This window comes from Saccopteryx leptura, chromosome 2 (assembly GCF_036850995.1).
Source record: "Saccopteryx leptura isolate mSacLep1 chromosome 2, mSacLep1_pri_phased_curated, whole genome shotgun sequence".
NCBI classification, from domain to species: domain Eukaryota; kingdom Metazoa; phylum Chordata; class Mammalia; order Chiroptera; family Emballonuridae; genus Saccopteryx; species Saccopteryx leptura.
In genome coordinates, this window is record NC_089504.1 from 278468084 (window position 1) to 278611307 (window position 143224).

Sequence of the window (143224 nt, forward strand, 5' to 3'; positions counted from 1 at the left end):
TTGGGAAGCCACGCGGGACATGTCTTACAGATGCCCGAGGGATCCTCCTAGGAAAGGCTCTTTCGGGATTCCTCACCCACTAGTCTTGTTTGGTGGGGAAAGGGCTCAGTAGGGATGCTTTTCCCCACTGCTTTTTTCACTCTACCTTTGCATATTGTATTATGTACATCCCTTCAGTAAGGAAGACTCTGGTCCCCTCCAGGAAACTTGGTCTGAAACACAAACCTATAGCTACATTTAGCGCTGCCAATGAAAGGGGTGTTCTGCCCCATCATCCTTTTCCCCACTTTAACTCCATGATTCTTAGTCATTATACTCAGGAATGACCAAGTATTTCATATCTGAACACAATAATGAGTGTGACAGTTCCTTGCAAACTGTAAAGCAGCTTTTAAATAAGAAAGGATATGAATGGCAGAAGGCTGGGACTTACAGGAGAGAAAGAAAGGAATGCAATCTCTTTTTCCCATAAATCTCAGCCAAACTGTGCTGAACAACCTGAAGGCAAAAGAGAGCAAATATTGGTGTAACCAAGATATGGAGGCTAGTAAGAAGGTCCCTGTATGTCTACTGTATGCTTACTGTGGATAGGATTTTTTTGCCCATCCAGCAGCTTAGACCAATGGTTCTCAAAGTATGATTCTGGGACCAGCAGCATCGCATTACCTGAAAAATTAATAGAAATGCAAATTATTGGACACCAGCCAAACCTACTGAATCAGAAATAGTGGGCCCAGAAATCTGTTTTAACAAGTCCTCCAGGTAATTCTGATGCAAGCTAACATTTGAGAACCATTGGCCTAGGTAAGGGAATAGAGTCTGTAGGTCATAGTAATGATCTCTACTGCATTTTACAGTTTAACAATCTTTATTACACCCATCATGCTATTCTAGCCTCATTTCAGTTCTACTAGTCTGTCAGTTTCTTGATTCTGTTCTGTCTTCTTCCCATTCTAACCACTCATTTTAATGTTTATCCTAGAAAAGCCTAAGTTGTTAAGAATTTACTTTCTAAATTAGGCAACTCAGTTTTTAGAAGATGGGAACTTAGGATGGGCTGAGAATGTAGAACCATCCCCACATCCACCCCACAGTATCAGGCACAATGTAGAAACACAAGCTACAAGCCATTAGCATTTTCAGTGGGGATGGAGAGGCGGAATGCCATGAAGACCTAAGCAGATCTAGACAGAACTAGTAAGTGTAGATTCGGAGGGTGCATACATCCGGCAGAGGAGTCCACAGCCTGACCCCTGTCTGACTGGACCCAGAGAAGTGCAGGGGCCCCAGATCCTGGGCCAGCTTTGGGTGGCAAGCAATGACCAGCAAATGATGAACACATGTGGACACATGTTTATGACCTGACTTAAAGCTGAAGGAAAGTGGAATGTAAAGCTTTAAGGAAGCTGACACCTTTATCATTTTGACATATGCCTTATTTCTATACTATTGAATAGTTTGAAGTAGCCTTAAGTTTGACTTTTATATGATCATACACATAGGCAAATTTCCTATTTGTGGCCATATTTAGCAAGGTGTGGTCAACAAAACGTCTGTAGTGTTTTCATGAAATCAACTAATACTTTACATTTCATTTTAGAAAGGCAGGTTAGTATAGTAGTTAAGAGCTCAAACTCTGTAACCAGACTGCTTAGGGACAAATCCTGGCTCTGCATTCCACTGAGCATGCAATTGGAGGCAAGCTCTCTAATTTCTTTATGCCAAGATTCCTAATACAGAAGAAGGGATACTGACAATACCTACCGTAGCGGATGTTGGGTAATGGGGTGGATAAAAGTAGGTTTACAGTTGTTCAAGTAGAAAAAGACATCAAGTTATGATTATTTATTAACTGGACTGTCACTACTGTAAACCTACTTCTGCCTACCCATATATATATATAAAGCACTTAGACATTGCCTGGCACAAAGTGAGGCGATACCTATAATCAGAGATGTCATTCAGTTTCAAAAGTGTTGCACATTCCACTCCAACAGTTCTATCCTTGGAAGTTCATTTAAATGTGTCTCACCCATTTCTGAATTTCACTGAGTATCATAGTATAGAACAAATATGCTACTGCCAAGGAAGTTTGAGTGGGAAGTCTGTGTAGAGAGTTGTGTGACCCACAACTGCCAGTTTGAAGCTGGTGGCAAATTTTCATTAGCCATAGTAAATTCTTGAGTACCTAAAATAAGTAGAATCTGAAGCATTTTGATGGAAATTTTGTTTAAAGGATTGGCTCATTCTATTTTTCTAGGCTTCTTTGAGAAAATATAGGCACATATTATGTTTTGATGCTTAAGATAAGACAAAAATGTGCAGATTTACAGTGCAAGAAATTATATTTGGTATGCAGGAGTAGCACTTCCCCTTTCTACGTTGGCACCACCAGTTAATTACAAATAAACAACGTGGTGTAGTGGGAAGAGCATTGGTCTTGGTGTTAGAAAATACATGTAAAAATTATGGTTCTGTTACTTCTTGTGTGTTCTTGGGCAACCAAATCACTCAACTTCTTTCACTCTTGTATTTCTCATCTATAAACAGGAGCTAATAATATCTATCCTCACATGGTTATTGTAAGGGTTAAACTAGTTAATGGATGTGAAAATGCCTGACATATAGTATAGCATGTGCTCAGTAAACCTGAGGGAAAATAATAATCACATGTCCAAGCCCCCTGTCTGCCACATAAGAGAGGCAGAATTGTCCCACAAAGCTTAATGCTTTTTGTGAAAGGAAATCTCGGTTAGGCTAATGAAAGGGTGCTCTCCTGGTAGTATCAAATTTGTTAAACCAGTAAGTTGTATAACAAAGAGGATAAAGATCAGGGCTGTGGAACCCTGTTCCCTTGTCAACAGCCAGTTCATTTAGCTTGATAAGCTGATGAAGTTTTAATTACAGGACATAAATTGCTGAGATCAACATGTAAGCATACATACAGTAGGGTTGTGGGTTTGTGTGTGTGTATGTGTGTGTGTGCGTGTGTGTACATGTGTGTTTGTAAAATCAATTAAGTCTGAGAAATAAAAGGCTTCTTTGTGCCAATAGCAAGAGGCTTGTAGATCAACCAAGAAAATTGTTTCCTATTATGTAGAAATTATTTTTTTTAATTTTTTTATTAAGATGATTTTATTTTTAAAAGTTGAATTTTATTAAAAAACATTTTAAACATCACATGTGTAGGAAGTTTTCAGAGAGCTATTTCAAACATACTAAGTAGAATGCTTTGCCTACAAGGTCGAAGTATTCTCTAGAGAGACTAGATATAATAATTTTGGTCGCTGTATTTTGATACAAAATTCATTACAAATATTCCTTTGTTAATGTAATTTTCTTCTCTTTCTTTTTGAGTTATCCACTTCCCCTTAATGCTCTCCTTAAAACATATTGGGTTCTGTTGGATTAGGAGGAGGAAACTATGCAAATGATCGTCAGGAAGATTGGCTAGATTGTTGATTACATCACCATCCCACCACCTAAAAACAGGCTTCTTATTGGCTATTGCAAAAGAGCAGCCAGGACCAGGAAGGCTCTGCTTCACTCCTGAATTGGAGAAGGCTCTGATCTAAACAAATTTTACCCAGTTTTTTTACTTAAAATGTACTCAGAAGCATTTTCCATGTTATTATTATTTTTCCATGTTTTTTAATATGCCTTCAGACATATTTTAAGTAAACATTTTACCTGACTGCTTACCATTCATCAAGTGAATAATAGATCATGGTTTATTTAACCACTATCCGCCTTATTCTTAGATAATTATTTCAATGTTTTGCCTTCAGAAATAAAACTGTAATTACTATTCTTATTCAGAAATTGTATATATTATTTCTCCATAACATAAAATCTCTAATACCTGTCAATGTTTAAAGGCTGAACAGAGAAAACCAGTTGTCCCTCTTGTGCCCATTTCCCTCCCAGCATCCCTAGACCTGCATGGAAGACCTCAGGTTCTGGCTGGTTCGCTGCTGGATCGCTGAATTTCCTATCTGTAGTACAGAAAACTGGAAGTTTCTGTTTCTCATTTCAGGTAGGATATATATTCCTCGTTCTGGGTGCTTGTTCCTCCTCAGTAATGGGAGAAAACTCACAATGATCATGGCCATGAACAGAGGAGTTTTGTGAGGCATAAACTTAAACCCTGATTGTACTGCTGTGTGTGAACGCCGGGGACTGGTAAAATGGCTACTTTGTGTCCCTTCCCATCTCTATAGGGAAACCATACAAACTTCTGGACAATCTGTTACTTAAAGCTGAAAATGCTAAACCTTAAAAAATAAGAAAGAAAATATCAGCCTTGCTCAGAGAGAATCAATTGTTTATTGTTTTACTTCTGAAAATAAATATCTATGTCAGTTCTATCTATGATATTATGTGGTACTTTTAGATATAGTAAGAGCAAGCAGCTACCATTTATAGAGAATCACAGGTGGTTAAGCATTCGGCTAGGAACCTTGTGAACTCTCTCTTACTTAATCCCCACAAGAACTCCGCAAAGGCAAGTGTTATTTCCACACTACCAAAGAGGAGGCAGGCTCAGAGAGAGGATAGCACTTTCATGGGTCTGAGATCTGCACTGGGCTCTGCCTGACCTGAACCTTAAAGCCTAATAGCTCACCCTTTCATGACTGTAATTCTGAGACACTCCTGTGGCAAAAATGTATCACTAAGTATTAGTCTACAGTTAAATATTCCAACATTTATTTGAATATATTTATGAACACATATGTACAAAAGCTCTACAAGATGCCTGTGGAAGGTCAAGAACAAAAGAAGTCATTTTTACCTTTGGACTTAAAAAAGTCCATTTGGGCCTGACCTGTGGTGACACAGTGGATAAAGTATTGACTTGGAAAAGCTGAGGTCTCCAGTTCAAAACCCTGGGCTTGCCTGGTCAAGGCACATAGGGGAGTTGATGCTTCCTGCTCCTTCTCCCTTCTCTCTAAAATGAATAAATAAAGTCTTAAAAAAAAAAGTCTGGTTGGGGAAATGAGTCACAAATGAAATATAAAACAACAACACGAGACTGAAATAGCAATGTCTGTCAACATTCAGAGGGGGAGATAATTAAGTACCACAGTCCAGAGGAGGAGAGAGAGTTCTCTGTGACAGATTAAGAGGACTTCAAGGAAGAAGTGTTTACAAACATCCATATCATTGGTGTCACAAGAATAGAATGTTGCTTCAGGATTATTCAGAAGTCTTTTGTAGGTAAGAACTATATAAATCATTCTTGAATATATATATACTCATTCAGTATTAGGATCTCATTAACATCTGCATGTTACAGAATTTTGATGGCATATTAGTGATGGGAAAAATATTTTTTCTTAGCCCTGGCTGGTTGGCTCAGTGGTAGAGCATCAGCCCAGCATGTGGACATCCCAGGTTTGATTCCTGGCCAGGGCACTCAGGAGAAGTAACCCTCTGCTTCTCTTCTCCTCCCCCTCTCCTTTCTCTCTCTATCTCTCTCTTCTCCTCCCACAGCCATGGCTTGCTTGGAGCAAGTTGGCCCAAGTAGCTTGGTTGCTGAACAATGAAGCAACGGCTCCAAATGGGCAGAGCATCACCCCATAAGGGGCTTGCTGGGTGGCTCTTGGTCGGGGCGCATGTGGGAGTCTCTCTCTCTGCCTCCCTACTTCTCACTTAAGAAAATAAATAAATAAATAAATAAATAAATAACCACAAATCACCTTGGAATTTACATATACACGCTGATTCCTAGACCCCACCCCAAACTGATAGAAACAGAATTCCTGGGGGTGGAATCTGAAAATTTGCACTTGAAACAAGTATCCTAGATGATTCTTATGCACACTGAAATTTGAGAAACACTAATGTAGCAGAAGACATATATTTGTAGATTTGTGAGTTTATATCTATTCATTAAGCACTTATTGTATGCCTAGCACATGCATACGTTTAGGATGTAAAATAAACTTAGTAGGTAAGTATTGTAACCTCCATTTTACAGTTGAAGAAACTGAGGCTCAAAGAAAATTAACACTTGCCTGAGCTCACCTGGTTGGAAAGAGCTAGCCAAACCAGTTCTGCCTCCCTTCAATGTCTATAATTTCCCCACAAGGCCTACCCACACTGTTGCTGAGGGGTTGAGTGCCTATTATGTGCCATATAATTTCAACCATAACTTTTCAATGCCCTCAAATAGTACTCTTGCCGTGTAAGATAACTAAGATTTAGAGATGTTAATATATAGTCTCAAAATTACCTCCCACCAGTTAGAACAGAGCTTTCTTATTCCAGTACGGCTTTTCCTCACTTTTACTTCTTGCTGACAATTCCTAAAATCTTTTCCAGTTCTGCTGCCAGGGCATCCTTTTCTTAGTACAGTTTATCCCGACCATTTTGCACCTAGTTTGCAAAGGCAAATTTTGAGCTCAAGTCTAGGTTTCCTTCTAACAGCTACCACACCTTTTCTGAACAGGAATGAAAGCTACAGTCTGAATCAAAAGGGAAATGTCAGTTGCTTGAAAAATTTTCTGTTGATCACCTGACCTGCGGTGCTGCAGTGGATAGAGCGTCGACCTGTAATGCTGAGGTCGCTAGTTCAAAATCCTGGGCTTGCCTGGTCAAGGCACATATGGGAGTTGATGCTTCCTGCTCCTCCCTCCTTCTCTCTCTCTTTCTCTCTAAAATGAATAGAGTCTTTAAAAAAAAAAAGCCTGTCCTGTGGTGGCTCAGTGGATAAAACGTCGACCTAGTTAAGGCACATATGGGAAGCAACTACTTAGAAGTTGATGCTTCTAGCTTCTCCTCTCTCTCTCTTTCTCTCTCTCTCCCTCTCTCTGCACTCTCTCTAAAAATCAAAAAATAAAATAATAAAAAAAAACCTTCTGCTGATCTTGTGACTACAAAGAAAAAGACAACTTAATCAAGGAAGACTCTTCTGGGAAGGGGAATCACACTATCCCATGTGAGATCTCACTATGAAGTATGCATACTTATAAATAATTTTCAGGGAGTCTTATATGGCTTGGGGCATACCCAAGTGGATAAAGAGACAAAGGGCTGTTTTCATTGATGAAGCCACCCAGGCTTGCCTTGTACTTCTCACAGGGTGCTGGCAACAGAAGAGAGTACTCTCTTTAAAGAAGCATGACAGTACGATTCAGTAATATATATAGCTAAAGCCATATAAATGTCTGTACCCTGTTCACCAAGTAACACCCTCCTGGGCATTATCCTAGGAAATAATTTAAAAGAAAACAAGCACTGGGACAACAACAGTAACAAAAATGTTATAATAATGAAAAACCTGAAACAAACTCAATGCTCAAGAATAGGGAGTGTATGAGAAAGAGGGCATAACAATACAATGGAATGTTATGTAGCTATTCAGAGAGATATATTTGGGGCCGTGGCTGGGTAGTTCAGTTGGTTAAAGCATTGTCCCCAGTATGCCAAGGTTGTGGGTTTAATCCCTAGTCAGGACACATATAATCTCCTTTCAGAGCAAGATTCATGAGAAAGGGGGTAGGCTGGAGGATGACATGAAAGAAATGCTTTCTTTCAGCAGAAATACACTATACTTTGTTTCAAGCATTATGGTCAACGTATACAGATAAATACATACTAAGCCAGCTGGAATATGTTTTAGAATCTTCCAGAAAACCTCTACCAAGATTACTTTGATATAGAAAAGGATATTGGCAAGTTTTCACCTCTTCATCTCCCTCCACTTAGAATCAGCCCACGAATATAAAAATAAACACAACCTGTTGCCAGGTTTTATGCTGGGCAGGTAAAAAAAATTAACTAAAAATGAGTCCCACTAAAGTGTCAGGCAACATAGTAGAGAAAGAATCAAAATCACTTAGACTTGGAAAAGCAATATCAATATTACCGATGAGAAATGAATTGTGGCAAAACTACGTTCAGGACTTCCGGAGAACTTTGGGTCAGTTACTCCAAAATATTTCTAGAGACTTTGTTCTTCTACTTGGCAATGAAACAAAAGTTATATCTGTTTGGGGTTGCACCAAATTCCTTTTAATTGATTGGTTTTCCTTGCCATGCCAGGGATGCCACTGATGAAATATTCAGCATTGGGGATGATACTTGATGTATAATTAAATAGAATGCATTTAGCAGTTCAGTTGTATAGACCTTTAATCTCCAGGGAAGAAAACATTTATTAAGCACTCTTATGTGCCAGGCAAGGTACTAACTGCTTTATACATGATATCATTAAATCTTCACAACCCTGTGAGTTAGGTATGACTAGCTCTACTATACAGATGCGGTGGTAACTGAGGCTCCAAGAAGCTAAGTCATTTGCTGAAGTTCACAAAGTAAGTAGTAGCACAACCAGCTCTGGAACTCGGTTCAGATTCTGTCTGACTTGCATGCTTTTGCCTAAGTTCTACAAAATTTAATTTCCAAAGCACTTTCATTTACTATGCCTCATCCCTACAACAGATTGATACTGATCACAATCACAGGATTCTCCCTTTTAACAGAAGTCATAGAGCCAGGATTAGAACCTAAATTTAGCCTGACCAGGCCGTGGCACAGTGGATAGAGCGTTGGACTGGGATGCGGAGGACACGGGTTCGAGACCCCGAGGTCTCCAGCTTGAGAGTGAGTTCATCTGGTTTGAGCAGAGCTCATCAGCTTGGATCCAAGGTCGCTGGCTTGAGCAAGGGGTTACTCAGTCTGCTGTAGCTCCACAGTCAAGGCACATATGAGAAAGCAATCAATGAACAACTTAGATGTTGCAACGAAAAACTAATGATTGATGCTTCTCATCTCTCTCTGTTCCTATCTGTCTGCTTCTATCTATTCCTTTCTCTTACTCTTTCTCTGTCTCTGTAAAAAAATTTAAAAAAAAAGAACCTAAATTTACAGCAATCACCATAATCTTGTAGTTACCTTTTATTGAGTACCTTCTATGTGCTAGGCCAGGGGTCCCCAAACTTTTTACACAGGGGGCCAGTTCACTGTCCCTCAGACCATTGGAGGGCCAGACTATAAAAAAAACTATGAACAAATCCCTATGCACACTGCACATATCTTATTTTAAAGTAAAAAAACAAAACAGGAACAAATATAACATTTAAAATAAAGAACAAGTAAATTTTTTTTTTCTGAAGCTGGAAATGGGAAGAGACAGTCAGACAGACTCCCGCATGCGCCCGACCAGGATCCACCCGGCACGCCCACCAGGGGCGATGCTCTGCCCCTGCGGGGCGTTGCTCTGCCGCAACCAGAGCCTCTCTAGCGCCTGGGGCAGCGGCCAAGGAGCCATCCCCAGCGCCCGGGCCATCTTTTGCTCCAATGGAGCCTTGGCTGCAGGAGGGGAAGAGAGAGACAGAGAGGAAGGAGGAGGGGGGGTGGAGAAGCAAATGGCGCTTCTCTTGTGTGCCCTGGCCGGGAATCGAACCCTGGTCCCCCGCACGCCAGGCCGACGCTCTACCGCTGAGCCAACCGGCCAGGGCCAGAACAAGTAAATTTAAATCAACAAACTACCAGTATTTCAATGGGAACTATGCTCCTCTCACTGACCACCAATGAAAGAGGTGCCCCTTCCGGAAGTGCGGTGGGGGCCGGATAAATGGCCTCAGGGGGCCGCATGTGGCCCTCGGGCCGTAGTTTGGGGACCCCTGTGCTAGGCTCTATATTGAGCATATTTTAAAAAAAACTTTTCCTGCCGGCATGTGCAAGTCCCAGGTTCGATTCCCAGCCACAGCACATAGGAGAAGTGCCCATCTGCTTCTCCACTCTTCTCCCTCTCTTTTCTCTCTGTCTCTCTCTTTCCTTTCAGCAGCCAAGGCTCCATTGGAGCAAAGTTGGCCCGGGCGCTGAGGATGGCTCCATGGCCTCCCCCTCAGGCACTAAAATGGCCCCAGTTGCAAATGGAGCAACAGCCCAGATGTGCAGAGCATCATCCCCTAATGGGCATACTGGGTGGATCCCTATTGGGCATATGCAGGAGTCTGTCTCTCTGCCTCTCCACTTCTCACTTCAGAAAAATACAGAAACAAGAACAACAAACTTATAAGGTGGGTACTATTATTATTCCATTTGATGAATGAGAAAACCGAGATTCAGAGGGGCCAAGAATATTCTCAAGATAATAAAGTAGCAAGTCAGGACTTGAATTTAGGTTTGTCATAATTTTAACAGAATTGATTAAAGCAGTAGCCATTTATTGACCGCTTTTTTAAAACTTTGACATAATTTGAGATTTACAATCAGCATTGCTTTTTTAATACAGTAACCCTATAGAGAAGGTAGTAAGATTTAGAGAAAATAAGTAATGTCTCCAACGGCATACAAATGAGAAGGGATAGAGCTAGGATTTGAATGCAGGTCTTTTTGACTCTAAGATTTTTTTTTATCAACCCTGAGGCTTTGCTGACTGCAGGCTCCATATGCCCTTGCTTCCCAAACTGGGGTCCACAGACCAGCTGCTTTGACATCACCTGGGAGCTTGTTATAAATGTGGAATCCAAGTGCCACCCCAGACCTACGAAATCAGAAGTGTATTTTAACAGGATGCCCACATGATTCTTGTGCACATTGAAGTTTGAGAAGCACTGAATTGCAATATTGTCAGACTAAGCAGAGAAGAGAGCAAGATTATCTAGAACAGAGATTCTCAAACATATTTTTCTTTAAATCAGTTTTGAGCCAAAAGAAGGTCTATTCTGCTACTAAACTTGATAATAGTGAACATTTTTCCCAATTGAGAGAACTGGTTAACCAATTGTTATCATTTCCCCCCCATAAGCTATCCTTTCTTTGGAGCTGAGTTTCACATGCCTGTTAATGATAACTTTAGAAGTTGACAACAATTGAACGGTAGTAAAATATCTATGGAAAACTTATAAGTGTTTAATTGTATTTTTTTCTCTTTAAAAATTGTATTTTTTCTTTTTTGTGGATTTCTTAATTCTTGGATTTGTGATTGTGATTTTATTTTTCATAATGGAATAGTCATACTAGTAAACTTGTCTCTGATTCACACAGCAGAATTAAATATTAATGTCTTTTGGTGTCCCACAAAAAAACACCTGAATCCCACTTACGTGAACATGAGGACCAAGGCTTCAGAATCTCTCTAGAAATCATTCGAACTCAAAGAAACTTGTAGAAAAATAAATTCAGAAAGGCTAATATATTTCTCATCTATCTCCTTCCCTCCGATGAGGACCAATATCAATAAATACAAATGTAACCTACTGATTTTTTCTGGAGAGTAGAAACATCAGTGGTCTTTATTTTCTCCCTTGTGCTTTCCTGAATATTCAAAAATGCTACACTGAACATTCATTCATTCAACAAATATATAATGAACACCTACTAAGGGACAGGTACTGTTTAGTTGCTGGAGATACAACAGTGAACAAGCCAGAAAAAAACCTCTTGTTCTGATGTCAGGATCTTTCTTTGGGCTTTTTCTCTTGGGCTGGGTAAATCTCTTGCAGAAGACACTTCAAGTTTCCTCTCTGAAGGGGAAGCATCTGGGAGTCAGAGATCTGGGAACTGAGTGGAGGAAGAGGGCTGAGGATCTTAGCATCTAATATCCATAAAGTCACTTAATCTCCCTGTTTATAAAAAGAACTCCTATTTAACTGTCTCTGGAGAATAAAAACAACAGTTTTCTTTAGGGAGGAGAGGAAACAGTTAAAGAAGGAGTGGGGGACAGTTAAGAAGCAGATCTAACTGCTCTTAAACAGCTTACTGAATCCTTTAATCCCTGCCCAGTGTACACCCTGCACGTGGCAATCCTGGTGTCCTCTCCTCCACAGCAGGCAGTGGTGGGACCTGCTGCCACTAATTACTGAGACTTGAAGGATTTTGAAGTATTAATCAGGTTGGGTCTCAGCTGCTTTTAAAAAAAAAATTAATTTTCACAAGCAGAAGGAAGACACACGGGCTCTCAGCTTTTTCCTTTTATAATTAAAAAAAAATATTTTAAAAAAGATTTTATTTATTCATTTTAGAGAGGGGGAGAGAGAGAGAGAGAGAGAGAGAGAGAGAGAGAGAAGGGGGAGGAGCAGGAAGCATCAACTCCCATACGTGCCTAGACCAGGCAAGCCCAGGGTTTAGAACTGCCAACCTCAGCGTTCCAGGTCAACACTTTACCCACTGCGCCACCACAGGACAGGCTCCTTTTATAATTTTATAATTTTTATTTTTTAATTAAAAAAATATTGGGTTTAGAAAGAGGAAGGGAGAGAGAGGGAGAGACAGGAACATCTGTTTCTGTATGTGCCTTGCCCAGGGATCAAACTAGCAATCTCTGCGCATCTGGACAAATACTCAAAACAACTGAGCTATTGGGCTAGAGCAGCTTTCTCCTTAAAAAAATATTTTTTAATTTATTGATTTTAAAGAGAGAGAGAAGCATCAACTTGTTTTTCCACTTATCTATGCATTCATTAGTTGATTCTTTGTGTGTGTGTGTGTGTGTGTGTGTGTGTGTATGTGTGTGTATTTTTCTGAAGTTGGAAACGGGGAGGCAGTCAGACAGACTCCCACATGCGCCCGACCGATCCACTGGGCATGCCCACCAGGGGGCGATGCTCTGCCCATCTCGGGCGCTGCTCTGTTGCAACCAGAGCCATTTTAGTGCCTGAGGCAGAGGCCATAGAGCCATCCTCAGCACCTGGGCCAACTTTGCTCCAATGGAGCCTTGGCTGCAGAGCCAAAGAGAGAGACAGAGAGGAAGGAGAGGGGGAGGGGTGGAGAAGCAGATGGGCGCTTCTCCTGTGTGCCCTGGCTGGGAATAGAACCCAGACTCCTGCACACCAGGCTGACGCTCTACCACTGAGCCAACCGGCCAGGGATCATTAGTTGATTCTTGTATCTATCCTGACTGAGGATTGAACCCAAAACCTTAGGGTATCAGGATGACACTCTAAGCAACTAAGCTACCTGGCCAGGGCTTCTCAGCTTTTTTCTACTTTGAGTTTAGGATTCAGGTTTCTCCAGGTTCATAACTTAGTTAAAACTTGTCCATTTGCTTTCTAGCTTCTACTTTAAAAAATACTTTTTAATTTATTAATTTTAGAGAGAGAGGAAGGGAGAGAGAGAGAAACATCAATCTGTTCCTGTATGTGCCCTGACTGGAGTTCGAACCCACAACCTTTGTGTATCAGGATGATGCCCTAACCAACTGAGCTATCTGGCCAGGGCCCAGCTTCTACTTTTTTTGTTTTTGTTGTAGTACTGGTTCCTCTTGTTGTTATGGGGTTACGCTTTTAAAAATCCACTTTCTGTCATTTTATTGGTGTTCTAGGAGAGAACAAAAGTAGATCATTTTCATTAATTGTTTTATGCTCATCATTTTCTGGAAACACTTTACTATAGTAACTTATTTTTATTTATTTATTTATTCATTTTAGAGAGGAGAGACAGAGAGACACACACACACACACACACACACACACACACACACACACAGAATGGGGGAAGAGCAGGAAGCATCAACTCCCATATGTGGCTTGACCAGGCAAGCTCAGAGTTTTGAACCGGTGACTTTAGCATTCCAGGTCAGTGCTTTATCCACTGCGCCACCACAGGTTAGGCCCCTGTACTAACTTAAATCCTCTCTTGTTATCATTTAAAGCCCTATTCTCCCCTATTTGCCCTTACAATTGGATATCTGAACACAATATGTATTTTTACCTGTAGGTGATTTAGAAACTATTCATTGTCCTTCACATCCTTTAAGATTTTAATGGCCCTGGCCGGTTGGCTCAGTGGTAGAGTGTCGGCCTGGCGTGCAGGAGTCCCCGGTTTGATTCCCGGCCAGGGCACAAAGGAGAAGCGTCCATCTGCTTCTCCACCCCTTCCCCTCTCCTTCCTCTCTGTCTCTCTCTTCCCCTCCTGCAGCCAAGGCTCCATTGGAGCAAAAGTTTGCCCGGGCGCTGAGGATGGCTCTGTGGCCTCTGCCTCAGGCACAAGAATGGCTCTGATTGTGGCAAAGCGATGCCCCAGAGGGGTAGAGCATCGCCCCCTGGTGGGCATGCTGGGTGGATCCCAGTCAGGCGCATGCGAGAGTCTGTCTGACTGCCTCCCCATTTCGAACTTCAGAAAAATACCAAAAAAAAAAAAAAAAGATTTTAAGCAACAGGAAACAAATGATCACTTTCCTCAGCAGATCAAAAATGGGGATGAGACATAGTCATACATATTAAAAATTATGTATGTAGGGTAGTTACTGCAGCATTATTTGTAACACTAAAAGGCTGCAAAAACACTTAATGGCCTATCAATAGAGGTCTTGTTAAATAAACATCCCAATTCGTATGGTAGTATATCATACAGTTAAAAAGAATAAGGCAGGCCTAACCAGGCGGTTGCACAGTGGCTAGAGCATCTGACTGGGATGCAGAGGACCCAGGTTCGAAAACTCCAAGGTCGCCAGCTTGAGCGTGGGCTCATCTGGTTTGAGCAAGGCTCACCAGCTTGAGCCCAAGGTCACTGGCTTGAGCAAGGGTTCACTCAGTCTGCTGTAGCCCCCCAGTCAAGGCACATATGAGAAAGCAATTAATGAACAACTAAGGCGCTGTAATAAAGAATTGATGCTTTTCACCTCTCTCTCTTCCTGTCTGTCCCTATCTAACCCTCTCTCTGACTTTCTCTCTGTCTCTGTCACACACAAAAAAAGAATAAGGCAGATCTTTATGTTCTGGTATGGAAGAGTCTATAAGGGCAGAAAAGAGTCAGTACAATATTATGTATTTAAAAACACATATCTGTGTAGTATCTAGATCTGTAACAGTGGTTACCTCCTGGGAGGATTAGGTGACTGGGAGACGAAGTAGAAGGAAGATTTAGTTTTCCCTTGTGTACCATTTGCACCATTTGAATTTCATACCACAGTCTTATTTATTTTAAAAGTAAATATAATATAAAGGCCTGACTAGGCAGTGGCACAGTGGATAGAGCGTCGGACTGGGACGTGAGGGACCCAGGTATGTGGCTTGAGTGTGGGTTCATCTGGTTTGAGCAAAGCTCATCAGCTTGAGTCCAAGGTTGCTGGCTTGAGCAAGGGGTCACTCGCTCTGCTGCAGCCCCCTGGTCAAGGCACATGAGAAAGCAATCAATGAACAACTAAGGTGCTGCACAAAGAATTGATGCTTCTCATCTCTCTCTCTTCCTGTCTGTCCCTATCTATCCCTCTCTCTGACTCTCTCTCTGTCTCTGTCAAAAAAAAAAAAAAGTAAATATAAAGTACTAATGAATAGTTTTTAAAAGGATGAGCTCTATGACCTTTACCTGACACAATGTCCTCCCTCATTACTCCCGTCAATCTAAATTTTCTTGTGTCTTTAAGATAGATATTAATTCCCTGTTCCTTTTCTGGACAATTTCAGCCCTAGTATTCTCTCATCTGATCTCCTTTGTTAGAAATTACTGTGTGGCAAGTCATCACACATTGCTTTGTTACATGTTTCTTCTTCATTTAAAAAAATTGTATCAACCCCATTTGTATTAAACTTTCCACTTTGTATTTTCATTTCTGTTTTACTGAGTCTTTTATGGGTTGCATGGGGGTCTTGCAAAGATGAGGAATGGCCAGTGAAGAATATATGAGCAAGTAAAAGAGAATACATGAGAAAGAGCCTGAGGCTCTCTCTTGACCAGGAGACTTCAAAGGCTTTTACCAAGTAGAGATTCATGTGAACCAGTGACTCCTTTTTATAACATGCTAAAGGTGAAACCCTTCACATTTTACATCGAATTAATCCAATGATCATGACAGTACTTACCTAGAAGCACTTGCACTGAAAGGATGAGATGTTGGGAGACAAAAGTGAAGGCTTTGAATCAAGATTCAAAATTGTAGAGCCCTTTAAGATCAATTATATAGTTGAAACCCTTACTTCATAGGTCCCAAGGCAAGGCATTGGGGAGTTCAGACTCAAACTCAAGTCTCCCCTTAAGTTCAGTTGAGGAACTAAATTATTTAGCCTGTTAGAGAAATATGGCTTGGGTGAATTATGGGGTTTTTCTACACCAAGAAAGACAAAGACAGGAGGGCTTTGCCGGGAGAAGAGGGGAGAGAAAGCAGGAGGCGAAAAAGAGGTAGTGATCAGGTTTTATCTCCTCCGTCATTGTGTTCAGGGTTCCTTGACAGTCAGTCTGTGTGAATGTAAGTGTTCTGTCAAGTTAAAATCCTCAGAACCTGTTTGGAAGGCTACAAACCTCAACTTCCCCTTAACCGGCTTGGTCTGTCTACTTCAGGAAACCCAAATGAACTTCAGTTTAAAGCTCTTTAACGACCCGTTCACACCTCTCCCCCCCTTTCCCACACCTGGAGAAGGAAAGTCAGAAAAGGAGGACGCAATACAAACATGAAGGATTTCCCTAATTCCAGGGTATTTTTAGCCAGTTCCACAGTATCTACTGTATGCGGAAATTCAGAGCCATTAGGGTAGCCACGGAGATATTACTGGCCTCCGCCTTGTTTCCTTCCTCTCCTTAGCTATTAAAATCTTTTGCTCTGGTTTCTGTAATGGATCCCACTTCTGCTGGCGTCCGGGTCCATAAGCTCCTTTCTCTGCTCAGAGACACTTATGTAGGGAATAGGAACAAATTTTTAAACGAGGAGAGAGTGTAAGCACAGGAATCGTGAGGTTTATACCAACGGGTGATGAATCCAAGTCACAGTCTCCTGGTTTGGACTACAAGTCCCAGGAGACACCGCATCCACGGCGCGTTTCAGCGATCCTTCCCTCACTCTTTTGGATCTTGGAGATAAAGGTTCCGTTCGCGGCGCACTGCAGGATGGTCTGTTTTTAACTGCGGTGACGGAGTTGGGAGCCCGGGCGATTGCAGGCAGAGGCGTTAGGAGGCGGATTCCTCCTCCCTCAAGCACTAGAGGGGCGGGAGGAGGGAAGCCAGGCCAGTGGGCCGGGGACCGAGCCCCGAAAACCGAGCGGGCTGAGGAGATGGAGGGCGAGGGCGTGCGATGGGGCAGTGAGCCGGTATCGGGTCCTGGCCCGGGAGGCGGCGGAATGATCCGGGATCTGTGCCGGAGCTTCAGCCGCTACCGCCGCTACCTGGAACGGCTGCGGCAGAACCTGAGCGAAACTCAGAAGTTCTTCCGCGACATCAAGGGCTCCCACGACCACAGTTGTCCGTCCTCCCCTCCGGGGAGCGGTGGGGCCCAGCGCGCCCCTGCCGGCGATGTCGCCGAGGCCGGGCTGCAGGCGGGTAAGGAGGACAGGAGAGAGGGCCGGAGAGGCAAGCTGGAGCGTGGCCGCACCCCTGCCTGCAGAACAAGCCCGGGGACAGCTGGAAAGGGGAGAAGGGCCGTGTGGTCGGGCCCGTGGGCCTGCGCCGGCCGAATCCGAGATGCCTTGGGAGGGCGTCCCTCTGGGTTGTGGGAGAGGCGAGGGGTGGCGGGGGCTCACTCTGGGGATCCTGGGGGCAAGGGGCGCACAGATGCGGGAGTTCCTGGAGCAGGATCCGGGGATCGGGCTGTGCGCGGGCGGGGGCGCGGGGGCCGGTGTTTGGGGAGGGCAGGGGTTAACTCGAAGAGTGGGGAAAAGTTGGGGGCTGGGCGGTTTTGGATCCGAGTCGCAGTTTAGGGATAGAGAGATGAAAGAGGGGCAGGAGGCAGAGTGCCCGAGGAGCCTGAAGAGGCCAGGGAACTGTAATGGGTTGAGCGTGTGTGTTGTGTTTGTTTATGTGTGTGAAATGCTTTTACACCAATCTTGAGGCGACTCTGAAGAAGTAGGGACTGGAGTCGCGATGGGTCTGGGGTCGCTAAAGGAAATGATAGCTGATGTGTGCAGGGAACTGCCAGAGATGTTGCTTGTGCTTATGGTGAAGAAATTAGAGAGGGAAGGGATTGACTTCTTGATTTGATTCTCTCTGGGATGTGTAGCCCTGCAGCACTTAGAATCGTTCAGGAGGGTCTTTGATCTTCCCTAGTTTCTTGCTTCCTCTTAAACTCGTGTTATTGGTGAGAACTGGAGGGTTTGGTTTGTTAACTACTATGTCTAATTAGGTAATAACCTAGGTTGGAAGAGATCGCATATAGACAGATACCTTGGGGACAACATAGCAAAGAAGTCAGTGGGTTTCATTTAGTGATCCTCAGACTTAAGTATGGATTAAAATCAAATTAAAATAAAAAGTGTTGCAGGCTCTATTCCACACATTGATTGAGTAGGTCTAGTGGGTGGGTCCTAAGAATCTAAACATAAAAACATCTTGGGATTCTGATGCAAGTGGTCTGCAAACACGCTTTCAGAAACACTAATCAAGAGGCTGACCGCAAATTTAAACAGAGGCTGAGAATGGAACAAATTGTTAAACTCATCACGATTTATGTTTAATAGCCTAAATTTGAGAGTCCATAAATATTGATAAGGTAAAATAGTAGGATTTTGCTAAGGTCCTAAATGATACTCTTACAAAATTTAGTTGGCCTAGATGTAAATAAAAAAACTCATGGGATTTTACCTCATGGGATAAATATGAGGAGAATCACTAGTGTCAGAGAGAGGGAGAATTCCCCCCCCCCCCCGCCTTCTTTAGTTCTTACGTGGTAAGATCATAAAACGAGGCTCAAAGAAATGATCAAACCAGGCACTTATTTTACTTTTTAGACAAACAAATTTGTGACAAATTAACAGAAGAAGAAAGTTATTGCTTATTAGAAAGGAATCTATGCAAGGTTTTGGATATTTGTTAGTGAGGAATTTAAGCAAAATTTGGACTTGAGTAGTAAGTAAGGTGAAGGCATTAGAAGACTTGTTTATACAAGCTTTGACTGGATTCTTTTAACTCTTGGGTTAAGGTTGTCTCAGCCCTCTGGAGCTGGGAGGCCACCTATCACATGGGAGATTTAAAAAGGGGCCAGAGATGCCTGGCCTGTGGTGGCACAGTGGATAGAGCGTCCACCTGGAATGTTGAGATCGCCATTTCGAAACCCTGGGCTTGCCGGGTCAAGGCATGCATGACAAGCAATCAATGAACAACTAACTAAAGTGAAGCAACTATGAGTTGATACTTAGGATCCCCCCATTCTGTAAAATCAATACATAAAATCTTTAAAATAAATGAATAAATAAAGGGGGACAGAGAGGTCAGGGTTTTTTCCTTAGACATGCCATTTTTAAAGTAACTTTAATTCAAAATACTTAACATGCCATTGTGGAATATCTTGGGGTGGCCCATCCTGGGCCCCTGATATTAGCTATTCTGAAATTGTAGTTTTGACATCTTATGCCCAGAGATTTGCTGTTCTGAAAATGAGCTATAGAGGGGACTGATTTCTTTTTTTTATTTTTTTTATTTTTATTTATTTATTTTATTTTATTTATTCATTTTAGAAAGGAGAGAGAGAGATAGAGAGAGAGAGAGAAGAGAGAGAGAGAAGGGGGGAGGAGCAGGAAGCATCAACTCCCATATGTGCCTTGACCAGGCAAGCCCAGGGTTTCGAACTGGCAACCTCAGCATTTCCAGGTCAACACTTTATCCACTGCACCACCACAGGTCAGGCCTAGAGGGGACTGATTTCTGTGATACTGTCAGAAAACAGCCGTGAGAAGGGCTAGTGTGTTTAGAAATGAACCCCAGAATGTGTACTTGCACCCTCCCCCTTTCGTAGTGCTTTCTGCTGGCTTTCTTTGCTCACAGGGTTTTCTTACAGCTTATCTGAAAAAAAGCCAAAAACCTCCGTTGCTGCTTTTTTTTTTTTTTTTTACAGAGACAGAGAGAGATAGACAGGGACAGACAGACAGGAATGGAGAGATGAGAAGCATCAATCATTAGTTTTTCATTGCGCATTGCAACACCTTAATTGTTCATTGATTGCTTTCTCATATGTGCCTTGGCTGCGGGCCTTCAGCAGACCAAGTAACCCCTTGCTTGAGCCAGCGACCTTGGCTCCAAGCTGGTGAGCTTTGCTCAAACCAGATGAGCCCTCGCTCAAGCTGGCAACCTTGGGGTCTCGAACCTGGGTCTTCTGCATCCCATTCTGATGCTCTAGCCACTGCGCCACCGCCCGGTCAGGCTGAATTACTATTGAGAAAAAAATCAGGAGAGTAGATTCAGCTCAGAGAGGTGGTGCTTTTCAAGGTTGGATCTTGTGTTTATTCTTTAAAAACGAACTTAAGAATACAAGTGCACCTTTGTAGTTTGCCTCATTGGCTTTTCTAGCTGACTGCATTTTAAAAATCTTAGCGTTTTTAAACTCTCTTCATCCTCTGTCCACCAGAAATAAAAACTGAGAGAGGGTCCAGATGACAGCACTGGGAGCAGTTTGATTTTCTTCCATAAAATACTTCCATTCCTTTCAACATGGAGGGTTTTATCTTTGGAGGGAAAAATTAGTGAGGTGTCACTTATAAATGTATATTTTGGGAATGCTCTTTTCCCAGGTAATTGTTTAGGTAATTAATTGTTTTAGAACGTAGAAACCACTCCTTAAAAGACAACTAGATCTTGTTTTTTCTTACAGGCCATCTTTGCAAGGTCATGTTCATTCAGAGACTGTCTCAATTTTCTTTTGTAAATGTTGGTTTCTAGTTAGTAGGAACTTGGAATGTTAAGAGAAGGGATACTCAGTTTTTAACCCAACAACCTTTAGAAGGTTTTAAGCATATCAGGATGGGCTGTGCTTCTGGTGTGAATGTAGATTTGAACAACTGAAGATCATGGATTTACTGTTTTTATTATTTTACTTTTAACCACAAATTAGATGGGAAAGACCCCCCCAATTATGCTTTCTTCTTACTTTTGACAGTTTTGTGTTCACTGGGGACTGTGTAGAGCAGGGGTCCCCAAACTACAGCCCACGGGCCGCATGCGGCCCCCTGAGGCCATTTATCCGGCCCCCACCGCACTTCCGGAAGGGGCACCTCTTTCATTGGTGGTCAGTGAGAGGAGCACATTGACCATCTCATTAGCCAAAAGCAGGCCCATAGTTCCCATTGAAGTACTGGTCAGTTTGTTGATTTAAATTTACTTGTTCTTTATTTTAAATATTGTATTTGTTCCCGTTTTTTTTTTTTTACTTTAAAATAAGATATGTGCAGTGTGCATAGGGATTTGTTCATAGTTTTTTTTACAGTCCGGCCCTCGAACGGTCTGAGGGACAGTGAACTGGCCCCCTGTGTAAAAAGTTTGGGGACCCCTGGTGTAGAGAGTGCAGGGCAGGGCAAATGTAGGTTTACAGTTGTTCGTATGGAAAATAACAATAATAATAATACAAGAATAAACTGCTTTACATACAGCTGTAAATCTACTTTTGCCACACCCTGTATATAATGCACATGATGTTTTAAAAGTTAAAAAGTAAACGGAATAGAACTCTAAAATGAGAATAGCTAGCCCTGGTGGGATCACTTGGTTGGCTAAAGTGTCATCCCAATCAGCAAAGGTTGCTGGTTGGATTCCCAGTCAGGGCACATACAGAAACAGATCAATGTTTCTCTCTCTTCCCCTTTCTCTCTAAAGTCAATAAAGAAATTAAAAAATAAATAAAATGAGAGCAGGTTGGCCTGTTATAAAGAAAACTGGATTATAAGTGAAATTTCCTTGAATGAGTTTCCTTGCTGCCTTCTTTTCAGTTAACTATGGGGCTTGAGAGCCCTCTGTCAATTTTCCTGTCAGAGGGTTCATAAATTTGAGGGCTTTTAAAGAAAGAATGGACTATTGGGTTAGTTGAAATCAGTCTTTCCCTTTTATACTTTCCTCCTAAGAAAGAAAAATATATATAGTTACCAATATTATTGTGTATCTATTTGTTTATGTTGGATGAGGGATGAAAAGGACCTAGAAGACCTGAACTTGGTCCTCTAGAAAAGTATAATCTAATCTCAACCATGTACATAGTTAAGGCATGAAGCAGAAAAATGGCAGAAAGCTGAAGTATTGCCAGATTATAGGCATTTTATGTGAATTATACATCTTAGGCTTTAAGAGCTCTTTGCCTTTGGCTAGCCAACAGCCTGATTTCTCCCACATTCTTCACCCTCTTTATGTCGCACTTAGTGTAAACAGGTTGCCAGAATGAAAAAGAAGAGGAAGAACACTAGTACCCTAATTTAAAGTAGACATTTTTCTTGGACTCCCTAGAAGTTTGTATGGATAATAAAGTTGAAGTGGCTGAGTGACATCTAGGGAAGGGACAGAAAGTTGGGAGAGAAATTCTTGTCAGCCTGGTGTCATAGGGCTGCCATCTTCATGGAGCCGAGGATGGGGAGCAGTTGAGGTTGTGGGATGGAACAAAAAGAGACGGGGGTGGTTGTGTTTTCTAGGAGTTTGCCATGGTCTGTTTAGAGGAGCTGCCTCAGCATTTCAGTATAAGCTCAGCAGATATTTATATTACCCTAGACAAATAAAACCCCATTTCCCCAAGTACATCAAAATTTTCACTGTCTCTCAATTTTCTTCCTGCTTGGAAGCAGCAGATAGTGGTTCAAAGCAAGCACAAGCATTTGCATCAGACCTGGGTTCCGGTTTTGTTCAGCCTATTATTAACTGTGTGTGTGACTTGTGGCAAGTTACTTAGTCTGTTTGAGTCTTGGTTTCTTCATATGTAAAATGGGAGTGATACAGAATGCCACATATTTATGATTTCATCTATATGAAATGTCCAAAATAGGCAAATTGGTAAGAGAGAGAAAAGTAGATTAGTGATTGCCAGGAGATGGAGATGGAGGAAAACAGGAGTGACTGCTAATGGGTGTGGGATTTCTTTGTGGGAAATAAAAGTGTTCTGGAATTAGATAATAGGGATGGTTGCATAATTTAGTGATGCGTGAATTATCTAAATAAAAACAATGGAAGTGATAATGTCTGCCTCACAAAGCTGTTGTGATCTTTAAAGATAATATATCATTCATCATAGCACTTAATACAGTGGTAGTCAACCTGGTCCCTACCGCCCACAAGTGGGCGTTCCAGCTTTCATGGTGGGTGGTAGCAGAGCAACCAAAGTATAAATAAAAAGATTTAACTATAGTAAGTTTTATAAAGATTTATTCTGCCAAACGTAGTGAAAATTCAACATAAAGTACTTGGTAAGTAATTATTATTATATGCTTTAACTTGCTGTAAGTCTGCTTTATAAATTTTATAAAGTAAAGTTACTTCCCTACTTTATAAATCACCATTACTGTGGAACCAGTGGGCAGTTAGAAAATTTTACTACTAATAGAGATACAAAAGTGGGTGGTAGGTATAAAAAGGTTAACTACCCCTGACTTAATACAAGCATGTAGTTAGTGCTAAGAATATGTGGCTGTCTGAGCATGCACACACTGTGTGTGTGTGTGGTTGGTGAACTAGAAAGTTGGACCATGATGGGTTAGGGGAGAAATAAGAGAAGCAGAAAGATAGAATGTGGGACACGACAATTTTTAAAAGATACTTATTGATTTGTTGCTCCACTTACTTATGCATTCATTGGTTAGTTGTGTTACATCCCAGGAGACAGACCACACACAGCAAACCCAAAGTGAATTTTATAAGTTTTATTGCAAACCTGCGCAGGGACTGCAGGCAACCCACGCAAGGGAGCACTGCAGCCCCGAGCTTCTAAAATGGCTCCTTTGTATAGGGTGGCTATCTAGGCTGAGCAAGCATTATACAGAAGAAGATGTGGCAGTTAGCTATTCACTAGGGAGGTCGCGCGCAGCATAGCAACAGGGGGGGGGTATAGCTCAATGGAGAATTTCAAACATAAACTTCTGATAAGGGTCTCTGACTCATAGAATGCAGGATGTTGGGTCTACATTTCTAATGGTTGTTTATCTTTTTTTTTTTCCTCTAGCCATGTACTGGATGTACTCAGTTTTCATGGCTGGTGGTCTGTACCACTTGTCCTAAGATGTCACAGGTTGCAGTTAAGTTGATGAGCAAGAAGATGAAAAGGGGTCCAGTAGTCACAAAATAGATGATCAGCTTGCATTGACTCTGCACATATATTGAGGGATAAACTTAAAAACCTTGAGACCAGACTATGTTTTGTTGTTTTTTTTTATTTCTTTTTTTACAGAGACAGAGAGTCAGAGAGAGGGATAGACAGGGACAGATAGACAGGAACAGAGAGATGAGAAGCATCAATCATTAGTTTTTCGTTGTGCATTGCGACACCTTAGTTGTTCATTGATTGCTTTCTCATAAGTGCCTTGACCGCGGGCCCTCAGCAGACTGAGTAACCCCTTGCTTGAGCCAGCGACCTTGGGTTCAAGCTGGTGAGCTTTTGCTCAAACCAGATGAGCCTGCGCTCAAGCTGGTGACCTCGGGGTCTCAAACCTGGGTCCTTGGCATCCCAGTCCTACGCTCTATCCACTGCGCCACCTCCTGGTCAGGCAAATTTTTTTAATTTCTTAAAATTGATTTTAGAGAAGGGGAAGAGAGAGAGAGAGAGAGAGACATTGCTGTTCCCCGTATCCATGTGTTCATTATTGATTGTTATATGTGCCCTGACTGGGGATTGAACCCACAGCCTTGGCATATTGGGACAATGCTCCAACCAGCTGAGCTACCTAGAGCTAGGACAGAACAGTTTTGAACAGGAACCGGATTTAAGCCCAGGTCTCTAAGCTCCCAGTCTAGTTCTGTTTCTGTGACTCTTCCTTTGTTCTTTTCTGACCTTACTATGGGAATATAAAATGTACCCCGGCAGCAAAGAGATTTTATTACAAATGCGTCATAACCCAGGTTCCATAGCTTGCCATGGAACTATAATTTACTTCAGTGGGAGACTTTATCTGATTGAGTATAATGTGACACTACCTACCCAAGCCTTTTATTCTCATAACCAGTCCCTGCCGTTTAGGGTACCAGGCCCCTCTTTGCTGATCTTTGCTACCTCCGTGTCACCAGGAAGATATGGCCTCCCCAAACACAAATGTTCTTTGCACCCTTTCCCTTCCTAATGTTCCTTTCCTTGGATAGTCTGTTTCCCATGGCACAGAGAAGTCCAAAAAGGTTGGGATGGCCCTGGCTGGAAAGCTCAGTTGGTGAGAGCATAGTCTTGATATGCCAAGGTTGTGGGTTTGATCTCGGGTCAAGGCACATACAAGAATCAACCGATGAATGCATAAATAAGTGGAACAACAAATAAATGTTTCTCTCCCCTTTCCTTGCTCGCTCTTTCTTTCTTTCTTTCTTTCTTTCTTTCTTTCTTTCTTTCTCTCCCCCTCTCTCTCAAATCAATCAGTAAATTAAAAAGGTTGAGATAATTTTGTCTGCTCCTAAAAGACATTATTACCTTAAGATTATTATCATTTGCAATGTTTAGGTTAGTCTTAAAAGTCATTACTGATGACTTTTATGGTTAATTCTTCAGACTTGAAAGTAGTTTTAATGCAAGCATGGATTTAAATAAAAATCCACTCTGGTATTTAAATTTTGTTTTGCTCTGTCCACTTCCCCAGTATCTTCTTTATTTCTTCATACTTCTGTTGTCTGTCTCACTAGGTTAAGGGAACAGTCTTTCTGCAATTAATGTACTTCACAAAAACACCTTTTGAAAATAAAATGTTGCCCTGGTCAGAGAGCTCAGTTGGTTAGAGCATCATCCTGAAGTGCAGAAGTTGCTAGTTTGATCCCTGGCCAGGGCACATACAGGAACAACTCGATGTTCCTGTCTTTCTCTCTCTCTCTCCCCCCTTATTTTCTTGCTGAAATAATTTTAGAAAGAAAGAAAGAAAAGAAAACCTCAAAAATATGTTATTGAAGTTGAGGGGAATATGAATTTTACCTTATACCTATTGCTCAAATCCTATAGGCTCTGGACATATAGATCGTGCTTTTATTTAGTTATGTTCATGATAGCTATGGATGTATATATCTTATCCTGCTTACGAGATTTTGAACACGTAAGGATAAAGACTTGTACTCATCTTTGTATCTCCTTCAAATCCTGCCGGAGTACTTTGTACGTAACATGCAAGTATCTGCTCAGTTATTTCCATGGCTAGTAGATTTTGGAATGATGTCATGTCATTTCTATTTCAGAACTGCGTTTTTCCCCTAAAACATAAGGCTTTTTGTAGATTTGCCCCATTTTACTCTTTCTAGCCCTAAAAAAGAATAACGATGTGCATTTGATAGATGACTGATTAGGCTTGAGTTGCATTCTTTGCCAGTCTCCCAGAGAATGATTTTCATGTCCCAAAGAATGAGTTGTGTGCAGATGCTCAGTACACCAGAGCTTCACCATGATATGAGAAGTAAATCCTTAATATTCATTTACCCAGCAAACCTTTATTAATGCCTGACTGTACTGGGCACGGGACACACAATGGTGAACCACTGTCCAGGTATTTGATATTTTTAATTCCAAGTTGATGTAATGAAAGAAGGAGTCATGTTTCATCATGTTCCTTTTAATGGATTTTCTACAGATTGGTTAACTGCTTAATTAACCATTGGCTGTCTTGGAGGGAGAGGGGATAAGGTATATGGGAAGTTGTAAGATTAAATGGCATCGATAAAACAGGAGTTGAGATGCTTTACTAATTTTCTGAAAGAATTCCGGAAAGTTAGCCCCAAACCGTCTTTGATGGAGTAGTTATAATTGTCTTGTTTATCTGGCTCAAAAGCAGAATGCATTCATGAAGATTATTTGACTGTTTGTCATCTTTATATCTTTCTCAGAGGTTACTCAGAAGGAAGCCAGTATGAAGAATATAAGGTGTGTGGGTAAATATGGTTTGTAGTTTTTTCCTAACAGTTTTAAGACCTAAGGCGAAATTTGTTTCTTGCAGAAAAATAGTTCACCTCTAGGAATGATGGGTTATGCTTCCTACATGGTCCAGGGATCCAAATAGTGTCATTTATAACAAGGATGTGTCTATGGGGAAGATACAGTTTTTGTTATTGATCTTCAAAGGTCTGACTAGAGACCTTGTGGGATCTCCATCTAAGTAGTAGTCCACCTCATGCTTAAAAATTGATTCTTTGCCAAACAAGGAATCTGGTAATCTTGGGAATCCTGGAACTTGACACCTTAATAAAAGAGATGTAGCAGTGGCTGAGATATGTGTTGCTTGGTTAAAGCTGTACATCAGCCACATGTAATATTCTTCCAAAGTGCAATCCAAAATTCTGGAGAAAAGTTGATCAGCTCGTGAGGACCCATCAGTGTCCCCTATGGACCCACAATGAAATGCCTTCACATCACCGTGCAGTAGCCTTTTCCTGTCTTTTGTAGCAAGCAGTGCGAGTGGTTTGGAAGCATTCCTCAGCCTTGTGTCCTGTGGCTGTGGGAACCTTTGGACTACAATTCTCTTTGCAGTTGGACTCTATGATATGCTTCCGTTTCCTGGGGTGGTGTTTTTTGGGCAGGAAGATGAGAAGTAGGACTTGAGGGTTGTTTTTCTTTTCACTTGTCTAGCTAATCATGTATCAAAACTATCCCAAAGATTTATGTTAAGTCGTGTAGTCATAAAGGCTTTGATTTTAAAATAAAAGCCTCACACTTAAAAAAATAAAAACTTTTATCCTTTTGACTCAGATGTAAAATAGGTCTAACTGTGGCTTCATCAGATTGAGCTTCAGTGCCTTATTTATGCCAGACAGGTTTTAGCTTCGTGTATTTACATTTCCCAGGAATTAAAAAAATTTTTTTTTAATTTAAAAAGTGGTTATTTTATTGACTTGAGAGAACAGAAGGGAGAGAGCAAGAACGAGATGGAACATCTGTTCCTGTGTGTGCCCTAACCGGGATCGAACCTGTAACCTCTGCACTTCGGACCGATGCTCTAACCCAGTGGTCCCCAACCCCCGGGCTGCGGGCCGGTACCGGTCCGTGGGCCATTTGGCACCGGTCCGCAGAGGAAGAATAAATAACTTACATTATTTCCGTTTTATTTATATTTAAGTCTGAATGATGTTTTATTTTTAAAAAATGACCAGATTCCCTCTGTTACATCCGTCTAAGACTCACTCTTGACGTTTGTCTCGGTCACGTGATACATTTATCCGTTTCACCCTAAAGGCCAGTCTGTGAAAATATTTTCTGACATTAAATCATTCTGTGGCCCAAAAAAGGTTGGGGACCAACTGAGCTGTCTGCCCAAGGCGATTTTTTTTTAATCAAGACAAACTTTTCAGAGCAAAGACTAAGGCCCTGTCATAAATGTAGCTAGATTACAAAGTTATTTGAATAAAAGCTCTCTATTTAAATTAGAAGTGACTGAACTAATATGATGTTTTACTATTTAGAAATACTCTGTACAATTACTCTAGCCTTAACTGTTACTATTGTGGAGATATATAAGGATATGAAAAGAATGTGGAGAAACAGCTAGTAGGAGTAAAGTCATTCTTACTCTTTTCGTATAGAAGAACCCCACTGGCAAAACCCATTTTGGTTTCTTCCAATTGAGCGATTGCCTGCTTTGCTGGCCCTCATTCCGTGTGGTGAAATGGAGTCATTCTACTGCTCCAGCTTGGCAGAGGGGTTTGTTAGTGTAGGCTGGAAGTGATCTGTTAGTACATGACAGACAGGAGGCCTGAGCTCCAGAAGAGGTGGAGGGAGGTCTGTTCCCTACTTCTGAGTAATTGGAATGGGCCACTGTAGTTGGCGCAGGGCTTGCTGCTTCTGGTGATTTCTTGGCTGGTGTAAGGTAACTTTATCGAAGTGTCCTAATCTGGAGCATGATGTTTGTCTACACTGCTTAGCTTTCAGGATTTGGGTACTACCTCTTATTCTGAACTATGTACTCAGATGCGTGCCTTGAACTCCCCAGACTCGGAACTGGCAGCAGTAAACTGTCACAGGAAGAGTGAGGAGGCAGAAAGAGACACACGTGGACAAAGAGCAGACTGTGAAGAAACTTATCTAAGTCTATTATTACTGTATTTAATGTATTTTTACCTGCCCTTTTTTTTTTTTTTTTGCTCTGTTTTGTCAAGTAAAATTCTATCTCTTGATTTCTTTCTCCTCTGAGATCCGGAACTAGATCACTTTGCTAGGGATCCATTTGGCTCGTTTTTAAAAGATTATTTTGAAATAAGTTCAAGCTAATGTAAATGTTGCCAGATCAGTACAAAGAGCTCTCATACCTACTTCATGCAGATTCCCCAGTTGTTAACATTTTATTGCATTTGCTCCATCACCCAATATCTTTCTGTTGTGTCTGCTCACTTCTGAACAGTTCGAAAGCAAGCTCTGGATAAGTTGTCTTAACTCCTGTAAACACTCCAGTGTACATTTTCCCCAAATACATGCTTCCACATACCAGCATACAACTCAGAATATTAACATTGAGTCAATGCAATCATCCAGTCCAAAATTCCCATATATTGCCAACTGTCTCAATAGTGCCTCTTTTTCTTTATGATCCTGGGTCCTATCCAGGAACACATGCTGCATTTAGTTGTCCTGTCTCTTCAGGCTCCCTTAATGTGCAACAGTTCCTCTGCCTTCCCCAGGCATTTACTGCATCTTTAACAGGGTTCAAGAGTAGGCTTTGCATTCTGTAGGATGACCCTCAACCAGGATCTATCTGTTGTTTCCTTGTGACTGGACTTGGCTCATAACCTTTTAGCAGGATTAGGCACAGAAATGACATGGTGTGCATCACATCAGGGTTACATGATGTCAACCCACCCCACCCATGGAGATGTTAAGCTAGATCACTGGACATGTTACTGTCCTCTAGGTTCTTCACCTTAAAGTCACCATTTTCCCTTTGCAATTGATTAGTCCTTTGTGGGGAGGTGTTCTAAGATTCCACTGATAATCCTGTTCCTGAAATACCACCAGATGTAGCATCTACTTGATCTTAGTCTTTTTTTTCTTTTTTTAATTTTAGTGAGGGAGACAGAGAGACAGACAGGCAGGAAGGGAGAGAGATGAGAAGCATCAATTCTTCATTGCAGCATCTTAGTTGTTCATTGATTGCTTGCTTTCTCATATGTACCTTGACTGGGAGGGGGCTCTAGCAGAGCGAGTGACCCCTTCCTCTAGCCAGCAACTTTGGGCTCAAGCCAGCAACCTTGGGCTTCAGGCCACTGACCTTTGGGCTCAAGCTGCCAACCATGGGGTCATGTCTATGATCCCACCCTCAAGCCAGCAACCCTGTGCTCAAGCTGGTAAACCCATGCTTAAGCCAGATGAGCCTATGCTCAAGCCAGCAACCTCGGGGTTTCAAACCTGGGTCCTCTTGCTCCCAGACCGACACTCTATCCACTGCACCACTGCCTGGTCAGGCTACGTGATCTTAGTCTTGGTCTACTTGAAAACTCCAGCCTGCCTCAGTGGTGGTTTTTATAGCTATCATTCCTTCTGTTTTTCTTAGTTGGTATTCTGTGTTAAGGAAGAGCTCTTCTTTTCCTTTGTTTGTTGATCTATTTATATCAGCATGCACTTGAGAAATTTTTCAATGGATTATAATCTATTATCATTTTAAAAAAGTTTTTTTAAACTTACATTATTCTGATTTGTATAGCGAGCCTCCACTTAGAGCTGGCTCCTGTGGCCTTTTGACACATCCCACCACTCGATCATTCTTAATGGTTACTTAGTTGTGCAAAGCTGCCTTCCAAATGACGGAAATGAAGCCCTCGGTGAAGCATGGGTTGGCTGCCCTCTAGGAACTGCTTCCATCTCTGCATCCCATAAAGCACAGCCTCAGCCGCCAGCTGCCTTTCTGTTCTCCCCGCAGCCAGCCTCAGGAGCAGTGTCACCCAGAAAGGAACTTGTCAGCAGGCTGCTGAGTGCCTTCATTTTACATGGCTTCTAAAGGGCATAAACCTGGGCAGGGCAGAGGTTATCTCTTCCCAGATGCCAGGACGATCCATTTCTTTAAAACTGTTGTAGATCTTAGGATGGCCACCAGGTAGGATAACTTTTAGGGACATTCCTGCCAGCTTGATATTTCAGCCTTCAGTAAGAGTTTTGGCTACTTGAATACATTTCATTCTCCATCTCCAAAAACCGTCCTCCTCAACCAAAATATCTTGTACTGCTTGGTCTTGAAATTTCTGAAACCCAGACTACCTGAGCATGGTTTCCTTAGATGGGGGTGCCTCGTAGAATTCAGAATCCTTTAAATTTAGCTGAAGGTCAGAGAGCTTGTTTGGCAAGGATAAATGTTTCTTAGAATTATTTTTCTCTCAGCTCCTAGGATTTTTATAGCTCAATACTTTGAAGCTTATAGGAGAATTGATTGTAGTAGAAAGACTGTATGTAACATTCATTTCTCAACTTGTGATTTGTTCTTTATTCTAGGCACATGTAGTTAGTAAAAAATAAAACATCACTGCTTATTTGTGGAAATAAATATTTGTGTCACTGATTACTTAAGTGAATTATGAAATCCTTTGTCTTTTCATTCACTTTCAGACAGGACTGTAAATTTAATGTTAAAAGTGAGGTAAAAACACTTGACCGAAGGAGGAAATCCTTGGGTACCGGGAACAAGGATTGCAGTGGTAATTCTGTCGGGAACTGAATGGACTCTGAAGCCCCATGAGTTCAGTAGTATGACAAGGCAAAGAGTTCCATATCATTCATTCCATTTAGTGCCTTCCTTTCTTGGTCAAGGACTGCACCTTACCTTGCTTGGAACTTGACTCACCTCTCAAATGTATTACTGATTGGGACGGAAACCTGGCAGTTAGGTGAATGTAGTAATATAACTCCATTGACATTACAACAAACATTTTAAATTGAGTGTCTGTCCTAATGGGTCAGTAGACATAGAAAAAGGTCATCAGCACCCAGGCTGGGTAGTACAGTGGTTGGAGTGTTGTCCCTGTGCACCAGGGTTGCATGTTTGATCCCCAGTTGGCACACTTATAGGAATCAACCAGTAAGTGCATGGGTAGACGGAACAATAAATTGATTTTTCTCTTTGTCTCTCTCTCTCTCTCCTTGCCTCTCTCTCTAAATCACTAATTTAAAAAAAAAAATGTCATTAGCATTCCCTCTCTTCAGTTCTCCCTTTTTTTTGGTAAACACTTTTTTTTAATTGATTTTAGAGAGGAAAGAGGGAGAGCGAGAGAGAGGATGGGGGAGGAGCAGGAAGCATCAACTCCCATAAGTGCCTTGACCAGGCAAGCCCGGGGTTTTAAACTGGTGACCTCAGTGTTCCAGGTTGACGCTGTATCCACTGTGCCACCATAGGTCAGGTTTTTGGTTTTTTTATTTAACTTTTTAAAAAATATTTATTTTAGAGAGGACACAGAGAGAGAGAAGGTGGACAGTTCTTCCTTTTTACAATAGTCTTAACCTTAAACCCAAAGGGTAATAATACACATTGAACAATAAGAGGAGCATTAAATATTTTTCTGAAAAGTACCTACAGTTTCTTATAGAAAAGGGACACTAGAGATTTTTGAATAAAAGCCTGACCAGGCTGTGGAGCAGTGGCTAGAACATTGGCCTGGGATGCTGAGGACCCAGGTTTTAAACCCTGAGGTCTCCAGCTTGAGCCCAAAGGTACCGCTTGAGTCCAAGGCCACTGGGCTGCAATTAAGAATTGGTGCTTCTCAGCCCTGACCGGTTGGCTCAGTGGTAGAGCGTCGGCCTGGCATGCAGGAGTCTTGGGTTCGATTCCCGGCCAGGGCACACAGGAGAAGTGCCCATCTGCTTCTCCACCCCTCCCCCTCTCCTTCCTCTCTGTCTCTCTCTTCCCCTGCCGCAGCCGAGGCTCCATTGGAGCAAAGATGGCCCAGTAGGTCGCTGAGGATGGCTCCATGGCCTCTGCCTCAGGCGCTAGAATGGCTCTGTTCGCAACAGAGCGATGCCCCAGATGGGCAGAGCATCGCCCCCTGGTGGGCATGCCGGGTGGATCCCGGTTGGGCTCATGCAGGAGTCTGTCTGACTGCCTCTCCGTTTCCAGCTTCAGGAAAAAGAAAAAGAATTGATGCTTCTCATCTCTCTCCCTTCCTGTCTATCCCCCCCTTGCTAAAAAAAAGAAAAAGCAAGCACAGTAAATGTTGTTGTGGGGAGGAAAAGTAATTTTTCCTCTACCCTTTCAGGTTCTTGGCTGAGATTCACCCCGCCCCCAATAAAAAGACATTAACAGGAGAAAAACAAACAAATATAATAATACACATACCTCCTGCGTACATGGAAGATACACAGGAAAACGGAATATCTCTGAAATGGCCCAAGTTATTACTCTAAATATCTCCAGCTAAAGACAGATGTGGGGAGTGGGGGTGGGGAGGTAGCAATGGGAGGTTACCAGGAAAAACACAGTGAGGTTGTTATGCAGATTTGTCTTTCCCTTCTGCATGGATAAGAATTTCTAGAGATTTAGAGTCATCTTCTTCCTGGTATTGAGCGGGAGCCCTCTGATTTCTCTTGTTTCTTTTTTTTTTTTTTGTATTTTTCTGAAGCTGGAAACGGGGAGAGACAGACAGACTCCCGCATGCGCCCGACTGGGATCCACCCGGCACGCCCACCAGGGGCGAAGCTCTGCCCACCAGGGGGCGATGCTCTGCCCCTCCGGGGCTTCGCTCTGCCGCGACCAGAGCCACTCTAGCGCCTGGGGCAGAGGCCAAGGAGCCATCCCCAGCGCCCGGGCCATCTTTGCTCCAATGGAGCCTTGGCTGCGGGAGGGGAAGAGAGAGACAGAGGGGGGTGGGTGGAGAAGCAAATGGGCGCTTCTCCTATGTGCCCTGGCCGGGAATCTAACCCGGGTCCCCTGCACGCCAGGCCGACGCTCTACCGCTGAGCCGACCGGCCAGGGCCTTCTCTTGTTTCTTACAAAAGGGTAATCTCTGCTCAGATTTCAGAGCTTCACCTGTGTCTGTTGTTTCTGAAAAATAACCAGCTTAAAATAATATGCCAGAGGCATATGTTGGAGTGGTATATTTTGCTCCCCTTCATTATCTAAAACAAAATTGGTTGCTACTTTAGTTGCTCTGCTCCTTCTAGTTTGAAACCTTTGTTCAGAAATACAGTTGACCCTTGAATGACGTGGGTTTAAACTGCATGGGTCCACTTATATGTGATATTTTTCAGTTGACCGGTGCAGGCCAATTGACCTGCGTAGATCAAACACACATTGTTCAAAGGTCCACTGGCAGGTGGGAATCTGCAAATGCAGAGGACTGACTTAAATTATACGGGGATTTTCTACTGTGCAGGTTGTTGGAGCCCCTAACCCTGATATTGTTCAAGGGTCAGCTCTACTTGCAATCAAGATCATCTGTATTTAAGAACCATCAAGACAAAGAAAAGCCTCGGTTTGCACTTCAAACGATCTGAGCTGACTTTTCCCGCAGCCAGGGTTGGCAGGGTTAAAGTGTTCCAGCTGAGAAGCCCTGCTGTTACCTTCTGGCCGTCCATATGCAGATGCTGTTATATTAATTACAAAAGAAAACCCGATTAACTCGGAAGTCCTTTAACTGTCAGTGGGGCAGCTGCTCCAGCTCAAAGTAGGTTTTCTTCCTTCCTCCTCTTGTCGGTTACAGTTTTTCATCTTTCTTGAGAACTGCTAAAACCACACTGTAGGTCCTTGAGCCCCTGGCTAGTTCAGTTACCTCTTTGATCTGCAGTTACAGTAGCCCAGGGAGAGCGTGCATAATTAAATTCACATATAACTTAAGATAAAAGCAACCAGACTAGCCACCCATCCCCTCAATTATTTTTCCTTCGACAGTTAAAACCTGATGGAATCCTGGAATTTAGACCTGGAAAAGATGTTGAAAATGATCTAATCCAAGTCCCTTAGTTCAGAAATGAGAAACCCAAGGCTGAGGAAAATCCATTGAACTGCCAAAGTCACAGAGCTGATCAGCGGGGAGGCCTGGGGTCAGGGTATCCCTCCCTCTAGTGCTGTCTCCACTCTGACGCGGCGCTCCTCCCTCGCCGGCCCGTGAACCATGCTGAGAGAAGCACGGAGTCAAACAGTCTGTTTCACCTTCATTTCTCTCCCTGCCCTTGTTCAAATCTGTAGACATGTTTGAGATCAATAAAAAGGCTGAAGAATTGTGGGAGAAGCAAAGGGCATGAATAATGAGGTCTGGAAAAACCGATGGTGACATCCATACAGAAAGAAGGGCTTTCTTTCGTGTGACTGCTTGCACATAGACCCTCACAGTGGATGGAAACAAACAGCAAATCTGGGCTCGGTGTCGCTCCCCTTTCACATTGCACTAGTCTGTGGTTGTTTGACACTAGTGGCTTTATTTGTAGTGACTGTTTATGTCTCTACAGAGATGGGGGTGTGTGCGATCATTTGGGTCAGATGAATAATTGGGTGTGTCTGCTGTGGTTTTTGGCTCATGCAGAGCATGTTTTACTGGCTTCCCTATAGTTGACATTGTCTCAGAGATGCTGACAGCTCTCCCTCTGGTCCTGAAAAATGGTTAGTTGGTTTTCATTATTTATTATCCACTCTCCTAGCTGCAGCAGTAAAAAAGCTCATTTAGGTTTTGTGTTTTTATTATGTACTAACTTTTGTTTTAGGAGTTATGAAGTTTGTCAAAATGAACTAATGCCTATGTAAGGAACTTGGGAGGACTGGGAAAAAGGAAGGTAGGAAGTGCAGATGAGAGAGAATCGAGTTGCACTGCTCACTGCTCCGGCTGAGAGAACAGTGGTTAAGTTCTGCAAGGTGATCGGGGAGGTCCTCTTCTGTTGTCTGCATCTGCTGTCCATGTTGAGATGAGGGAGGTTTTTAGGATGATGGTTGCTCCTAAATGATTCATCATTATACTGGACTTTTCTGAGTCTTTAGTGGAACCGCTTACAGCTTTCCATAGACCCTTCTCCACAAATAAATGGATTCTTACACAGAGCAAGCACACGTGTAACATGAAGAATTTACTGTGTTTTAGTCATTGTGTTGGGTGTTTTGATAATTATAAATACATAACTATAATAGACTGTGATAAGGGTTTAGTTGTGTACAAGATATGAGGGGACTTGGGATAAACTCATTGCTAAGTGATCGCATGAGAAATTGGCTGTGTCCCATTGCTTTTGATTAGAGGTCGAAGTTAGACCAGTGGTCTGGTGTTTCACTCTTGTGCTTAGTAAATACCCTACACAGAATTAGGCACTCAGTTAATGCTCCTTGCTTTTTCAAAGGAACTCATCTCTTCCTCAGGAGAGTAGGTGTCCTTGTTTCAGCGTCTGATGTGCGTGTGTGGGCCAGATGATGTGCTTATAGACCGACCTGAAAGGAAGGGCTCCGTGAAATGCATAGAGGGGCTGGGTGAAAGCAGACCACTGCAAACCTCTCTCTTGGTGGAGCTGTTTGTGGAAGAGAAGGAGGTTTGAGGAAATAGTAAGTTTGTGGTATGTACAGTAGGTACAGTCTTTTTTTTTTTTTTTTTTTAGTTTATTTATTTTAGAGAGAGGAGACAGAGAGAGAGAGATTGAGAAGAGGAGGAGCAGGAAGCATCAACTCCCATATGGGCCTTGACCAGCAAGCCCAGGATTTCGAACCGGTGACCTCAGCATTCCAGGTCGATGGTTTACCCACTGCACCACTGCAGGTCAGGCAGTCTTTTTTTTTAATGTTAATTTTATTGATTTTAGAGAGAGGAAGGGAGAGAGCAGGAGAGAGACAGGAACAACTGTTCCTGTATATGCCCTGACCTGGGATTGAACCAACAACCTCTGCGCTTTAGGACAATGCTCTAACTAACCAAGCTATCTGGCCAGGGTGGGTGGGAACAGTCTAAAGTAGCACAACTTCTCAAATGAGTCTGGGCTCTCGTACTTCATTTCTAGGAACAAAATAAGCAGTGTATGGATGATTTAATGCAGCTCATGGTTAAGTGACTAAAGCTAATACCGTTTGAGTAGGTGCCACCACAAATTTCAGTTAAGATATATGTAAGATTGGCCTTCTTACAGGCTAAGAACCGTGTCTGTGCCTTTCTGAACAAATGCAAGGGTTGCCTGAGTCACAGATAGGCAGGCACTGGCACTGAACAGGTAGGGGAATGATTGAGTTCAGAATCTGAGTTTCAGTTAACTAGTTTCTGGTCCCCTTTCCCAGAGGTTTTCATACTTTTGGAAGCCTTTGGTTCTCTCTTGAATACTCCTTGACTTGTCTGTGGAAGCATGATTGTCCTGAAGTAAGGTTTTTGAGATAGATCACATCTCTTCCTAGATTTGCCTGGAGTTTATCCTAACAGGCAGTTCTTTCCCTCTGTCTTACTCAGGATCTTGCCATCCATAAACTGAAAGAAGGAATGTGATTTGGTTAGGAGATATTGATCTTAATTGAGTACCTAGTGCTTTAAGAAAACAGATGACTTGGCAGCTGGGGTGCTGTTGCCAGCTATCAGGGAGATGAACCAGAAAATTTCTAGAGCTTATATAAATCTGAATAACTTTTTATTTCAGTTTGTGTGTATTTAGAGATTAGCTTATACATTTATTTATAAAATATGGCATAAAAGAGGAAAATAATAAGCTAAAACTTCATATGGTAGCGACATTTAAAAAGGCTCAGTGGCTCTGGCCATATAGCTCAGTTGGTTAGAGTGTTGTCCTGATTTGCAAATGTTACCAGTTCAATCCCCAGTCAGGGCGCATACAGAAACTGGTTGATGTTTCTGTCTCTCTCTCTCTCCTTCCTCTCTCTCTAAAATCAATCAATAAAATTTTTTTTAAAAAACTGACAACCCGTTTTAATCAGTAAGTGGTTTAGCAATAAACAAGTAAAGAGGAAAAGGCCGAATGTGGTCCAAGTATTAGGTCTCTGTCATAGGAAAGTTTTCATTTTGACACATTCAGGTATAGTTTCTCCTTGGGCTCACATCCCAATTAGTGTAATCTTTTCTGGCTTTGTTGATTTAGTGACCTTGTGATTGTGATTGATTCCTTGTAAATTCCTTAGTCTGTCCCTCCATTGGATGAAAAAGGAGGGGGAAGGCAGGTCAGGTCACTGCACCTTTCTGGGGATGAGCCAGGGAGGGGAATTCTGTTTGCTATTGAGGAGTCTTTTTTGACTGGGATGTTTTCTTGACATCTCCTTCAACCGAGAGCTTCCTGGAAATTTCTTTTCTAGAACCTTGGCATCCTAATGGGGTCTCTGTATGAGTCTCTCTCTACCCCTCCTCACTCTTCTCTCTGTCCTCCTTTCTCCTTCTCCGCCCTCCCCTTCCCCAACTAGGCCAGCTGAGCTGCATTTCCTTCCCACCTAAGGAAGAGAAGTACCTGCAGCAGATTGTGGACTGCCTGCCCTGCATCTTGATCCTCGGCCAGGATTGTAATGTCAAGTGCCAGCTATTGAACCTGCTATTGGGGGTGCAGGTGCTTCCTACCGTCAAGCTGGGCAGTGAGGAGAGCTGTAAGCTTCGGCGCCTCCGCTTCACCTATGGGACTCAGACCCGGGTCAGCCTGGCGCTTCCCGGTCAGTATGAACTAGTCCACACTCTGGTCGCTCACCAGGGTACCTGGGAGACCATCCCTGAGGAGGACCTGGAGGTCCAAGAGGACAGTGAGGATGCTGCCCATGTTTTAGCCGAACTGGAGGTGACGATGCACCATGCTCTCTTACAGGTACCAATCTCATACTTATACAATTATATACACATATACCAGCTTTACTTGTATTTGCGCTTTATCAGAAAGTAATTTGGCAATATGTGTTCCAGGCTCTGAGCATCAGCTGGTGGAGTCATGGGAATGTAGTGTGGGAAGTTGAAAGCAGACCAGGTTGTAGCAGCGCCCGTCGCTGCCTCTGCACCGTGCTGCAAGGCCCTGAGCAACTGGCTTGTCTCCTTGCCTCCTGTCTCCCTTTCTAAGATAGGAGGAATGGGATACTTGCATCTCAACATGCTTTTATAGAATAATTATGATTAGGGTTAGAAATCCTTTTTCTTTCTTAGCAGGAAGGTGTTGCTAGGATTCTCTCTAGCTATCCCTTTCTGAAAGGAATAATAAGATGATGGATAATTAACATTCTTGTTAGAGTGAGATGACTGAAGAATTTTGTATTTTCTTAGGCTTATTCCATTACTTGCTGGGTGGGACATCATGTTTCCTACTTAATTTTTTTTTTTTAAATTTATGGATTGATTTTAGAGAGAGGAAGGGAGAGAAACATGATTTGTTGTTCCACCCAACAATATACAGGTTGATTCCGGTATGTGCCCTGACCGGGGAAAGGACCCTCAATCCTAGAGTATCCAGACAACAGTCTAACCACCTGAGCTACCTGGTCAGGGCATCATGTTTCCTACTTTCTAAGGAACTTGGGAATGTGAAGACAGGTCTGCCTCAATGTTACGAGAGCTGAAGATCTCAGCACCTGAAGAGTATCAATTGCTTCTCTTTTGAAGTAAACTCCCAAAGAGCACCCACCAGTCCTATGACATATCCTAAGAGATCATATTGCCTGTCTAGTATTCCTGTCTCCACTTAGGAAGGACTCGTCTCTTATGCCAGCCTTCCTTTCCTGCTATATAGTTGGGACTGGGCTATTTTATTAGATCCGTGGATCTTAATCAGCAGTCTGTAGACCAGCAGAAGATTTCTGGTGGACTGGCAGTGGTCCATGGACCACAATTGAAAACCACTGGATTAGACTGAATGGGTATCAGCAAAGGATGTGACTATGCCAGGGGTCAGGAGTAGATAGGAATACAAGCATGCAGACACTCAGAATGGAGAGTTTATCACCTTGGTTAGCTGTGCCACGAAGGAAGAGCTAATTTCACAGAACTAGGAGAGTGGTTTCTTTTTTCATATAACCTCTTCACTTACCCTTGTTCGAAAAAGCTTTATCTTCCAGTCAGTGAATGAATCCTTTGGTTGTGGCCGTGGTTTGTAACCTCCTAGAAGTAGAAACTGTCAATTCCTTCCAGAGTCCAGATTTATATTATCTTGATAGAAGCTAAAGGGGTTCCTATGGAGGAAAGGCAGCATTTGCTCGCAGGCCCGGTTCAGCAGAGCCATTCCTATTTTCCGACCTAGAGCTTGCACTTCGTAGCTCAGGGACTCAGTGAGAGTTCTTGGAGGACCCCGAGAGTAACCCTTATATATTGACCGAGGCTCCTCAGGTGCCCTGTGAGCTCCTTCACAGTCAGGAGTGTTGATCCATACATAACATCTGTAGTGTGCTGCCTGGTCTGCTCCTTCCAGTTTCCGGTAGTGCAGTGTTTTCATACTTTTTCAGACTTTAAATCACTGTAAGAAATAACACTTTATAACAGGACCCAGTACATATCTACACAGATATGTTTGAAATAAAGTTCCGTGGAACAGTACTTTTACTTCTTGCAAAACACGTCTATATTCTTTTCTATTCTGTTTGACTTAATTTTGAAAAAGTGATTGTAGCAACCACTACATTGATGCTGTGACCTAGTACATTGTGACCTGCAGCTTGAAAAACGCTGTTAAATAGGTGAAATGACTGCTCTAGGTTGGGTAGTGTTTTTTCCTGTTCTTGTCTTTTACAAACAATCTTAGAAAGTGAGCAGTGCCATTGCAGGAGAGGCAAATTATCTGATTGATTTCTCTATGCCCCTTCATTTTGTTGGTTTCAATTTTTTTAATGTTTATTTATTTATTTATTTATTTTACAGAGACAGAGTGAGTCAGAGAGAGGGATAGACAGGGACAGACAGACAGGAACGGAGAGAGATGAGAAGCATCAATCATTAGTTTTTCATTGTGTGTTGCAACACCTTAGTTGTTCATTGATTGCTTTCTCATACGTGCCCTGACCACGGGCCTTCAGCAGACCAAGCAACCCCTCGCTGGAGCCAGCAACCTTGGGTTCAAGCTGGTGGGCTTTTGCTCAAATCAGATGAGCCCGCGCTCAAGCTGGTGACCTCGGGGTCTCGAACCTGGGTCCTCTGCATCCCAGTCCAACGCTCCATCCACTGCGCCACCACCTGGTCAGGCTAATGTTTATTTATTTGTTTATTTTGTTGGTTTTTGTTTTTAATGCTTGCTTTTATTGAAGGTGAGAGCCTCACCTGAGGTGCACATCTGAGCACATATCTTAACCTGGAGAGCGCCCAGTCCCTGCTCCTGATGTGTGCTAAACACTCCCACCAAGGTGACCGTGCACAGTCCCTGACCCTGATGTGTGCTAAACACTGCAACCGAGGTGACTACTGAGGAGGCTGCCTGTTGGGGAGGCTGAGATACCAAGTCAGCTTTCTGTCCACACAGTTGAAATATATATTCTTTCTTGAGGAATATTCTTCTCTTTTTTGAGGACTTCACTAGCCTCTGTTTCTGTTTCATGTGGTTTCTGAGGCTTCCTTAGCCAGCATTTCTCCAGATCTGCTTTATTCTCTAATGGCTTTGATGTAGAAATACTAACGGACCCAACGGTTCAAAGTTTAGAACCTTTGATGCTGAGCCGCAGAGAGGCCTGAGCAGCTTGCGCAGCGCAGGCCCTGCTCTGTCCCCACAGTCAGGCTCCTGTCTTCACCGAACACATCGGCCACGCTTGTTCACTGCTGGGAGCATTCCACAGCTACCTTGAAGATTTTGCATGGCAGTGAGAAAGATCTTTTTGTTTAGCACCCTCTGTGTTTAGGACCAGTGAGTTAGCTCTGAACAGCCCTTTCATTTGGTGTGTATAAGGGGCGGTAGAAAAAGGAAACATTTAGCTAAAGGAAACCAAGATTGAATAAGGGGAAATGGATATTCATTTTCAACTGTGGCATTATCAAAGCAGAATTTTTCCCTACGCTCTTATACAATGGTCATTCTTCTAATGCGTTACTTTGAAGTCCTCATAAATTGGCCGTTTTCAGTTTTTCCAAAATAGGCCAACTTATATAAACCCATAATTCTTGGTGTTCCCAGCTTTTTAGTTCTGGGTTCTCTGAGATTCTTGGTTCATAATTCATTAGCAGAGGAACACTGTCAAACCATTAGTTTCTGAAACCTTGTTTAATGTTCAATTTAAAACATAGTCATTTTCCAATTGGCAACGCATTTCACCATTCACCATATGTGCCAGTTCTGTCTTCATATACAGACATACTTCCCCTTCCGCAGCCTCACCCCTTTCTGCACACACATCTACCCACGTCCTTTTCTCTTTCTTTCCCTCTTGTGAGTCCACTGGAACACAGTTGTCTGCCTCAGAGTTGTTTCAGTCTGATGTGTGTGGTGACATGTGTGTATTTTTTCCCTATGAACACTTGTGAGAAAGGAATAAAAAGAAGCAGAGGTGATAAAACTTCCTCAGCTCCTGCAGCCCAGCGATGGCATTTTATTTACTGTGGCAGTTCCGAAGCTCTTCGGTGGTTCTGCTCTTATCAACAGCCTGTTTGTCCCTGCCGCATGTTTGCTGGCCCTTTAGACAAATGTACATGCCACCTGGTTGCCTGACTGCCAGCTGCTGACATGGTTTTTGTCTCATGGTGATGTCTGGTAGGGTATATATTTCAGGGAACTGTGATAAATTGATGTTTCCAGGAGAAGTGTAATAAATTGCTAACAAACTTATTTTGTAACTATTTTTAACTCCAACCAGTTAGAGCAGTAAACTTTTCTCTTTATAGCCCTCAATCAGTAGCTGTCAATGGATAGTAAATGTTATAGATTTAGTTTTAATTTCTCAATAGTTAACACTTTCACAAACCATAATCTTTATTTATTTTATTTATTTATTCATTTTAGAGAAGAGAGACAGAGAGAGAGATAGAGAGAGAGAGAAAGGGTGGGGGGGAGGAGCAGGAAGCATCAACTCTCATATGGGCTTTGACCAGGCTAGCCCAGGGTTTTGGACTGGTGACCTCAGCATTCCAGGTCGATGCTTCATCTGCTGCGCCACCGCAGGTCAGGCAAACCATAATCCAGGGGTCCCCAAACTACGGCCCGCGGGCTGCATGCGGCCCCCTAAGGCCATTTATCCGGCCCCTGCCACACTTCCAGAAGGAGCACCTCTTTCATTGGTGGTCAGTGAGAGGAGCACAGGATAAGGATGCATCCTACTTCCGGTGACACGGGACGCACGCGTCATATCATATCAGTTGTTACGGCTAGCAGTGACAAATATGGAACCGGACATTGACCATCTCATTAGCCAAAAGCAGGCCCATAGTTCCCATTGAAATACTGGTCAGTTTGTTGATTTAAATTTACTTGTTCTTTATTTTAAATATTGTATTTGTTCCCATTTTGTTTTTTTACTTTAAAATAAGATATGTGCAGTGTGCATAGGGATTTGTTCATAGGTTTTTTTTATAGTCCAGCCCTCCAACGGTCTGAGGGACAGTGAACTGGCCCCCTGTGTAAAAAGTTTGGGGACCCCTGCCATAATCTTTATAAAGGATCTTACCTCAAATGACAAAAGTTTATGCAAAATTTTAACTCCAAAATTTCTCTACATTGTTGCTTGAATGTTAGCATCTTTCAATTTTTGTCTAGTTATTGGCATTTACTATGGCTTCTTATAGAACCAAATTTATTGTGTGTTGCTTACTTTAGTTAGATACCATATCTTCTTTGCATGTATCTAAATTGAAAGGTAATGATTAATAAAAAAAAATGAAAGAGCCTGACCAGGCGTTGGCGCAGTGGATAGAGCGTCGGGATGCAGAGGACCCAGGTTCGAGACCCCGAGGTCACCAGCTTGAGCTCGGGCTCATCTGGTTTGAGCAAAGCTCACCAGCTTGGACCCAAGGTCACTGGCTCGAGCAAGGGGTTACTCTGTCTGGTGAAGGCCCACAGTCAGGGCACATATGACAAAGCAGTCAATGAACAACTAAGGTGCTGCAATGCACAACGAAAAACTAATGATTGAAGCTTCTCATCTCTCCGTTCCTGTCTATCTGTCCCTGTCTATCCTCCGCCCCCTCTCTGTCTCAAAAAAAAAAAGAAAGAAAGAAAGAAAGAAAGATAGATAATGGTTGATTAGAATAAAGTAGGGAAGAAAGCTGTATAAAGGGTCCTCAGGGCAAGAAGATATACTGTTCACAAAAATTAGGGTATATTTTGTCACTTCATATTCATTTTGAAATATTCCCTAATTTTTGTGAGCAGTATACTTTTGGGAGGAGAGAGTGTTTGGGATTAGGCCCAAAATGGCTATTCTAAGACAGAAGAAATGAAGTCTGGGTAACATGGATAAGACAGAGAAATAATGATATTCAAGAGATATTAAAATAGAGAAGCCATCATTTTGTGGGCCATTAAGAAAGGGGAACTAAAGTGATCTGTTAAAAAAAGGGATATAGAAGGTTCAGGCAAATGCTAAATTATAGATTCCTTGTAGGCAGTAATACTGTATTTGAATTTGACATCTCTCTTGCTCTGCCTCTAACAAACACTAATGAAATGTAACCATCCTGCATACACTGTTTTTTGCCAAGAAACGTGGAAATATTTATTATAGGTTAACTTACCTATTAAGGATATGTGTGGTTTAGAGGCAAAATTTAAAAAAAAAAATCCTGAGCTCATGAGAGAAGCCATGGTATGTCTTAACAATAGCTTGAAGCTGAGGCTGTATTTTCTCAGTTCACCATCAGGCATTCATTTTTGGCCCACAAGGTTAGCTGTTGGGGAGAAAATCTGGCTGAGTCTTCCTCTTCCTCTTTTGTCTTCTCCCTTTTCTAAGATCCTGCCTCTTCCCTGCACCAGATGGCTTCCCTCTCTGTTTTCATGGCCTCAGAGATGTGCTGGTGTTTTCCCTTTCAGTAGAGAGGATGGTGAGGGTAGGGGATTTCCCCAATTTGGAGACTCAGAGTTTGAAAGTGCTGCCAACAGAAGGAAACCGTTGTTGGGACTATAGAAAATACTTTCTTTCACTTCTTTTGTGATATCTCACACAGTCCTTGTGGGGCTGTTTCATAGCAGGGCCTCTACTATGCAACCAGCATATACTGCTCAACACAGAACACAAGGATTGTCAGGACCCCTGAAATCGTCTTTTCCAAACTCTATTCTTCTTTCAGAACTTCCCAAACAGGTATTTCCTGACATACAGTGGACATGGTCTTTATGGGCAAGGCCTGGATTTACATCCTGGTTTTGTTAGTTAACTGACTGAGTCACTCTGGTGCTCAGTTCCCTCATGGGTAAGATGTGGGTAGTTAAATATTTTTTAGGGCTGGGGTGGGGCTTAAATGAGAGAGTATATGTAAAGCACCTAGCACCCTGTTTGGTACATAGTAAGCCAGTTCCCTCCTCCCTTTGTATAAATTAATCAGTGTCCTTGACTAGAGGGTTTCCTGCGCTGTCACCCATCCCTTCCCTGAGAACCATCCACATTGGGACTCCTTCCTTTTCTCAAACCTGAGTCCTGGTTCCACTTTACTTATAGTTATTATTCTGCTCTAATTAGAGACAAAGTTCTTCATAATTGATTATGAAGTACTTTTGTAATAAAATGAAGGAAATGTTATAAAAAGGTAAGTAATACAAAAGTTAAAATCATAAAGTTAAAAGGTAAAGTGTTCCCTTATACCTTCTTTCCTCTTCATTCCACTATTTTATTTCTCTCTCTCTCTCAGTGAATCTAGTAAGAGGTAAGAGAATAAAGCTTCAGATTCCTACTTTTATCTGTATCTCTGGGTGTTTGAATATCCACAGGTAGAATGCACAGCATGTATTTCAGTACATTCTTGTCAACTTGTCTTTACCTGATTCATTGAAGTATGAAATATAGAGAAGATAGTTCCGAGCCTTAAGGGCTTCATGCTCATCAGTTGAGATGCAGAGCCCTTGTTTTGGGGTGTTCGGGATTGTAAATATATTCCCACTTTGAGCATGATACTTTTTGTAGCTAGCTTAGGGCTTTGGTTGGGATTGTGGGTTTTTTCCCAAGTTTTGTTTCTGGCATCTGAGTTACCACACTGATATTTTTACTAGGTAGGTAGATGAGCTTATATACATTCCATGCTGACTGCTGGATAAAGCTTTGGGTTGGCTTCATATTAGTCCCAGTTGATTATTACATTATAGGCAGTCATATTATAGCCCAGAAACTCGTTCAGTTGCAGCTCGCCTTTGAAAGTGTACCAACAAGAGTCAAGGTATTTTCTACAATGTAATGAGAACAGAGAGGTATTTTTCTTAATATGTAAATAACATTTAAGAGTGACAGTGAGTTCAGAGAGCTACATTAAAAAAATGAAAACGAATTAACCCTTCATGAAAACAAACAGGAGAAACCTCTCAAGTGCCCTGTGAGAATGGCATGAGAGGAAAATGGACAGTAAAAGGAGGGAGAATATGGGGGCAAGGATGAGGCTGAGGCTGTGTCCATCGCTGAGCCAGGGCAGGACAGTTATATAATTGTGTACTTTTCTCCATGTGACGTAAACCTGAGGTTTCAGGACTGTAGAGAAAGCAAACAGCTGTGACGTACTTGAGTATGTGGCTGTCTTCTGTCTGAACCATCCGTTAATATAGTCATCCTTAGCTATAACAATTCTGGCAATGTGCCTTGAGCATAGAATAAGGAGTTCTCCTCAATGGGAGCCAGTATTCTTAGGAAGTGGTCAGGCATCTTCAGTGACTGAGTGATTTCTTTTTTGCATTTAAGATAGTGTCGGCCCTGGCCGGTTGGCTCAGTGGTAGAGCGTCAGCCTGGCGTGCAGGAGTCCCGGGTTCAATTCCTGGCCAGGGCACACAGGAGAAGTGCCCATCTGCTTCTCCACCCCTCCCCCTCTCCTTCCTCTCTGTCTCTCTCTTCCCCTCCCGCAGCCAAGGCTCCATTGGAGCAAAGTTGGCCCAGGCGCTGGGGATGGCTCTAGGGCCTCTGCCTCAGGCTCTAGAATGGCTCTGGCAGAGCATTGCCCCCTGGTGGATCCCGGTCGGTGCATGTGGGAGTCTGTCTGACTGCCTCCCCATTTCCAACTTCAAAAAAAAATACAAAAAAAAAAAGATAGTGTCATTTACATCAAGAACAAAACCAAGGAGGTGAATTCTGGTGTCTGCAAAGTAGTAATCTCTTTTCTGTTACATGCTCATGCTTTTAATCTTGCCAGGAAAATTGATGGTAACATCAACTTCTCTAGATTCCATAGATTTATGCAGAATGCATTCCACAAAAGAACTCTCTTTAGGAATTTACTGTGACTTAAAATGGAATTATGGGATACTCTCATGCTTCCCTGAGATTCTTGTTCCTTGATTGAGTTAGGGGCAAAATGCTTCCTCACTCTTCATTCTTGGAGTAGAGGCAAACAGCAGTTCCAGATAAATGTGTGGGGTGTGGATTGAAAGATAGAAAATTTTACTTATGGTTATTGGAAGTGGTTTTGAGCCAGTGTTAAAGGCATCATTTATTTATCCAATTATTTCACATGTTTATTGAATGCTTACTAAGTGCCAGGCACTGTTCTAGGAGGTGGGAAGAAAGATAGCCTTCCATGGAACAGACAGTCTAAGGTCAGACTTCCCTTGCAGGTGGTCATAACAGGGCCCAGAACAGGTCTGGCTTGTCCTCTATCAGTTATTATTTTTCAATTATTATTTTTTTACTCCCTGTCTCCAGGAGACAGTGCTAGCTTCCTTTTTGTTTATAACTGTCAGGCATGAGTAATCCCTTTACTATGAGTACTGCAGAATCACATATCACATTCCAGTCTAATTTATACTGCTTCCAGGGGCCCAGCCAGCAGCTCTTACTAACTGTCTTCTAGAAGTTATGCTAGTCAGAACAGTGAGACCAACTGCACAAGTTAATTAACCAAGGAACAGAGAAGAGAGAGCTTGATACTTGTTTTCTACTCATTTTTGTTTAGTACAAAATCCATTTAGGAGTGGGCAACTTCTTTCTGGTGCCAATATATCAGGCAGTACCTACCATTAGAAAATCTTGAATCCATTTTAAAAAATGAATTTGCACTTCTGAGCAAATAAAGTAGCTGTGTTTTAGAAAAGATATTTGTTCTGCAAATGGACCTGGCAGCTTTGGCCAATGGTTCTATTGCACACACAAGATGGTCCTTTGAGGAAAACCTGGAAATTTTAGAATTTTAAGAAAATTCATCAAATATAAACAAGCAAACAAAAATTCTTTCTGAAAATTTTCTTTTTCTTTCTTTTCCTTTTTTTTTTTTTTTTTACAGAGGCAGAGATAGGCAGGGACAGACAGACAGGAACGGAGAGAGATGAGAAGCATCAATCATCAGTTTCTCGTTGCGCGTTGTGACTTCTTAGTTGTTCATTGATTGCTTTCTCACATGTGCCTTGACCCTGGGCCTTCAGCAGACCGAGTAACCCCCTGCTGGAGCCAGCGACCTTGGGTCCAAGCTGGTGAGCTCTTTGCTCAAGCCAGATGAGCCCGCGCTCAAGCTGGCGACCTCGGGGTCTCGAACCTGGGTCCTTCCGCATCCCAGTCCAACGCTCTATCCACTGTGCCACCACCTGGTCAGGTTCTTTTTATTTTTTTTAAGTGAGAGGCAGGGAGGCAGAGATAGACTCCTGCATGCACCCCAACTGGGATCCACCCAGCAAGCCCCCTACTGGGTGATGTTCTACCCATCTGGAGCTGCTACTTCCTTGGCTTGGCAACCAAGCTATTTAGTGCACCAGGTGAGGCCATGGAGCCATCCTCAGCACTCAGGGCCAACTTTGCTCAAATCATTTGAGCCATGACTGCAGGAGAAGGAGGGGGAAAGGGAAGGGGAGAGAGAGACAGAGAACAGAGAGACAGAGAGAGAGAAGGTGTAGGGATGGAGAAGCAGATGGTCACTTTTCCTGTGTGCCCTGACCAGGAATCGAACCCAGGACTTCCACATGCCAAGCTGACACTCTACTGCTGAACTACCCGACCAGGGCAAAAAATTTTCTAAAGAACACTTACTTTGGATTTGAATATTTAGACTTTATTTCTAGAATACTTTTATAATAAGTTTGATTAACCTATATCTTTTAAAATTTATATATTTAAGACAACTATGCAATTTTAAAATAAATCTTTTTGTGAATATTTTTACTTATAATTCTCTAACATATTATGCCTTTTCATTTCTTGGGATTTTCTTCTAGTCTTTTTCTAATTATTATATGAAATTATAATGTTGGCATTTAGGTAGTTGTATGTTTTACTCTAAACCTTAGAAGTTCTTACCCGCCTTTTGAATATGCCTCATGAAGTAATTCATACTCTAGCAGTGGGACTCAGGGAAGTGAAAGATGGTTTGTTTTGAACAGTATGGTGAATGTCAGACTAATCTTTCAATCAGAGAACATTCCATGCAATTCGAGGAACAGATGAATCAGCAAATATCTTTTTGGCCATGGGTTGGATGGAAAATAAGTGGATTTATGCGGTGTTTGCTCAAATATAAATTATGAGATCCTAAAAGCACTTTTAACTTTAGGGAGTTCAGAGTGGCCAGCCAAATGACATTTATATGACTTACCTTAGAATAAAAGTTAGTAGTGCTTGTTGTTAAGTTGAGGCCTTTGTGCTTTGCTTGGAATGGGAGAGTGCTTTCTCTCTCTCTCTCTCTCTCTCTCTCTCTCTCAAAACTCTCTCTCACAGGCCCTGGCTGGTTGACTCAGTGGTAGAGTGTCGGCCTGGCGTGTGGATGTCTTGGGTTCAATTCCCGGTCAGGGCACACAGGAGAAGCGCCCATCTGCTTCTCTACTCTTCTCCCTCGTTTTTCTCTCTGTCTTTCTCTCCCCTTCCTGCAGCCAAGGCTCCATTGGAGCAAAGTTGGCTGGGTTTTGAGGATGGCTCCATGGCCTCCGCCTCAGGCGCTAGAATGGTTCCTGTTGCAACAGAGCAATGGCCCAGATGGGCAGAGCATTGCCCCCTAGTGGGCATGCTGGGTGGATCCCAGTCGAGTGCATGCCGGTCTGTCTCTCTGCCTCCCCGTTTCTCACTTCAGAAAGAAAAAAACCCAAAACACTCTCTCTCTCTCTCTCTCTCTCTCTCTCTCACACACACACACACACACACACACACACACGCGCGCGCGCACGCACGCACGCATTAGTATGAGAAACAATAGGCTAGCATTTCTCAGTTCTTTCTCATCTAGAAAAGGAGATCAAAAAGGAAGAGGTTCTAGGTTTTTTAAAAAATCTTCTATCAGAAATACATGTTGCTCAAGTAAGATAAGGAATGAAAACAGTATTAATCTGAAAGAAGATATATTGTATATCTTTTAGATTTCAAATAAAGTAAAATTTCAATATATTAAGGACACAGCCTTGGGCAGAATTGTGTTGAGTTCTTTTATAACTGTAACATGTGCTAGAGTTCAGTGGAGGTTTGATTTTTGAGTTGGTAGACCCCTGAAGACGTCGGGAGTTGGTGTGCCTATGAATCTCCAGGTCAACTGTAAGGTCTGGAATACCAGGCACGGTAGACAATTTCAGAGATAGAGAGGAGCAGCATATGCAGCGATGGAAATACATATATGCTCCAAAGAGCTTCAGGATCCTCAGGAAAGAAGTGAAGCACAAAGCAGAAACTGTCAGTTAGGAAAAGAATCTTAAAATCTTCTTGAAATTCACTTTAGGAACTTGGGTGCATTAGTTGTGATTGGGTTCAATCATATGTAAAAGACAATCAGAAAGCAGGTGCTTGTTTAAATAAGACACAGGTTAATTTTCTTTTTCTTCACATTAAAGAAGTCTGGAGCTAGGCAGTTTAGGGCTTGCATGGCAGGTAGGTGGCCATCAGGTTTCCAGGCTCCCTATTTCTCTTGGTTTTATCACCCTTAACTCTGGCTTCCACACTGAGGTTTGCCTTACAGCTGCAAGACAATGTATGTGTGACCACCGCTGCTCTAGATGTCATATCTCTGCTCCAGGCAAGAAGGGCAAGGCCAATGGGCATACTTGGTAAAATCAAATCCACTTTGAAGAGCTTTCCTGGAAGCCCCATATACTTAATTGGCCACCCAATCTATCTGTAGAGCAGGGGTCAGGAACCTATGGCTCATGAGCCAAATGTGGCTCTTTTGATGGCTGCATCTGGTTTGCAGACAAATCTTTAATTAAAAAAAATAATATTAAAAATATAAAACATGGCCCTGGCCAGTTGGCTCAGTGGTGGAGCGTCGGCCTGGCGTGTGGGAGTCCCGGGTTTGATTCCTGGCCAGGGCACACAGGAGAAGCGCCCATCTGCTTTTCCACCCCTCCCCCTCTCCTTCCTCTCTGTCTCTCTCTTCTCCTCCTGCACACAGGGCTCCACTGGAGCAAGGTTTGCCCTGGCGCTGGGGATGGCTCTGTGTGGCCTCTGCCTCAGGCGCTAGAATGGCTCTGATTGTGTCAGAGCACTGCCCCAAGATGGGCAGAGCATCGCCCTCTGGTGGGCGTGTCAGGTGGATCCCAGTCTGGCGCATGCGGGAGTCTGTCTGACTGCCTCCCTGTTTACAACTTCAGAAAAATACAAAAACAAAACAAAACAACATTCTCATGTGTTACAATCCATTCATTTCCTACTGCTCATGTTCATGGTTGTGGGTGGCTGGAGCCAATCACAGCTGTCCTCCGGGACAAAACCAAATTTTTATTGGATAATGCCTAATGTACACGGGTCATTGCATGGCTGTCATGGAATTACATTTTTAAATATGTGGCATTCATGGCTGTCTCAGCCAAAAAGTTTCCCGACCCCTGCTGTAGAGGGTATTGCCTTCCCAAATAATGCAGAGGCTAAGTACTGAATAGGCAAACCTTGGTCTCTGTTATACCAAACGATCATGAAAATAAAGGTATTTCCAAAACTTAGGTGGATGAGACTTTGAGATACCTAAAGACTCTTAGAGTAGGACAGTAATAATGTGTGGCAAACCTGGCTTTTAGTTGCTTGAATGATTCAACAATATTGAGAACTTAGAATGTGCTAGACACTAGAATTATAATCGTGAACATGATAGACAGTTTCTGCCTTCAAAGAGTTTACTGGCTATTGGGGAGAAATGTGTTTTAAATCAATAAACTATAAATGGGTTGAATATTAAGAAAAGGAGAGGCAGAGAGTGCTTGGGATTATGTAATAGGAAAGACCCTGTAAGGCAGTGATCCCCAACCTTTTTTTGGGCCAGGGACCGGTTTAATGTCAGAAAATATTTTCACGGACAGGCCTTTAGGGTGGGACGGATAAATGTATCACGTGACCAAGACAAGTATCAAGAGTGAGTCTTAGATGGATGTAACAGAGGGAATCTGGTCATTTTTTAAAAATAAAACATTGTTCAAACTTAAATATAAATAAAACGGAAATAATGTAAGTTATTTATTCTTTCTTTGCGGACCGGTACCAAATGGCCCACGGACCAGTACCAGTCTGTGGCCCTGGGGTTGGGGACCACTGCTGTAAGGGTAATATGACATACACATCAAGATTTAAAGGATGCTTGGGAGTTAGCCAAGTTAGAAATGTGGGGACAGAGGTGTGAGAGGAGTGCACAAGGAGATGAACGTTCCAGACATACTCTCAGTCTGATCATTTCTATAGTACGTAGTTCTTTCTTCCATTATTTGTCTCATTTCTTTAGCAGAGAATCAGTGAGTTTCCAAGCAACATAGGAAGACAGGATTAAATAGTATTCTTTTTGTCTGAAATGGCTTCAGGGACTGCCATCCTTTTTACTTACTTGTTTTTTCACTCTCTCTAGATGAGTGCCTGCCTGCCTGGGCTGCACCAGGGAGTGTTGGTAACTGAGGAAGGAGGTGGACAGATGATTGGGGCATACCAAAGTCCATTTGCCCCATTATAGATCTGGATTTTGGTCTCAGTGTGGGACTTTTGGGGAGGCAAGGATTGGTTGACCCTGAAGTGCTGATATGACCCCGTTGCCCTTCCAGGAAGTGGACGTTGTGGTAGCACCGTGCCAAGGCCTCCGGCCCACAGTGGATGTTCTGGGTGACTTAGTGAATGATTTCTTGCCTGTTATAACCTATGCACTCCACAAAGATGAACTCTCCAAGAGGGATGAGCAAGAGCTTCAGGAAATTCGAAAGTATTTCTCTTCTCCCATCTTCTTTTTCAAAGTACCAAAGCTGGGCTCAGAGATAATTGACTCCTCCACCAAAAAAATGGAGAATGAAAGGTCACCACTGCATCGCCAGCTAATTGACCTGGGATATCTGAGCATCAGTCACTGTAACTGTGGGGTCCTTGGCCAGGATGCCAAAGCCCAGAGCATGTTGGTGGAACAAAGTGATAAGCTGAGACACTTGAGCACATTTGCTCACCAGATGCTACAGGCTCGCCTGGTGGATGCAGCCAAGGCCCTGAACCTAGTGCACTGCTGCTGCCTTGACATCTTTATTAACCAGGCCTTTGACATGCAGCGGGACCTGCAGATTACTCCCAAACGCCTGGAATATACACGAAAAATGGAGAATGAGTTGTATGAATCACTGATGAACATTGCCAACCGGAAGCAAGAGGAAATGAAGGACATGATTGTTGAGACACTTAACACCATGAAGGAGGAACTTCTGGATGATGCTGCCAACATGGAGTTTAAAGGTAGGTCCCAGAGAGCTTGGTGGGGTGCCAGGACTACAGGACCTCTACCCTTTCCAGCTGCTGTCATCAGCAGGAGCCCACCATAAGTCATTTAGCCAAGGTGGCCTCTTGTTCTCAGAGACCTTCCTGGAAAATACCACTGTCATTCTTTCCCAGGACTTTAGCCCAACTTTTGGGAAATTTATACTAATAGTGCTTTTTTTTTCTTTTTTGGAGCAAGAGATGATGAGAAGCATCAGCTTTTAGTTGCATAACTTTAGTTGTTTATTGATTCCTTCTCATACGTGCCTTGACTGGGGGGCTCAATTCAGCGACCTTGGACTCAACCCAGTGACCTTTGGGCTCAAGCCAGCGACCCCACGCTCAAGCTGGTGATCCTGCACTCAAGCCAGATGAGCCTACAGTTAAACCAGCAACCTCAGGGTCTCAAACCTGGGACCTCAGTGTCTCAAGCTGACGCTCTATCCACTGTGCCACTACCGGTCAGCCATCCTAATAGTGCTTTTTAATCTACAGTTTATAATTTCGATTTCCTTGATCTTAATGGAGCTGGAGAAGAGCTGCTTGAAGAATGTAACTAATTCATGCTTTAACTTTGGCTCCTTTGGCATAGCCCATTCTTTATTGGTCCTTTTTGTGTATGAGTCATGGTCTCCATTCTCTTTTCAAGCTGTTCTTGAAACCCAACTTAGGAGGATTTCCCACAGGAGTGTTTTTAGCTTTTCTGGTGGTCCCATTCTTACAAATGGCTATAACAAAATTGGGCCAGAGTGGTTAGTCAGGTCATTTGGTGTCTGAAGTTTTAGATGCTTCTGACTTTGTATACTGACAGTTGTTTAAACCTCCCTGCATAAAATTAGCTCTCCCCCTTCCAAAGTGATGTGGTTTGCAAGTTATGCTTTAGGTTCTCAATCATAACCAAATCACCTGGCAGGCTTTTGGAAAATACAGATGTGCTTGAGCTGTGGTGGCACAGTGGCTAAAGCATCGACCTGGGACACTGAGGTCGCCGGTTCATAACCCCATGCTTGCTTGGTCAAGGCACATATGGGAGTTGATGCTTCCTGCTCCTCCCCTTCTCTCTCTCTTTCTCTCTCTCTCTATCTCTATCTCTATTTCTGTTTCTATCTCTATCTCTTCCCCCTACCTCTCTAAAATGAATAAATAAAATTAAAAAAAAAATACAGATACTCGAGACTACTAATTCATCAGAATTTCTGACATGGGACCTAGCCTCATTTCCCCCCATACCCCAAAAACAACTTCCCTGGGAGGATTCTACTTATCGCCATTTTCTAGATGAGGGAACTGAGGCATGAACAGGTTAAGTACTTTGCTCAAAGTCATACAACTCCTAAATAGTAGAGGCAGAATTTGAATCAATATGGTCTGATTCGTGAGCCCATACTTTCTTTTTTTATGCTTGACTGCTTCATAATCTGTTCCCAGCTACTTAATGCCACCATCTTCCTGGTACCCAGCTTCAAAACCTCAGCATGGTCTTTAACTGTTTAGTTAAAGTATGTGTGTCATGATGCTAAGCGGGTGTGCATTATCAGGTGTCCCCAAACTACAGACCCACGGGCCGCATGCGGCCCCCTGAGGCCGTTTATCTGCCCCCCCCCCCGCACTTCCAGAAGGGGTACCTCTTTCATTGGTGGTCAGTGAGAGGAGCACTGTATGTGGCGGCCCTCCAACAGTCTGAGGGATGTGAACTGGCCCCCTGTGTAAAATGTTTGGGGATCCCTGCTTGGCAACTCCTGATGAGTATCCCTCCATGTTTTTTATCTACCTTTGCTTTTCTATTCCCTCTTCTTTAGTCTAACTATTGTTATCTGATTGATCTCACTGACATCTTTCCTTTCTCCAGTTCATCTTTATTGGCTCCCTATTTCTACAGATTAAGTTAGACTAAGACTCCTTCACCTAGTATTAAAGATTTTCCAAAGCCTAGGCCTTACCAACTTTTCCAGTCTTACTTCCTACTATGCACTGTCTGTAATTTCTGTTCCAGTTGCTCTCAGCCACTTGCTGTCTTCTATATTCTTCTTTGACTTTTTCTTTGCTCGTGCCTTGCTCTAAACCTGAAATGTCTTTTTTTTTTTTTTTTTTTACAGAGACAGAGAGAGGGATAGACAGGGACAGACATACAGAAACTGAGAGAGGAGAAGCATCAATCATTAGTTTTTCGTTGCACGTTGCAACACCTTAGTTGTTCATTGATTGCTTTCTCATATGTGCCTTGACCGCGGGCCTTCAGCAGACCGAGGAACCCCTTGCTCCAGCCAGCGACATTGGGTTGAAGCTGGTGAACTTTTTGCTCAAACCAGATGAGCCCATGCTCAAGCTGGTGACCTCTGGGTCTTGAACCTGGGTCCTCTGCATCCCAGTTCGACGCTTTATCCACTGCGCCACCGCCTGGTCAGGCCTGAAATGTCTTTTATTGTCTGTGAATGCTACCTACCTTTCAAGGCCTCTTCCAAGTAACATTTCTTATGAAGTTGTCTTTAATTTTATTAGCTAATAACCACTGTGGTCATCTGACCTCCCAAAGCATTTTATTTTTAATTGGAATTGCTGGCGTATTACTTTCTGTCTTTTATTAGTATTATTGATAATTATATTCTTCTGTTTTCTAAAGTCCTAAAGGTGAAGAAGAATAGAATTTGGGTCTTATTATTATATCCCTTGCAGCAAATAATACAGAGTATGTCACAGTACATATTTGGAGAACGAATGAGTATGTGAATAATAGTGTATGGCTTTAAACTTATAGATAGAAAGGGAATATGGTTGGCTTTCGTTGAGTTCCTATAGTAGGGAGGAGCTGTAAGCAGTGCTCACTTGCAGTGGAAATCCTAGGAAGTCTTCTGAGTCATTGAAGACACTGGAGCAGCAGTGCCGGCGTCAGAGTGCATGTAGGGCAGCGAGGTTGGGTAGACAGTGAAACACCTGTTTGTCTTTTCTGTGCCAGGAATATGGTATTTAGTGTCTGGGACACAGGGGTTAGTCCACAGATGTGGAAGTAACTGGGAACAAGTAGATCAAATGTCTGTCTCTGTTAAGTACATTGTGTATTTTGCGAATCTATGTACCTGGTTGGCTGTATATTAGACACAACTTTCATGTCTGTTTCATATCTTGTTCCTAAGTCCTTTCTGGGTAGTCTTTCATTTTTTTACGATTTTATTTATAGATTTTAGAGAGAAGAGAGAGAGAAAAAAGAGAGAGTGGAGAGGAAGGAAGCATCAACTCAGTAGTTGCTTCTCTTATGTGCCTTGGCTGGGCAAGCCCAAGGTTTTGAACTGGCAATCTCAGCATTCCAGGTCAAAGCTTTAACCACTGTGCCACTGCAGGTCAGACATTTTTGTGGGTAATCTTGAGGCAACAACAAATAGGTTTAGAAGCGATCTACCACGTGTTCTGAGGAGCCAGATTTCTATGACTGGTTTTCATTTTTTTTTAAATAAAGGAAATGCATTCATACTTAGTATCATGACATATATACTTTTTAAATGATAATATGTATATACATGGTACTTAAAGATATGGAGATACTGTCCCCGGTCATCCAATTTTCCTCATTATCTTCTGCCCCTTGCCTTTTCATTTAATTCATATCTTAGGGATCTTTCCATAAATGTACATACAAATTTGTCTTCTAATGCATGCACTTTAATTTGTTACTACTCCCCTAATAATTTCTAGAAGCAGAGTAGTAGTTAGGTCAAAGGGCTGATTAATGAATATTAATTTAGTATTCTGATAATTGGGTTTTATTTTTTGTTGGTGATGGTTGGTTAGTTTAGAATTTTGGTAGATATTGCCAGATTTCCTCCAAAGGGGTGATGCTGACTTTCCACCAGTAGACCAAGAATGCCTTTTTCGGAGTGGAGTTTTTATAGGTAATGTATCTTCTCTTACCTTAGTCTGTCCTCTGGTTTGCAAAACAGTTTCTAATCCTGAGCAGTAGTGGCATGGTGGAGACAATTGATGTTCTAGTTTTACTTTTTATTTATCTAGTAATTGATTAGAGTTGAATTCAGGACCCTGGGGTTGTTCTCAATATGCCAGGTAGTGTGAAATATTACAAAGATCAGAGGCTTTTGGAATTCATGAGCTTTGGATTCAGATGCTGGCTGTAGTACTTCCAGCTGTACCATCCTTCTCCCAGTGCCCTTTGTCCTCTCTTTGAGGCTGTGTCTTGACCTATAAAATATAACCAGTAATACCCACCTGAGAAAGCAATTGTGAGGATTAAATTAGACTATAGTGCTTTCAAAGAGTCTGCACTCAGTAAATGTTCTTCCCTTCTTATAAATGTGACCAAAAAACTAATAAAGTCAACAGGTTTATCCTAGACCTAGTTGTTCCTTATCAGGATTTTTATCTTCCTTAAGTAGAGGATTACATGACCTCATATCATCCTGGGGGTCAGTTCAACAGCTGACCATTTGTTTTGCTGCTGTTGTCATGGTAGCTCCTTGGCTTTGGAGATGCCTTTATTCAGTGTGCCTGCCTCTTCCCCCCACAGCCAACTAGCTTATTTCCTTTTTTTTTTTTTATGGTTTTGGGTCTTACATTTAAATCCTTAATGCATTTTGAGTTTATTCTTATATATGGAGTAAGAAGGTGGTCAGGTTTCATTTTATTGCGTGTGCCTGTCCAGTTTTCTCATCATTTATTTAATAGACTGTCTTTACCCCATTGTACATTCTTGACTCATTTTTCATAGCTTAATTGATCATATAGGTATGGGTCTACTTCTGGGCTCTCTGTTCTGTTCCTTTGTTCTATGTGTCTGCTTTTATGCCAGTACCATGCCATTTTGATTACTATAACCTTGTAGAATAGCATGATATCAGGTAGGATGATAACTTCAACTTTGTTCTTTTTTCCTCAAGATTGCTGTGCCTATTCAGGGCCTTTTGAAGTTCCATATAAATTTTAGAATAATTTGTTCCAGTTCTGTGAAAAATGCCATTGGTATTATGATAAGGATTTCACTAAATCTATATATTGCTTTGGGTCGTCTGGACATTTTAACAGTGTTAATTCTTCATATCCATGAGATTGGTTTATGCTTCCATTTATCTGTATCTTCTTAAGATACAAATCTTCTGCATCTTTCTTCAGTGTCTTGTAATTTCCCAAATATAAGTTCTTTACCTTCTTGGTTAAATTTATTCTTAGGTTTTTTGGGGGGAGAAGGTTTGGTGCAGTTGTAATTTGGATTTATTTCTAAATGTGGTTTGTTATTAAACTGATAGTTTGTTATTGGTGTATAAAAATGTAACTTTAAAGAATATTAATTTTATATTCTGATAATTTACTGAATTCTTTTAGTAGTTTCAAGTTTCTTTCATGTTAATTTTTGGAGTTCTCTCTATATAGTGTCATGTCATCTGCAAATAATGTTTCATATCTAGAAGCATTTTATTTCTTCTTGTCTGATTTCTGTGACTAGGACTTTCAATACAATGTTGAAAAAAGTGGTGAAAGTGAACAACTTTGTCTTGTTCCTGATGTTCAGGATAACACTTTTAGCTTTTCCCTGTTGAGTATGATGTTAGCTTGGGTTTGTCAAATATGGCCTTTATTATGTTGAGGTATGCTTCCTTTATTCCCCTTTGCTGGAAGTTTTTATCGTAAATGGAGGCAGAATTTTGTCAAATTCTTTTTCTGCATCTATTGATATGATCATATGATTCTTTTATTTTGTTAATGTGGTGCATCATGTTAGTTGATTTGTGGATATTGAACCAACCTTGCATCACAGAACTATATCCCACATGATCATGGTATATGATCTTTTGAATGTACTGCTGAATTCAGTTTGCTAGCATTTTGGTGAGGATATTTTACATCCAGGTTCATTGGAAATATTAACCTATATATATATATATTTTTGCAATATTGTCTGGTTTTAGAATCGGGGTAATGCTGACCTCCTAAAATGATCTTGGAGCCTTCCTTCCTCTTGAAATTTTTTTTTTTTTTGTATTTTTCTGAAGTTGGAAACGGGGAGGCAGTCAGACAGACTCCCGCATGTGCCCGACCGGGATCCACTCGGCAAGCCCACCAGGGGGCGTTGCTCTGCCCATCTGGGGCGTTGCTCTGTTGCAACCAGAGCCATTCTAGCGCCTGAGGCAGAGGCCACAGAGCCATCCTCAGTGCCTGGGCCAACTTTGCTCCAGTGGAGCCTTGGCTGTGGGAGGGGAAGAGAGAGACAGAGAGGAAGGAGAGGGGGAGGGGTGGAGAAGCAGATGGGTGCCTCTCCTGTGTGCCCTGGCTGGGAATCGAACCCAGGACTCCCGCACGCCAGGCCAACGCTCTACTACTGAGCCAACCGGCCAGGGCCCTCTTGAATTTTTTGAAATAGTATAAGGATAGGTGTTAATTCTTTGAATGTTTGGTAAAATTCACCTGTGATAGCATTTGGTCCAGGACTTTTATTTGTTGGAAGGTTTTGATTACTGATATGATATCCTTAGTAGTCAGTGTGTTCAGATTTTTTACTTCTTCTTGGTTCAGTTGGAAGTTTGTATGTATGTTCTAGGAATTTATCCATTTCTTCCAGATTGTTTAATTTGTTGGCATATTATTGTGCGTAGTATTTTCTTATAATCCTCTGTATTTCTGTGGTGTCAGTTGTCCTTTCTCTTTCATTTCTGATTCATTTTACCCCTTCCCCTTACAGCAAACTAACTCATTTCTCTGCCTTCACAGATGTTATTGTCCCTGAGAATGGGGAACCAGTGGGCACCAGAGAGATCAAATGCTGCATTCGACAGATCCAGGAACTCATCATTTCTCGGCTGAATCAGGCAGTGGCGAATAAGCTGATCAGCTCCGTGGATTACCTACGTGAGAGCTTTGTCGGAACCCTGGAACGGTGTCTGCAGAGCCTGGAGAAGTCTCAGGATGTCTCAGTTCACATAACCAGTAATAATCTCAAACAGGTACTGAAAGAATGTTTAAGACCCCATGTCATAGATAACACATGAACCAGTATCCACACATAAGCCCAACTTAAGTTAGCCAACAATTTCCCTTTTAACTTTTTGCTGATCTAGTTAGAATTTTGTGTTCCTATCGTATGACCTCTGCCTGTGGCAGGTGCTTGTGAATGTACAATTGCCATTAAGTTAATGAGCAAGAAGATGAAAAGGGGCCCAAATAGTCACAGAATAGATGATCAGCTTGTGTTAACTCTGCACACATACTGAGGGATAAATCTGAGAACCTTGAGACCAGACTTTTTTATTTTTAAAAATTGATTTTAGAGAGAGAAGAAGAGAGAGAAACATCAAATTGCTTTTCCACCTATCCATGCATTTATTATTGATTGTTATTTGTGCCCTGATGGGGACCAAACCCACAACCTTGGTGTATCAGGAAGACACTCTAACCAACTGAACTGCCTGGCCAATGCCAGACTATATGTTCTCGAAGTAAATATCATTTATTGCAATTTTTAAAAAGCCATTCAGGCCTGACCAGGCAGTGGCGTAGAGGATAGAGCGTCAGACTGGGACACAGAGGATCCAGATGCAAAACCCTGAGGTCACCAGCTTGAGCGCAGGCTCATCTGGCTTGAGCAGGGGCTTACCACTCGAGCATGGGGTCACTGACTTCAGCCTAAAGGCCGCTGGCTTGAACAAGGGGTCACTCAGTCTGCTGTAGCCCCCTAGTCAAGGCACATATGAGAAAGCAATCATTGAACAACTAAGGAAACTAAGGAATTGCAACAAAGAATTGATGCTTTTCATCTCTCTCCCTTCCTGCCTGGCTGTCCCTTTCTCTGTCTCTGTCACTAAAAAAAAAAGCCACTTAGACCTGACTGGTGGTGGCATAGTGGATAGTGCGTCAACCTGGGACGCTGAGGTCCCAGGTTTGAAACTTCAAGGTCACTGGGTTGAGTACAGGCCCATCAGCTTGAGTGTGGGGTCACTGGCTTGAGCATGGGGTCACTGGCTTGAGCATGGGATCATAGACGTGACCTCATATCACTGGCTTGAGCCTAAGGTCACTTGCTTGAGCAAGGGGTCACTGGCTTGGCTGGAGCAATCAATGAACAACTAAGTGACACAGCAAAGAGTTGGTGCTTCTCATCTCCATCCCTTCCTCTCTTTCTCTTTCTAAAAAAAAAAAGCCACCGAGGACATACTTATTTTCTTTTGTTGTGTTCTCTTTCAGATCTTAAATGCCGCCTATCATGTCGAAGTCACATTTCACTCAGGGTCCTCAGTTACAAGGATGCTGTGGGAGCAAATCAAACAGGTAGAAGTTGCTTAGAGAAAGAATTTTCAGCCCTTGGTTGGCTTAAATCAGGGGTCCCCAAACTACGGCCCGCGGGCCACATGCGGCCCCCTGAGGCCATTTATCCGGCCCCTGCCGCACTTCTGGAAGGGGCACCTCTTTCATTGGTGGTCAGTGAGAGGAGCACTGTATGTGGCGGCACCGCAAAGCGCAGCGTCACTCACGTACAGCACTACTTCCAGTGACGCGGGACGGACGCCTCACGGCTCCAGAAGTGTGTCATATCACTTGTTACAACTAGCAGTGACAAATATGGAATTGGACATTGACCATCTCATTAGCCGAAAGCAGACCCATAGTTCCCATTGAAATACTGGTCAGTTTGTTGATTTAAATTTACTTGTTCTTTATTTTAAATATTGTATTTGTTCCCGTTTTGTTTTTTTACTTTAAAATATGTGCAGTGTGCATAGGGATTTGTTCATAGTTTTTTTTAATAGTCCGGCCCTCCAACAGTCTGAGGGACAGTGAACTGGCCCCCTGTGTAAAAAGTTTGGGGACCCCTGGCTTAAATGAATCTTAGTCACTCTGATAGAGAATGCATATCTAGGATCTTCTATTAGTGTTGAGGTGACTGTGTGTTCTAGTTTGTCTGCCTGGGAGAATTTGGTTCGTGCCCACTCTGATATAATTGTTAAAATTGCCACCTTTAACTCTGAAAAGTGGTGTGTTTAAATAATATTTTATGAAGCCACAAGACTGCTTCAATAGCTTCTTCATATTTCTTTGTCCCAGCCTAAGTGTTTTCTAAGAACCAGCCTTTATTGCCCAAGGCCATGAGTGTGGTTCCTTTTCTGGAATTTGATCTGACTCTTATGTGGAGTTATTTACTGACTTCACGAAGGGACTTATCAGTCCGTCTCTGGCACTGGATATGTGTTGAGAGTTTGTGAGCACGTAGACTAGGCCTAGTGTTCTTTGATGCTTTCCTTTGGGCTGAGCCCTGATTTTGTGGTAGTTGGAATTGGAGAGGAATTTTAGACTTCATATGGCTCATCTCTTAAGAATGCATAACCCAGAGAGGGAAGGGTATTGGTTCTTTCTGATGGCTCTGTCTCCCATTCCTCAGTGTTCTCACTATTCTTGTCCTGGCAGATTATCCAGCGTATCACGTGGGTGAGCCCACCTACCATCACACTAGAATGGAAGAGGAAGGTGGCCCAGGAAGCCATTGAAAGTCTCAGTGCCTCCAAGCTGGCCAAAAGCATTTGTAGCCAATTCCGGACCCGGCTTAATAGTTCTCATGAGGCTTTTGCAGCCTCCTTGAGGCAGGTGGGTATGAAAGGAGGTATAGTTGGATCAAGCAGAGAAGAACCTCATCCATTGGGGAATATTTTACTCTCTGCTCTCCACGTGATTTTTTAAAAGTCATCAGTATATTTTCTTTCTATCTGTTAAAGGATAAGATGTCACAGGAAGTTCCATCAACAAAATTTTCATGGCCCTGGCCGGTTGGCTCAGTGGTAGAGCGTCGGCCTGGCGTGCGGAAGTCCCGGGTTCAATTCCCGGCCAGGGCACACAGGAGAAGCGCCCATCTGCTTCTCCACCCATCCCCCTCTCCTTCCTCTCTCTCTCTTCTCCTCCCGCAGCCAAGGCTCCATTGGAGCAAGGATGGCCCAGGCACTGGGGATGGCTCCATGGCCTCTGCCTCAGGTGCTGGAATGGCTCTGGTCGCGACAGAGCAACGCCCCGGATGGGCAGAGCATCGCCCCCTGGTGGGCGTGCCGGGTGGATCCTGGTCGGGCGCATGTGGGAGTCTGTCTGACTGTCTCCCCGTTTCCAGCTTCAGAAAAGTACAAAAAGAAAAAAAAAATTTTTTTCATGTGGATATTTTTCTATTTTAACTCTAGGAAAAATGTAAGGAGTCAGTTAATTTCTCCCCATTTCATTGAGTAAGGAATGAAAATCCAGGGGCAGGAATTTTATGTAACTTTATAGTATTTTAGGAATGACTGACAGAGAGGGATGACTTTCCAGCTTTCATGCTAGTTTTCAAATTATGTGACATCTGCTTGTCTCGTGTGTGTGTGTGTGTGTGTGTGTGTGTGTGTGTGTGTGTATGCATTGTGGGAGGGTGCATCCAAGAGGAAAAATTACTTGGTGAGAGCCCCATATGACTAATCTCTGAACTAAATATGTTACATACATCTTATTTAATTCCATAGTTATCCTATTGGACAGATATTTTATTATCCCTGTATAACAGAGTAGGAAGCCAGAACTAGGGACTTAATAGGTCAGGTCCTTTTTTCTGTGTCCTCCCAGCTGGAAGCTGGCCACTCAGGCCGGTTGGAGAAAACTGAGGATCTGTGGCTGAAGGTTCGGAAAGATCACGCCCCCCGCCTGGCCCGCCTTTCTCTGGAGAGCCGTTCTCTACAGGATGTCTTGCTGCATCGTGAGTCCTTGTTTTTTCTCAAGAACGTGGGTTCTCATGTTCAGCCTTGGAGAATCCCAGTGTCTAGCACTCCCTGATGTGTTTTTGAATTCCTAAAGTATGCCTGGTCTGACTCTCTATATAGTTCAGATAACATGCCCAAAGTTTATTTAAATCAAACCAGTTAGGTTACTTTCTGCTGGTTTAGAATGACATCAGCATTTCTTTCCCTGGCCTAATTATGACTTCTTGCCTCTAGGCAGGTCCACTGCTAGGAATCTTAGGGAGGTTGTCCAGCAGGTTCCCATCCCTCCTGCCTTATCTCTGTCTCTGTACTTTGCAGGTAAACCTAAACTGGGACAGGAACTGGGCCGGGGCCAGTATGGTGTGGTATACCTGTGTGACAACTGGGGGGGACACTTCCCTTGTGCCCTCAAGTCAGTTGTTCCTCCAGATGAGAAGCACTGGAACGACCTGGCCTTGGAGTTTCACTACATGAGGTGGGTAGGGTCTCATTCACTATGGGAAAAGCTCCAGAGAAGAAGCTACAAGCCTGGCATAAATTCTGTACCAAGAGCTACAGCATGCTCTGTCTCCACACCTACGTCTCAAGATGTCGTATTTCTGTGTCAGGCCCAGAACTGCTCTCCTCAGGCCCTTGATTGTTTTTGCCTGCACTTTCACAACATCCTAATTTTTCTGACTCATCTTTCCATTTGACTTTATTCCTTAGTTCTTAGTACCTATCAATATTCAGATTTCCTAATTCTTTGTCCTTGTTCGAGAGGCCATTCTCTTGCCCTGTCTGTGTTGATGGCCATTACCTGGGGCCTGGACTAAGCGTGGTCTCAAGGTTATTCCCTCCCACGGAGTGGCATACTGTGCAGTGTAGCCCAGACCTCTCTCCTTCCCACCAGGTCTCTGCCAAAGCATGAGCGATTGGTGGATCTCCACGGGTCTGTCATCGACTACAGCTACGGGGGCGGCTCCAGCATTGCCGTGCTGCTCATCATGGAGCGGCTGCACCGGGACCTCTACACGGGGCTGAAGGTGAGGCGCCGCAGGGGGCAGCGAGAGCAGCTGGCGCAGATCCGCAGGTTCCCGTCTGGCCTGTCATCCTGTCTTGTTTGTTCAGAGCTTCTAGCTTTTATAAGACATTGTTGGAGTAATCAAGCCTTACTACCCTTCTTTCTAAAATAACCTTAAAATATTTTCAGAATCTATTTTTTGGTCCAGACTGGACCTTACCATTTTTACCTCCAGTGATGGTGGGAAAATATCTAGACTACTCAGAGCACAGAAAGTGCCAGTAATTCTGCTGTTCTCTTTGTTGCTGTCAATGTATAAAGCCAGTTTTCGTTGTTTAGTCAACACATAAATTTATTAGTGACTGACTACTTTGTACAAGGCCCTGTATTAAGCACTTTAGAGGGATGTATAATTGCTAGGAGCTTTTGAATTATAGTCAGTGAATATTCCATGAAGATGAGGTGTTTGAATTTGAAATACACATTGATGGTGAAAATTTGGGCAATTGGAAATAGGCCGTATCGGGGGAGGAAATCGCATAATGCCAAAGCACTGGAAGGCCAGTAAGGATGCTCGTCAATGTCGGAGCAGCTGGTTCAGTTTGGGAATTATTGGCGGATGGATAATGTGCCAAAGATATGTTGGGAGCAAATTATAGAGGACTGAAAATGTTAAGAGTTTCCACAGAATTCAAATTTAGTTACAACAAGAAGCTATCAAAAGGTTTTATTTGAATGAAAGTGAAATACCTTCAGTTGGATGCTGCATTTCCCTCATCTAAAATAACCACCAAAGTCCTGGCCAGATAGCTCGGTTGGTTATAGCATCGTCTGGAAGCACAGAGGTTGCCAGTTCAATCCCTGGTCAGGGCACATGCAGGAACAGATTGATGTTCCTGTCTGTCTGTCTCTCTTCTTTCCTCTCTCACTAAAATCAACAAATAAAAAATTTTTTAATAAAATAAAATGACCACTAAAAAGGAAGTAGAGAGGTCTCTTTTGTCTACTCACCGGAGCTGAGTAGCACAGGGGAAAAGCTAACCCTGCAGTCTCTGGGTAGGTCCCTTCTCACAGATTTCTCCTGTACCAGTTTATTTGGAAGCTTCCTGAAGTAGGACAAAACAATCCTTAGAAACGCTTGCAGGAGCCATGAGAAATCAGTATGATGAATGACTCTCCAAGTGGTTTTCCTTCTTCACTGTCGAGGAGCTGAGCTCAGCACTGTCTAATGCTCCTCCACAAGTGGTCTAGAGCAGTGGTCCCCCAACTCCGTGGGCCATTTGGTACCGGTCCGCAGAGAAAGAATAAATAACATTATTTCCATTTTATTTACATTTAAGTCTAAACGATGTTTTATTTTAAAAAATGACCAGATTCCCTCTGTTACATCCGTCTAAGACTCACTCTTGACACTTGTCTCGGTCACGTGATACATTTATCCGTCCCACCCTAAAGGCCAGTCTGTGAAAATATTTTCTGACATTAAACTGGTCCGTGGCCCCAAAAAGATTGGGGACCACTGGTCTAGAGAACCATATTTGAGGCTTGGTAGAAGTAAGATGAGTGAATTTGGTATTGGAATAAATAAAACCCAACCTAGCCTAGCTAGGCCTGCAAAGCAGTGGATGTAAATCTGCCTGAAGGACCTAGGAGTAATTACTGTGAGCCTCAAGGGCAGTTCCAAAGTTTGTTTAGGGGTTAGAATAAGCTCATACCTTCAGTCATTTGGTTGCACCTCTCCAGATCACATAGGGGGTTATGCAGCTGGCTTAAGTGCAGTGTCTGAGGGATTGTGTCTGGTCTATGTAGCTTACCCCTCATTGCTTCTTCTACTTCCTTCTCCTAACTGCTTTCCTCTCCCCTTTTCCTCGTCTCCTCTTCTGTTTTTGTATACCCGGTGTGGTCAGACTTTCAGACCACACAGAAGGAACTCTTAGTTGGTATAAGCATGCTAAATTGATGAGTTATCTTTTTTTGTATTTTAATTTTATTGATTTTAGAGAGAGGAAGGGAGAGTGCAGGAGAGAGATAGTTCCTGTAGTGCCCTGACCAGGGATCAAACCAGCAACCTCTGTGCTTTGGGACCATGATGCTCTAACCAACCAAGCTATCCAGCCAGGGCAACGAGTTGTCTTGTTAGTGACAAATAAGCTCTTTTGTTTCCCCAAGGCTGGGCTGACCCTGGAGACACGTTTGCAGATAGCACTAGATGTGGTGGAAGGCATCCGCTTCCTGCACAGCCAGGGACTTGTTCACCGGGATATCAAACTGAAAAACGTGCTGGTAAGAGCTGTTTCTCCAGTGTAACATGCTGCCTCTGGGCTAAGTGATCTTTCTAGAGTACACTGCAGTGTAAGTTTGGTCACAGGAAAAGATGGAGGGATAGTAGTCAAGTTAACAGCAGAACAAATAGATAGTATCTTGGACTTAAAGCTTAGGGAGGACTTGCATCATAGACACAGCTCATATTGCTTAAGGGTTTTTTTCCCCAACACTATTGAAAAAATTTCAGTTTACAGAAGTTAAAAGAGTGGTAAAACAGATTCGTGTTTTCCCTTTTCTTTAATGTGGTTTCTGTCTCTCTGTACACACATGTGTGCATGCGCGTGCGCACACACATCATTCCTAAAAATAGGCATACCTTGTTTTATTGTGCTTTGCTTAATGTACTTCACAGATACTTTGTTTTTTATAATTTTATGAATTGTGGCAAACCTGCCTTGAACAATTCTGCCAGATCCTTTTTTCCAACAGCATTTGCTCACTTCATGTCTCTGTGTCACATTTTGATCAGTCTCGCTTTTAGATCTTTTCATTATTATGTTTGTCATGGTGATCTGTGATCAATGACCTTTGATGTTGCTATTATAATTGTCTTGGGCACCACCAACCACACCCATATAAGAGGGCAAACTTAAGACAAATGCATGCGACCTGACCAGGTGGTAGCGCGGTGGAAAGAGCGTCGACCTGGGATGCTGAGGACCCAGGTTCGAAACCCCAAGGTTGTCAGCTTAAGCACAGGCTCATTAGCTCCAGTGTGGCAGAGTCACCAGCTTGAGCTTGGGATCATAGACACGACCCCATGGTCGCTGACTGGAGCCCAAAGGTCTCTGGCTTTAGCAAGAGGTCACTGGCTCAGCTGGAGCCTCCCCTCCCTGGTCGGCATATATGAGAAACAATGAACAATTAAGGTGCTGCAACGACGAGTTGATGCTTCTTATCTCTCCCTTTCTGTCTGTCTCTCTCTCAAAAAATAGACAAATGCAAGAGTTCTAACTGTTCCACTGATTCCCTGAGACACAACAATATTGAAATTAGGCCAGTTAACCTCACAATGGCTTCAGAATGCTCAAGTGAAAGGAAGAGTCATACATCTCACTTTAAATCAAAAGCTAAAAATGATTAAGCTCAGTGAGGAAGACATGTCAAAAGTCAAGATAGGCCAAAAGCTAGGCCTCTTGTCCTAGTTAGCCAAGTTATGAATGCAAAGGAGTTCTTGAAAGAAATTCAAAGTGTTACTCCAGCGAACACACGAATGATAAGAAAGCAGAACAGCCTTACTACTGATATGCAGAAAGTTTAAGATCAAACCAGCCACAGCATACCGTTAAGACAAAGCCTAAACAAGAACAGGCCCTAACTCTCTTCAATTCTGTGAAGGCTGAGAGAAGTGAGAAAGGTGCCGAGGAAAGGTTTGAAGCCAGCGGAGGTTGGTTCATGAGATTTAAGGAAAGAAGGCATCTCCATAACATAAAAGTATAAGTTGAAACAGCAAGTGCTGGTGTAGAAGCTGCAGCAAGCTATCCAGAAGCTCTAGTCAAGATAATTAATGAAGATGGCTACACTAGATGGCAGATTTTCGATGTAGATGACTGCCTTGTATTGGGGGAAGATGCCATCTGAGTTTCACAGCTAGAGAGAAGTCAGTACCTGGCTTCAGAGCTTCAAAGGACAGGCTGTCCTTTGTCATGTAAGACACTAATGCAGCTAGTGACTTAAAGTTGAACTCATTGTTCATTTATCATTCTGAAATCCTAGAGCCCTTAAGAAGTACACTAAATCAGCCTGACCTGTGGTGGCACAGTGAATAGAGCATCGACCTGGATGGAATGCTAAGGTCACCAGTTCAAAACCCCAGGCTTGCCTGGTCAAGGCACACACGAGAAGCAACTACTATGAAGCAACCACTCCTCCCCCCTTTCTCTCTCTCTCTCTCTCTCTCTCTCTCCTCTCTCTAAAAATCAATGAATAAAGGTCTTAAAAAAAAAAGGCCCTGGCCTGTTAGCTCAGTGAATAGAGTTTCGGCCCAGCATGCAGATGTTCTGGGTTTGATCCTGGGTCAGGGAAGAGCAAGCATCTGTTTCTTTTCCCCTCCCTCTCCCCTTCTCTCTCTCTTCCCCTCTCACAGCCAGTGGCTCAGTTGGTTTGAGCATCAGTCCTGGGCTCTGTGGATAGCTTGCCTAGTCTGAGCATTGACCTCAGGTGCTGAGGATAGCTCGGTTGATTCAAGCATTGGCCCCAGATGGTGGTTGCCAGGTGGATCCCAGTCGGGACACATGTAGGAATTTGTCTATCTCCCCTCTTCTCACTTAAAAAAAAAGGGGGAAAAATTATTACACTAAATCTGCCCTGGCCAGATGGCTTAATGGATAAAGCATCAACCCAGCACACCAGAGGTGGCGGATTCTACCCCTAGTGAGGGCACATACGAGAAGCAATTCAATGAGTACACAACTAAGTGAAACAAGTTGATGCTTCTTTCTCTCTCCCTCTTCCCTTCCCCCAAATCAATGAGGAAAAAAAAATTTTTTTTAAATATTATAAGAAAAGCCTGACCAGGCAGTGACGCAGTAGATAGCACGTCAGACTGGGATGCGAGATTTGAAACCCTGAGGTTGCAGGCTTGAGTGCGGGCTCATCTGGTTTGAGCAAGGAGTCACTTGCTCTGCTGTAGCCTCCCACTCAAGGTACATATGAGAAAGCAATCACCGAACGACTAAAGAGCTGCAATGAAGAATTGATGCTTCTCATCTCTCTCCCTTCCTGTCTGTCCCTATCTGTCTCTCTCTGTCTCTGTCACACACACACACAAAAAAAAAAGGGAAGAAAAAAAGAATTATGCTAAATCTGCTCTGCCTTTGCTGTACAAATGGAAAGCAAAGCCTGGATGACAGCACATCTGTTGACAGCATGTTTACTGAATATTTTAAGCCCATTGCGGAAGCCTACTGCTCAGAGAAAAATATTCCTTTCAGAATATGCTGCTTATTGATGATGTTCCTGGTCACCAAAGATCTCTGATAAAGATGTACAGTGAAATTAATGTTGTTTTCATACCTGCTAACACAAAGTCCATTCTGTAGCCCATGGACCAAAGAGGAATTTTGACTTTTAAGTCTTACTAAGAAATACATTTTGTGGCCCTGGCCAGTTTGCTCAGTGCATAGAGCATAGTGCAGATGTCCCGAGTTCTGTTCCTGGTCAGAGTACACATGAGAAGTGACTATCTGCTCTTTTCACCCTCCCTCTCCCCCTTCTTTCTCTATTCCTCTTCACAGCCAGTGGCTCGATCAGTTCGGGCATTGGCTCTGGGCACTGAAGATAGCTCAGTTGATTTAAGCATTGGCCCCAGAAGGGGGTTGTCAGGTGGATCCCAGTTGGAGCACATGCAGAAGGCTGTCTATCTCCCCTTTTCTCACTTAAAAAAAAATTTTTTTTGTAAGGCTGTAGCTCTGTAGATAGTGATTCCTCTGATGGATCGGGGCAAAGTAAATTGAAAACCTAGAAAGTATTCACCATTCTAGATGCCATTAAGAGCATTTATGGGCCCTGGCCGGTTGGCTCAGCGGTAGAGCGTCGGCCTAGCGTGCGGAGGACCCGGGTTCGATTCCCGGCCAGGGCACACAGGAGAAGCGCATATTTGCTTCTCCACCCCTCCGCCGCGCCTTCCTCTCTGTCTCTCTCTTCCCCTCCCGCAGCCAAGGCTCCATTGGAGCAAAGATGGCCCGGGCGCTGGGGATGGCTCTGTGGCCTCTGCCCCAGGCGCTAGAGTGGCTCTGGTCGCAACATGGTGACGCCCAGGATGGGCAGAGCGTCACCCCCTGGTGGGCAGAGCGTCACCCCTGGGGGGCGTGCTGGGTGGATCCCAGTCGGGCGCATGCGGGAGTCTGTCTGACTGTCTCTCCCTGTTTCCAGCTTCAGAAAAATGCAAAAAAAAAAAAAAAAAAAAAGAGCATTTATGATTTGTAGGAAAAGGTAAAAATATCAGCATTAATGGGTTTTGAAGAAATTGGTTCCAGTGATCATGGATGACTTTGAGGGGTTCAGAGTTTCAGCGGCAAAATTAGAAGTAGAGCCTGAAGATGTGACTGAATTGCTGCAATGTCATGATAAAACATTAATGGCTGAGGAGTTGCTTCTTATGTTTGAGCAAAGAAAGTGAGTTGTTGAAATGACCAAGGATATAGACTATGACATGAACTCAGTTTATAAAGCAGCTCCACTGTGGGTAAAATGCTATCAGACAGCATCTCACGCTACAGACACATCATTTGTGGAAGAAGAGTCAATCAATGTGGCAAACTTCATTGTTGTCTTATTTTAAGAACTTGCCACCGCCACCCCAACCTTCAGCGACCTCCACCTTGATCAGTCAGCAGCCGTCAACCTTGCGGCAAGAGCCTCCATCAGCAAGAATATACAGCTCATTGAAGGCTCAGATGATGGTAGCATTTTTTTGGGTTCACATCTCTTTAACGAGATCAGAGGCTCCTGTGTATGTCATTGTGGGCTGAGCTCGCATAGTCCTGCAGACACAGCCCCTCTCCTCAGGACTCCAGCCCTTTCAGGCAGATTCTGGGAGGTCAGGGAGAGGCCAAGGAGAACTCAAGGAGTTGGGAGCAGGGCTGTTTCTAGTGGGCAAGGAACTCACCCAACCTCCCAGTACTGCTTAGGAGATGTCTCTTTCACTGGAAGCCAGCCCCACGGAAGAAACTTGGAGTATGGGAGCTAGGAGCAGTGTGCAAGGGGAGCAGTCCCCCAGATCTGACTGGGTGACACTAGCCCTGGCCTCCTTGACTGACTCACCCTCACTGGAGGTGGGATGAGGGCAGAGCTTGATACCCAAGTCACCATTTATGTGGTGATGTGGCAGGCAGGGACGGTGGGGACAGCGCGCACCCTTGCCCCAGGCTTACCCTCCTGATGAGGGGGAGCTCTCCGGTGGGAGGAAACACCTTCCACATGTGTTCCCTCCCAGTGGGCAGGGCAGCTAAAAGTGGAGGAGCAGCGGGTACATTTCCTGGAAGTAGTCAAGGGCTAGCCTGGGACCGCAGTGTAAGGAGGCGATGAGCCACATCCTCAGAGGTTGGGGGTTTGAAGGTCTGAGGAGGCAAAGGTCAAGCAGTGATCGGAAGGAACTGGGCCCACCCCATGGCTTGCGCCCATCTTTTTTTTTTTTTTACTGATATTTTTTTCTTTTCATTTTTCCGAAGCTGTAAACGCGGAGGCAGTCAGACTCCCGCATGCGCCCGACCGGGATCCACCCGGCATGCCCACCAGGGGGCGATGCTCTGCCCATTGGGGCGTCGCTCTGTTGCAACCAGAGCCACTCTAGCACCTGAGGCAGAGGCCACAGAGCCATCCCCAGCGCCCGAGCCATCTTTGCTCCAATGGAGCCTCGGCTGTGGGAGGGGAAGAGAGAGACAGAGAGGAAGGAGAGGGGGAGGGGTGGAGAGGCAGATGGGTGCCTCTCCTGTGTGCCCTGGCCAGGACTCCTGCACGCCAGGCCGACGCTCTACTGCTGAGCCAACTGGCCAGGGCCTGGCTTGCGCCCATCTTGATGGTTAACATTTTTTAGCAATAAAGCATTTTTAAATTAATGTACATACCTTGTTGTTTTTTTAAGATATAATGCTGTTGTATACTTAATAGACTATAATATAGTATAAAAATAACTTTTATATACATTGCAAAACCAAAAAAATCATGTAACTCACTTTATTGCTCTATTCTGTTGACTTTATAGCAGAGTTCTGGGTCTGGATCTGTATTGTAGTATCTCTGAGGTACACCTGTACTTCAGCTTGTACCTCCTAAAAAGGGACCATCTTCTATGTAATTAAAATGCCATCATCACACCCAAGAAATTTAACATTGATACACTACTATTAGTTAATGTACTGTTTTGTATGAACATTTTCCATTGTCCCAAATATGTCCAATTATTCTAAATATGTGGTCTCTTTGATCCTAGATCCAGCCCCAGGGTCATACATTGCATCTTGCCATGTTTCTTTAGCCTCCGTTAGTGTAGAATAGTTCTGACTTTTCTTCTTTTGTGACATTGATATTTTTAAGGATTCCTTAGGGTTTGATCAGAAATACTGGATGAGGGCTGAGGTGGGTAAATGCACCTTAAAAGGTCATGAACCCATCCAGCCTGTCATCTGAATTACAAAGAATTTTTTACATACTTCTCATGAAAATATTTTAGATTATTATTGAGTTGTCTCTGGCTTCACTTTAAATAACGTATAAAGATATAACAATTTGGGGGGGAAGGAAAGATCTTTCTAAAATCATAGAGGCTTATTATCCAATGAGACACACATTTATTCTCTTAGACCTTTAAGCAAGGAAACTAGAGGGAATTCCAGAAACTCTAGCTGACCAGAGGACCTCAATGTTCTTAACAGATTTTTGCCCTGGGGTCTGGAGGTCAGAGGAGATTAATCAGAAACTAAAATATGCCCTGGCTCGATGGCTCGCTTGGCTGGAGCATTGTCTTGCAATGCAGAGGTGGCTGGTTCAGTCCTTGGCTGGGGCACATACAGAAATAGATTGATGCTTCTGTCTCCCCCTTACCCCCCTTCCTCTCTCTGGATTCAATAAAAATAGAAGATTAAGAAAATAGAAAAAAATAAAGACAAAAAAAAAAGAAACAAATACTTTTCTCAGTGTTCTTCACTTATTCATTTTTCCAAGAAGTTTTAAGCTCCTGATAGTGCCAGGCACTGTGCTAAATCCCCACCATTAGGTTGCTTACAGTCTGTCTGGGGAGAAGACAGTAATGGGAATGAACCTGGAGGCAGGATTAATTAAGTACTGCTATGAGGTAGACACCTGCTATTGAGTTTGGGGAGGCAGCTGAGCTGAGTGCTGTGTGTAGGATCAGACACAGGGTGACTCTGACCCCGCTTTGTTGGCAGCTGGACAAGCAGAACCGAGCCAAAATCACTGACTTAGGATTCTGCAAACCAGAGGCCATGATGTCAGGCAGCATTGTGGGGACGCCAATCCATATGGCCCCTGAACTTTTCACAGGTAAGCTGGAGGGCAGGGAGTGGGCTGGGCGGGGCTTCGCACAGTAACCCCTTGAGCTAAGAGTAGTGTCCGCAAGTAGTCCTGGGCAGGTCCAGCAGGCAGGGGAGAAAACACCAGAAAAAAACTAAGACAAGTAGAGGGAAATGTAAAGAGTTGTAAAGGGGTCAGAAATAAGAGTGCTAATGGGAGTCACCAACTGTTCTTTTGGATGTCTCTCAAGGCCATAATTTCCATAATCTATTATTTTATCATAAAGTATTGATCAAATAACTTCTACAGTATATTAGGAGTTGTCCCCTATCATTAAAGAACTTATAGATGACATATATTAATAGAGGTAAAATAATTAATAGGGCAGTATAAGACAGCGTGATAAAGTGCTAAATTAAATGCTACGTAGTGTAATTTGATGTTCAAAGAAAGGGTAAATAAGGTTGAAATGTTTGTTGATTTTGTGGTAGACGGAAGATTTTTAGGTAGAACTTGAATCAGATCTGGAAAAATTGGCAGGTGAGAAGGGACTTCATATTTATTAAGAATATTCTTTGAGCTAAGCAGTGTCAGTTTTTCATATATTTTATTCCATTTAATCCTCATTAGAACTTGTGTGGTGATGTTAATGCATTTTTATTTTCATGTCATGGATAAAGTTAAGTCAAGGCCAGGCAACTGAAAAAAACCACCCCAGAACACTGAGCTAGAAGTTATGGAGTAAGGAATGGAATCTAGGTGTTTGTCTCTAGTGTCTAACCATGTATGAAAAGAGGAGGAAAATTCTGGAGGCTAGGTAATGGGAAATATGAGGAAAATTGTAGAACAGAAATAAGCATGACAAAAGAAATCTACTTGGGAAATAATAGCAAACCAGGTTGGAGATAAAATGCAATGGGCTTGAAATTCACTCAGAGGAGTGGAGGTTTCATGTGGAAGAAGTAAGGTCCTGTTGCCCTTTTGAGCTGTAAAGAATGAAACATGTTTGTGGGAGATTAGCTTAGCAGCAGTAAGGAGAGGGAAACTGATGGCAAGAAACAAGGTGGGGAAACCGTGGCTGTCTTCTTGATTAGGTTGGTGGTAGTGCTAAAGCAAACAAAACCAGTGACAGATTTGGCCCTGGCCGGTTGGCTCAGTGATGGAGCGTCGGCCTGGCATGCAGGAGTCCCAGGTTCGATTCCCGGCCGGGGCACACAGGAGAAGTGCCCATCTGCTTCTCCACCCCTCCCCCTCTCCTTCCTCTCTGTCTCTCTCTTCCCCTCCCGCAGTCAAGGTTCCACTGGAGCAAAGTTGGCCCGGGCGCTGAGGATGGCTCTATGGCCTCTGCCCCAGGCGCTAGAATGGCTCTGGTTATAACAGAGCAACGCCCTAGATGGGCAGAGCATCACCCCCTGGTGGGCATGCCGGGTGGATCCCGGTTGGGCGCATGCGGGAGTCTGTCTGACTGCCTCCCCGTTTCCAACTTCAGAAAAATACAAAAACAAAATAAAACAAAACAAAACAAAACAAAATCCAGTGACAGATTTAAGATGAGTCAGAAGAAGAATGAGCAGGGTTTGTTTTTGTTTTTGTTTTAAGTTGATATGAGTGATGTACAGCAAAGAATGACTAAACAATGACTCCAAGGTTTTGAACCTGAGTAGATGAGGAGAGGTTGTATGATTGTTGAGGAAGATGGAAAGGTAATCACAGGTTGCCCATTAGTATTGGTAAGAATTAAATTAGCAACATATTTTAATTTCTCTCATTAGCCTCATACACAGGTCAGCTTTTCACTGAGTGATCCACGCTAAATTAGGAGTTAGCTGGGAAACTGTAGTCCTACCCACATTGGAATGAATATGTAGTCATCATTTTTCTTTCTATAGATTTACTTTTTTAAAAAATTAAATTTCTATTTCCCCTGCTTGCTTGTTTCTGTTTTGTTTTGTTTTTGGCTACTTCATATTTAAATTCCTTTGGTTGTTTCTACTGCAATCCATTCTAGTGCTATAAGAATAATCTTTGTAAAATACTTTTCTTCGCCTGAACAGTGGTGGTGCAGTGGATAAAGCGTTGACCTGGAATGCTGAGGTCACCGGTTTGAAACCGTGGGCTTGCCTGGTCAAGGCACATGTGGGAATTGATGGTTCCCCCCTTCTACCTCTCTCTCTCTCTCGCTTTCTCTCTTTTTTGCTTTCTCTCCCTCTCTAAAGTAAATAAAAAATAATAAAAAATAACTTTTCTTCATGTCACCTCCTGCTCTAGAACATAAATGACTTCTGCTGTCCACTGAATCCTGACTCTTCTGTCTGACTTTAAAAATCTTTGTATTCTGATTCCAACTTGCCCAGCTACCTGTATTTCCCATCTTTATTTCCCTAATACAATCTTTCAGATTTAATCATTTTGACTATCCCATTAAAATAAAAGTCTTGCCCTAGCCGGTTGCTCAATGGATAAAACATCAATGCAGCGCACCAGAGATTGCGGGTTTGACCCCTGGTGAGGGCACATATGAGAAGCAACCAATAAGTACACAACTAAGTGGAACTAAGTAAAACAATGAGTTGAGCCTTCTTTCTCTGCCTCTTCCTTTCTCTCCCGCCCTCTCAAATCAATGGAGAAATAAATTTTTTTTAAAAAAAGACCTGTTTTTCTTCTCCTTTGTCAAGTTCTAGTCGTAGCTCTGTTAATATCTAGTTTTGGTCTGTGGTGCTGCTATAATTCTTTTATTATAAAATGGGCATGATGAACGAGTCCTGCCTAATGGTTGTTATGCAAGATAATGGAGGTTAAAAGCTTTAGGAAAAAGTGTAGCAATCTCTGCAGGTGAAGTTAATGGTGATGCTATAGATTTCTCTCCCTGGCTCACTGATTGTCACCCCTTCTTGCTCTAGGGAAGTATGATAATTCCGTGGATGTCTACGCTTTTGGCATTCTGTTCTGGTATATCTGCTCAGGCTCTGTCAAGCTCCCTGAGGCATTTGAAAGGTGTGCCAGCAAAGACCATCTCTGGAACAATGTGCGGAGAGGTAAGAGCCGCAAGCCCTACTTTGTCCAAACTCCCCTGTTGAGAGCAGAACAAAACCAGGCACAGTAGCAGGGGCCTCTCATCAAACTTTTCATTCCAAGCATCATTGTCCTGAACTGTCTGAAAGAGGCTTTTTTCTTTAAAATTTCCAGTTTAACTTCATATGCCAGTGTGTTCCAGTTTCTCACCACTGTTAATATTAGATTCTAACCTAGATGTCTGCAGTTGAAGCTAAAGCTTATTGCATTCTTAGCCCAACTGGGTTATCAGCCAAAGAGCTAATCATGCCGATTGGTTGAATTGGCAGCCTTCTCACTGACTCGGGTCTTATTTCCGTGCTCCTTTCTCTAGGGGCCCGCCCAGAACGGCTTCCGGTGTTTGATGAGGAGTGCTGGCAGCTGATGGAAGCCTGCTGGGATGGCGACCCCTCGCAGAGACCTCTCTTGGGCATTGTCCAGCCCATGCTCCAGGGCATCATGGACAGGCTATGCAAATTAAATTCTGACCAGCCAAACAGAGGACTGGATGATTCTACTTGAAAGCAAAGACCTTTTTATCTTTCTCTGTTTCTTTCCTTCCCCTCATCTTTTGGCCATGGGAAGAATTTGACAGTTGTTCGTTGCAGACAGCTTCCAGGGGAACTGATGCTTGCTGGGCAGCTTGAGGCCCCTGGCAGAGATGTCTCCTGACTAGTGCTGTTGATGGCTGAACATACTCAGCAGTTCACTGATGCCCCAAGCTATTTCTTTAGCAAAGGATTGTCTAGGACATGGGTAGAAGGCTGAAGAAAGCAAGTTCTGACCTCAGAACTGAAAATGAGGTAAATGTTACCATTGTCTGTTCACTGTATGTTTCTATGACAAGTGAGACACTGCAGTGACAATAGTATTAAAAACTACAGTTTTCATAGTTTTGGCTCTAGCTATGAACAGTTTGGTTTTATCTAGTTGTAAGGACCCTTAGAAAATTAAAGCTTAGTTCTGAAATTGTGAAAACATACTAGCAAAACCATAACTTGTGGGTACCTGGTTCCTGCTCTGTAACCAGAGATGTCAGGTTGCAGCAGCCACAGGCCCCACTGGAGATGCCAGAAGCAAAGCTGTCTCTTCCTCACAGTACCTGTGTGTTACCCATTACAGGCCCACACAGCCTAACGTATGGGAGAGGGTTTCAGTTACATCACCAGAAGCCACTAACAGAAAAAATGCGTGTGCAAGCATCCGTGTGTGTGTGTGTGTGTGTGTTGGATTTTGAGTTACTGCTACTCCTAGAACAGAATTCTATACTTGAGTCTTTATTCTTTTTTCCGCTCTTTTTGGTCTCAAGATGAGGAAGCTCCAGTTCACATAGTACTTAGGGGTAAGTCTAAGTAAAATTGGCCTAGTGTGAAGTATTTGGTGAACTGAGAAGTGCACAGTGATCTGAAGGCCATGGGCCTCCATACAAACCCACTGAAAGGATACCAGCTTGTTTCTTAAAACTTAAAAAAATCAGAAACTCTTCTTTTTGTGTTTGAATCTAACACACTGATGTTTTTAAACTTGATCAGTGAGCTCTTTAACCAAGGTTTTCTTCTGCAACTTGTTCCTTCTTTGTACCTTATTTTAAATGTAATGTGGAAGAAAAGAACCAGGTGAAAGAGAAGAACTCTCTGTAGTTCTGTGTACCCCTCCCCCCTGTATGTTAGTGGCTGGGAAGGGTCCCCCCAGACTTTGTTATTCAGTGTACATAGAGAAAGTCTTAGGCCAGTCAAAAGAAAGGGAAACAATTTAAACACTGGCACATCTCAGATCTTGACTTCAAGCCTCCCTCAACCAAAGCGGTCTGTTAGATTTACAAAAGCATGTGGGTGAAGGAATGGACAGTGAAGGAGAGGAACTTCCTCCGTCTGCGTAATAATCCCCAAGCACTGTGGTCTGTCCCCTGTGCCTAGTCCCAGACTGATTGAAACAGGTCCCTGAGCAGGTGTATAAGATAATGGGCGGGTTTGCTGCTAGAATTTTCTAGAATTGTTTGTGACAGATGACCATCTCTTAAAAATTAACAGGGTATAAATGGAGTCTACAAAATTTTTTTCATATAATTTTTACAGTTTAGTGTTTAACTCTAGCTGTCCTGGGCTCTGCTTATGCTATGTATGAGCGAAGCAGCCCTGAGCACCTGTAGCCCTCAGGAACTCCGTATAGTGCTGAAAACCTTTTTATTTGCAAATGATAAGTTGACCTGACCCAGTGTCTTTGCGTTCTGTAGGCTCCAGCCTTGTTTTGGTGGAATGTTCAGTGTATCTCTTAAAATTTTAACACTTAACAGGTTTACTTCAAAGCACTCTCGTCATCAGCATTAACTGGTTGCCTTTCTGGGGACTATGATGGGCCTTCCAGGAAGCCATGTTTCAAGTTAAAAAAAATAGAGGCAGGTAATCTCTACTTGATGAAAAATCATTGTAAGTCTTGTCCTGTGTGAAATTTCAAGAAAGCTTTTATATATTCCCTTTTCCAGACTGTCCTTTAACTCTGGCTGTAGTCGGAGTCTGTGCTGCCAGTGTGCAGACCACGTTCCTTACGTTCTTTGGAAGTCTGTTCATACCCCATTCACACATGGGAGGTTAGGCTTTTCTCTGAAAGGGCCAGAGCCCCTTTTCAGCTTACTCCTGTGACTTAGTTTGCTCTCAGACATCAGTTTTTTAGCAGTTCCCCCACATTTGTTTGCCTGAGTGGGAAGGGAGGGGCTAATGGGTGAGTAGCTTATTTAAAAAAAAAAGTATTCTGAGAAAAAGTGCCGAATATTCCTGAAAGTCTCTGGGCCAGCCAAAGCCCACATTTAGACATTGGGAGGTATTATTTAAACACTCAGCAGGCTGAGTGCAAAATGCATATGAATAGCACGTGTATACTTCGCTTTTGTTTTACAACATTGTCAGCAAATTTTGGATTCTTTGTTCCTTGGCAACCATTATTTTTAAAGTGATGGAATGCCATGAAATGTACTGTATTGTCTGTTACTTGGGAAGATACTAGGTATTAAGGAAATTTGGTGGCACTTGGGCTGTCAAGGGCTTGGCAAGACCAAAGTCTGAAGATTTTACCTCCTAACTTTGGCAGTATTTGCTACCAAGTGGTGAAGTGAGACTGTGGCTGGGGGAGGAAGAAGAAGGATGGGATGGAAGAATTACACTGTGTCCTATCCTTCTAATCATTTTAATTAGGGCAATTTACTCCCACCCAAAATTGATCACCTGGCAATTTTTCATGCACTTGAAGTCTGATCACTTACGTTGCTTTAGAACTGAGTGGGGACCTTCCTGCAGAGCAATCAGAAGAAATGGTGGAGTCTGGAGCCAGGAGTGGCTGACCCTGTGCCTGCGGAGCCAGAAGCAAGGTCAGCCATGGGTGGAGGAATGCTGGTTTGTGTGAGGTTTCCAAAGGCATGCCTGAATTCCCATGATCCTCTGTGGAAAGTAGCTCATTGATTGAGCAAGCCTTTCACTTCTCTGGAAAGGAGGACTATGCTGGTTCTTCCTGGACCAGAGAATCACTTGTGACTCTCTCAGTTTCAGGGGAATAGAGCCTAGGTGGCAGCTTCTAATTTTTAACACTAAAAGTCAAGGAAACATTGAAGGAAAGGATACAGTACTACCACAGATAGAAATAGGGGAATGATAGAACTCTCAACCAGCACCTGTCAGCTCTCCAATGCAATTTTGTTTTTGTTTTTTTGGGTTTTTTGTTTGTTTGTTTGTTTGTTTGTTTGGGGTTTTTTACACATCTTTCTTGAGCTGCAAAGGTATTAGAAAAGTTTTTTTATTGCTGTTACCGAAGAAGTGGTTTGGGCTGCAACATGGTAACTGCACTGAACAACACTTTATTTTTTGGTTTTTATTCAGGACTGACAAGCAAAGGGGGGTTGGTAGTTACAGCAGCACTTCGGTGAATCGAGACTCCCTGGCCTTGCTTGGCGAGAAGGCATGGTTGGTGTTCCATCTGGCTAATCGGAACCTCCTAACTCCGCAGTATCTGAGCAGGCAGGCTAAGAGTCCATTGCCAAAAGAGAATTTTTTTTCTTTGAAATTTCAAAGCTTGATTTTGGAATTTTCTGGATCAAATAACCCACTTTGTCATTAAAAGAAAAAATAAGAGGGTTTATCTTTCTAAATATGGAGGTGGAGTAGGGCCGATATTAATAGGTAAGGAGGGAGTAACCTTGAGATACTTGTATTGCAAACTCCCTTGGGGGTTTCAAGTAGCGTTACTGTTCTTTCAAGGGTTTGATATTTTAACTTCATCTGCTTTGGTAACATCCAGTCCAACTGAGCACCTGGTACTGGGTAGGCCTTCTTCCCCAGAGGGTTGAAAAGAAAATTGGTCTGGGCAGCTTGTTGTCTTTTGTTTTCATGTAATGTTTTTGTTTGTTTTAAAGCACTAATGTTTATTACAGTGTTAAATAAAAATGTAACATACTAAGTGTGTAGAATAAAAGTGCAATAACAAGAGAAATTATTTTGGCACAAACATCAGTCCTTACACTCTGTCCTTTCTTGTGCTACCTGCCTCTTTCCACATTGTTACAGCAGGACCGTGTTAATTGTATTTTTAAGAAACACAATTAAGGGATAAGTCTTCTCTTAGTGTAATTTTGAAGGGTTTCGTTTGGTTTTATAGAGTATTCTGTATACTTGTTGGAATGCACAAATACCAGATGTGCTATGTAATAAAGATCACATTAACGTTTTAGGTTCATGTGTGTTTGGCTTTTGTTTCCCCTGTGTTAACAGGGCACTCTACTCTGTTCCATTTCCACTGGGACCTCTGCAGTCAGATGTCTTACAGTTTGCCTTAGAGGTTGATGGAACGTGCCACTCCCCCATAGCGTGCTCTTGGTGTCCAGGTCCTTGACATTGCCACTACCAGAAAGTGGGGCACAGGAAGGTGGGACAGCGGAGAAGGGGAGGCAAGGTGTGGTGATAGCAATTTATTTTTCAGAGACTTTCCTGGGTTCACATACTTTCTCCAGCTTCTTTTCAGCACGAACGTGCAACATTCTGAGCTCATGCACAAACCTGTTCCTTATTACACTGTGAGAGAACCTGGCGGTGGAATCTACAGTGTGTCCATAAAGTCAAGGTGCACTTTTGACCGGTCACAGGAAAGCAACAAAAGACGATAGAAATGTGAAATCTGAACCAAATAAAAGGAAAACTCACCCAGTTTCATACCTATTCAGTGCAGTTCGATGTGGGCTCACGCACAGATTTTTTTAGGGCTCCTTAGGTAGCCATCCCGTGTAGCCTCTACAGACTCGTCACTGATTAATGGCCTACCAGAACGGGGTTTCTCCACCAAACTGCCGGTTTCTTTCAACTGCTTATCCCACCGAGTAATGCTATTCCTATGTGGTGGCGCTTCGTTATAAATGCGCCAATATTCACATTTGCACTTTGGTCATGGATTTGAATTTAGTGAGCCACCGAACACACTGAACTTTCCTCTATACCGTCCACATCTTGACTGGCATGGCCGTGGGCTGCTCTGCTGTATACACAGTGTTAACGTCATATCTGCGCATGTGCACATGCTGCCACATCATCCTACAGAAACTGGGAGGATTTTCCTTTTATTTGATGCAGATTTCACATTTCTATCGTCTTTTGTTGCTTTCCTGTGACCGGTCAAAAGTGCACCATGACTTTACGGACACACTGTATATACTGACCAAGCTGCGTTTGGAATATTTGAATTTTCTATTTAGGGTCATCCCACCTTCAGATTTGCTTGCGAAGCATTGCCCGACAGGCACCATCATAGGCCACTGCCAGCAGAGTGGCACTATCCATAGTCACAAGGGAGTGTTAGCAGGCAGCATGCCGCCTTTTCCTGTGCAGCGTGTTTGTTTTGTTCTGAGTTACTATATCATGTTTGTATGGCTGCATCACTTTAGCTGTAACTGCTTGTGATTTGACTGCAACACAAGTTTCACCAGGAGATGGCAGCATACCTTGAACAGTTGATGTATTTTTGAGTAAGTCTTAAAGAAATAGCTAACAGTGAATCTCGGTGGTTCTCTGCCTACTCCTACACAAAAGTCATTTAATACAGCTGAGCCTCTTACACTTGTGAAAGTTTCCACTAATTCTAGCTGCCCTTCATAGCCAGATATATCCCGTCTTACATGCATAGCCCTATATTCTAGTATAAAGCTCAATATGAGTTTTATTAAGTTCTCTAGGCATTACTATTTCAGAGAAAACAGCTTGCAGTATGTATATTTTAGATGGGGTATGCCTTTCCAAGGACACAACCCTCCACAGACTTGTCCCTTCAGTAGGGCAACTGGAGTCCCTTCCTAGTCCTATGATTGGGAGGGGTTCAGTGGGGAGAGTCCACCAAGTTTCTGAACATTGTTAAATTCAACTTAGAAATTTCTACCTTTATAGGATCCCAAAGTGTCCATAAGTGTTAGTTGATTATTCTTTCATGTATAGTTTTCGTGGGTGGCCATAAACTGGTCAAGGTCTCTTGGGGCCCTCCTAGGGATGGCCCGTTCTTTGGTATATTCTAAAGGTAGCATTTCAAATCACTGGGAAAATAGACTTTTAGTAAACTGATTATTCACTGGAGAAAATATTTATATACTCAATCATGAAAAAAAAGGTATACTAAAAATCTAAATATAAAAATAAAACTATATTAAAGAAAAAGTTTTAAAGACTATAAAGGAACTAGGTAATGGCACACACAGTGAGTACTATATACTGGACACTCTTCTAAATGCTTTACATATATTAACTCACTTAACCTTCACCAGAACCCCATTTTACTGATGAGAAAATTAAATACCAGGATCATGCAACTGATAAATGCCAGAATTGGGATTTGAACCTAAGAAGTCCAGCTCTGGAACCTTTCGTTCTACAACTAATCACTATACCATTCTGCCTCGGGAAAAAATGCACGTAAGTGTGTTCATTTATAGTTTGGGGGAAGGGAGAACATTTTTTAGTGTGATCAAGAATCCAGAAACCACACAGAAAAAAATGATAGAAATTATAAAGAACAGCCTGACCTGTGGTGGCGCAGTAGATAGAGTTTGACCTGGAATGCTGAGGTCCCTGGTTCGAAATTCCGAGTTTGCCTGGTCAAGGCACATACAAAAAGCAATCAATGAACTACTAAAGTGAAGCAACTACAATCCTACTCCCCCCAACCCCAAATCAATAAATAAAATCTTTAAAAAATGAAAAGAACATATATACATCCAAAGACATCAAAAGCAAAATTAAGATATCACTAATTTGGCCTGATCATGATAACGCAGTTCATAAACCATTCACCTAGAATGCTGGGGTCACTGGTTCAAAACCCTGTGGTTGCCCTGGCTGGTTGGCTCAGTGGTAGAGCGCCGGCCTGGCATGCAGGAGTCCCAGGTTTGATTCCTGGCCAGGGCACACAGGAGAAGCGCCCATCTGCTTCTCCACCCCTCCCCCTCTCCTTTCTCTCTGTCTCTCTCTTCCCTTCCTGCAGCCAAGGCTCCATTGGAGCAAAGTTGGCCTGGGCGCTGAGGATGGCTCTGTGGCCTCTGCCTCAGGCACTAGAATGGCTCTGTTTGCAACAGAGCAGTGCCCCAGGTGGGCAGAGCATCGCCCCCTGGTGGGCATGCCGGGTGGATCCCGGTCGGGTGCATGCGGGAGTCTGTCTGACTACCTCCCCGTTTCCAACTTCAGAAAAATACAAAAAAACCCCAACAAACCCTGAGGTTGCTGGCTCTGAGCACAGGCTTGTCAGTGTGGGGTCGCCAGCTAGAGTCAGGGGTGGTCCGCACGATCCCAAAGCTCATCAGCTTGAGCATAAGCTGGCATGAAAAGCCCAGGGTCACTGGCTTGAGCAAGGAGACACTGGCACAACCCCAGTCAAGGCACGTATGAGAAGCTCAATGTATGACTAAAGTGAAAGCAACTACGAGTTGATGCTTCTCACCCTCTCTCTACCTTCTTGTCTTTCACTCTCAAAAAAAAACAAAAGACCACTAATTTGGAGAGAATAATCACAGTATACTATATATATACTTGATAAAAGAGTCGTTTCCTAATTTATGAAGAGACCAAAAAAACGTTTTAGAACAAATTGACTTAATACATATTTGAAAACGATGTCTATTCTCACTAATAATCAGGAAAAATTGCATATAAAAACCAAAAAGAGGCCCTGGCCGGTTGGCTCAGCGGTAGAGCGTCGGCCTAGCGTGCGGAGGACCCGGGTTCGATTCCCGGCCAGGGCACACAGGAGAAGCGCCCATTTGCTTCTCCACCCCTCCGCGTCTCTCTCTTCCCCTCCCGCAGCCAAGGCTCCATTGGAGCAAAGATGGCCCGGGTGCTGGGGATGGCTCCTCGGCCTCTGCCCCAGGCGCTAGAGTGGCTCTGGTCGCAATATGGCGACGCCCAGGATGGGCAGAGCATCGCCCCCTGGTGGGCAGAGCCCCGCCCCATGGTGGGCGTGCCGGGTGGATCCCGGTCGGGCGCATGCGGGAGTCTGTCTGACTGTCTCTCCCTGTTTCCAGCTTCAGAAAAATGAAAAAAAAAAACACAAAAAAAAAAAACAAAAAGAGCCTGACCTGTGGTGGTGCAGTGGATAAAGCATCAACCTGGAAACACTGAGGTTGCCAGTTCGAAACCCTGGGCTTGCCTGGTCAAGGCACATATGAGAGTTGATGCTACCTGCTCCTCCCCACTTCTCTCTCTCTCTCTCTCTCTCCCCCCCCCTCCCTATAATGAATAAAATTAAAGTCTTAAAAAAAAACACAAAAATATATTTCCATCTGTCAAATTCTTGAAAATAAATATTAAAAACCTATTTATAAGCATGAGTGATGAGCATGTCCCTATGTTGGGAAGTAGATACAGCACAAAAGGGCAATTTGGTAGTACCTAATGTAAACATTTTAAACCTATATATCCTTTGCTCCAGAAATGATTTTTAGGCAGTCCCCTATCTACAGAAATATTTGCACAGTTGTGCAAAGTTATATAAGTATGAGTGTTTATTGAATCCTTACTTTTTTTTTCCATTTTCTACTAAAAACATGAATGAATACATTTATTTTTCAAATCCTGTCCTAAGGATTTATTAACCCCTTCATTTTATAGTAGTCAAGTAGCTAATTAATTAAATTATTTGCAAATTAACATTTTTTATTGAATTTATTGAGTTAATATTGGTTAATAAAATTATATGTTTCAGGTGTACAATTCTGTAACACATCATCTGTATATTGCATTGTGTGTTCACCACCCCAAGACAAGTCTTCTTCCATTGCTGTTGATCCCCCCATACCTTCTTCCACCTCCCCCACACCCCTTGCACCATTTTTTATAATACTAAAAAGATGGAGGTGCCTGACCTGTGGTGGCGCAGTGGATAAAGCGTCGACCTGGAAATGCTGAGGTTGCCGGTTCAAAACCCTGGCTTGCCTGGTCAAGGCACATATGGGAGTTGATGCTTCCTGCTCCTCCCCCTTCTCTCTCTCTCTCTCTCTCTCTCTCTCTCTCCCCCTTCTCTCTAAAATGAAAAAATAAATAAATAAATAAATTATGGAGCTCATACCATGGAATACTATGCAGCTAATAAAAGGAATGACAGATCTCTACATACTGACAAGGAAAGATGTTTATACTATATTATTGGGTTAAAAAATAATTTATGTAAGAGTATATTTATTAGGACTTTTTTTTTTTTGTAAAATCCCTTCCATTCCCCATAATCCCATATCCTCTAGAGATCTGGTCCATCTCTCTATTTAAATGCATAGAAAAAAGTTTGTAAGGATATATATACACATCAAACCGGTAACAGTGGTATTCCTAGGGAGAGAACTTTCAACTTTTACTTATTGAATTTCTGTTATTGTATTGTTCATTTGCTATGAACATCTATCTTTTTCATTTTTTAAGAAAATGAGGCCCTGGGCAGTTGGCTCAGTATTAGAGTGTCGGCCCCGGTGTATGTATGTCCTGGTCTTGATTCCCTGTCAGGGCACACAGGAGAAGTGCCTATCTGCTTCTCCTCCTCTTCCTCTCTCACTTCTCTCTCTTTCTTCTTCTCCCCTCCTGCAGCTATGGCTTGATTAGAGCGAGTTGACCCCGGGCTCTGGGGATGACTCCATGGCCTCTGCCTCAGGTGCTAAAATATGGCTCTAGTTGCAACAGAGCAAGGGCCCCAGATGGGCAGAACATCGCCCCCTGGTGAGCTTGCCAGATGGATCCCAGTTGGGGTTCATGCGGGATTCTGTCTCTGCCTCTCCAACTTTCACTTAAAAAAAAAAATTGTTTTTAAAAAGAAAAATGAGTGAAATGGCTAATTTAGGAGAAAGGACGTACGTTTTGGAAAGATATTAGGGGCCCACAAAAATCAACAAGAGACTGGAAAATCAGGTTCACAGAATCAATGGGTAGGAACCAGAGTAGACATGCAGGCTACTGCAGAGGCCTCACTATGGCTATGAAGAACCATCTTCCCTCATAAATCAGCAGCCAGGGAGAATTTTCTCGACTGGCCCAGCATGGGCCCCAGCTCATCTCCTAAAAGCATTGGTTCAGAACTGAAAGGCTCTATCCAACTCCAGGTACCATGGTGAAAGGTAAGTTTTCCTGCTCAGTAAAACTATATTCAATGGAGGAGATATAATTCCTAAAAGGGGATCAAAAGAAGTGTTAAAAAAGGGATCTAGATTCAGGACAGGCCCTAGGTGACAGATGTCCATTACAGTTCACTGCTTGGGCGGCTTGACATCACATCTACCCCTCTGGCTCTCTTGGGAGGCAAGGTCATGAAGATTTATAGACTGGAGCCAGTGCATGGAGGATTCATAACTGGGTCTCTTGGGAGGAACTTTAAAATCTCTAGAGTTTATTTCATTGAAAGAAGACCCCTTGGCTTCTATTTCCTTTCTTCTCCCTTTCCCCCCCAACATGGCTTCCCAATGGAATTAATCATAAAGACACTCAAGGCCCTGGCCAGTTGGCTCAGTGGTAGAGTGTCGGCCTGGCGTGCAGGAGTCCCGGGTTCGATTCCCAGCAAGGGCACACAGGAGAAGTGCCCATCTGCTTCTCCACCCCTCCCCCTCTCCTTCCTCTCTGTCTCTCTCTTCCTCTCCCGCAGCCAAGGCTCCATTGGAGCAAAGTTGGCCCCGGGCGCTGGGGGTGGCTCTGTGGCCTCTGCCTCAGGCTCCCGAATGGCTCTGGTTGCAGCAGAGCGGATGGCCCAGATGGGCGGAGCATCGCCCCCTGGTGGGCATGCCGGGTGGATCCCGGTAGGGCGCATGCGGGATCTGTCTGACTGCCTCCCCGTTTCCAACTTCAGAAAGAAAAAAAAAAAAAGATACTCAAGCATCTAACACAATATGTTAAATCAGAGGCTTTCTATGTGTGGAATCCAGGAGTTGAAAAAGCCAAAGGATGGAGAAACGCCTGGCCCAATGTGAAGCCACGGGCTCTGAAAATAAGGGAAGCACCCCACGTTCCAAGCTGGGAATGTGGAGAAACAATGCAAAGCCCCCTGAAACATTTTACAGAGCAGGATGTGCTTACAATTTTAAAAAGCTATTATTTACTGTTTGATGCTTGTAAAAAAAAAAAAAAAGCATGTGTCATTCTTGTAATTATGAAACTTTTAAGAAATGTGAACTCTCCATGTAATTTGTGGAACAGAACATTACCATAATTTGGAAGCCCCTGTGTGCTCTTTCCAGATGCCAATCCTCTGCCTTTCCTACCCCAAGATTACTATTGTGCTTGATGTTCTCATGCTTTAAAAAAAAGATTTCCCAAATATACATGTACTCTAAACAGTATATAATTTGGTTATGCATGTTCTTGAACTTTATAAAAATGGTATGACCTGTATGTAGTGTTCTATAACATTTTCTTTTTAATTGTTGTGTGTCTGACTTTTCTCCAAGTAGTTTATAGTCACTGTACACTTGTTTTCACTGCAGTATATTACTTTAATGTGTGAATGTACTGCAATTTAGCTATTCTCTATTTTTCTCAGGGAACCAACTTTTGGTTCAGTTTTTCTCATAGGACCTCTGTTTCCTATTTTATGATTTTTTTTGTCTTAATTATCTTCATTGTTCACCTTTTTAGAGCTATTCCATTGTTCATTGCTTCCTCCTATCTTAAGTTGGATGCTTAGCTCATGAATTTTCAACTTTTCTTTTCCAACATAAATATTAAAGTTCAGAATTTTTCTTTAAATACTATTGCTGGCCTGACAGGTGGTGGCACAGTGGATAGCACATCAACCTAAGACACTGGAGTTTGAGGTTCAAAACCCCAGTCACTGGCTTGAGCGCAGGGTCACTAGCTTGAGTGTGGGGTCGCTGGCTTGAGCGTGGGATCATAGACATGAACCCATGGTTGCTGGCTTGAGCTGAAAGGTTCCTGGCTTGAAGCCGAAGGTCACTGGCTTGAGCCCAAGGTCATTGGCTTGAGCCCAAGGTCACTGGCTTGAACAAGGGGTCACTGGCTCAGATAGAGCTCCCTGGTCAAGGCATGTGTGAGAAGCCACCAATGAACAACTAAAGTGACACAACCACAAGTTGATGCTTCTCATCTCTCTCCCTTCTTGTTGTCTGTCTCTCTTGCAAAAAAAAAAAAAAATCTGTTGGGACTTGTTTTAATGGGCTAGCTAATGGTGAATTTCTGTTTTATGTATACATAGAAATAATGGGTATTTTTTATTTTATTTTTTATTAAGTGAGAGGCCCACATGTGCCTCAACCAGGATCCACCCACCAAGCCCCCTACAGTGGGGATGCTTTGCCCATCTGGGGCCACTGCTCCATTGCTCAGCAACTGAGCTAATATTTTAGCACCTGAGGTGAGGCCATGGAGCCATCCTCAGCTCCTGGGACCAACTTGCTCTAACAGTTCAAGCCATGGCTGCAGGAGGGAGAGAGAGAGAGAGAGAGAGAGAGAGAGAGAGAAGGGAGAGACAGAGAGAGAGGAGAGTGGAGGGGTGGAGAAGCAGATGGTTGCTTCTCCTGTGTGCCCTGATCAGGATTTGAACCCAAGACTTCCACGCACAGGCTAACACTCTACCACTGAGCCAACCGGCCAGGGCCAGGTATTTTTTATTACTTTTTATGACTCACTAATGAGAGTCAATTTTCCCCTGCGAGACTAAAAACAATATGAGGGCAAATGCTATCCTGTTTTGTTCAGTGTCTGGCATATTATAGGGATTCTGTGAATGTTCTCTTTTTGCCCTTCCAAATCTACTTTCACTGCCCGGCTCTGTCCCAACATGCTGGCATCTGTGGACTACCTCTTTGCTCTGGAGCTTCCATTTAGTTTCAGTTGCACTAGTGGGAGTCTGGAGGGTGGTGGGAGAGAGAGGTTGGGAAATTTTTTTTCGCTAGCTCACTTCCAGCTTGGCCGGGTTGGCAATGGCTGCCTTCTCCCTCAAGGTCACTGCTCCTGCCTATGGCTCTCTCCTACAGCTACAGCTCACAGCACCCGTTCCACTAGCCACTCTTCCCTTTACCCCATCACAGCCGAAGAGCTCCCCACTGCCACTAGTCCTAGGATGCTTTGCTGGTTTTCCCATAACTTTGTTCCCATCTTTAAAGTAGCCCCTTCATTAAACATTCTACAGTTTTCCCTTTTGAGTATGCCATCTTTATCCTACCAGGACCATGACTGGCACAGCAGGATAATGAATATTTGTTCAACAAGTTTTGTGAAAACACGCACAAATTTGCATAGAGCAAGAGAAGAACTTGGTTTCTGGGGAACTGCTGAAGAGTAGAGGCAAGGGGCCCTGGACAGACATGAGAATAGAAAGATTGGCAGGTGGCAGATCATGAAGGACCCTGTAGGACATGTGTCATGTTCCTACAGCTTGAGCTCTCTGAGAGATATTAATATACAGAAAGTTTACTGGGGAGACCTCTAGACCTCAGGACCAACACCTTAGGTAGGTGGAGGAAGCATGAATGAGCAGAGGACAATTTGAAGTGCAATAAAGTTGCAAAGTAGGCCTCAGCCAATCCCATGGGGTTCTGTGGGCCTGAGATAATTTCAAAATTTTCCCACTTTGAGGCTGCATGGAAGAAGTCCAAGGTCTCTGCCATTTTATGTATGTATGTATGTATGTATGTATGTATGTATTTAAAGTAACAGCAGCTTTTATTTATTTATTTAGTTAGCTAGTTATTTAAATTTTTTACAGAGACAGAGTGAGAGTCAGAGAGAGGGATGGATAGGGACAGATAGGAACGAAGAGAGATGAGAAGCATCAATCATCAGTTTTTCGTTGTGACACCTTAGTTGTTCATTGATTGCTTTCTCATATGTGCCTAGACCGTGGGCCTTCAGCAGACTGAGTAACCCCTTGCTCGAGCCAGTGACCTTGAGTCCAAGCTGGTGAACTTTTAGCTCAAGCCAGATGAGCCTGCGCTCAAGCTGTCGACCTCAGGGTCTCGAACCTGGGATCTTTGCATCCCAGGCCGACGCTCTATCCATCGCGCCACCACCTGGTCAGGCAGTCTCTGCCATTTTAAATGTTGCACAACATTCAGGAGATAGCACAGCTCATGTCTTCGGCCCAAGACTGTAGCCAAAGCTGGCAGATCTTAGAGCCTGTGTTCTTCAGCTCCAGAGTCACACTTTTCCCTCCAACTTTCAGAGCCATAACCAACTCAGCATGCTTCATCATCTGGCATCATTAAGACCTAGTAAGCACAATAAGAAGCGAGGACAAAGACACCCACTGTTTCCTCTGCTCTCAGAGACGGGTGATCCCTGGGCAGCAGCTCGGGAGGCTGTCAGAGACAGAACCGTGGGTGGAAATACCTTTGAAAGCATTCCATTTAAGTTTGTCTCCCCCACCAGAAGACACTGAGCTCCAGAGAGGAAAGGTTTTCTCACAGCTAGCTGGAGGCAAGGACAAGATTAACTCCCATGTCCCCTGATTCCCAGGCCAGTTTTCCTTTCTTAATTATGGCTCCCAATGGCCCTCTGGGTTGAAGAGGAGGCTGGCGAATGGGCGGGCTCCTTTGTCTCTCTTCCAGCCATGGGGTCTTAGCAGAACCTCTGTATGGGAATCCCATCCAAATCAGGTCCCATGGAGGAGTCTGGCAGCCGATCTCATTAACCAAATGTCCCTGGGATGCAAGAATAGATTTGGAAGAGCTTGCTGAACCAGAAGTTAGGGTGAGGGCTGCAGGCGAGGGTAGGGGAAGGGGCAGGCAGTCTGAGGATCCTGCCAATTGCTCCCAAGAGGTGGGGGAAGAAGACCAGCTGGGCCCAGGGTTTCTCTGAGATGTACTTTGATAATTTGCTGCATTTCAATGACTATATCCAAGGAGGGCTTGGCTCCAAGAAGCAGAAGTCACTGTGATAGTGGAAGAAAATAACTCAATGACAGTTTGTTTTATTTAGCAAGATGCGGGGGGGGGGGGGGGGTACCAACAGGGACAGACAGGAATGGAGAGAGATGAGAAGCATCAACTCATAGTTGTGGCACCTTAGTTCATTGATTGCTTCTCATAAGTGCCTTGACTGGGGGGCTCCAGCCGAGCTAGTGACCTATGCTCAAGCCAGCGACATTGGGCTCAAGTCGGTGACCCTATACTCAAGCCGGTGACCTTGGGGTTTCAAACCTGGGTCCTCAGCGTCACAGGCTGATGCTTTATCCACTGTACCACCACCTGGTCAGGCAACAGTTGTTAAAAATGGACCATCATGATGAGTATTAAGACCACTGCAATGGGATTTTTTTTACAGCTGGGAGAGAGATAGAGCTCAACTCTAAATACAGTTTGGGCAATTTATATCCAAGGAGGATGGTGAGGGGCAGTGGATGGAAAATTACTAAGAAGAAACAAGGGGGTAACAAAGATTCTGCTAAACCAACTTAACAGGATTCCTGGTGAAGACCAGCCAGGCGATCAGACATCACCAGGGTGGTGGTGGGGGGTGGAGGAACCTGATCAGATATTGAAGAGGGGGAGAGTTCTGACTTAGTGGGGTTCTTGATAAAACTAGATTTTACAAGGAAATGTGCAGATGGGTCTGGGAGAAGTTTCAAGAAACTGACTAAAATTTGGTCAAGCAAAGAATCTTGATCAAGCCCCCTTGTGGTGGATTTGAGGACGTTGTATCTGTTGGGGATGGCAGGTTCCCTAGGGAGGCCTCTGTCCCTCACTCTGTGGGCTGCGGTCACCACTGAGTTCTGGAGGCTGAAGAGAAGTCCCCCATGAGGAGGAAATGGAACCCCCTCCTCAACTGCCCCACCTTAGGTGTGAGTTCATTTAAAGAGAACATGGACATCAATGGAAAAGGTGAGGCAGGGCTGCAGGAAGCCAGGGAGGGCAGCAGGACAGTGAGGCGGGGACAGAGGGCAGTACAGAGAGGAAAGGGGCCATGCTGCCCCTGGACCCTGAGTGGAGACCCTGCAGCGAGTCCTCTCACTTCCAGGTAAGTGAAGGGGCGCTGGAACTGCAGAGAGAGCTGGAAAGGGCCTGCAGGCTAGAGCAGCTACAGCAGCTCAAAGGCAATGTGACAAGGCGAGGGAGTCTCAGAGCCAGGTGCAGCGCTGGACATTGACTGGACATTGGAAGCTAGAAGCTTTGTTCAAAAGTGTGTCTGTGACACCTTTCAACATTTGTACCCACATTGGGCTCATTTGTAATTTAGAGTCTTTTCCACTCATTTATTTATGTGTTGTGGCTTAAAATTTTCTTTTGGCTTAACATCATCTTACTAACAGATTTACAGGTTTCTACAGCCTCCCTCCCTCCCTCCCTCTCTCCTTTCCTCGCTTCATTTTTCCTACAATATTAGCGAGTTACTACTACATTCCAGGCCTTGTTCTTGATGCTGAGGATCTTTTTTTTTTTTTTTTTTTTTTTGTATTTTTCTGAAATTGGAAACGGGGAGGCAGTCAGACAGACTCCCGCATGCGCCTGACCAGGATCCACCCGGCATGCCCACCAGGGGGCGATGCTCTGCCCATCTGGGGCATCGCTCTGTTGTGACCAGAGCCATTCTAGCGCCTGAGGCCATGGAGCCATCCCCAGATGCTGAGGATCTTATTCTTGGAGAATCAGAAAGTCCTTCTTGGAACTTATCTTTCAACGGCAGTTTCTATAAAATAACATATAAATATATCAGAGAATAAGAATAATTCCAGAAAGAGATAAATGCATGGAAGACAATAAAACAAGAGATGGCATTCTAAATTAGGTATTAAGAAAATGACTCTATGAAGAGCTGATATTTGAGCTGAAAATGAATAATAAAACTTAATAAGCTATACAAAGCTGGAGGGCTGGAGAGGGCAGAGGAAATTGGATGTTCTACGCAGGAGGAGCAATAAAAACCTTATATGAGAATCAACTTCGCATGTTTATGAAGCAAAAAAGTCAAGGTGACTGCAGCCCAAAGAGCAAGAGAGAGAGAGAGTAGTTTGAGGGTGAGATAGGACAGGAAGGTGTCAGTTTATAATTGTGACAGGCAGGGTAAAGATTTGAGTTTTTATTTTTAGTGCAGTGAAAAACCACTGGAACAGAGAAATGCTATATCTAATTTATATCTTTAAAAGCTCACTGCATTCTGGGTAGGGAATGGGTCATAAAGGAGCCATAGAAGAAGCAGAAAAGGGGTAAAGGATGGTGGTGATACTAGGAGAGCTGGAACAGAATGGATGGAACCTGATACATTTTGGAGCCAATACAATTTGCTTTTAATTTGGATATAGGGGTGCTGAGAGAAGAAAGTATTTGGGCCTCGAGAAGTGCTTTTTACTGGGATGAGAAAGTCTAGAAAGGAACATGTTTGAAAATGAACTTGGCCTGGCCTGTGGTGGCACAGTGAATAAAGTGTCGAATGTTGAGGTTGCCAATTAGAAACCCTGGGCTTGCCTGGTCAAGGTACATGTGGGAGTTGATACTTCTTGCTCTTCTTCCCCTTCTCTCTCTCTCTAAAATTAATAATAAAAAAAAAATGAACTCAAGACTTCTGACTCCAGTTTGGCATGTAAGAGAGCTTAGAAGTCACCACTTTATCATAACAATAGGTAAAACATAGAACAAACTGAAAAAGCAATACAATATACAGGAGGTATATATTTGATTAAACTTTTGTTTGATTTTCTCCTGCTAATCTGTCTCATGTCTATTAGACCTATAAGGTTAGAGGAAAATTTTTCTTCCTTGATACCTCCATGTTTTTTCATGGCTTGATAGCTTCTATTTTATTTTTTTAGCACTAAATAATATTCCATAGTCTGGATTTACAAGACTTATTCATTCACTTATAAAAGACATCTTGGGTCCTTCCAAATCTTGGCAATTATGAATAAAACTATTATTAACATCCAAGTGCTAATTTTTGTGTGGACATAGTTTTCAATTACTTTGGCTAAATACCAAGGAACATAATTACTGGTTTGTAAAAGAATACGTTTAGTTTTGTAAGAAACCACCAAACTGTCTTCCAAAGTGACTGTACCTCTTGCATTCCCACCAGCAATGGATGGGAGTCCCTGTTGCTCTACATTTCATCAGCATTTGGTGGTGACAGTCTTCTGGTTTTGATGGTAGCTCTTGTTGTTTTGATTTACATTTCCCTGATGACATATGATATGGAGCATCCTTCCCTATCATTATTTGCCATTTGTATAATTTCTTTGGTGAAGTGTCTTCAGATATTTTGCCCATTTTTAAAACAGGCTGTTTGTTTCTTTATTGTTGAATTTTAAGAATTCTTTGTCTATTTTGGATAACAGGCCTTTATCAGATATCTTTTGGAAATATTTCCTCTCAGTCTGTAGCTTATTTTTTGCCATTCTCTTGACAGTGTCTCTTATAGAGCAGAAAATTTAAATTTTGATGAAGTCCAGTTTATCAATTCTTTCTTTCAGGGATTATGCCTTTGGTATTTATTTATTTAGTTATTTAGTTATTTATTTATTTTAGGTGAGAGGAGGGGAGACAGTGAGACAGACTCCCACGTGCACCCTGACCAGGATCCACTCAGCAATCCCCATCTGGGTGGATGCTCAAGTACCAAGCTATTTTTAGTGCCTGAGGCTGATGTGCTTGGGCCAACTGAGTCATCCTTAGAGCATGGTCTAATGCTCTAATCCATCGAGCCACTAGCTGCAGGAGAGAAAGAGGGAGAGAAGGGGAACAGCAAGAGAAGAAGATGTGCCCTGATCCAGAATTGAACTTGGGATGTCCATATACCAGGCTGACACTCTATTCACTGAGCCACTGGCCAGGGTCATAATTTTTTTCTTGGTAGTTGGACATGATGTACTGGGTAAAGAAACTGCAGTAAATGGGTCTTTGTAATCTGGTGGTAAGGTGTCAGGGGAGGGGAAGCATTCTATAGTCCTATGATTAGAACTTAGTCTTTTGGTGAACCTGTGCCTCCAGACTGTGAACTTCACAAGTCAAGTGCATCTTTCCCTGCCCTTCCCCTTACACCTTGTGACAAGATGGATAAAATCGGCTCAAGTTGGATATTTCCCTTCTCCTACATGGAAAGCTAGAATGAGTTGGAGTTGAGAATTTCCCTTCTCCTAGGTTGGTTAGGCTCTAAAAAAAACACCCCAATAGCTTAGGCTCTGGTAAAAATAATTTCTTTTGAGGGCAAGCTTTGTTAAGAAGAACAGAATGCTCTGGCATATTTCACAGTGGTTCCTCTTCCTCTCTTCCTGGTGGAAGCCCAAAGGGATTTTTCTCCCATATTCACTGTAAGAATTGGTCTAGCCTGACTAGGCGGTGGCGCAGTGGATGGAACGTTGGACTGGGATGCGGAGGACCCAGGTTCAAGACCTCGAGGTCACCAGCTTGAGCGTGGGCTCATCTGGTTTCAGCAGGGCTCACCAGCTTGGACCCAAGGTCGCTGGCTCAAGCAAGGGGTTACTCGGTCTGCTGTAGCCCCACGGTCAAGGCATATATGAGAAAGCAATCAATGAACAACTAAGGTGTCGCAACTAAAAACTAATGATTGATGCTTCTCATCTCTCTCCGTTCCTGTCTGTTTGTCCCTATCTATCCCTATCTCTGACTCTCTCTCTGTCTCTGTAAAGGAAAGAAAAGAAAAAAGATGAATTGGTCTAGCTTCTAGAGGTAAAATTCACAAAAATGTACTGCCCTCCCCCATGACTGGGTTCCCCGGGAGTTTTTAACACTCAGATTTCTCTGTGCTTAGCCTCCGGCAGGTCATCCATTATGGTTCAGGTTCTCATAACCTGACACTGATTCCTGCAGAGGTTTCTGCTCAGGGGCTTCTGCTCTGATAAGTCATGATTCTCTTTATTGGCCTGTCTGTCTCTTTAATTTGGGGGCAATGGTTTGCCCTGTGACATCACTCCTCTGATGAATCTACAGTCATGCACTGTATAATGATGTTTTGCTCAACAACAGACTCCAAATATAAATACAATGGTAGTCCCATAAGATTATAATAAATTAGAAACAAAAATTTGTTAGCAATGTTGAAAGAAAAGGGTAGACCCAGCTACCTGATTTTTACTTAGAGAAGAGGTAAGAACAAACTGTTCTAATTTAGGGAGGATTTGTAAAATACTTTAATGAGATAAAAGTTCAGCTTAGCTAAGAAACAAGTTCTGTTTCACATAGAGTCTGAAATAACAGGTACAAGTTATTTCAGACCAAGAAGGAAAAGAATATTAAATTTCCTTTTCTCCCCTTCAACACACAAATCTTGGTACCTTCCTTTGCAGTTGGTAATATTAACTGTTTGAGTAGTGAGGTTTTTTTTATGCTTGCTGACCTTCGGGAGTGAGTTTTTTTCAAAAAATGAAATTAGTTCCAGTTCCAGTTTTATTAACTTAAAATCATGTTTGTTTGATAACCAATTTATGGAAACAAGAAAAACATACATTTGCATTTTTAAAATTTTGTCTTATACATATTTAAAATAAATCAATCATACTCTGGATGGTCAGGAGGCACGAAGACATACGTGAACATTTAGGATTAATAAGCTCCAACTAACACGTGTAAAGCAAAGTCCACCAATTTTACTGTTTTCATCAAATAAAAGATACTACGAGTTATAAGACACAGTTATCTTATGTAGCACTAAGAAAGAGAAAACACTGCTAAACAATTATAGAATATAATCAAATGTAAGATATATCCCTATTTCAGAGATTTTATTAATTTTTTTAGAGAGAGAGAGAGACAGAGACAGAGACAGACAAGAAGGGAGATTAGAAGCATCAACTTGTAGTTGCTTCACTTTAGTTGTTTTATTGATTGCTTCTTATACATGCCTTGACTGGGGGCGGGGGGCTCAAGCTGAGCCAGTAAGTTCTTACTCAAGCCAGTGACCTTGGGCTCAAGCCAGCAACCTTTGGACTTCAAGCCAGCAACCTTTGGGCTCAAGCAAGTGACTTTGGGATCATGTTGATGATCCCACACTCAAGCCGATGACCCTGGCTCAAACTGACAAGCCTGTGTTTAAGTTGAGGAGCCCATGCTCTAGTTGGAAACCTCAGGGTTTTGAACTGGACCCTCAGTGTCTCGGTTGATGCTCAATCCACTGTGCCACCACCAGTCAGGCTATTTCAGAGATTTTAAAATGTGAGAAATGTGCATGTTGGAACTGATAAAATACAGTAGCCTGGATCTCTTCTTTGAACTCCACGTCTCTCTGGTCACTTGAATTTCTCAAAGTGCTTAAACTTAATGTGTCCCAATCTGGACTCTTGATCTACCTTGCTAAAAAACTCTTCCTTTTCCTGTATTTCCTGTCCTGGAAAATGGAGCCTACCTACACTAGAAACATGTTAGTTTTGCCAGACTACTGACACATTCATTATCAGTTCTGTCCCACATATCTCTCTTGAAAGCATTGCCTTCTCTCTTTTCCTCTATTGTGGCTTTGAGTCAGGTCTTCCTCATCTGTTCACAATATTACATCAGTAATCTCTGAAGTGCTCTCCATTCCTCTAATGAGTCCCTACTCTACACTGTCCTTGTTTTCTTTCTTTAGCATCAATCTGATATTATTCCTTGCTTTAATATCCTACAAGATGAAGACTCTATCCAAAAAACAGGCAAAGGACATGAAGGGGCTATCTCACAGAAGAGAAAAATATTCATTTATACATGGGAAAAGTTGTTCATTTTCATTATAAAATAAATGCAATAATGACATTTTTTTCACCTATTCAGTTGGCAATTGGTGAGAACTGATAATAACAAATGGTTACAAGAGTCTTAAGAAATACTCCTATATATCATTGGTAGTACAATATCTTGCATGGCATTTTGGCAATGTTTTGGATATGTGAAGGAACACAACCTGCCTATTATCTCTGAGCCTCAATTACTGTATTTGGTCAAACCACGCTGAAATCTACCCTAATGGCCTTTAGGAAATGCGATAATCTAGGAGAAAGTGATTTGTAAATACGAGTAGTTAACATTCATGGGCACTTATTGTTTTAAGGACTTCAGATGTGTCTCCTTATTTAACCCTCACAATAATCCTGTACGTACTATTATTATCACCCCCATTTTACATATAAGAAAATTGAGGCACAGAGAATAAAATATTGTCCAAAGAGTAGAGGTGGGATTACTGGAGTTAAATCTACATAGGAAAATCTAGTTTTTCTTTGTAGCTACCTACAACACTTTTTCTTTTTAATTAAAAAAATTTTTTTTTAATTTTATTTATTCATTTTTAGAGAGGAAAGAGAGAGGGAGAGAGAGAGACAAAGAGGGAGAGAGAGGAGAGACAGAGAGAGAAAAGGGGGGAGGAGCTGGAAGCATCAACTCCCATATGTGCCTTGACCAGGCAAGCCCAGGGTTTGAACCAGAGACCTGAGTGTTCCAGGTTGACGCTTTATCCACTGCGCCACCAGAGATCATGCTACGACACGTTTTTTGTTTATTTTTATTATTATTATTTTGTGTGTGTGTGTGATAGCCCACAGAATTCACAGTTGAAATTTCTTTGCACATAATTTTCTCCTTGGTTAGTTACCATGAACTGGCCTTCTCTAATTGTTTTGCATATCTCATCACAGTCCTGTTTGAGCTTCTGGGAACTCAGCCCATCTCTCACTCCAATTCATTTTCAGTGCCCTGGTCAACACTGGGTACATGATAAAGCCCTAACAAAATGCAATCGTACATTTCTGTGGAATCGATGGCGCATCTTTGCAATATGAAGTAATTTTCACTTAACTCAGACAGATACATGGTAACTAGGTGAGTACGCTCCTGACGACGACAACTCCGCCCCACACCTCAGCAGAGGAGGCTGACCTTTCCGGATTTCCAGTGTCAATAGCATTTTCCCGGAACCATTCCTGCGGATTCTGATGCAGCCGGCCGGGACAGCGCCGCTGAACACAAAACAGAGCAAGTACTAGTAGTCTAGGTAAATGCCTGAAATTTCTAGCTCATTTACATGACCCGGGAGAAAACATCCTCAAGTTTTTCCATTTTTAAAAGTATTAAGTGACAAACACATTTTTATCCCTTCATAAATATTATAATCAAATTGCTTCGAGAGAGTTTGTTCTTCTTTTTGGTTAGGCATATATATGGACAGCATACTTAGAACGAACATGGAAGGCGGGGGAAGAAAGCGGAAGCCGCAGGGTCTTCTAAACCAGAAAGTCTCCCGAGGTAGCGCCAGGCTGTTTGCGGCGCTCTAGTTGTAGACGCCGTCTGAGAAGCAAGTAGGGGAACGGCGTCGTCGCTGGAGTTGAGACCAGGCGGCCAGAGTTCTCAGGGATGAACCTCGAGTTGCTGGGTAAGGACGGCATGTTTGAGTCTTCGAGAACCCTTTGGTCCTGGAGAAGAGGGAACCCAGGCGGGAGGGGTTCAGGCTGCAACCTTAAGTACTTAGTTCTGCTAGGTATCACTGGGCGCTCCTGATATGCAGCAGGAGCAGCAGGAGAGGAAAACCCAACTTCTGCCCAAGCGGAATGCACTGATTTTCTCGAGGCTACTTTCTGACCAGTTTTGGAGTGGTAGGGACAGTTTGTGACTTAGTCTTGATGACAAGGTTCACAGGTGCTGAAGTAGCTCAGAACAGGCAGGACCAGAGTTACTGGAGAAGGAATCTGAGGAAGTGAGGCTTAAGGTGAAGCTCTGAAGACTTGTCAGGGATTTGGGCGTCCAACTGGTTAAGTCTTTTTGTAGAAATACAGGATGCTTAAGAAGGGGAACTTCTAGTTGAAGCCCCTCATGGAATAGATGGGAAAAAAAAAGGCTCAGAGGGTAGTGACTTGAAGGCACTGAATAAGTAAATGGCATATTTGGCACTGTAATCCAGTTATCTTGACTTCCTATTTAAGCTCCGTAACTACCAGGGACGGTGTGGACTACAGAGGCACCTGCTTTTTGTCAAGTTCTCCTTGATTCATTTCCTCCTTACCCCTTTTGTTTACAAACTGTAGGTTCCTTGTACTTAGCGTTCATTAGGTGTTCGGCGTGGTAGCCTAGGGATGTCTGAGGTTTTCCAGGACTCCTAAATGACTTGCCGTGTTTAATGGTTTTGTTTCCCGTAAAAAAAAAAAAAGAGCCTGAACGTGTTTTTGGCTGTACAAAGGGGCTGCAAAGATATTTAAGAAATGGACTTTACCTTTAAGGAGCTTTTTGTTACGTAGAAGGTTAAGATGGTTATGTAAATAGCCATAACTATTGCAGAATAGAGGAAGGCTTTTAGGAGCCATTACAAAGTGCTAAGAACATTTAGATGAAGGAATGTCTTTGGAGCAGGGGAAGAAAGGTAATCAGGAACAAAAAGCCTGTGGAGGAGTTGAAGTTTGGAGAGGACGTTTAAGATTGGTAAAATATTGATTGATTGTATAGAATGTGGGGAGAAGTGCTTATTAGGAATATGTTGATTTAAGACATCAGTGTGAGAAGACCTAAAAAATTTACCTGCTTGGCAAGGTTGTGGGTACTGTGAATAAAGAGGATATCAAGAGATGGGGCTGGTGCCATCATTTTTGTGGAGGTTCTTTTTTTTGTTGTTGTTTTTTTTGTATTTTTCTGAAGTTGGAAATGGGGAGGCAGTCAGACTCCCGCATGCACCCGACTGGGATCCACCCGGCATGCCCACCAGGGGGCGATGCTCAGCCCACCAGGGGGCGTGGCTCTGTTGCATCCAGAGCCATTCTAGCACCTGAGGCAGAGGCCATAGAGCCATCCTCAGCGCCGGGGCCATCTTTGCTCCAATGGAGCCTTGTCTGTGGGAGGGGAAGAGAGAGACAGAGAGGAAGGAGAGGGGGAAGGGTGGAGAAGCAGATGGCTGCTTCTCCTGTGTGCCCTGGCTGGAAATTGAACCTGGGACTCCTGCATGCCAGGCCCATGCTCTACCACTGAGCCAACCGGCCAGGGCCTGGAGGTTCTTGAATATGCCCAGCTTGGAAAGTTTGAACTTTTTAAGGAAGGTACCGCTGATCTGTTGAAGGATTTTGACCTGGTAAGTAACTCTTATTAGAGCTATTAATTTCTTAAGGATTTATTTGACAACATTGTTTAGTTGAGTCTTGGAGGGTGTGAATTAACCAGTTTGCGGGGCTCGAGTAGATGAGTGATATGGAAGGCCTCAGCTAGGAAATAGAAAAGACTAGGAGGTCGAGTTGACAGAATCCGAGAATTGATTGCATGTGGTGGTGGTGGTGGTGCTGGATGAAAGGAAGAGAGAAGTGAAAAATGATGGAGCCGATAGTGGTATTACTGATAAACATTGAAGGACATTGATAAAAGACAGCGTTGGTTATGTTGAGTGTGGATCTGGGGTTCAGGAGATAGGCTTGGATTTATAAAAGAGATTTGTAATCCTACAGGTGGGCTAATTGAAACCTGGTAAGTACATGAGACCAAGGGAGAAAGTGGGAGGGGCAGAAAAGAAAACGCTGAGGACAGAATTTTGGACAAGTACTTATATTTAGCGGATAAGAGGAAGAATAAATGACGATAATAAGTTAACTAACAGTTACTTAACTGTGAGCTAGGCATATATTTGTCTATGTAGAAGAAGAAGAGAATACCATATTTCCCCATGTATAAGATGCACCTTAAATTTGGGCCCCAAATTTGGGAAAAAATGTGTTACATAAAGTTATTGAACTCAAGTTTTATTCATCATAAAATTCATACAACTCCTCATCACTGTCAAAACTCCCATCCGTTAGCTTGTCCTCATCTGTATCTGATGACGGATCCCTGTCTTCAATAATGAGCACAAAAACGAGCACTAAAAAGCGGAAATGCAAGTAAAAAAATCCCTACAACTGCTGTATAAGACGCACCCAGTTTTTAGATCGCAAATTTTTTGAAAAAGGATGCGTTTTTTTATATGGTTGGTGTGGTGTCTTCCATAGAAGCCAGTTGTAGAGCATTTGAGGCTGAGAGCTGAGAAAGGGCTGCTCTGGTTAGTTCTTAGGCAGCTTGGGGACCTCTCAGCAGCTTGAGCAGATGTGAAATGATGTTGTATAACGAAACTAATTTACCATGGGCTAATTGCTGTGATCAGTTAGGTTCCTACAGCATCTCATCAATGTTACAGTGCAGGTACCTACAAGAAGGGCACATAGCTGAAGGCGAACAACTGAGGGTCGTAGAGGCTTTTAAGAATAGTGTCAGGAAATCTAATGTGATTGAAGGCCAAGACTGTAAGAATTGAGGCAACATGATGTGGGATGTGAAGAGTCAAGTTTTCTGCTTGGTTGGGCTGGATGGTGTAATTCCAAAATTATTTATTCAACACTGCCATGGGCTCCATAGGCAAAGGGGAAGTGGAATGCTTAACTTCTTTTTTTTTTTTTTTTTTTGCCTTCTCTGGGGAAAAGGATGATTTTTTTTTTTTTTTAAACAAATAAAGTGAACATTGATTGTTGCTCCAAAAAAACCCTCAAACGGTAGATTTTAGGTGGGTCAGCTAGTCAGTGGTTCCCAACCCCCGGGTTGCAGACAGGTACCGGTCCACAGAGAAAGAATAAATAACTTACATTATTTCCGTTTTATTTATATTTAAGCCTGAATGATGTTTTATTTTTAAAAAATGTCCAGATTCCCTCTGTTACATCCGTCTAAGACTCACTCTTGACGCTTGTCTCGGTCACGTGATACATTTATCTGTCCCATCCTAAAGGCCGGTCCGGGAAAATATTTTCTGACATTAAACCGGTCTGTGGCCCAAAACAGGTTCGGGACCACTGAGCTAGCTCACTTCTCTTGATTGAATTACACTCGTTGTCCCGGAGGGAGCTTGCACAGGAAGTAACTGTTGGTGATCTTTGAGATTTGGGGAGAGAAAAGAAGACATGCTGGAAAAAAAAGATATAGGAGAATTTTGACACTCAGTAGAGGACAGGTGTGTTTTGCAAATCATAGACTGATAGCCGATAGCCTTGAGGTCAAATTTGGGTTGTATGATTTCTGGGTCAGGTCCCAGCTTTGCCAGTTTTTAACTGTGAACTTGGGAATTGACTTAACCTGAAGCCTAACTTTCTTCATCTATGAAATGGAAGATAATAGTACTACTACTCACTTAATAGTGAGTTGAGAAGAATGAGTGAGAGCATGTAAAGAAGGCCTTAGTACAGAGTGATACATGAGCATTCAGTGAGTGGGAGCTGCTAATGGTCAATGCAGGCCTGAGCACTTCAAAGAAATGATGAGCCAGTGGCGTGTAAGTCTAGAAAGCTCATGTAAGTTCTTTAATTTCATACTTTTCAAATTAATAAATACAGTCATATATCACAACAGTGAAAACTATAAATATGGGTACAGGGAAAATTATATTTCTCTCCTTCAAATGGTAACTCTCTAGAGTTTATTCTGTTATTTTTATTAATTGATTTTAGAGAGAGAGAGGAACATTGAAACATTGATTTGTTGTTCCAGTTAGTTGTCCATTTATTAGTTGCTTTTTATATGTGCCCTGAATGGGGATCAAACCTGCATGGCAGACTGATGCTCTAACCAACTGAGCCACCAGGCCAGGGCTATAACCTCTTTCTTGCTCATATAAACACATTTAAACAGATGCCTAAGGGCTTTGTTTTTGCTTTTTACAGATATAGAACCTTTTTATCTACATTATTTGCAACTTACTTTCCTCACTTAACACTATAAAGATACTATTCCCCCACATTAGGAGACAGTGATCTAATGATTTTTAATGCATTCATATAGATACTCATGATGTATAATTTTAATTGAATGCTTTAAGTGTTTTTTTCTTGCCTCCCTTTTGATAATCCCATGTATATCCTTTCATATTTTTCTTTATGTCTATATTTGACTGTGTATATTAACAAAAAAATGAGTTATATTCACTGTGTTGCTCTTTCATTCACTTAGTAACACTAATGAAAATTTTTCTAAGTGAATTAGTATGATTTATCCATACTTGAATATTTTTTTTCTTCTCAAATAGTTTGAATAACATAGTAATTATCTGCTGCTTGAGATTTAAGAGAAATTGCTCACAAAATCATTTGAGCCTGCTGCCCTGTTTGTTTTTTTTGTTTTGAATAGTAGGTTTTTAACAGTCTGTCAGTGTGTTGTTTATCCCCTGATCCAGTCAAGGATTTTTCTTCTGTAACCAGTTTTGGAAATGTGTGTTTTGCTATGAAAGTCATTCATGTTTTTTGAATTGTCTAGTATATTATGAAGTTAAATCTCAGACCCGGGTTTATATCTCTTTGGCATTCACATCTTTAGGCATCTCACCCCCGCCCCTTAATTGTCTTTAAAGCCAAGCCTAAGTAACCTAATTGTAACACAACATGGTAGATGGGGGAGGATGGAGAATATAAACGTGCAGAGCATTCGGAGGAAATGGCCTTGTGCCGCCTCAACCCTGCAGTGTTCTTCTTCAGACCCTTCACCAAAGTGTCCCAGACTAGCTTTGTCTTTTATATATGTCACTTTCTCTTTGTGCTCCTTTAAACTCCTTGTTGGAATCCTATTATCTAGGATGACCCTCAAAAAATATTCACCCAAAGCCTAAAACGAAAATACAAAAGTAGGGGTAATCTGTGTGGAGGGGTAATCATGCATTAAAGTGGTCGTAGGATTCTGGATTCTCTCAGAATCCTATGAGTGGCTTTCCCTTCTTCCAACACAGCACAGGTCACATTCTGCTCCTTCCTGGGTATTTTATATTTTTAGATTGTGTTTTTCTAATTTGTTTTTAATTTTTAAATAAGTACTTTTTGTTTATTTCTCAACCATGTAAATATAGATCTGTATTAATGATTTGGAAAGATGTATATTTTTTTTATTTTTGAGAGAGAGCACTAGAGGGACAGACAGCCAGGAAAGGAGATGAGAAGCATCAACTTGTAATTGTGTCACTGTAGTTGTTCATTGATTGCTTTCTCATACATGCCTTGACGGGGAAGGGGGGTGCTGCAGCCAAGCCAATGACCATGGGGTCATGTCTGTGATCTCACACTCAAGCCTGGGACCTCGGGGTTTTGAACCTGCATCCTCAGCATCCCAGGCTGATGCTCTATCCACTGCACTTTCTCTTGGTGAGGCAGGATGTATTGTTAAAGAAGCAAGTCATATGATATGTGCAGTATGTGAGTCTGGTTTCAGTATTCCATTTCATTTCATTCTTTTCTTTTGAATGCAGTCAGCCACCATAAGTCTGGTGGTACACATTAGATAAATCAAGATAATTACCCTTTTTGGCAATTGTATTTAACTTGAGTTTCATCATTCTTAACTATAGGGTCTGTGTGTTTTTGGTGTTTTAATTCTTCAGTTTTCTTTTAATTTTTTAATAGACAAAATGTAAAAAAGTGGTTTTCAGATTTTTTTTTGAAGGAGATGACTTTATTTTATAAATTTTATTTATTGATTTTAGAGAGAGGGTAGAGAGAAAGGGGGCATGAGGAGCAGGAAGCATCAACTCTTAGTAGTTGCTTCTCATGTGTGCTTGGACCAGGTAAGCCTGGGATTTTGAATCAGCAGCTTCCACATTCCAGGTCAGTGAAATGACCTGTGCCACCAGGTCAGGCAAATGACTTCTTTTTTAAATGAAATCTTATTTGAATGCCCTGTATGTAAAACATCTTTCTTGTACATGTAGTTCTCAGAGTGTAGTTTAAGAACCATTGTTGTCTGACCTGTGGTGATGCATGGAGTGGAGGGGATGTCAGCCTGGAGCGCTGAGGTTGCTGGTTCGAGGCCTGGGGTTTGCCTGGTCAAGGCACATAGGAGAAGCTGCTCTGAGTTGGTGCTTCCCACTCCACCCCTTCTCTCTCTCTCTCTCAAATCAATAAACTCTTTTAAAATATATATATAATAAAAACCATTATAATAAAATCTTTAGTTAATTACGTAAATACTGACAAAATTGGTGCTGCTGCTGAAATTAAACTTCTGACAAGCAGGCAGTATCATATTTGTAGCTTAAAAGGTTTATTACTACCAATGTATAAATGCCAAGTTTAATATAGGAAAAGCATCCAGGGGTTTTTGTACCAAAGTGCTGTTTGCTTAGGAAGTAGAGACTTGTGTGTAACCAACTGCCAGGTTGTTACAACCTGAATGCTATTATTAATAAGGGGAGTGATCGCTGCTGGCTGGCTGCTGTTTATAAAGGTTTTACAGAATAGTTGGGACTTAAGATAATTTGACTGATTTTAATTTTAGAAGTTTCTTATTTAAAAATATCCATAACATCATTATGTTTACATAAATACTATTTTTATGAAAAATAACTTTTCTAAAACAAAAAAATATGAGTAGATAGGCATTGGTATATGTTTTTACAAATCTCTGTAATGTTTGCCTAAATAGAAGTTGGCAGAATTCTTACATCTGCTTCTGCATTCACTCTGTTGCAAGATCATAGGTCATAGAGCCTCAGGAGAACTCATCTATCATATAAACTTACAAGATAATGAGAGACAAGTCCCCATCCAGCGGCAGATCATTGCTCTACCATTCACGAGCTGTAGTTCCCTGGTATGTTGCTCATGTTCTTTTAACTCTCTTCCTTTGCTTTTTTGCAGAGTCCTTTGGGCAGAATTATCCAGAGGTAAGAGTATAGTGTTGTGATCTTAGGAACATAATAACTCACTAGTTTTTGTGTTTGAGTGGAAAATGCATTTTGGTCCTTTTTTTTTTTTGTTGAAAACAGAAGCATTATATGTGCTGATATATCTTTTGCTGTAATAAGGAACTAAATGTTCAGTTTTAAGTGGGGGGGCCTGATAGGCAAATCTTACCATAATGTAAATTTTATAGTTCATTTCCCTTTAAATAAAAAAACCCAAACTTTGATTAAAGGATCACAAACAGCACTATCACCTGTATACAGATTTTTTCAATTTTTTATCAATGCTTTTACATAATATTAAATAAATATGTATGCTATAATTATAGTGTGCTTTGCATTTTTTAATATAAAAATATTTTGTAATACTTGGACTGTTTCAGTGTAGTCATTATGATTATTTTAAATGGCTTGATATTAATATAAAATAACTTATTTGGCTTTTCTAATGTTACACATTTAGGCTTTTCTAGGATTTTAAAATTATTTTTCTTGTGATAAATTCCAAAAAATAATGATGACTGGGTCAATAGAATGACTCTCCCCCCTTTTTTTATTATAATTATTGATTTTAGAGAGAGGGTGAGGGAGAGAGACAAAGAGACAAGACCATGACTCTGCTCCTGTGTGTGCCCTGACCAGGCATCAAACCAGCAGCCTCTGGGCTTCAGGACGAAGCTCTAACCAGCTGATCTATCTGGCCGGGGCAATAGGATGACTCCTAATGAATCTTATTATATTTGGACTAATTTCCCTCTAGTATGTGTACAAAATTATAGTGGTAATGTAGGGGATTAATCACATCTGTTTCCAAAATTTCTGTTTTTTTTTTTAAATATTTCCTCATTTTGACTAGTTTAATAGGTATGAGAACATACATAGAGATTATTTTGATATATATCGTGATTTAAATTCAAGAGAAGTGTCATAGTGAACCTTTAAAAAATAATTTGGATATCTGGGTATTGTTATCTATATTCTTGTGTTTGTTTTAATTTTTAGGAAGCTGATGGAACTTTGGATTGTATCAGCATGGCCCTGACTTGTACCTTTAATAGATGGGGCACGCTGCTTGCAGTAGGCTGTAATGATGGCCGAATTGTCATCTGGGATTTTTTGACAAGAGGCATTGCTAAAATAATTAGTGCACACATCCATCCCGTCTGTTCTTTATGGTAAGGAATTTTAAATTTAATATGTTTAATATGAGTTAAAGTAGGGGAATGAATGGTGACTGTGTAGTTGGCAATCTTATTGTCGATACTATTTTTATACTATGAAATGTCCAGCTATTAGTAATATAATTGCTCATAGCTTATGTAAACCTGGAACCCATGCTGTCCTTGGTGCTCCTTTGTGATGAAAAAGTCAGTGTAATATATGGATCTATATCAAACTCTGTCTGAGAACATTTCAGTACTGAAAAGAGATATTTAGTGGTTGTAGCTCTAGTAAGATTAGTGATAATGACATTTTATTTAGAATAAATTTTGGTTAGGAGAGAAGTTTGGAAGTCATCAAGGCTGGCCTTGTCTGGGTTCTTAAATTCCAGCAATTTTAGTGATCACAGGCATGTCCATTTCTTCATTGACCTATATAGTTATTAAGACTTTCTATCAAATATTTGAGTTGAACTCTGGTTTAATATAAATTCCCACTGGCCCTGGCTGGTTGGCTCAGCGGTAGAGCGTCCGCCTGGTGTGCAGGAGTCCCGGGTTTGATTTCCGGCCAGGGCACACAGGAGAAGTGCCCATCTGCTTCTCCACCCCTCCCTCTCTCCTTCCTCTCTGTCTCTCTCTTCCCCTCTCGCAGCCAAGGCTCCATTGGAGCAAAGATGGCCCGGGCGCTGAGGATGGCTCTGTGGCCTCTGCCTCAGGTGCTAGAATGGCTCTGGATGCAACAGAGCATCGCCCCCTAGTGGGCATGCCGGGTGGATCCTGGTCGGGCTCATGCGGGAGTCTGTCTGACTGCCTCCCTGTTTCCAGCTTCGGAAAAATGAAAAAAAAAAAATTCCCACTGATTTTTTTTCTTATTCTTTGAGACCACTGTTTACTTCATAAAATTTCATTTTGGGGCAGCACATCTTTTAAATGAACTTGGGACCAAAAAAAAGCACCTAATCAAATGTAGATTTACTAAACTGTAACATGTTTACTTTTGTCTAAATAGAAGCAGCAGAAATATATTGTAAAGCACCCACCAGTAAAGAGCTGGTGGTTTTGGCCAAAACTTCTGTAGTCCAGATGATCTCTCAGGTCCCTTCCAGCTCCTTTACATTTCATGTCCTTTTTATTGTTGTGTATTTTGTTTTCATTTTTATTTTATTTTATGTTTTATTTGAATTTATTGGGGTGACACTGATTAACATAATTATACAGGTTTCAGGTAAACAGTTCTACAACACATCTCTGTACACTGTAATGTGTGTTCACCCCCATTGTTGTGTTTTTACAGTAAGATTCAGATACTTATTTTATTATAAACAAGTATATGATAATTTATAAAGTTATGGAAAATATGGCAAAATAGAAAGAATTCATATTTCCCATAGTTCTTTTTTTTTTTTTGTATATTTCTGAAGCTGGAAATGGGGAGAGACAGTCAGACTCCCGCATGCGCCCGACCGGGATCCACCCGGTACGCCCACCAGGGGGCGATGCTCTGCCCCTCCGGGGCGTCGCTCTGTTGCGACCAGAGCCACTCCAGCACCTGGGGCAGAGGCCAAGGAGCCATCCCCAGCGCCCGGGCCATCTTTGCTCTAATGGAGTCTCGCTGTGGGAGGGGAAGAAGAGAGAGACAGAGAGGAAGGAGAGGGGGAGGGGTGGAGAAGCAGATGGGTGCTTCTCCTGTGTGCCCTGGCCGGGAATCGAACCCGGTACTTCCGCATGCCAGGCTGACGCTATACCACTGAGCCAACCTGCCAGGGCCTTCCCTTAGTTCTATCACACAGATGTTACTATGGTGAAATTTTTTTTTTTTAATAATTTTTTAATGGGTGTACAACTGTGAACTGGTTTTTTTTTTTTAAATTTTTATTTATTCATTTTAGGAGAGGGAGAGACAGAGAGAGAGAGAGAGGGAGAGAGGGAGAGGAGAGACAAAGAGAGAGAAGGGGGGGGAGCTGGAAGCATCAACTCCCATATGTGCCTTGACCAGGCAAGCCCAGGGTTTTGAACCGGCGACCTCAGCATTTCCAGGTCGACGCTTTATCCACTGCGCCACCACAGGTCAGGCATGGTGAAATTTTTTGATTGGTTTCTATATGTGGTTTTTTGTTTTTTTTTGTTTTTTGTTTTTTTTTGTAACTGTGATATAAGTGGGAGTTTGTGTTATGGAGTTTATATTAAGTACAGGAAAAGTTGGAATCACCGAGTGACTAAAGCTTATCGATAGGAAGCGCTACTGTTTGCAGTGATGATTTTTGCCCTAAATCTTAACAACAGTTGTATAATATCTATTTGTATAAGGTTTTCCTAATACAGGAGGGTTTCACAATAAGTTTTTGCTGTGACTGTGAGAAGGAATTAATTGTTGAATTTATATTTATTAATTCTTGTAGTATTTTTCTTGGAATGACCGTCAACCTTTATTCACCCCACCGCGCAGTTTTTCTACCATTTCCCTTGCAATCATCGTGTCCCTTTAGGGTTACTGCATTTCAGAATCGGTTTCTATATGTGGTTTTAAAAAGTAGAGTTTGTCATTGTACTTCAGTCTATTTTATGTTTGACTTTTTCCATTTGTAACGCTGTCCAGATATTTTCCTGTTTGAATAGCCTTTAAAAACTTTTTACTGTCATACAGTAGTGGACCTAAGAAGGTTTACAGTTAGTTGTCCATATGGAAAATAATATAATTGGCCTGACCTGTGGTGGCGCAGTGGATAAAGCGTCGACCTGGAAATGCTGAGGTCGTCGGTTCGAAACCCTGGGCTTGCCTGGTCAAGGCACATATGGGAGTTGATGCTTCCAGCTCCTCCTCTCTCCTCTCTCTCCCTCTCTGTCTCTCTGTCTCTCTCTCTCTCTCTCTCCTCTCTAAAAATGAATAAATAAAAAAACTTAAAAAAAAAAAGAAAATAATATAATTGACACAGGTTATACTGTTTTGTGTGCTTATAGCTGTAAACCTACTTTTGCCCACCCCTGTATATCTTCTGAAAGATAAACCATAATTTACTTAATCATTTTGTTTGTTTCTTTGCTTCATAATGTTTAGTGATTGTCCTTGTGCATAAAGTTTTTCTCTCCTGTATTCATTCATTCAGCAAACACTGAATATGAATTACATCTCAGATACTGTGGGCGTTGGGCCTGCTACAGAAGAAATTAAACACTGGATGGGCCCGTAGGTGGAATTAAATGATCTTTAGGACTCTGTTAGACTTATTAAAGACCCATCTCTCTTTTAGAAAGAAATAAAAATTGTTAGATGTGAGAAAATGTAATCCTAATTGTTGAGTTAATGGAATTTGGAATTGCAGAATTATTATTAACGGGAGAACCCCTCTTAGTTTTTACCCGTTTATAATTTAATTTTTAAAGTTGGATTTCTCCTTATTAAAACAAATACAGTTTTCCAGTGAAAGAAAAAGAAGATATAGGGCAAAAGTGTTTAAATGAAAAAAATAGAATCATAGCTAACATTCTGTTCCATGTAAAATTATGCTGAAAGGCTTACAAGAACAGCAACAACAGCAGCCCCTTGTTTCTCCCCAGCCCCCTAAAGGATTTCCTTTTTTTGCCTATTTCTTCTTATAGTTTCATATTTTTATATAACATGTGTATGTCACTTTCTCTTGGTTTGTTAATTTCAGAAATTACCCATGGACTTTCTGTTACAGTATATGTGAGTTTTAGCTCACCCTCTTAGACCCTCCCATCATCTACTAAATTTGGGAAAGGTGCTTTACTGTAACTGGGCAGTGGTGGAAGTCTAGACTCTATTTAGACCTTGTTGAGTGGGGTTGCAGTTTTTTCTGAGGTATTTCCTGGAGTAGAGTGATTATTGTCCAAACACATTCTGTTTCTTGTTTGTCCTTTCCTGGTCCTTTAGCCAGAGAAAGTAGGCTCTTCACCTTTTTTATGTGTGTCCACTGGTATTACTGTATTGGCTCCTCTATCGCCTGGTCCAGGATGGAGGAGGCAAAATGAACATCCAAGAAGCTACTATGTTATTTCTTCTATACTGCAATCTCTAGCCAGTTTTCTTCTTTCTGCCTTTCAGACTCTTTTTCTGTTTGTTTAGGGATAGACAGACTTCGGAAGGGAGAGAAATGAGAAGCATCAGTTCTTTGTTGAGGCACCTTAGTTGTTCATTGATTGCTTTTTCATATTATGTTCCTTGACTGGGGGAGGGGGGCTACAGCAGAGTGAGTGATTCCTTGCTCAAGCCAGTGACCGTGGGGTCATGTCAGTGACCCCACACTCAAGCCAGCAACCTCGAGTCTCAAACCTGGGTCCTCCGCATTCCAGTCCGACGCTCTGTCCACTGCGCCCACCGTCTGGTGAGGCAACACATACTTATTTTTATTATTTTGTTTATTCTCTGGAATTGCTACTTTAAGGACAGTCTCAAAGCTCAGAACTTCCTCCCTGCCTAAAAGAAAAAAAAGCCTATTTTTTGTTATAGCAGCACTAAGGGCTCTCTGATTGTAATATTTGCCTATGTTCTTTCACAGAGCCACTTGGAGTGTTATTTTGAACTATTAAGAGCTTCTGTTACTAGATAGGAAAATGTTGTGAGAACATTCTAATATATTGCTCAGTTGTAACTGCTTATTGTGGATTTGAGTATATGTTAAAAAAAAAAAAAAAAAGAATGCTATTGACCCATGCACCCATGAAATTAGGGCAATATGTGTGACTCATGCATTGTTGTCCGTAAGAGTGGTGATATACTTTACCTTCAAGTATGTGCTAAAGCTACTCTTTTTTTCTTCTCAGCTGGAGTCGAGATGGTCATAAGCTCGTGAGTGCTTCCACTGATAACATAGTGTCACAGTGGGATGTTCTTTCAGGCGACTGTGACCAGAGGTTTCGATTCCCTTCACCCATCTTGAAAGTCCAGTATCATCCACGAGATCAGTATGTTGAATCTAAGCTGTTCTTTCCTGGGGTGGGGTCTAATTCTGTATGGATTAGCACCAGGCTCTGACAGTTTCAGTTTAAGGTTTTAGGAGGCAAATGCTCATATCTCTTTAAACCTTGCACATAAAAAGTCTTTCTAAGTTGGCTTTACTGAATACGTATATCTTAAGAAGAGTATTATACTATATAATTAAAAGCCTGCCAAAATTAGGATTTTGGAAACAGGCAAAGGTACGAATAAGTATAATAACTAGTTCTTGATCATCTCCTCTGCCTCCATTGTTTGAATTTCTTTAGTGGGGGAGAACGTTCAGTATTAAAACTGCATTTAAGAAAGAGTTACACGTCATTCTGTTACCCAGATATAACTGACTGCATTTCTCTGAATTCTCCTTTCTCTTTACATATAAAGGTTGGTACATAATGCTTTATATAGCATTATGTATTTTTTGCATGGTTTTAATCAGCATTTTGCTCTTCTACTTTATTTTATACATATTTTACTGATTTTTGCTACATTTTTATTTTTAGTGATTACATTTTATTTTGTCAAGGTAGGGTCCCATAACTTGACTCAGTCATTTCTCTATTATTAGACATTTAGATGTTAGTCTTTTTCACTATAATAAATTTGCTTGGGCTGGAAGAATTGGTGAGGGTAATGTATAGGAATCAAGGAAAACAGCAAGGGAATCAGCCTTCTGATACCAAAGCAACGGCCAATGTACTATTCATATTTTTAAACAGGAACAAGGTTCTCGTGTGTCCCATGAAATCTGCTCCTGTCATGTTGACCCTTTCAGATTCCAAACATGTTGTTCTGCCGGTAGACGATGACTCTGACTTGAACGTGGTAGCATCTTTTGATAGGCGAGGGGAATATATCTATACAGGAAACGCAAAAGGCAAGGTAAGCCTAGAAGCCAGTGAAACACGCCTTAGTTGTCCTGTGCTTTGGATCACTTTATGTGTACTTGTCTACTTTCTTTGAAATTTCTTTTATGCTCGCACTAAGCATGCCTCCTGCCTATGGCAATTGTAGCCTATTTTTCTCTTATGCTTAATCATTTGTTCCTTGGATTGAGAGTAGCCAATGGTTATGCAGCCTAGAAAAAGATGGAAGGACCTTTACTGGATGCTACTAATGAAGGGCGATTACTAAATTATAAAATTTAAAAGTCATATTATAAAATGGAATACTGTTGATGAAAATATCTACTTCTGGCCTGACCAGTGGTGGCTCAGTGGATAGAATGTGGACCTGGGACACTGAGGTCCCAGGTTTGAAACCAGAAGGTCACCAGCTTGAGCATGGCCTCATCTGCCTTGAGCTTAGGCTCACCATCTTGAGCGCAGGGATGCTGGTTTGAGGATGGGATCATAGACGTGACCGCATGGTCGCTGGCTTGAGCCCAAAGGTTGCTGGCTTGAGCAAGGTGTCACTGGCTCAGCTGGAGCACACAGAAGCACCCATCTACTTCTCCACCCCTCCCTCTCTCGCTTCTCTCTCTCTTTCTTTCTCTCTCTCCCCCCCCTCCCTCCCTCCCTCTCTCTCCCCCTCTCCCCTTTTCCCTTTCCCTCCCCCTCTCCCTCTCCCTCTCTCCCCCCTTTCTACCCCCCCCTCCTCCCCTCCTGCAGCCATGGCTCAATTGGACCAAGGTGTTCTGGGCACTGAGGATGGCTCCATGGCCTCCTCCTCAGGCGCTAAATAATGGCTCCAGTTGCAACTGAGCAAGTGCCCCAGATGGGCAGAGCATCGCCTCCTAGTGGGCTTGCCTGGTGGATCCCAGTCAGGGTTCATGTAGGAGTCTGTCTCTTCCTCCCTATCCTGTCACTAAATTAAAAAAAAAAAAAAGAAATACACACACACACACACACACACACACACGTATGTATGAACATAAAATTTACTGTGTATAGTTGTCAGTAAGTACACTCACACTGTTGTGCTTCCATCAACACCGTCCCTCACTAGAACTCTTCATCTTGCGAAACATTAACTCCTTATTCCTTGCCTGCCCCCCCCCACCCCCTGGCAACTATCATTCTACTTTCTGTCTCTGAATTTGGCAACTCTAGATATCTTGTGTAATTAGACATACACAGTATTTGTCTTTTTGTTCCTGGCTTTTTCATTTAGCATAATGTCCTTAAGATTTATTCTTGCTCAGTGTGTGCCAGAATTTCCCTCCTTTTCAAAGCTGAATAATATTCCATTGTATGTACAATATATACTACATTTTGTTTTTTCACTCATCTTCATGAGTACTCTGGTCGCTTCCACTTTTTGATTAGTGTGAATAACACTGAACATTATATTTTAAGACATTATCCTTTATTTAAAGAGGTAAAAGGCAATACCAGTTATTAATCAGGCTGAATGCATGGGAATAAAGATGTTGATATTTTTACCCCAGTCTCTGCCCAGTTTTAGAAACAGAAGCCAGAATTAACTACTGTAAGTTAACAGAAGACTTACTTTTTACTTTTTTTTTTAACTTTAGATTTTGGTCCTAAAAACAGATTCTCAGGATCTTGTTGCTTCCTTCAGAGTGACTACTGGAACAAGCAATACCACAGCCATTAAGTCAATAGAGTTTGCCCGGAAGGGGAGGTAAGACCTCGTCTTGGTAGGGACAGTGTTAAAGTTGAGGGGAATGCAAAAATACTTTAAGATTCACAGTGTTTGTGTATATTATACTTAAATTTTTTTTATAGTTCACTTTGAAAAGTTAATAGAAATTGTCAGTATCTAGTTCTTAAGTTCATAAAATTTACTGCATTGAACCGGCATTCACATCTTCTTTATCTGGAGGTTAGCAAGCAGTTTCTCCACAGTAAGAACATGGAGTGATATGTGCTTAGAACCAAAATGCCTGGCACGTAGTTGGTACTGGGTAATGATTAGCTATTATTACAATCAGAATTGATTTCAGAGAATTCACATAGTAACTAAACATGTACTTGACTCACGGAAAGCCTATTTACAATCCCTTTAATTACCGATGTTTTTATGGTAAGTTTGGTTACCCAGCTAGGAGTAGGTGTACCAACAGAAACAAGAAGGAATATGTTGTCAGTAAAAGAGGTGACACCCTGTTTCATATAGGAGCACCCATACGTCTTTAGGGTACATTCATGTTCAAAATTCTCTTAAATTAAAAAAAGGTTAGTGAAGTCTGGAAGAAGGTGTGAAATAACATAATTTAGACAGATTTCTGATGTCATTACAGTAAAAAAAAGGAATATTTTAAATTGAAATAGTTTATGAATTCATTAAGAATAATATAGAGCCTGGCTCAGTTGGTTGGAGTGTCATCCTGATATGCCAAGGTTGTGGGTTTGATTCCTGGTCAGGGCACATACAGAATCTACCAGTGAATGTTTAAATAAGTAGAACAACAAATCACTGTTTCTCTTTCTCTTGTTCTCAGTAAAATCAAATAAAAAATTTTAAGCCTTAAAAAAAAAAGAATGTATTGTGTATAAAACAGGCCAGAGAAATGCAGTATTTATATACATTTAACTGGATCCTTGTGAATTCAGCAAGCTGGTTTCAATTTAGTTGTTAGTTTGCACATACAGGGTTCAAGGATGTACAGGAAATACATGACAAATTCTCATATCAAATTAAATTTTGGTTTGCAAAGTGACAAGTAGACACAGAAGTATTCAAGTTCATTACTTAGATCTTGGCTCAGTCTCTCCCCAGTTTATTACTTGTTTTATGATACTGTTCTAAGTAACAGGTTTTAATAGAAAGTGGTAATGGAAACCGATTCCTGACCTCCAGTGTTGACATTTTTCTCCTTTCTGCAGTTGCTTTTTAATTAACACAGCAGATCGAATAATCAGAGTTTATGATGGCAGAGAAATCTTAACCTGTGGAAGAGATGGAGAGCCTGAACCTATGCAAAAATTACAGGACTTGGTGAATAGGTATGTATCGCAACGTAGGAGAATATGTGATCATTCATGACCTGGGCCTAGGTGCTAGGTCTCCTTGGGTACCTTCTTTGTCCTTTAGGACCCCGTGGAAGAAATGTTGTTTCTCTGGGGATGGGGAGTACATAGTGGCAGGCTCAGCCCGGCAGCATGCCCTGTACATCTGGGAGAAGAGCATAGGCAACCTGGTGAAGATTCTCCATGGGACGAGAGGGGAACTCCTGTTGGATGTTGCTGTGAGTAGAATAGAGAGGTTGTTGTTGTTACTTATGTAATACAGAAAAATCCTGGATTCATTCTTAGAACTGATTTTTTTTTTTCCTTTCGTTAAATTTAGTGGCATCCTGTTCGACCCATCATAGCATCCATTTCTAGTGGAGTAGTATCTATCTGGGCACAAAATCAAGTAGTAAGTATTTTTCTGGTTTAATTACTTTGAAACTAGAAACACTTTCTTTTAGTCAAAGAATTTTACAGATAGTAAGCTAAAAATTACCTTATTTAGTTCTTTGCATGTGGTTCTTGTAACCTAATTAAATAGGTTCAGTACGTCTAGCTTTGCTTTATTTTGATGGAAAGGTCTTGGGCCATAGCTGATTTACTGGTTGTTTTCAGTGAGAAAGTCTAGTGGACTTTCTGATACATTTTTCTATTTCTTATCTGCGAGATTTTTCTTTTGCTTTTCTTATTTTCATCTTAGTTAGTTTTTTATCTTAGTTTTATTTTGAATACCTTTATATTTTTTATCAGTGTATTCCTAATAAGTCTTAACATATGAAAGATTTGAAGATGTAGTATGTATTCTAGAATTTCTTTGATTTACTACACTTTTTGGATTATAAAGCAGTATTTGTTGACACTTTGGAGAATGGTTAATTAGCCTGGAAAATGTGTAGAACTTTGATTTTTTTGCCCTTTGGGGCAGCACTGAGAAAGTAAGGAGTGGAGGTCTGGGTTTTGGATTATTGCTTCAATGAGGGAGTGGGAGTTGGGTTTATCTCAGAATTACATCTTAAAAAGATTAAAGATGGCAGTTTTTTATGAAAGAACTGTAGTTAATAACTTAGAATGTTTAAGATAGAAAGTATCTTAATATAGTAAAACCTACAGATGCTTAATTTTTGTTACTCATTAAATTTGATCCCAGAATTCTAAATTGCTTTCTTGGTCAGCTCTTTCATCTACATCAGTGGTCCCCAACCCCTGAGCCACGGACTGGTACCGGTCCATGGGCCATTTGGTACCGGTCTGCAGAGAAAGAACAAATAACTTACATTATTTCCATTTTATTTATATTTAAGTCTGAGTGATGTTTTATTTTTTAAAAATGAGCCCTGGCCAGTTGGCTCAGCGGTAGAGCGTCGGCCTAGCGTGCGGAGGACCTGGGTTCGATTCCCGGCCAGGGCACATAGGAGAAGCGCCCATTTGCTTCTCCACCCCTCCGCTGCACTTTCCTCTCTGTCTCTCTCTTCCCCTCCCGCAGCCAAGGCTCCATTGGAGCAAAGATGGCCCGGGCGCTGGGCATGGCTCTGTGGCCTCTGCCTCAGGCGCTAGAGTGGCTCTGGTCGCAATATGGCGACGCCCAGGATGGGCAGAGCATCGCCCCCTGGGGGGTAGAGCACCGCCCCTGGTGGGTGTGCCGGGTGGATCCCGGTCGGGCGCATGCGGGAGTCTGTCTGACTGTCTCTCCCTGTTTCCAGCTTCAGAAAAATGAAAAAAAAAAAAAAAAAAAAAAAAAAAAAAATGACCAGAGTCCCTCTGTTACATCCGTCTAAGACTCACTCTTGATGCTTGTCTCGGTCACATGATACATTTATCCGTCCCACCCTAAAGGCCGGTCCATGAAAATATTTTCTGACATTAAACCAGTCCGTGGCCCAAAAAAGGTTGGGGACCACTGCTCTATATCATTAATATCTAGATTATAGACTGTTGCTTTCTCAATTATGTAGTATATTTTGTTTGTGGCCTAGGAAAATTGGAGTGCCTTTGCACCAGACTTCAAAGAGTTGGATGAAAATGTAGAATATGAGGAAAGAGAATCAGAGTTTGATATTGAAGATGAAGATAAGAGTGAGCCAGAGCAGACAGGTAATACTTCTCAATTACAGATTGTATTTCCCAAGCTTTATTCAGAATTCATTCTTAATTTGTGTTGAAAATGTATTTCATTGCTTAGTCTAAGATGTCACTTTGCCTGACCTGTGGTGGCGCAGTGGATAAAGCGTTGACCTGGAATGCTGAGGTTGCCGGTTCAAAACACTGGGCTTGCCCTGTCAAGGCACATATGGGAGTTGAAGCTTCCTGCTCCTCCCCCCCTTCTCTCTCTCTCTCTCTCTCTCTCTCTCTCTCTCTCTCTCTCTCCTCTAAAATGAATAAATGAATAAAAATTAAAAAAAAAGTCACTTTTTAAAAATTGACTAAGGGCTTACATGGGCATTGTTACTATGGTTCAACATTTCGTTTTGTATTTCCTGATTAATTACAGATGATCAAATGAGGATTTGCCTGCAGCACTTAGCAAAGCTGCCACCGTGCTGGGTGCTCAGCTGTGATATGTTGTCACCATTTTGTCAGTAAGGTGAAGGTAAAGAGCGTAGGCTCTGGCGTCTTGCAGACTTGAGAAACACACTTATTCTTTAAACCTGAATGTCCTCATTTGTATAATAGTGTTAATAATAGAAGCTGCCTTTTAGTATTGTGGAGAATAAATGAGATACTTCACCTGAAGTACTCAGTATAATGCCTAAGTGTGATGGGCATTTAGATGTTAATTTCTATTAGGATCATAATCATTGATTTTTTTGAAAGATGAAAGCAGACAGATAGGAAAGGAGAGAGATAAGAAGCATCAACTCTTAGTTGTGGTACTTTAGTTGTTCATTGATTGCTTCTCATACACACCTTGACCCGGGCTCCAGCTGAGCCAGTGACCCGTTGCTCAAGCCAGCAACCTTGGGATCATGTTGGTGATCCCATGCTCAAACCTGCGACCCTGCACTTAATATGGCAAGCCAGCACTCAGGTTGGCAATTTGGATCTGGAACCTCAGTGTCCCAGGTCGACACTATCCACTCCACCACCACCGGGCAAGTATGACCATTGACATTTTTATGTCTGTCTTCTGAACTTCTAGGTAGGAAACTAATTGAGAGTAAGGATTTGAATTATTGATTGATTGATGAGAGAAAGAGAAACATTGATCTGTTTTACTTATTTATGCATTGACTGGTTGACTCTTGTATGTCCCCTGACTGGGGATTGAACCTGCAATCTTGACATACTGGGGACAGTGCTCTAGCCAACTGAACTACCTAGGGAAGATTTGACTTTTTATCCCCATGGTGTCTAACACAGGGCTTTATATTTAGTAGGGGTTTGAGTGTGTGGATGCTTTGTCTGCCCTGTTGGCATTGTCAGTGAATAATTAATGCCACAGATAACCATCACTTGATTTTAGCCAAAAGGCTGAGAAGCGATTGTTCCAGATTACCTTGATGGTGCTGGGAATTAGGTCCGCATTTTGTAATACATAATACAAAATGTGTTTTAGGAGAACCACCAGGAATACAGCACGTGCTAGACTTGTATTGGTATTATTGGCTTATGTTCTGAGAAGCCTTCCCAAACTTTCACACAAGTTGTTCCTCCTCATGTACTTAGCACATTGAACACACCCTTACTGTAGCACTTCCTGTGTTGAATTGAAATGATCCATTAATGTCTGCCTTCCCAATTAGACTGTGACACTTTTATGGAAGAGCTGTTCCCAACCCTCTTGAGTGTCACTGTAGTCCCAGAGCCTAGCACATGGTAGAAATTCATCACCTATTTGTTGAATGATTAAGTAAAATGAATTGTTTGGTTTTCCTTTGTTTCTCCTGAATTTTAGTTTATTAAAATCTTGAGCTATAGTAGAAAGCAGTTTTGCACTTTTCAAACCTCTGCTGTGTTTCTGTCCTGCAGGGGCTGATGCTGCTGAGGATGAGGAAGTGGATGTCACCAGTGTTGACCCTATTGCTGCTTTCTGTAGCAGGTGAGCCACCGTGGGAGCTGGGCCTCAGGCCGTCCCTCTCCCCTCCTCTTTCCCCTTCCTCCACCTCGTCTCTGGTGTTGTACTTCTCATTTCCCTCTCACTGGCCCTTCAGTCCCATTTGCTTATTAGCTCAAAAGATAGTGTACAAGAAATCCCTTCCTTTCTCCCCTGATAGAAAATCTTAAACTGAAATAATTCATTCATACCATTTAATTTTGTACTGATTTTTTAAATCATGTTATCTGATTTCCTTTCATTCATGTTAGCTTGCTTAAAGTTCTAGATCAATACCTGTCGCTTATGGTTAATAGAGGTGATTCTGTCCTAAAGGAAGGGTTATTGGTTTAAGCAACTGTCTCCTCTTTTTTCCAATCCCTTGTCTGATCTTGTTCCAAATAGTGATGAAGAGCTGGAGGATTCAAAGGCTCTATTATATTTACCCATTGCCCCTGAGGTAGAAGACCCAGAAGAAAATCCTTATGGACCCCCACCCGATGCAGTCCAAACTTCCTTGATGGACGAAGGGGTTAGCTCAGAGAAGAAGAGGCAGTCTTCAGCAGATGGGTCCCAGCCACCTAAGAAGAAACCCAAAACAACCAATATAGAGCTTCAAGGAGTACCAAATGATGGTAAGAGCCACATCTTCTCTCTGTTGCCAGGAGACACCACTGTTTACTCTCTAGCACAAGCTGGTAACTTCCTGTTTTGGTGATTCTACCTTTAAGCAATTTTCCCACAAGTGTTTTATAGCGCTTTACAACTTGTGATAGTTTCATGTGCTTTCACTTCTCTTTCAAAATGGGGAGATGGCCCTGGCCGGTTGGCTCAGTGGTAGAACATTGGCTTGGCTTGTGGAAGTCCCGGGTACGATCTCTCTCTCTCTCTCTTTCTCTTCCCCTGCAGCCATGGCTCGACTGGAATGAGTTGGCCCCGGGCTCTGAGGATGGGTCCGTGGCCTTCATCTCAGGCGCTAAGAAGAGTTTGGTTGTTGAGCAATGGAGCAATGCCCCAGACAGGCAGCCCCCCCCCCCCCCAGCAGGCTTGCTAGGTGGATCCCAGTCAGGGCACATGTGGGAGTATGTCTTTCTGTCTCCCCTTCTCTCGGTGAATAAGAAAATTTAAAAGAAAAGAAAAGAAATGAAACAAAACAGGGAGATGACACACTTTTAACTCTTTTGACATCTGACTCAGAGTTTGTTTCATTATGCCACCATTCCCATCCTTCCCCACTCACCCAGGATTTTATTAGGTGGTAAAGTACTAGTCAGACTAGAACAGTCTTTCCTTCTGCCTACTTTATGTGTGTGTGTGTTTTTCTGAAGTGAGAAGTGGGGAAGCAGAGAGACAGACTCCCGCATGTGCCCAACCGGGATTGACCCTGCAAGCCCACTAGGAGGTGATGCTCTACTTATCTGGGGTGTTGCAACTGGAGCCATTCTAGCACCTGAGGCAGAGGCCATGGAGCCATCCTCAGTATCTGGGCCAGCTTTGCTCCAATGGAGTCTTGGCTGCGCAAGGGGAAGAGAGAGACAGAGAGAAAGGAGAAGGGGAAGGATGGAGAAATAGATAGGCGCTTCTCCTGTGTGCCCTGGCCAGGAATTGAACCCAGGACTTCCACATGCTGGGCTGATGCTCTACCACTGAGCCAACTGACCAAGGCCTCCTACGTACTTTTTTTTTTCTTAATTTAAGTGAGAAGAGGGGAGATAGATTCCCACTTGTGCCCTGACCGGGATCCACCCAACAACCCCCATCAAGGGCCGATGCTCTGCCCATCTGGGGCTGATGCTCAAGTATCGCCCTATTTTTAGCACCTGGAGATAGAAACATCCTCAGTGCCCAGGGCCAATTCACTTGAATCAATCAAGCCATGGCTGCAGGAGAAGAAGAGAGAGGGAGAAAAGGAGGAGGGGAAGAGTGGAGAAGCAAATGGTTACTTCTCCCACGTGCCCTGACCAGGAATCAAACCTGGGACTTCCACATGCTGATTGATGCTTTACCACTAAGCCAACTGGCCAGGGCTGCTCCTGCCTACCTTTTACAGTCTGACTCTGGAAGCCTTTGTAATCATGTGGTTGAGTCAGGATTCTTACCCTGGTCTCTATAGTTCCAAAGCCCATTTCCTTCCTGTTCTCATATGACACTGTGGGTGTGTGTAGTATCAGTATGTTCCTAGCTACTTTTTCAATCTAGAGCTGCTGTGGCTCAGTGCAAATCATGTAGGCTGTGTGTGCCTTTTGGCCAAGCAGCTGTTTTTCAATTAATGGCCATTCTTTCTATAGTTTTATAAATAATAAACAAAGCAAAATTTTCTCCTTGTATTAGTGGATCTAGGGCACAAAGGCAACAAACACTCTGCTCGTGGAGAGGTGGTGTGCCATGTGCTTAGTCGGGGTGATGGGACTGGTGGTGTGTGGATGTCTTTCCATGCCTATTCGTCCTTTTACAGAAGTACATCCACTACTGGGTGTGAAGGGGGATGGCAAATCCAAGAAGAAGCAAGCAGGCCGGCCTAAAGGATCAAAAGGTAAAGAGAAAGATTCTCCATTTAAACCGAAACTCTACAAAGGGGACAGAGGTTTACCTCTGGAAGGATCAGCGAAGGGTAAAGTGCAGGCGGAACTCAGCCAGCCCTTGACAGGTAAGGACACATTGGGAGCACTGTCTGGCTTGCTTTGTGGCCTTGCTTTGTACAGCCCCTGACTCTGTTTACCTGCAGCATTTTTTCCTTCCTTCCCTCCTTTTTCTAAGTGGAAGATACTCTCCAAGTTTTAAGCTGCCAAGAAGGGCAGGCTGAACCAGATTTGGCTTAATTCAGTGGCTCTTAATCTTGGGTCCCTAAATAGGTTGCAAGGAATCTACATTCCCTTGATATTATATGCAGACTATTGTGTGAGTATTTTTGTGGAGAAGATCTCCATACCTTTAGGTAGAGTCCTGTCAGAATCCATGCCAGGACTCTAAAGGGGTTGCTCCAACCAGCAACCCCTGATTTAATTAATTCCTTCATCTGTATTTGCTCCTAGATGTTTTGTTTGGCCTCAAATGAAAGAGCAATACAGATAACCAGAACCATAGCTTGCTTTACACAACCCCTGACTAACTGTAGCATCTTTTCTCTGCTTCCCTCCCTCCCTCCCTCTTTCTTTCCTCAAATTGTTCAAATCCCAGCTTTTTCTCTCTCTCAGTCCAGAGACAAAAATGTTGTTGGTAGTATCATCATGATTAAAAAGAATAAGAGGTGTCTTTATTTTTTCAGATTACCAAAAAGACAGATACTGCAGTATCTGTGTAGCTTCTTAACACCTAAGCCTTTCAAAACTTACTGAGTTTTCTTTTATGTGACTGAGGGATTTTTATTGGGGGATGGGAGAACAGTTTCAATTTTCTATCACATATTTATGAATCTAGGCTAAATGGTCTCTTGTTTGGAAACCAGTAATCAAATTAAGAGTTCATTTCTATTCAAACATTGTTGGGTTTTGGAAACTTTATGTACAAGCTTAAAATTACAAGTTTAACTACTTGAGTTAATTCAGTACTCTAAATTTTCTGCGGCTAGGTCAGTTGGCTCAGAGGCCGGGGTGTCCCTCCCCCCACCCTGCTTTACAATATTAATGTAAATGCGTTATTAATGTAAACGCATTCATCCACCTGTGCTGATACGATGCACTGGACGTGAGGCAGAGTTCCTGTTCACACCCTGTCACTGAGTCATTGTGCACACGAGTTCTCTTCTGCAGAGAAGCTGAAGCACTCAATTACTCGCTGTTTTGAATATTCTGCCTCAGATTAGCTAGACTGTGGTTTTTTTTCAGCTAATCATCACACCACTGAGCACCACCATTTCTTTCTGACAGTATTTACGGTGCTTCACTGTGATCGGTTTCTACCTCCACATTCAGTCCACCTAAGGCTCTCTGGATAGCTTTTAAAATAGTCTGGAAGAGTTATATAAATTTTGTTAGCAAAGATTGCAGATTAATTGACTTATTAAATAAAAACGATTGTTTCATAACTCACTTCTTGCACAAGCTGATACCACTACAGAAGAAACAATTTAAAGTTTAAATAGATTTTCCTGGCCCAAAGAGCTGAAATGCTTTAGGGTAATTTAAAATGTGGCCAAACATACTGATTTAATTGAAATATTGTAGGACATAGCCTCCTAGCTTCTTGGAAACCCATCTGTAAATAATTATTTGCTTTGTTGTAAATAAATGGTAAATAAACCATTTAAAGTTTTAAAATCTCACATTTTTTTCTCTCTATAATACAGTGATTTCAGCTTTTAATTTTAGTTGATGTGGTCACTAAAACAACTAAAACATCTCTGGCATTTGCTAAAGTGGGTTTGCGTCCCAGGCCCTATGAAGCACTGTTAGCGTTCCAGCCGAGTATGACTGCAGTGGTGCTTCTCAGCTGCGCTTCAGCATGTCTACAAGGGTCCGAATCAGCATGTTGAAAGAAAATGTTTACTCAGCCTTAAAGGAATGGGTCTTTTTAGTCACTAAAATTCTCAAAATACTGAATATAGTTTTTGTTTTTTAAGCAAGAGAGAGACAGAGAGAGGGACAGATAGGGACAGACAGGAAGGGAGAGAGATGAGAAGCATCAATTCTTCATTGCGGCAATTTAGTTGTTCATTGATTGCTTTCTCATATGTCCCTTGACCAGCCGAGCCAGTGACATTGGGGTCATGTCTATGATCCCATACTCAAGCCAGAGATCTGTACTCAAGCCAGTGAATGACCTTGGGGGTTTCAAAACTGGGTTCTCTGCATCCCAGGCCGATGCTCTACCCGCTGTGCCACTGCCTAATATGTAGACTACATATTTTAGTATTGGACAAATCAGCATTTCAGAGCTGCTTCTAGTAACAATAGATTCCTTTAAACAAGGGCCTATTAGAAATTTGTTCTCACTCACTTTGCTGACAAAGTTAATGAGGCACCCACCTCATGAAAGGCTGGAATCTATATGTTGGAATAACAGTTCTTCAAACTGGATTTTTATTTTCTACATTATTTTTATTAGGCACTTAAGTGGTCAACGTTAAGTAGAGGAAACTTTTTTAACAGCTTCATTCTTTAAGAGAACTGGAGGAGACTTTCACACAACAGAGCCAGGGTAATGGTACATTTTCTGGCAACACACAGACAAAACAACTGCAGAGACTATTGCTAACATTTCACCAGTCTCACATGATTGCGTGCATGTGTACTTGCCCATGTGAGCTAGGCTTCCTCTGCCTGTTTTCTCCTTTCTTCTCTGACCTTGATGCCTTGATCTTTTACTGAATTGACATCTCAAAACCGAACCCGCCAGATTAAACTCCAGAGTTTGCTGAGGGGCAGGGTCATTAAAAAAACCTCATAGGGGCATTGTGGTTTGTTCTAAGACTTTTCTCCGAAGGGCTGTATCCAGCTTTATCAACTGGCTGCAGTGTGATCTGGATCTCTGTACTGGGTGGAAATCTGAGGGAGAGTGGTGAAACTGGGAATTACAGACAGCTCCATCAGAAGTCTCAGTTTCAGGACAACCCGTCATGTCTTTTGTGTGGGGTTTTCAGACAACAGTATGGCATCATCCAGTACCACGGTCAGCTTGGAGAGCCCAGAGCAAGCACAGGCTGGCTGGCTAAGGCTGGCTGGCACCTGCTGTTGATTTTCACATGGCACCAAGTCCACAGTGTTAAAAACTGGCATTTGAGTCCCATGTTTCTCCACACCTTGGAGATTGTCAATAAAAGCAGCATACTGTCATTGTAGATTTCCAGGTGTTAAGAAATGAAATCTGATCTAGAATGCCTGAGGCTGACCCATCTTCAAAAAATCAATTCAGGTGCTTGCTTCAGTGGCACCAATACTAGACTAATTGGAATGATTAGTATGGCCCTTGTGCCAGAATCACACACGCACACCCACAGTCAATTCAGTGTGAGGAATACATTTGTAGATTCAAGGTTTTGTGGATCGCCCCTCCTCAAAATGCCCTAGTTTTGCATTAGAGCTAAATTGTTTGGAGGCAGAATTAATCAGCCGTGTTACTGCTCAGGTTAGATTAAAAACACAACTGTTGGCCTTGGCTAGTTGAGTCAGTTATAGAGTGTTGGCCCGGTGTATGGAAGTCCTCCTGTGTTCAACTCCCATTCAGGGCACACAGGAGAAGTGACCATCTGCTTCTCTACCCCTCCCCCTTCTCTCTCTTTCTCTCTATCCCTCTCCTGCAGACATGGCTCAATTGGCTTGAGTAAGCTGGCCTCGGATGCTGAAGATAGCTCCATGGCCTCTGCCTCAGGCACTAAAAAAATGATTCCATTTGCAGTGGAGCAGTGCCCCAGAGCATCACCCCCAGTGGGCTTGCTGGGTGGATCCTGGTCAGGGCGCATGCAGGAGTCTGTCTCTCTGCCTCCCCTCCTCTCAATAAAAAGAACAACAACAAAAAAACCCCCAACTGTTAAAATATGCAATTGAGCAGTTAAGGAAGAAACTTCAGTAAGCCCTGATTAGCCCTGACAAAGCTGCTGTAGTGTGTTCTGTATTACAGCAGGACAGTATGCATTTCAGGGGAAGATTGGAAGACAGACCACTATAGAAATAATCTGGCTGTCTGGAATCTAGGGCTCAGAAAATTCTTCCCTATCAAACAGTTCATCAGAATTGGATAGCACCAGTGGACCAATATCCATGAAGACACACTTTCTGTGATGAGGGAGGGACCATCAATGAAGTGTGGTGAGGGTGACCCTGAACTTGGGACTTTTTGGAAAGGCTAGATCAACATGGCACCTATCAGGTTCCCCACAATTACCTCATTAGACACTCTCCAAAAGACATTCCTCAGATCAGAAGCTTGAGATGTGAACAGAACCACTCGGGTCCCTGTTGCCCTGTGATTGCTCGAGGATTACCCAAGAACTGGGGCTGCTTGGTAGTAAACATCACAGTAGTGAGTGTGACAGTGTTGTGGGCTGTCAACATATGTGATCTAAAGGCCTCCTGAGGTGGGTCTGAAGGGATTGGTGTGCACTTGAGTCTAATGGGGGTGGCAAAGACCAAAATGAGCAGAGGCACCGCTGCTTGGGTGGACAGGCACCGGGAAGAATGCCCTGCATTTGGCCTCCACTGGCTTGCTGATACCGGCCCCCCTCTCAGGCCTCCAAACCACTTCCCAGATCTCTGTTTTGAATGCTTGGTAGTGAGTGAAGGTTGTTATTCCCCTCTTCTTCCCTTTTTTTTTTTTTTTTTTTTTTACGGAGACAGAGTGAGGGATAGACAGGGACAGACAGACAGGAATGGAGAGATGAGAAGCATCAATCATTAGTTTTTCGTTGCGCATTGCGACACCTTAGTTGTTCATTGATTGCTTTCTCATATGTGCCTTGACCATGGGCCTTCAGCGGACTGAGTAACCCTTTGCCTGAGCCAGTGACCTTGGGTCCAAGCTGGTGAGCTTTTGCTCAAACCAGATGAGCCCGTGCTCAAGCTGGCGACCTCAGGGTCTTGAACCTGGGCCTTCTGCATCCCAGTCTGATGCTCTGTCCACTGCGCCACCGCCTGGTCAGGCTCTTCTTCCCTTTTAAAAAAAGGATCGGCCCTGGCCGGTTGGCTCAGCGGTAGAGCGTCGGCCTAGTGTGCGGAGGACCTGGGTTCGATTCCCGGCCAGGGCACACAGGAGAAGCGCCCATTTGCTTCTCCACCCCTCTGCCGCGCCTTCCTCTCTGTCTCTCTCTTCCCCTCCCGCAGCCAAGGCTCCATTGGAGCAAAGATGGCCTGGGCGCTGGGGATGGCTCTGTGGCCTCTGCCCCAGGCGCTAGAGTGGCTCTGGTCGCAACATGGTGACGCCCAGGATGGGCAGAGCATTCAGAGCATTGCCCCCTGGTGGGTAGAGCGTCGCCCCACGGTGGGCGTGCCGGGTAGATCCCGGTCGGGCACATGCGGGAGTCTGTCTGACTGTCTCTCCCTGTTTCCAGCTTCAGAAAAATGCAAAAAAAAAAAAAGATCAATCACTCAAAAACTAATTTATGAATTTCTGCTAAAATTAGATGATTATTTGGATATTCTTTCTCATTCTTGGTGATTTTATTAGCTGACTCCAGTAATGTTTAAAAATCAATATCCAGCCTGACCAGGCGGTGGTGCAGTGGATAGAGCGTCAGACTGGGATGCGGAAGACCTAGATTCGAGACCCCGAGGTCGCCAGCTTGAAGGTGGGCTCATCTGGTTTGAGCAAAAATTCACCAGCTTGGACCCAAGGTCGCTGGTTCAAGCAAGGGGTTACTCGGTCCGCTGAAGGCCCATGGTCAAGGCACATATGAGAAAGCAATCAATGAACAACTAAGATGTCGCAATGTGCAACGAAAAACTAATGATGGATGCTTCTCATCTCTCCGTTCCTGTCTGTCTGTCCCTGTCTATCCCTCACTCTGACTCTCTGTCTCTGTAAAAAATAAAATAAAATAAAATAAATAAAAATCAATATCCAGTATTTTCTTTCTTTTTTTTTTTTCCTGAAGCTGGAAACGGGGAGAGACAGTCAGACAGACTCCCGCATGCGCCCGACCGGGATCCACCCGGCACGCCCACCAGGGGCAACGCTCTGCCCACCAGGGGGCGATGCTCTGCCCCTCCGGGGCCTCGCTCTTCCGCGACCAGAGCCACTCTAGCGCCTGGGGCAAAGGCCAAGGAGCCATTCCCATCGCCCGCCTGGGCCATCCTTGCTCCAATGGAGCCTCGGCTGCGGGAGGGGAAGAGAGAGACAGAGAGGAAGGAGGGGGGGTGGAGAAGCAAATGGGCGCTTCTCCTATGTGCCCTGGCCGGGAATCGAACCCGGGTCCCCCGCACGCCAGGCCGACGCTCTACCGCTGAGCCAACCGGCCAGGGCCTATCCAGTATTTTCTTAAGCCACCTGGCTTGGGCCGCTATTGGAAGGTACCAGTAGCAGCTGTTCATCATGAGCTGAATTTTATATTATTGTAGATTGTCTTTATGTTGCAACTAGGTAATAATATGTGCTTGTTCATAGTATGAGTGTTCTGGTTTTGGTTTGTTCTGGTTTTTCTGTCATGATTTAAGCTTAATGTCAATGTTGTATTCATTTTAAAACTATATTAGTTAGGTTACCTGAGGGGACAGTCAGCAAAACTAACCTTAAAGGCCTGATAGTCCTGTGGCATAGATTCTTATCAAGAATTTTTAAAAAATAAAGCCTTGGCCAGATCGCTCGGTTGGAGCGTCGTCCCACAGCGTGGAGTCTGCTGGTGGGGTTCCCCGGTCAGGGCACATCCAGGAGCAGCTCGGTGTTCCTGTCTCTCTCCCTGCCTCTCAAAATAAATAAATAAACTCAAGAGATTAATTGTTATGTTTTTTGCTGTTGTTGAAAGAGATCTGCATAACTGGTGCTTAATAAGCTTTATCTTACTGAGCTATATAAAGTTTAAATTTGATTTTTGACATGATAGCATTCAGGAGAGTATAATTTTATTCTTTTCTCAGGCAAATGGGAATGTAGTTTTATTTATTGCCAGTTTTCATTTGTGCTTTAATTTTTACTTTAAAAGTCAGGTTAAAAGCAAAGTTTATAAATGAGTACTTTTCTTTTATAACTTGGGCAATTATTTTTAACCGTTTTCCCTTGAAGTGGCATATGCTTCCCCATTCCCAGTGGCTTCTGGGAGGATTTTCTTCACCTTGTTCTCTTTTTACACTCCTAGTTAATATTTCACAGCAGCCCATTTAAGGATGTCCCTCAGAGGTTGAACAGCTTCTATGGAATAATCAGGAAAGTGTTCATTTGATTTTACTCTTGAGGATTTTATTTGCTGATCAGTTGTTGGCACACAGAAATGCCAGCAGTAGCTTTCATTAACATTTCGTCATATTTGGAATTCTAAGGTGATGAGAAAGTCACTTAAGGAATGGGGGTGCTTGGAAACGGGTTTGTTGCTCACTATTAATCACTTAGTGACTAATCAGTCTAATATATGAAAGATTTGAAGATGTGTCCTAGAATTTCCTTTACTTTTTGGATTAAAAAGTAGTTTTTGTTAACACCTTGGATAATGGTTAATTAGCAGCCTAGAAAATGTATAAAACTCTGATTGTTTTGCTTTTGTTTGCCCTTTGGGCCAGTACTGACAAAGTAGGGGATGGAAGTTTGGGTTTTGGATTATTGCTTCAATGAGGAAGAGTTCAAGTGGGATTGGGAGTTAGAGTTGGTTTTAACTTAAAGGGGAAATTTTTAGCCCATGTGTGCTTGTCATGCATCATCCAGCATTCCTTGGTCTTTCTGTTGTAACTAACTGGTCTAAATGATACTAAAAGAAACCTTTTTGTGTCTAATCTCTTTAGCAGGGGGAGCAATCTCTGAACTGTTATGAAGATCCATGAAGTACTCCGTTCTTCCCCACTTTTCCATCATGTGGCCTCTGGACACTGTTCAGTAATTTGAAATTGACTTTTAATTTAAAAAGAATGCCTCTACTTCACCCAGGAGGTGGAAGGAGTGAATTTTATGTTTGAAGACGTGAATTATGAAAGAAAAGTATACGCCCCTTCCCTTTCAAGCATAAGTCCAAATAGTCTCTCAGGAATGAGGATTTGTGAAGACATCAAATGGGAGTTTAACTCATTTAAATTTTAATACTGAGTTATGTTGCTGGAGAAAAGATACCTGTTCTGCTCATCTCAGTTTATTGTACCCGGCATCATTTTGACCTGTTGTTTCCTGTCTCCTTCTATCCTCATGCATGTCCTTTTTTTAAGATTTTTTGGTTTTGTTTTGTATTTTTCTGAAGTGAGAAGCGGGGAGGCAGTCTGACTCCCGCATGCGCCTGACCGGGATCCTCCCGGCATGCCCACCAGGGGGGCGGTGCTCTGCCCATCTGGGGTGTTGCTTCGTTGTAGCCGGAGCCATTCTAGCACCTGAGGTGGAGGCCATAGAGCCATCCTCAGTGCCCGGGCCAGCTTTGCTCCAATGGAGCCTTGGCTGCGGGAGGGGAAGAGAGAGATAGAGAGGAAGGAGAGGGGGAAGGGTAGAGAAGCAGATGAGCGCTTCTCCTGTGTGCCCTGGCCGGGAATCGAACCTGGGACTTCCACATGCTGGGCCAACGCTCTACCACTGAGCCAACCGGCCAGGGCTCAGTGCATGTCCTTGAGTGACTGGTTCTTATCTGAACTTCTGCTACCAGTATCCTTGACAGACTTCTGTTGCATATTTCATTTTGAAACTTACCCTCTCATCAGATAGCTTCTATATTTCCATATTGTGTACAGAGGATGGTCAAAAAAGAAAGTGCTCGAAACATTTGAAATTAGAAAGGTAAGAAAGATGAGAAAGACCACCTCTTCCTAACATAGCCCATTTTGCTTAAGCTGGGCTATAAGAGAGGTTTTTCCTTTACTGCATATTTTCCTCCAATATTGGTTCATCCTCTTTAATCATGGCTTTTTTGAAGATAGCTAGTTTCATTCGTCTCCAGCAAAGAATCATCTGTAGTTTATATTGCTTTACTTATGCTGGCTTCCAGAGATGGAAACAAACGGAGGTGTCTTCAAGCTACTTTTTTATTGGGGTGAGGGAATCTATGCAAGGACTAAAGTAAAGCCGTCCAAAATCAAAGCAGCAACAACAGTTCAAATCACAAATGAAGGAACAAAAAAAATTTTTTTTTACCATTGCTTGTGGATATCTAACCCTTCCATCCATCACTGCGTGTTTCCCCCTTCTCATGTCCAAGCTCCTTTTCCTTATGATGTTTCAGTCACTTCCTTTCTGTGAAAGGTTGCTTAGCTTTTAACTTTTTTTTTTTTTTTACATTTTGCTTTTGCTGTTCTTTTATATAAAAAGTAGCGGATTGGATGGATGTGTACATTCGGTGTTTGAAATCCTCTGAAAATCCAGAGTGAAGAAACCAGGTGTGTGGGAGCTCTAGTTCTCTGCGTAGAGCGGTAGCTGACCAGAAGTGTTTAACCTGGTACATCGTTTTCACAGTATTTTCAAAGGAGAGTTTAAACACTGCTTATTGTGAAATCTCTTGTCAGCTGGTGGGTGCTCCTATAGGTAGCCAAACAAGCTGATTAGCTTTTGGATTTTAGGATAGAAATTAAAGTAGAACACATCAGTAAGAGGCTCTTCTGTTCCATCTTTTAAAACCAAAATATTCAGTAGTTGAAGAGCTCTCCTTGAGTCAGTTTCAATATGTCTGTATTTTTAGATGCCACTGCTTTTTCTTCACATGCTCACTCTGTGGACTTCATTTGCTGTTTCATCCCAGGGCAGCAGTTGAGATTAATAGGTGGCTCGCTCACAGCTTTTCGTTTACAGGCATCACTTCGTTCCCTGACTCTGCTGTACACTGTGATGGTGTGCAGACGGTGATGCAAAGGTTTCTGGCAGCAGCTCCTAATGATTATTTTTGCTTTGGGGATATTTTTCAGCTCCTAAAATTTCTATTTCAGTTTGATTTTCCCAATTGTACAGTTTAAGCATTTCTCTCCATCCCTTTTGTCATGCTCCTCTCCCCCTTTTGTTTTTTAATGTTCTGTAGTTTTGTACAAGATGAGACTTAGCCTTGGGTACTTCTTGCTGAAGCTTTAATGCTTTGTAAATAAAATCGGATGTTTATTAAAGAACAGGTGTAGGTGCTTGTTTGTAGGCACTGATCCCTTCTGAAATGCACTGCCCCTGAGCTTGGTGTGGCAGAAGGCAGCTCAGTGCACTGGCGTTCGATCTTTCTCTGGAGGTACAGAGCTGGGAGGTTGGGGACGGCTGGGCAGTCCAGGTGTCTGCCTCTGGACAAGATCAGAAATAATTCATATAAAAGGTGTTAAGTCAAAAGACTTTCTGGGAATGATCTGTCTCCAAATTTTTAAATTCAGCAAAGTGTATGTGACTACTGTGTAGAGGCCCCAGTGCTAGGAGGTATTCTGGAGGCTGTAAATTGCATGCCAGGAGCGGCCTGCCTTCCAGGGAGCTTTTTCTTATTGTGTAAGTACAGTTAAGTTTCTCTCGACTAGCCTTTCCCCCCAAGATTAAATAACTTTAGAACCATTGAACACTCAATGTCTCCTTAACAATAAGGTTTCATGCCTGACCAGGCGGTGGTGCAGTGGATAGAACGTCAGACTGGGACACAGAGGACCCAGGTTCCAAACCCTGGGGTCACTGACTGGAAGCCCAAGGTTGCTGGCTTGAGCAAAGGGCCACTCGCTCTGCTGCAGCCCCCTGGTCAAGGCACATATGAAAAAGAAAGCAATGAACAACTAAGTTGCCACAATGAAGACTTGATGCTTCTCATCTCTCTCCTGTCTGTCCCTATCTGTCCCTCTCTCTGTCACACACACAAAAAAATTTCATAAAGTCTTTTTAAGTCTTTGATTTTAATAATCAAATCTGAGTGTTTACTTACTAGTCTTTTCTGTTATGTGACTGAGAATCTGTCTTTGACATCATAGCTGTTTCATAGCAACGCTGGCTCAAGTGAAAGATGAGCTCCTCTGGTCTGTAGAGTGAGGTGAGCAGGCTGAGAGGTGGGGAGAAGTGTGCACCCTCTCCTCCAGATACTATCTTCGGTGCCCTTGGGAAAGAGAAGTGCCTGGAAGGTGGTGAGGAGCTGCGTTTAAATCGCTTACCTTGCTGATGAACTTTTGGATTCTTAAAGAGCTCTTGGCCTTGTCTTGATAACTCATTTCTGTTTAAAAGTCCTTACATATGGACAGTGTTTTATGCTTCCAAAGTGTTTTCTTGTATACTTTATCATTTCATGCTCAGAATGACCTTCTCTAAGTAGGCAAGAAGGTTTTAGTTTACAAAGGAGGAATTAGAAATTCAGGAAGGATAAGTCACTTGCCTCCCAGCCCAGAGTTCTTACTCCTTTCTATAGAAGGATTAGGAGTATTGAGAGTCAACAATTTAATTCAAATTAATCCTTTTTTTTTTAGATTTGTCATTTGATTTCTTATTTGGTTAGATTTAACTGGGGTTTTGAAAACCTTTAAGTTAGATCCCACAGTTTGGCTGGGAGGGGAAAGAGAAGTCTAGCTTCAGTGCATGTGAGGTTATTTGGAAACCCACTTCTGAAATCTTCATATTTGTCTTCCCAAGAGGTGGATTTAAATTCATTAAAAGGATGTGGAGAAAATGAAGACTAAGGTGGTCAGGAAGAAGCAGAGATTATGATGAAGCAACATTGTGACTTTTTTCCCTGCCTTGTGGCCTCGCTTGTTAATAAGGACTGGACTTTAGTTTATTAAGTGGCAGTGTTTTATTGACAGTGCATGCATCATATCTTTTGACTGTGAAGGATATCTCATGTCGAAGGAATTGAGTTACAATATCATAGAGGAGTCAACTGGAGTACCTTGGGGTGCTGGCTGAGGGTGGTGAAATGTCTACTGAGACATGAAGGCTTTGCCCACTAGTTTTATCATTGGAAGCCTGGTATTGGCCTTGTGTCTGCCTCTGGTGGCGACTTTACCTAAAACACTGGCTATCCCTGAGAAGCTGCGAGAAGCTGTGGGGAAAGTTATTGTCAATGCCACAGCCTGTACTGTCACCTGTGGCCTTGGCTATAAGGAAGAGACCGTCTGTGAGGTGGGCCCTGATGGAGTGAGAAGGAAGTGTACATCTCAGCGTTTGGAATGTCTGACCAACTGGATCTGTGGGATGCTCCACTTCACCATCCTTATAGGGAAGGAATTTGAGCTGGACTGTCTCAGTTCAGACATCCTGGAGATTGGGCAGGAAGCTTTCCGGTTCACCTGGAGACTTGCTCGGGGCATCATCTCAACTGAGGATGAAGTCTTCAAGCCCTTCCGAGCCCGTTCCCACTCTGTGAAGTTTGCATCTGCTCAGGAGTATGACTCTGGGACCTACCGATGTGATGTGCAGCTGTTAAGAAACTTGAGACTCGTCAAGAGGCTCTATTTTGGACTGAGGGTCCTTCCTCCTACCTTGGTGAACCTGAATTTTCACCATTCCCTCACCGAGAATCAGAAGTTGGTAGATGCGGGCCTGGAAGTGAATCTGGATAACTATTCCAGGCCTCACCATCCACCATGGAAGAAGACGGTGGCAATAACCTTGGGAATAGGAATTGCTAGCGGAGTGATTGGCGGCGTGTTGGTGAGCATTGCCTTGTGCTATGGGCTGAGGCTGGTCTTCAGCAGTGCCAACCCTCAGGACCTAACAGGCCTTGCTCCTGAAGGGCCGGCTGCCCAGGAAGCTATGCTTGGCAGCTAGCTCAGGAAGCCAGTTTTCAGCGGAGTGTTCTAGCTGCCTGACTTTTGATTAGCTAAGAGGGAGGGCTTTCCTGGAAAGTGCCCAAAGAGTGAGGGATGTGGGGAAGGGACAACATTGTGGTGGCAATGGGCAATCATCTCTAACGTCTTGTGCCACGTAGGAATCTCTTTCTGAGCTTCCCTGGCCATTAGGCACCCAGTAACCTGACTGCAGGCATCCCCCTACTGCTAGGAAGATTTCTGTCTTCCAAACTTGCATTTATTTTCTATTCTTTACAACTTGTATGCGTCCTCAACTCTTCGACCTCCTCCTTCCTTTTGAGCAGCATAATCACATAGAAGGATATATTAGTAATAGCTTTTCTAGTGAAAACATTTTTTTCCTCTTCAATAAAAATAATTGACTCTAGCTGTATGGAGTCCTAGTCTTTTCTGTCTTCAGTTAAAATTTTCTTGCATTTGTTTAAATCAATGGTAGTCAACCTGGTCCCTACCGCCCATGAGTGGGTGTTCCAGCTTTCATGGTGGGCAGTAGTGGAGCAACCAAAGTATAAATATAAAGATAGATTTAACTATAGTAAGTTGTTTTATAAAGATTTATCCTGCCAAACAGCGAAAATCCGACATAAAGTACTTGGTAAGTAATTATTATTATATGCTTTAACTTGCTGTAACTCTGCTTTATAGATTTTATAAAGTAAAGTTACTTACCTACTTTATAAATCACCATTACTGTGGAACCGGTGGGCGGTTAGAAAATTTTACTACTAACAGAGATACAAAAGTGGGCGGTAGGTATAAAAAGGTTGACTACTCCTGGTTTAAATTGTCCTATGATCGGTCTGGCTTTCGTTTACCTCGATTTTCTTAGAATAGACATGAACAAATTGTCTTGTAGTCGGGTATAGGCCCATGTACACCAGAGCCGAGGTTAGTAATGATATCTGACTCCATATGTCATAGACCATCACTAAATCTTAATAATTTATCTGTCCCTCCCCATACTCCCTGGTGAACCCTCTGTTCAGTGTTACATTGACTTCTGGCAAAACACTGGAGTCTTCATCTGATAGGTGTCCCCTGAAAAGTTCCTTGACTTGCTCCCTACTTTTCTCCTAACTCAGTATCCTGAAGTTTCTGTTCCTGGAAAGGTCAAATGTATTGGTTTCTTACAGCAGCCGAGGCCCCTTAAGGAAGGACTAGTACCTTCCTTCGGGGGAAATCCAACCTTAATACCCCTGAGCCATTCAGACTGGATCATAATTGGCTTGTTGAACCAGCAGGGAAAAGGCTCTTGGCCACCAGCCAGGATAGCTCTCAGAGAATTCGAGCATTTCTTCCCCTCACTGTTCTCTGGCTACAGAGGAGATAGTAGAAATCAAGGTTGGACTGGTGATTCTCTGCCCAAGCAGTGTCTGAACCACTTGGATGAGCTTTTGAAAAAGATTCCTGAGCCCCAACCCTGGGGATGCTAATCCAGTTTTAACTATGGTCAGTGGATATCTATGGTTTCCTCTACTTTTAATTTCAAAAAATGATGCCTGACCCTGTGGTGGCGCAATGGATAAAGCATTAACCTGGAATGCTGAGGTCTCTGATCTGGAACCCCAGGCTTGCCTGGTCAAAGCACATACAAGAGCCAACTACTATAAGTTGACGCTTCCTGCTCCTCAACCCCCCACTCCTCTCCTTTCTCTAAATCTGTAAGTAAAATCTTAAAAAGTAATAATTTTAAAAATGTCAAACCTGTATGAAAGTTGAAAGAAAGGTTTGGTGTATCTTTACCTAGATTGAACTGAACATTTTGCTATAATTACATTTCTAAAGAATACTGACTTCACTGAACCACTTGAAAGCTAGTCACATTGTCACCCTTTAATCTTAAAGCATGTATGCATCTCCAAATATCGGCATTCCCCTTTATAGCCACAATATTTTCATCACATCTAAGAAGATGAACCACTCTAATCTGACAGATTTTTTTTCCCCCCTAAAATCTTAGAGCTTTTTAATTTTATTTTTGATCCAGGTTCAAATGAAGGTTAATATATTACATTTGGTTATTTCTCTTACATCTTATTTTATGATCCATTTTTCATGACATTGATTTGGTTGAAGAGTCTGGACCAGTTGTCTTGGATAGTGTCACACAATCTGGATTTGTTATTTTGTAATTATGTTCTGAGGAATAAATCTTAAACATTTTGACAAAAACCCCCTGTAAATTATGGAACGTACTTATTGTATCGCCTCCAGAGGCACATGATGTCAGGTTGACCCGCTGTAGATGACAGATATCTCCAAAGGGATATTTGGGGTGGGCAAGTAAGTTTGTAGTTGAGAATAGGCAAAACAGAGTTTCCTTTTATTTATTTATTATTGTATTTATTTGTATTACCAGTCAACCTACTTTTGCCCACCCCTGTATATGTCTTCCTTTTGTAATTTTCCTTTTTGTAACTAATCTGTGAGATGATATTTTGTAATTACCTGGTTTTCTAAAAAATGTTCACAAATGTTTTGGAATTCATTTGTGATCCTTGCCTTATTACTGCATGTTGGGCATTACAAAGTTGATGATTCTTTAAATTCATCATTTCTATATTTTTACTAGCCTGCAGTTAGTTTTCTGTAAAGAAGAGCTGCTTGTTTTACACTTTATTTTTGAAGTCTCAGTGGATTCTCTCTCTAATTCAGTGAACTGTATATAACCCACTACTGTTGTCTTGTTTTTGTTGTTCAAATTGTCCCATTTTGGCCAGTAGAGGACTTCCTTCCAGCCAGTTCTTTTGTCCTTGTGACGTGACCCTGTTTGACTTCGAGTGTGTCCTTGCTTTCTAGTACAGGATATCTCAGATGCACATTTGGATTTTCCTTGCTCCCAGCCTGAATCTCCTTTTCTCCAGGGAGCTCTGGTTCCTTTTAGTGTGAGGAGTAGTCCTTAGAAACCAAGGTCTGGACGCTGGGTGTGCTTATGGTCACCGGGGAGTCACTGCTTTTAGGCCTTTCCAGTGTCCTAGATATCTGTAAACCGTGTGTTTAAGGCATCTCTGTTTTGTAGATATTTTACAGGTAATCCTGATTTATGGTGAAGACTGAGAACCACTGGTCTAGGCCCGTGCACAGGGAGTCTTTACTATTGCTCTTATTTTGAAAAGATCGTACATTTTCCACACACTCTCCCCTTTACCTCAGAGGGGACAGATTTCAGAAGACCTGGGTTCTGCTCCTGTTTCTGCTAGCGACTGATAATGGAGCAAGCTGGCTGACCTCTGTAGTCCTCATCTTTGAAATGGGTGATCGTAAGATTCAAATGAGATCCTGTGAGTAAAACTGAAGGACTGGACACAAGTTAGGCAGAGTCATTACTGATGCATATTAATTCAGTACTGGACAATTTGCTGGAGCAGTCAGGAGAGAGCTTGCTATACTGAAAAGAACATAACATCTTTGTAGGTGACTCAGTGTTACTTTGCCCAGGAGGGAGGAGGACGGGGCACAGCTGCACGTTTTACAGGTAGAGAGTAAGACCCAGGAAGAGCTAAGTCACTTCAGCCAGCCAGTGATCAAGCATAGATGGAAGGTTGGACAGCTCTAGCTTTATAGCCCTCTGTGCTCTGGACTCGTGAGTTTTGACTCTGACTTTGCAAAGGGATTGAACAGGGAAGAAAACGAAAGACCCAAAGCCAGTTCAGCTTATTGAAGTTCTGTGCATGTAATCTGCTTCAGGAGGGTCAAAGAGATGCTGACTGCATTAACACTTGCATTCTAGAGTGTACAGGGTTCCAGCAGCCCCTTTGGGTGCAAAGTGGATGGGGTGAGCCTTTTGTATCATATTGCTATTCGTGCTGGCCCCCTTTGGGGCTTGCTGTCAGCCTGGGCTGCTGCTGAGCAGGCCCTGGCACCTGGCCGAGCAGCGAGTAGGGGCCTCTGCCTGCCTTGGTCTCCCTGTTCCCTGAAAGAGGCTGTGGGCACTGTCAGCATGGAGTCCTGCCTGCTTTGCCCTGAACGAATGCAACTCTTAAAAGGGCTGCACAAGTCTCAGATGGAACAGACGTTTGATTGCTGTTTGCTGAATGTGTGAGACTGTTGCAGCTGGAAACTGACTAGGAGCTCAAACTTCATTGGCTGCTGGGAGCAGACCCTAGAGGCACTTTTCTCCAGGTGGGGTCACTACATCTGCAAGGAGAAGACTTCTCTTGGGTACAGCTGAGTCAGTACCTCCAGTGTCTTAAACATTAGGGGACCTTGAAAGAGTCCCATCCCACGAGCACTGTTTCCGGCCCCTTGTGTTAGTGAAAGCCAGCCCAGTCTCGCAGAAGGCCTGCCTTCAAGTCTCTCCTGCTGACTCGCCCCCTCCGGGGACCGAATGAAGCAACACGGACTGTGTGCTGTGACTTCTTAGAGTTGACTGGTGAAATGGGAAGGCACTGATAAAGCCCAGGGTTAGGGAACAGGATGAGGAGGTGTGCTTTATTTAGCCTGATAGAAACACCACAGCTGGCGCCAGCTGCCTCCGCAGGTTGAGAAACTTTATTTAAGAACTGCCCGCTACCAGAGTCAATAACTACCATTACAAGAAGTACAAGAGAACAGGCCAGTGGCAGTGGTTCCATTTGAACAAAAACCAAGTTAAGTCAGTGGTTCGATGAAGCCCATGCCTTGCTGAGCCAGGAGCTTCTCTAAGCTTTGCTGGCCCTGGGGAGAGTGGGTAAGTGGGAGTCTGGGGGCAAAGGCAGGGTGCAGCCCAAGTAAGGGTACTAGGCTTCCTGGGGCTCTAGGCACGGCTACCTGACCCATCTGTTCCTCTAGCTCCTCTAGTCTACCTTCCCAAAGCCTACAACCATATGATACACGGCTACCAAGCACCTCTTTCCACAGAGTGCTTTGAAGTCGCCGCAAAGGGCCTCCCTGGTCCTTCACACCACTCCAGGAGCCTCTGGCAACCCCGTTCACCCCCAGGACAAAGCCCAGGTTAGGCCAGCCCAGGAGAGCAGGGCACCACACCTGGGCCTCAAGCGCCAGTTTGAGGATACTATCCCTGTGACAGGAGCCCAGGTGGCAGTCCTGTTCTGAGACCAGGAAGAGTCCTAGCTGAGAAGGGACGCAGGGAGTAAAGCATCCGCCAGCTTGTGCTCTTGTCCGGTGCACAGAGGTGGTTCCCAGGATTGCCAGGGGCAGGGCAGTGAGTGCTGGGGACAGACTGCGGGGTGGGGGTCTCCCTTAGTGACTGTGCTGCAGGGGCCACAGCAGGTCGGAAGGTGCTCTGACACTTCCTGTGCTGAGCACCTTCTGACTCTCAGAATCCGAGCACCGAAGGACACCCCACAGCACCTGCCCCCCCTCCAGTCCTCGCCTAACCTAGCCTCAAGGGCACTAGCTGTCAACTCCTCACAGCTTTAACAAGGACGCTTCCTGCCATCCCAGAGTCTCCTTGCAGAAGTTCTCCTGTTTAGTCTCAGTCTCT

General features: G+C 42.7%; 3 protein-coding genes and 1 long non-coding RNA gene across 8 annotated transcripts in view; all 4 read left to right on the forward strand.

Annotated features, from left to right (window-relative positions):
* The first annotated feature begins 16663 nt into the window (after positions 1–16663).
* On the forward strand, positions 16664–82094 carry DSTYK (dual serine/threonine and tyrosine protein kinase). 3 transcript variants are annotated; one of them, XM_066361952.1, is made up of 13 exons: positions 16672–17199; positions 38055–38443; positions 52640–53309; positions 60039–60271; positions 61509–61592; positions 62727–62903; positions 63897–64026; positions 64349–64505; positions 64923–65055; positions 67203–67316; positions 74246–74360; positions 77231–77365; positions 77716–82094. In XM_066361952.1, exons 1-13 carry the CDS (start codon positions 16935–16937, stop codon positions 77901–77903), a joined length of 2790 nt encoding a protein of 929 aa, XP_066218049.1. In that variant the 5' UTR covers positions 16672–16934; the 3' UTR covers positions 77904–82094. The 3 variants fall into 3 exon arrangements, with proteins under 3 accessions (XP_066218051.1, XP_066218049.1, XP_066218050.1); XM_066361953.1 differs by lacking the exon at positions 16672–17199 and adding an exon at positions 35252–35288; XM_066361954.1 differs by lacking the exons at positions 74246–74360; positions 77231–77365; positions 77716–82094 and adding an exon at positions 69075–69244 and having other exon boundaries at positions 16664–17199.
* Positions 82095–100995: 18901 nt separating this feature from the next.
* On the forward strand, positions 100996–133170 carry RBBP5 (RB binding protein 5, histone lysine methyltransferase complex subunit). Of its 3 annotated transcripts, none has more exons than XM_066361956.1 (14): positions 100996–101167; positions 108405–108430; positions 109451–109623; positions 114391–114531; positions 115282–115444; positions 117039–117148; positions 118354–118473; positions 118562–118715; positions 118817–118888; positions 120453–120570; positions 122446–122515; positions 122915–123144; positions 124965–125156; positions 132868–133170. In XM_066361956.1, the coding sequence occupies exons 1-14, from the start codon at positions 101149–101151 to the stop codon at positions 132894–132896; spliced, it is 1617 nt and encodes a 538-aa protein (XP_066218053.1). In that variant the 5' UTR covers positions 100996–101148; the 3' UTR covers positions 132897–133170. The 3 variants fall into 3 exon arrangements, with proteins under 3 accessions (XP_066218053.1, XP_066218054.1, XP_066218052.1); XM_066361957.1 differs by having other exon boundaries at positions 124965–125042; XM_066361955.1 differs by lacking the exon at positions 132868–133170 and having other exon boundaries at positions 124965–125233.
* A 140-nt stretch (positions 133171–133310) lies between these two features.
* Positions 133311–138156, forward strand: TMEM81 (transmembrane protein 81). The gene has a single exon (XM_066361958.1). It carries the CDS (start codon positions 136919–136921, stop codon positions 137756–137758), a length of 840 nt encoding a protein of 279 aa, XP_066218055.1. The 5' UTR covers positions 133311–136918; the 3' UTR covers positions 137759–138156.
* A 4138-nt stretch (positions 138157–142294) lies between these two features.
* The window catches only part of LOC136390880 (uncharacterized), a 3768-nt gene continuing 2838 nt past the window's right edge, over positions 142295–143224 (forward strand). The window contains exon 1 of the long non-coding RNA XR_010748786.1: positions 142295–143224. This exon is cut by the window's right edge and continues 2057 nt beyond it. This is a non-coding gene — a long non-coding RNA (uncharacterized lncRNA).

Bases quoted from the DNA above. Each gene is read 5' to 3' on its own strand.
- DSTYK (XM_066361952.1), top strand. From the start codon at position 16,935: ATGGAGGGCGAGGGCGTGCGATGGGGCAGTGAGCCGGTATCGGGTCCT. The intron at 17,200-38,054 runs GTAAGGAGGACA...TTCCCCAACTAG, and splicing joins CGAGGCCGGGCTGCAGGCGG to GCCAGCTGAGCTGCATTTCC. The intron at 74,361-77,230 runs GTAAGCTGGAGG...TTCTTGCTCTAG, and splicing joins GGCCCCTGAACTTTTCACAG to GGAAGTATGATAATTCCGTG.
- RBBP5 (XM_066361955.1), top strand. The intron at 108,431-109,450 runs GTAAGAGTATAG...TTTAATTTTTAG, and splicing joins TTGGGCAGAATTATCCAGAG to GAAGCTGATGGAACTTTGGA. The intron at 123,145-124,964 runs GTAAGAGCCACA...GTCCTTTTACAG, and splicing joins TCAAGGAGTACCAAATGATG to AAGTACATCCACTACTGGGT.
- TMEM81 (XM_066361958.1), top strand. From the start codon at position 136,919: ATGAAGGCTTTGCCCACTAGTTTTATCATTGGAAGCCTGGTATTGGCC.